Consider the following 143,068-nt stretch of genomic DNA (forward strand, 5'->3'; position numbering starts at 1 on the left):
CCGTCGGAGAGAAGGCGCCCAGCATTGTTGGGTGCCCTTCAAACTGTTCACCCTGCAGCAGTACTAACAGTCTCAAACCCTCTTTCCCTCAAAGACTAGAGGGCAACATAGGTGGCCAAGCCCAGGCGATCTTGAAACAGAGTAGACAGTCCACAATCAATGCTGGTAAGTGAAGGTAGCAGTTAGCATCACCATGGCAACCTCTCCAATCATGATCTTTCCCATTTCTCTTAAATTACAGTCCAGAGACCTTAAATTCAAACATCTGTTGACAAGGCCAGAGGGCCTGTCTCAGTTAAGTGATGTAATCAGTCCTTGTTAGCCTTCTCCCTACTCTCTTGAAAAGCTTAAAGAAAAATTACCTTTGGCACAGAAGAGACTTTTAAACCAAGCTCTTCACAAGCCTTCAACGGAACATCTCGTTAAAGCATAGAATTACAAAGCAGAAATTCAAACCAGAAAGCTAGATAATGATACAGCATCTCTAAATGTAGCTGAAGAGATTGCTATTGTCTCCAAAGGTAAAACATCTTCCTTAGATCTGGCTTACAAGTCAAACTATGTAGTGGAGGAGACAGGAAAGTGAATCACTAAGAAGTTATCACCCTCTAAGCGTTTTTTTACTTGAGTCCCCCTTAGACCATCATCTAGCTACTCCCAACTTCTTCATCAATCGTCCTCTTGACTTCAGTCTCTCGGCGCCTCCTTAGCCCTTCATCTACTTGCCTTGCGTCTAGTCTAGCCTAGACCTTGGTTAGCCTTTCGATATCATGCTTGTTACCCATGACTCCTTGTCATCTTAATTCTGCCCTCCCCTACTCAAGCATCCCCCCATAACAATTTTATATTGCTGCTTTTTTTTTTTCTTTCTCCTTTTTACAGCCACACCTGTAGCATATGGAAGTTCCTGGGCTAGAGGTCAAATAGGAGCTGTATAGCTGCAGGCCAACAGGCACAATAACACAGGATCCAAGCCACATCTGTGATCTAAGCCGCAACGTGTGGCAATGTTGGATCCTTAACCCACTGTCCCACATCCTCACAGACACCATGTGGGGTTCTTAACCTGCTGAGCCACAATGGGAACTCCTCCTATCAATTCTTGTACTAAAGATATGCTCTGATCTACACTCTACTAGATGTGAGATTCATACTGCCTGAATCACTTTGTTCATACTGCCTGAATCACATTATCCTGTTTTTGGTTTTTCGGCTGCGGCATGCAGCGGCTTGATGTGGGATCTCAGTTCCCAGACCAGGGATTGAAAACGGGCAATCAAAGGTGTATGTGAAGGTGTACTGTGAGAAGTTACAGATTATTTGTAAACCTGAGTACAATCACTTAAAAAAATCTCAATTCAAAAGAAAGCAGGACAGCGAGTTCCCTGGTAGCCTCATGGTTAGGATTCAGCATTTTCACTGCTACAGCCTGGGGCAGGGCAGTCTCACTAAAGTGCAACACTTCTGGGGTCTCCAATGGATGTCACAGATGATCATCCATGACCTGTAATCTATTTTACATATTTATTTATTTTTTTGTCATTTTGCTATTTCTTGGGCCGCTCCCGCGGCATGTGGAAGTTCCCAGGCTAGGGGTCGAATCAGAGCCGTAGCCACCGGCCTACGCCAGAGTCACAGCAACTAGGGATCCGAGCTGCGTCTGCGACCTACACCACAGCTCACAGCAACGCCAGATCCTTAACCCACTGAGCGAGGCCAGGGATCGAACCCTCAACCTCATGGTTCCTAGTTGGACTTGTTAACCACTGTGCCACGATGGGAACTCCCTTTTTTTTTTTTTTTTCTATTTTACATATTTAACGAATTGAGAACATCTAACACACTTGCACGCTCTCAACTTTCCATCTTTTCCTTCTGAGCTTCTTCCTTCTACCAGTACATCTTTCAGCTGGCACTACAATTTTCCAGTAGCAATTATCTAATTATAATACATTTCTTAATCCTAGACGCTTCCTCTTATTGCATTTAAAAAAAAAAAAAAGTGTCTTTCTCCTTGATGTAGATGGAGAAATAGAATAGAAATATCCTCAGTATGATAGGAACTGCCACTTTGGCTTTCTCTTTAAGACCTAAACTGTTCAATCTAATGCCAAGGGGAGAAAAATGAGCTGGAATGGTGCCAACCCCCCCTCACAAAAGAAAACACTATACCAGTTATGCTTATTTTGCCGATATCTGGTGGTTCTATAGTTTAAAGCAGCTTGTGAAATTATCCAAGTGGACTCAATATTGTTTACTTTTCTATAAGGTAATTTTTGCTGTATAGCATTGGCAAAACTATGTACGAATTGACCTCTGCTCTTCCTATTGTGAGCATTATAAATGATAAGCTCCTGTGTAAAACCTTGCTCTCAGATCACTAAAATATGTATCACAGCACAGCCCAACAACAGCTAATGCTCAGCTGTGGGGACCATAGGAGCCTTTTGAAGATGATGGAACTGCGGTAGGGTTGAAACTGATGGCTGTGGAGTTAATTGTGTTTTTGAGTTTGAATCTCACCTGTGATTAATTTTTCATTGTTTTACGTTCTTTCATGACTTGATTTTTCTCATATGCCAATGTATTTGTAGGTTTACTGGATTTTATTTTTAGGGAGTGGGGTGGTAATATCTTCCCATTTTTGATTAAGTTGGTTCAGCCATGGTGCTATTCAGTAGGTATCTTCAGTGTCAAGTCCCGTGGCTGAATGCCACTGTTATTATGATTATTTGTAATCACATTGTAAGCTTGAATTTGGACTTGTACCTGCATCTTTTGTATTTTGTCCATTTTGTTATTTAGACTTTGGGAGTCCTCTTTGGTTTTGGTCATGTATGTCTGCTTTGTAGATTAAGTAGACTTCATCAACTATGGTCTATTTTGGGTTCATAGTTTAATTTAGAATTGTGTTAAATTGATGTTTTGCATTCGACTTCATTTTACATTAGTTTGACATAAATTATTTAATTTTTGAATTCTGGAACTTTGAACATTTAACTGTAATTTGTAATGTAACTGCTGTGAAATACTTGAATAAAGATGATGAGAAAAACAAAACAAAAAAATATCTATCATTCCACATTAACACTTTCTTCTTTCAGGTTTCCAATGAACTTTGCCTTCTCTGTCTACATCATTTTCCTTACTCTTTATCTGCCAACTTTTGTCTTTAATAATATGCCAATGAAGAGACTTCCTAAACTTTAAATCCAAAGCATTCTTTTTTTTTTTTTTTTTTTTGGTCTTTTTGCTTTTTCTAGGGCCGCCCCTGCGGCATATGGAGATTCTCAGGCTAGGGGTCTAATTGGAGCTGTAGCTGCTGGCCTATGCCAGAGCCACAGCAACTCGGGATCCAAGTTGAGCCTACAACTTACACCACAGCTCATGGCAACGCCAGATCCTTAACCCACTGAGCAAGGCCAGGGATTGAACCTGCAACCTCAAGGTTCCTAGTCAGATTTGTTAACCACTGCGCCACGACGGGAACTCCCCAAAGCATTCTTATAATTCCTCACCTTAACTGTCTCACTGAAAAATTCCCTTGACTTGGCTTCTGGAACATTTTATTTTCTAGCTTTCCAATTCAGTTTACACAAAGGAGTGAGTTTAATTCTCCTAATGCAAAGATTTGACAGGTTATGCCTTAAAAACCTTTAGACTGTCACAGCCTATGAAATTAAACTCTGAAGGTACTCCAATACTAGATTTCCTGGGCTTAAAACCACATACCACCTCTCCTACTAAGTTTTTTACCTCGTTCCAGCCATGATGGCTTATTTGCTGGTCCTCAAATACTGCCAGTTCTTTTCCATCTCATTACTCCTGCCCTGTTTTCAAAGCTTAGCCATTCTTCAAGGCCCAGCTTAAATGTTACTTCCTTCATGAGGACAGCTGGATATGCCATCTCACATGCCTTAAATAGCTGTGGATAAAGGATTAACAAAAACTCCTTCTGCTCTATGGATAAATTTGACCTTGGGTTAACTTTCTAGCTCTCTTCCTAAGGAAAAACGATGGTGGAATGTATTACTAGGCAAAACTGCTTAAGGTAAAAATGACCTGTAATTGGTAATGCATACTTAGAATTCTATAAACTGTAAATATCTGGCGGGAAGACAGAATAGCTTTGTCCTTCTCTAAATGCAATTGGTTCCTGTAACTGTGGCATGTCTCTTGCAGCAACTCAGAAACTCTATTTACAGTCGCATTACAACAGGTAGTGGCTCCTGCTGTATACGAGGCTAAGCCAAGGTAGCTCTTGTCCCTACCTGTCCAGTCTCTTGCACCTGAGCTATCATTTCTTTGTACACACAGAATACTTCTTAGATGGCTGGGGACTGTCATGAGGACTTATCACTCCTCCGGAGGAGGAACACTTGATGATGCTGCGCTGGCGAGCTCTTTTCTACCCTGTATGCTTTTGCAAACTGGTGACAAATGTGACCTATTCAGGTCTGGAGAATCCAAGTACTTCCATCTTTAAGGTTCCTTTGATAGGAGTTCCTGTCGTGGCTCAGTGGTTAACGAATCCGACTAGGAACCATGAGGTTGTGGGTTCGATCCTTGGCCTTGCTCAGTGGGTTAAGGATCCGGTGTTGCCCTGAGCTGTGGTGTAGGTCGAAGACGTGGCTCGGATCCTGCGTTGCTGTGGCTCTGGTGTAGGGCTGTGGCTACAGCTCTGATTCAACCCCTAGCCTGGGAACCTCCCAATGCCTCGGGAGCAGCCCTAGAAATGGCAAAAAGACACACACACACACACAAATAAAATAAAAAGGTTCCTTTGATAGTCACCAGAAATTCATCACCTAGTTCACAGCTACTTACGTTGAAGGGCTCCCTAATCCATTAAGATCTTTGTGGTTAAGACTACGTCTTTTTCATCTAGCGAAATCACTGTGGTATTGCTGTGTGATCTGAGTCAATCTGAACTGATTTTTTCACCTTTAACAGAGGAGTAATTATTTCCGATCTCCAAGAGTTGTTGTGATGATTAAATATGACATATATAAAAATGTTTCCCAAGCAGTAAGTGCTATACCTAAGTGGTTGGTGATGCTCGTATCATTATGCTCACAGATAAACTAATGTTTCCTCTCCTACATGTATCATCCCTACAAATATAGTAATATTTATTAAACAGCTCATATATTCTAGTTTTCATTTCAATCTTAAAAATTAAAAACAATTTGATAAAGGAGAGGTCATACTGATATGAAGCTGATTTCACAGTAAGAAATGCCCCATCTTGTTCTTAAACTCAAACACTGGTCTTTAGGTGTAAAAAATTGTCTTCTCAGGGTGGGGTTCCCGTCGTGGCTCAGTGGTTAACGAATCTGACTAGGAACCATGAGGTTGTGGGATCGATCCCTGGCCTTGCTCAGTGGGTTAAGGATTCGGCGTTGCCGTGAGCTGTGGTGTAGGTCACAGACACAGCTTGGATCTGGCATTGCTGTGGCCATGGTGTAGGCTGGCGGCTACAGCTCCAATTAATCCCCTAGCCTGGGAACCTCTATATGCTGCAGGTGCAGCCCTAAAAAACAAACAAAAAAGTCCTCTCAAACTTGCTGAAAGTAAACAGTTCACCACAGTTCTTACTCCAAGGCATTTTAGCAAGTTGCTGGAAACATTAAGCCTGAAGACTAAAAGTGAGCTAGTTAAAATAGCCCTTTTAGGAGTTCCCGTTGTGGCTCAGTGGTTAACGAATCCGACTAGGAACCATGAGGTTTCGGGTTTGATCCCTGGCCTTGCTCAGTGGGTGGAGGATCCTGTGTTGGTCTGAGCTGTGGTGTAGGTCACAGACTTGGCTGGGATCCTGGGTTGCTGTGGCTGTGGCTGTGGCAGAGGCCGGTGGCTACAGCTCCGATTCAACCCCTAGACTGGGAACCTCCATATGCCGCAGGAAGCGGCCCTAGAAAAGACAAAAAAAAAAAAAAAAAATAGCCCTTTTATATTCATGGGACTTCTTAGCTCAAACATTAAAAAATAGAAGCAGCATTGTCAAGAACGTTATCTTAGAAATTTTTCAGATATATAAAATAAGGTGGATTAGAGGATCAAGAATTTTGTTAATTTTTCTGCTATGTTTCACCTTTAAGTAGCAGTATAAAATATCACTTTATAAGCAGAAATCAAACCAGTTTTACTTGTGGTTGGAGAAAGGCCACACAATCAATACTCTCTAATAACATGTAAATAGTGGCTGTAGCTCGACCAAACCACTGAAAGTTTTTTTTTTTGGTCTTTTTAGGGCCACACCCATGGCATATGGAGGCTCCCAGGCTAGGGGTCTAATCAGAGCTGTAGCTGCCAGCCTATGCCACAGCCACAGCCATGACAGATCCGAGCCACATCTGTGACCTACACCACAGCTCACAGCAACACTGGATCCTTAACCCACTGAGTGAGGCCAGGGATTGAACCCGAAACCTCATGGTTCCTAGTCAGATTCGTTTCCGCTGTGCCAGGATGTGAACCTCTGAAAGTTTTATCATAGACTTCACCTTAACAATGAAAAGCCTACTTCTGTTCCTCTTCTGTGTAATACTGGACATAGTTAAATGCATATTTTTCCATGTTTATCCCTGTCCCATTCTTCCTTAAGCCTCATAAATATGATTCAAAATACTACTCCTAGAGTTCCTGTTTTGGCTCAGTGGTAATGAACCCAACTAGTATCCATGAGGACTTGGGTTCGATCCCTGGCCCTGCTCAGTGGGTTAAAAGATCTGGCATTGCCATGAGCTGTGGTGTAGGTCACAGACAGGCTTGGAACCATTGTTGCTGTGGCTGTGGTGTGGCCAGTAGCTACAGCTCTGATTCGATCCCTAGCCTGGGAACTTCCATATGTGTTGGGTATGGCCCTAAAAAGCCCCCCCCCCAAAAAAATCAAAATATTACTCCCTTCCTTTTTGTTCTCATCACCCCATATCTAGGACCTAGATAGTTTCTCACATTCCTTAGAAAATCTTATTTTCCTATGTCTGTAAGCCCAACACCAGATAAGGTATCTGAGAATCAAGGGATCCCATTCCCTCCAGATGTGTTCTAAAGTATTTTTCAAAAAAACAAACAAACAAAAAGAAGCCAAGAACATACCTGTTAGAGAAATAAAACTATATTACTAGACAGGCCAAGTGAAAAGTAGGACTTGCTAACTAAATATAACTAAAGAACATTTGTTTTTTTTGTTTTTCGCCTAAAACTTTATCTTTAGGACATTAACTCTGCCAGCACCTGCACCCCAATTTGAATCTGCTTCTGAATCTACTTATTTTTCTGTAAGAACAATTTGGATATAAAAATTGGCTGATTCACAGTGAAATATTAACTACAGCTATACATAATTTTAATAATCCTCCAATACAGTGATAACATTTCATTATTAGAGCGATTATTCTATAGAAAAAGTGAGCACACAAAAATACTAACTCAGAATTTGGTTCTACATGAAACAAGAAAAATATTTAAGGCTCAAATGTCCAAGAGTGGGAAGTGACAAGGGAAATATAAGGCTAGTCACAAAGCCTCCAAAAAAACCCCCAAAAAACAAAAAACCCTGCCAATCTTACATTGTATAAAGATATTATTAGCTATTGGTTAGAGTGATAATAGCAGAATCAGGAAATGCCCACATACTTGGCTGGAGATACAATATACTGTATGTTCTGGAGTTCCCGTCGTGGCTCAGCAGAAACAAATCTGACTAGTATCCATGAGGATGCAGATTCAATCCCTGGCCTCCCTCAGTGAGTTAAGGATCTGGCGTTGCTGTGAGCTGTGGTGTAGGTCCCAAAGGTGCCTCGGATCCCGAGTGGCTGTTGTAGGTCGGCAGCTGCAGCTCTGATTTGACCCCTAGCCTGGGAACTTAATATGCTATGGGTGTGGCCCTAAAAAGGCTACATATATACACACACAAACACACTGTATGTTCAAGTCACAATTGACCACATTAAAAGCAGGATTATCCTGTATTTTTCTGTGGTTTTCCCCTCACCTTCATAGCTTTCACACAGGAGTGGTAATCAACATTCAGCTGCTAAAGGCTATGAGAAGGCACAAGGATCTTCTAAAAAAGTATAGCACCAAAGCTAAAGAACTGACCTGGCTGCTGAAGTAGTTAGTTAAGCTCTACCACCAGAAAGAGTTTCACAATGTTTGCATCAACAATAAGTACAGACCTTGGCGATACAATTGAGAGTCACTTACAAGGCTGGAAAAATGAGATAAAAGCTCTTTAGCTTCATATAAACCACAGTAAAATATATTCAGCACATATATAGGCTTTCTTCAAATTCACGTAGCAGGCTATTAGTTTAGAAACTGATAATGCTTTGCAAGAAAATCCAGTTCAGAGACAAAAAAAAACCAAAACAAACCAAAACCAAACAAACAAAACACCAAAAACAAACAAAATCACTCAAGGAAAAATATAACTAAAGAACATTTATTTGTTTTTTGTTTTTCACCTAAGACTTCATCTTTAGGACATAACTGTGCCACCACCCCCACCCTGATCTGAAGGGTTAGTACAGTGAATGTTATAAAGCAGATACGAACAGTTTGAAGGACTGGAACCAATGCTAACTGACAAAAACCAACTTCCGTCTAAAGCATCATAAAAATGTTTAAGTAAAAAAAAGGGGGGGGGGAGGGGGAGCAATGGGGGTTTCAGATTGAACAAAACCCTCACATTTCATCTAATACATTCGACCTTGGCTAGAGTGTACCAAATGGAAACAGGACTACTATCATACAAGTCTTCCGCTACAGCACGCTGTACACGCCTGTGTTCCAAGCCCACCCCCGCCCCCCCAACGCTTCCAAACTCAACTATTTCCCGGCCTGCTGGGCCTGCCGACGAAGGAGCACGTAGATCTTCTCTTTAATCCAGTCTTTGTTGTAAGGCTGGTATGTCTGGGTATCAGCTCGGTAACTGAGGAACAGAAAGGTAATAATAAGCAAGGTTACAATGGCCAATTACTACCGTATTTTTAAAACCCCAAAGTATAACTGCCTAAATGAGGGCGCAGATGTCCACATGTTCGTGCTTAACAAAAACATAAAAGAGCTGATTATGTAACTTGAATTTTAAGCACTATGAAGTTTAGATCACCTAATACAACCTTGCAGCAGAATAAAAAAACAAGGCCTAGAGATCTTAAGAGAAATGCTCCATGTGTTACATATCTCCTTCTTGACAAAGTATGACCAGAAACCACATGTTCTTTTTCCTGCAGTTATCATTTTTACGGTTTCTTCAGTGATTACAAACTAAACCCAAGCACTAAAATTTCAGATTTGCTAAAATTTACTCCGAATCAACAAAAAAACCTTTAAAAATATGTTAATGCCACAAAGCTTCCTTCCCTGAAAAGTATGAAGAAAAATTTTATACACATCCAGTATTTTGGGATTTGCTTTTTAATATAAACAACGCTAGAGGCTAGGAAGGGTAAGGAGTGGCATTAGCAAAGAAATTCCAATAGGATTCCAGGGTATTGGGAGCACAAGGCATCATTTAATAGCCAAATCACTCAAGGTATCCTAAAAGAACTCAGAAATTCTTTTTCTCTTCCCCCACTTCCCACCTTTTAGGGCTGCACCTGCAGCATAAGGATGTTCCCAGGCTAGGGGTTGAATCAGAGCTATAGCTGCCGGCCTACACCATAGCCACAGCAACACTGGATCCTTAAACCACTAAGTGAGGCCAGGGATCGAACCCGCATCCTCATGGATATTAGCCAGGTTCTTAACCCATTGAGCCACAATGGGAACTCCAGAGGACTCAAAAATTAGAAACATTCCAGTTTCTAGCTAGTTAAGCAATAAATTCGTTTTTAGAGTTAAAGTGATAGTATAAAAAAGCAATAAGCAAGCAGAGATCACACAAATACAAAGCTATACACTTTGAAACACCTCAAAGTGTTTCAAAGCCATGTGCACCATCTGGTAGAAACGCCCATGGCATTCAAGAGAGGCAAAGATGTAGCTTGCCTTAAAACAACAAAAAACCCAAATCAAAAAAACACAGGGCATATCTTAGTAAAATAAAATACCTAATTTATCCATCAGTTTCATTTTAGCCAAAAGTTTCATTTGTTAGCTTCTCAGCAAAAAATCACGTACACCTCAATACAAATTGATACTAAACACCTATTAAGAAGTTGCCAGGAGTTCCCGTCATGCATGGCTCAGTGGTTAACGAACCCGACTATCATCCATGAAGACTCGGGTTCAATCCCTGCCTCATTCAGTGGGTTAAGGATCCAGCAATGCCATAAGCTGTGGTGTAGGTCACAGATGAGGCTCAGATCCCAAGTTGCTGTGGCTGCAGTGTAGACCGGCGGCTACAGCTCCAATTCAACCCCTAGCCTGGGAACCTCCGTATGCAACTGGTGTGGCCTTAAAAGACCAAAAAAAAACCCAAAAAACAAAACAAAACAAAAAAAGGTTGCCAACTGCTAGGTATTGCTTTAAGTGCTCATCTGAATGAACTCATTTAATCCTGTTCACAATTCTGTGAGTAGATATAATTATCCATTTTTTATAAAGGAGAAAACCAAAGCTCAAAAAAGTGCAATAATTAATTAGCTAAGTGAATTTGGGCAAGGAGTAGAACACTCCAGACCAGAGTCCTTACTGTTAACCACTGAGCTAGAAACCTATGCTCTGCTTTTTGAAAAGAAACAAATTCCAAAGTAGCAACGCTTCACACTGCTATCATATTCTATCCCCAAATGGTAAGATCAGAATCTGGTTCATTGAAAATGCACAAACTTCTTACTTTTACAAAACATCTGGCTTTTTACTAATGTCTTTTTGCTACAATGAGAAACTTTTTTTCCCCTTCTTTTTAGGGGCACCCAGGCTACGGATCCAATTGGAGCTGCAGCTGTTGGCCTATGCTGAAGCCACAGCAATGCCAGATCCAAGCTCGAGCTATGCTGCAGCTTGCAGCAATGCCAGGTCCTTAACCCACAGCTCAAGCCAGGGGTTAGGACGGCATTCTCATGGATACTAGTCAGTTCTTAACCTATTGAGCCACAACGGGAACTCCCAAGGAGAAATACTCCTAAAAAGTAAACCAATTTTGACTATCCTTTGGTTCATCTTCCTAGTTAAACAAGTGCCAATCTAGTCTACTTTCAGGTATGGCAGAACAGACTACAATATTTAACACTGGAAAAGAATATAAAAATGGGAGTTCCTGTCGTGGCGCAGTGGTTAACGAATCCGACTAGGAACCACGAGGTTGCGGGTTTGATCCCTGCCCTCACTCAGTGGGTTAAGGATCCAGCGTTGCCATGAGTTGTGGTGTAGGTCGTAGACACGGCTCAGATCCCATGTTGCTGTGGCTCTGGCGTAGGCTGGCAGCTACAGCTCCGATTAGACCCCTAGTCTGGGAACCTCCATAGGCCGCAGGAGCGGCCCAAGAAATGGCAAAAAGACAAAAAAAAAAAAAAAAAAAAAGAATATAAAAATGAACAAAATGTTTCAGAATTACAGTTTGGGTGGAACAGCCTTATTTAGACCTAAATGTTCACAAACCAAGATCACTTTGGATTGTGAACATTAAGGAATCCATCAGCTTGCATGCTATTTTCCAACTTAAAGTAGTAATAATGCCTTCTTTATGTTAACTGCTACTTGAAAATGAGACAATTAAATGTTAAACACATGAATAAAATCCCTAACTGCTGGCATAAATATTTTAGCCTAGTGTATGGCCAATGAATGCAGGTTTACATAAGAATGGAAGCTGTGGATCTGAGCAGGGAAATTAGCCGGGGTCTTTTTTTTTTAACTGATACCAAATGGTCTTCCTTATTAGGAAGGAGGTCCTCCTCATTAAAGTAACCAAGGATGCAAATGTCCCTCTCTCTCTAAGCAAATGAGAGAAGCCCACATCTTCAAAAAGCTGTTATCTTACTCTTAAAAAAACTTATTAAAACAAAAAAAACCAAAAACCTTACAGATCAGAGAAACGTGAAGAAATTTATACTCTGGCTTCAAATATATGAAATACAAACCCTCCATGGGAGTCCCTGTCGTGGCTCAGTGGTAATGACCCTGACTGGTAACCATGAGGTTGTGGGTTCAAGCCCTGGCCCGGCCTCAATCAGGGGGCTAAGGATCCGGCATTGTCATAGGCTGTGTGTAGGTCGCAGACTCGGCTCGGATCCTACATTGCTGTGGCTGTGGTGTAGGCCAGCAGCTGTAGTTCAGATTCGACCCCTAGCCTGGGAACCTCCATAGGCCACGAGTGTGGCCCTAAAAAAAAAATAATAAATAAACCACACAAATCCTCCGTGTATGAATTTTATAATTAATGCATGGTCAGTTTGTTCTGGGCTTAACAAAGTACACTTTTATTTATTCCATTCTCTATTGGTTTAAAAATAATTAAAAACTGTCCTATGTCACTGCCAGTTAAACTTAATAAAACCAACGAGTCCACAACAATTAGCAAACCAAAAACGAACTCAATTCCTTGTCTGAAGAGTAACAGGCCAGGTGCACAATCTTTAATTAAGGAGAGGAGCAGGATGTGCTGTCATAGGAAATGTCATGGCAATAGGAGACCTTGCCAGAAATAATTCTGGAAATCTTACCTCTCTTGATTCAAATATCAAAGTCATACGGACAAAATGGTCCTAAACCATGTATTTGATTCTAAAAGTTTTCAGAGGCCAAAGTTCACATTAGAGATAAAAACAAATAGCTAGTTTACAGTTTTCCAGACAATTAAAAACTATAGGTTACCATTCATTTCTCTTTTATACTATCTGAACTACTGTAGCTGGAATTATCTATAATAAATAATTATTATAATATATATAGTTGTACATTAACACATAATTAGTCTTTGTATTGCTTTAATAAGGCAAATATGAGAAATCACTTTAGCATGCTAGATGTAGTTTCTGGTTTACATTTAATAGCACAAAGATGAAGGAGTTCCTGCTGCGGTGCAGTGGGTTAAGGAGCTAGCATTGCTGCAGCTGCAGTGGAGGTAGCAGCTGTAGCTCAGATTCAATCCCTGACCTGGGAACTTCCAGATGCCACGAGTGTGGCCCAAAAAAAAAGAAAAAAAAAAAAAAAGTCATGAAAACAGAATAATATTGAGAGTTCCCGGGATGCAGCAGAAACGAATCCAACCAGGAACCATGAGGTTTCAGGTTTGATCCCTGGCCTCGCTCAGTGGGTTAAGGATCAGGCATTGCCACGCTGTGGTGTAGGTCACATAAGCAGCACAGATCTGGCGTGGCTGTGGCATAGGCTGGCAGCAACAGCTCCTATTAGATCCCCTAGCCTGGGAACTTCCACATGCTGCGGGTGTAGCCCTAAGAAGATAAAAGACAACAACAACAAAAAAGAATATTAGTTTTAATCCAAAGCAAACTGCTTTAGGATAAAGACAATAATGGAAAAAAAACTAAGAAAAGGATTATTCAGTTTAAGGAACCAAGTTCTCAGTGCAAAGTTGATTCATACTGTTTCAATTAGTAAAGTTCTTAAGATTTTAGCGTCCAGCTCTATGTTGCCAACTTAATTTATGAGCCACATGTATAAGAAATATTAATTACTATCTTCTAGGCAAAATGCAAAGATCGGTGTCAGGCACAGTGAGCTCCCAATATCATAAGTCACCTCAAACAGACGAACAAATAATAGAAAAATACAATTTAAGAGGTAGAGTGGCTAATACTTACACAAGGCAGCTGAGGTCTGCCAGATCATCGATAAAATCAAACAACTGACTGATATCATATGTGATAGAGGGGCTGTTGGGATTCATTCTCTTCAGATGTTCTTCATACATTTTACAAACACCTAAGAGAGAAGGGAAAAAAAAATCAAGACCTTATAATTATATGAACTTTAGATATGAGTGGTGTTATATGGTTATATAGTATTTCCTCTTATAAACTTGGGCTGGGAAAACAACAGTTAAGTTGACCACTTGTGTTGTAGTTGTTGCCACTAGCAAATTTTTAAATAACACCACACTTGAGAATAATGGATGACAAATGAATACTTTCCCATTCTACTTTCAAATTTTGACACAATGTGGAGTTCCTGTTGTGGCTCAGTGGTAATGAACCTGACTGGTATCCATGAAGATGTGGGTTCAATGGCTGGCTTTATTCACTGGGTTAAGGCCAGCATTGCCATGAGCTGAGGTGTAAGTGACAGACGCAGCTTGGATCTGGTGTTGCTATGGCTGTGGTACAGGCCAGCATCTGCAGCTCCACTTTGACCTGGGAACTTCCATATGCTACAGTTGCAGCCCTAAAATAGACAAAAACAAACAAAAAAACCCCAAAAAACTTGCAATGAAGAAGTGATTGTCTTAACAGAGTACTTAAGATCCTGGACTCTGGATTCAGAGACTCGAATTCTAGCTCTGTCCTTTACTAGTGACTCCACCCTGTGAACCCTACCTGTCAAATGGTGTCTCTTTATAGAGTTCTGAAGATTATGTGAAATATTGCATACAAAGGATTAGCATGTATAGTAAGCATACAAGTACTCAAATATAAGTAATAAAAAAAATGATCTTGGGATAGACCATGATGGAAGATAATCTGAGAAAAGGAATGTGTGTGTATATATATATATATATATATACATACACACAGAATGGGTCATTTGGCTGTATAACAGAAATTGACACAACACTGTAAATCAGCTTTACTTTAATAAACAAATAAATATTAAAAAATGTTTTAGGAGTTCCCGTAGTGGCGCAGCGGAAATGAATCCAACTAGGAAACATGAGGATTCAGGTTGATCCCAGGCCTCGTTCAGTGGGTTAAGGATCCGGCATTGCTGTGAGCTGTGGTGTAGGTCGAAGATGCAGCTCGGATGCCCCATGGCTGTGGCTGTGGCACAGGCCGGCAGCTGTAGCTCTGATTGGACCCCTAGCCTGAGAACCTCCACATGCTGAAGTATGAGGCCCTAAAGAGCACACACACACCTCCCAAAAGAAAAATAAAAAGTTTTAAAAAGATAATAATCAACAAAATCACTGGTAGCAAACCCATGTTATTAACATAATCATCTAAAGAGCAGCTTTCTCTTTTTATTTGGTCTTTTTAGGGCTGCACCCACAGCATATGGAGGTTTCCAGGCTAGGGGGTGAATCAGAACTAAAGCTGCCAGCCTAAGCCACAGCCAGAGGAATGCCAGATCCTAGTCATGTCTGTGACCTACGCCACAGCTCATGGCCAACGCCAGATCCTTAACCCACAGAGCAAGGCCAGGGATCGAACCCACATCATCATGGATACTGTGTTGGGTTCGTTACCACTGAGCCACAACGGGAACTCCCTAAAGAGCACATTTTAAATTTAATTTTTATTCAGTGACACACTCCTCTCTTGTTCCCACAAAACGGAAACATAACCTTTTCAGTCCATTCCCACTAATAAGTTCTTCTAAGGATACTATATGATGAATGGACAAGTGAAGAATTGTCTGAAAACAACATGTCCTATCCTGGACATACAGGTCTTCGTGTACCTCGAAACTGACTTCATAAATTTCCTACTAAAAAGTTATATTCAACCACAGAATTATCAAAAGCTATCTCAGTAAGGGATTTTTTAGGTTTTTTTTCTTCTTTTCTTTTTTCGGCCACCTCTGGGGCATACTTAAGTTCCTGGGCCAGGGGCTGAAGCTGAGCCTTAGCTGTGACCTACCCCAGGTCAGGAATTGAACCGGGGCCTCCAGAGAAATAAGCCAGATCATTAACCAACTGAGCCACAGCAGGAACTCCTAGGGTTTTTGATTAGTACTGGTACACTACACTGTGATAAGAGAATATTACTCGTGGATTCTGAATAAAAAGGGTGAAATGGAAAGGAAATTTATTTAATTTTTTTTCTTTTCTAGGGCCGCTCCAGCAGCATATGGAGGTTCCCAGGCTAGGGGTCTAATCGGAGCCGCAGCCACAGGCCTACGCCAGAGCCACAGCAATGCGGGATCTGAGCTGCATCTGCAACCTATACCACAGCTCACGGCAACGCCGGAACCTTAACCCACTGAGCAAGGCCAGGGATCGAACCCGCAACCTCATGGTTCCTAGTTGGATTCGTTAACCACTGAGCCACAACGGGAACTCCTGGAAAGGAAATTTAAAAGAAAGTAAATTCATTGTGGCCCTGACCCACTGCTATCACTGTACTTAACTGTGAAAGACTGAATGCTTTCCTGCTCAGATCAGAAGAACACTAGAATATTTGCTCTTGCCACCTGTATTCAACATTGTATTAGAAGTTCTAGGCAGGTGATTTGGCAAGAAAAAAATAACAGACTAAAATTTGACAGGAAGAAGTGCATCTATCTCTGTTCACAGATGACATGATCTTGTATAAAGAATATCCTAAGGAATATTAAGCAAAACACAGACAAACTATTAGAACTAATAAATGAATGCAGCAAGCATAATATAAGACCAATACACAAAAATCAATTCTTTCTATACCCTAACAATAAGCAATCTAAAAATGAAACAAAGAACACAGCTCCACGTACAACAGCATCTAAAATTCTTAGGAAAAAATTTCATAAAAGAGACTTAAGAATTTACTGAAGGAGTTCCCTCTGTGGCACAGCGGAAACAAATCCGACTAGGAACCATGCAGTTGTGGGTTCGATCCCTGGCCTTGCTCAGTGGGTTAAGGATCCACTGTGGTGTAGGTCGCAGACGCAGCTCAGATCCCGTGTTACTGTGGCTGTGGTGTAGGCCAGCAATTACAGCTCTGATTAGATCCCTAGCCTGGGAACGTCCATATGCTGCAAGTGCGGCCCTAAAAAAGCAAAAAAAAAAAAAAGAATTTACTGAAAACAAAACATCATTGAAAGTAAAGACTTAAATAAATGGAATAATACCTTCGTGTTCATGGATTGGGCAACTTATCAACATGGTAATTAATACTGCCCCAAATGATCTATAGATTCAAGGCAATCCCTATCAGAATCCACGGCACTTCTGTAGAAATTGACAAGTTTGACTCTCAATTTGAAACAGAAATAAAAGAGACCTGGGATAGCCAAAACAATCTTGCAGAAGAACAACGTTGGAAGACACACTGCCTGATTTCAAAACTTACGACAAAACTACTGTAATCAAGACAGTGTGGGATTTCCCTTGTGGCACAGTGGGTTGAGGATCTTGCATTGTCACTGCAGCATCTTGGGTCGCTGCTGTGGTTTGGGTTCTATCCCTGGCTGGGAACTTCCACATGATCTGGCCCCGAAGCCCCCTCCAAAACAAACAAACACTGTAGCACTTATTATGCATAAGAACAAGCGCATAGATTAATGGAATAGAAACAAGAGTCCACAAATAAACCCTTACATTTATGGCCAACTGTTCTTTGACAAGGATACCAAGACAATTCAATGAAGCAAGAATAGTTTTAGCAACAAATGGTGCTAGGAAAACTGTACACTCACATACAAAAGAAACTTGAACCAATTATCTCATAACATATATAAATATTCACTCAAAATGCCCCAGGGACCTAAATGCCAAAATCAAAACTATAAAACTCTTTGAAAAAAATATAGGCACTGGAGTTCCTGTTGTGGCGCAGTGGTTAACAAATCTGACTAGGAACCAAGAGGTTGCGGGTTCAATCCCTGCCCTTGCTCAGTGGGTTAAGGATCCGATTCATTTCTGCTTTGCCACGATGGGAACTCCAGGCAACAGCTTCTTAATTTGACATCAAAACCACAAGCAACAGAAGAACAAAAAAAGCAAGCTTAACTTCATTAAAATTTAAATCTTTGTGCTTCAAAGGACACTATCAAGAAAGTGAAGGGAGTTCCCCTTGTGGCTCAGTGGTAAGGAACCTGACTGGTATCCATGAGGACTCAGGTTTGACCCCTGGCTAGGTTTGATCCCTGGCCTGGCTCAGTGGGGTAAGGCCCTGGTGAGGTGTAGGTTGCAGACGCAGGTCAGATCTGGCATTGCTGTGGCTGTGGTGCAGGCTGGCAGCTGCAGCTCTGATTGGACCCCTAACTTGGAAACCTCCATATGCCACAGAAGCAGCCCTAAAAAGCAAAGCAAACAAACAAAACCAAGCCAAACCAAACCAAAACAAACAAACAAAAAATAAAGTGAAAGTGAAAAGGAGATCCCACTGTAGTGCAATGGGTTAAGAATCTGACTGCAGGGAGTTCCCACTGTGGTGCAGTGGCTAATGAATCCGACTGGGAACCATAAGGTTTCGGGTTTGATCCCTGGCCTTGCTCAGCGGGTTAAGGATCTGGTGTTGCTGTGAGCTGTGGTGTAGGTCGAAGATGCGGCTCGGATCCTGCGTTGCTGTGGCTCTGGTGTAGGCTGGTGGCTACAGCTCTGATTGGACCCCTAGCCTGGGAACCTCCATATGCCGCAGGAAGCGGCCCTAGAAAAGGCAAAAAGAAAAAACAAAAAACAAAACAAAAAGAATCTGACTGTAGTGGCTAAGGTCATTGTGAAGGCTCAGGTTTGATCCCCGGCCTGGCACAGTGGGTTGAAGGCTTTGGCAGTGCCCCAGCTGTGGCCATTAAAAAAACAAAACAAACAAACGAACAAACAAAACAGAAAAAAAGAAAAAAAGTGCAAAGATAAGCCACAGACTAGGAGAAAAATCTTTGCAAAACATCTATCTGATAAATGACTGTTACTATAAACATGCAAAGAACTCTAAAGCTCAACAATAAGAAAACAAATTTAAAAATGGGCAAAAGATCTGAAATAAATAGCTCACCAGAGAAGACATACAAAAGGCAAATAAGCATTATGAAAAGATGCTCAACATCATGACATAAAGAAACAGTAAGTTAAAACAATGAGCCATCGGTATACCTCTATTAGAATGGCAAAACCCCCAAATACTGAGAACACCAAATGTTGCTCCAGGATCTCTCATTCATTGCTGACAGGAATCCAAAATGATACAGCCACATCTGAAGCTTGTTAATTTCTTACAAAACTAAATGAAGCCTTATCATATGAGCCAACAATCACACGCCTCAGTATTTACCCAAAGGAGCTGAAAGTTGAGGTCTACACAAAACCTGCCTAGGAATCTTTGTAACAGCCAAAACTTGGAAGCAACCAAGATGCCTTCAATAGGCAAATGGATAACCAAAAAGCAGTATATCCATACAAATGAGTATTATTCAGGAATTAAAAGAAATGAGCTATTGGTCCATGAAAAGACATGGAGAAACCTTAGAAGGATATCGCTAGGTGAAAGAGCCAATCTGAAAAAGCTACGCGCTATTAATTCTAACCAAAGGACATTTTGGAAAAGGTGAAACCACGGACACATTAAAAAGATCAGTGGGCCTTCCCTTTGTGGCGCAGCAGAAACGAATCCAACTAGGAACCTGAGGTTGCCGGTTCAATCCCTGGCCTCGCTCAGTGGGTTAAGGATCCAGCGTTGCCCTGAGCCATGGTGTAGGTCGCAAACTCAGCTCTGATCCCACATTGCTATGGCTCCGATTTGGCTAATTAGACCCCTAACCTGGGAAACTCCAAATGCTGCAAGTGTGGCCCTAAAAAGCAAAAAAAAAAAAAAAAAAAAAATCAGTGATTGTCAGAGGTTTGAAGGGAGGGATGAATGAGTAGGTGGAGCAAAGGGGATTTTTAGATAGTAAATGACAGATACAGGTTAAAATCCATAGAACCGTTCAAAGCAAAAAGTATTAATATAAACTATGTACTTTAGTTAATAATGTATCAGTAGTGGTTCTACAATTGTAACAAACACACCACACTAATACAGGATATAAATAACAGGGAAAGCTAGGAGGGTGAGAAAGAAGCAGAGGTATGTGATAGAACTGTACTTTCTGACGGATTTTCATGTAAACCTGAAACTACTATAAAAAAATTGAAACCAAAGTTCCTGTCATATCTCAGTGGTTAACGAATCCAACTAGGAACCATGAGGTTGCAGGTTTGATCCCTGGCCTTGCTCAGTGGGTTAAGAGTCTGGCATTGCTGTGAGCTGTGGTGTAGGTCAAAGACACGGCTTGGATCCTCGTTGCTGTGGCTCTGGAGTAGGCCAGTGGCTACAGCTCCGACTAGACCCCTAGCCTGGGAACCTCCATATGCCGCGGCTGCAGCCTAAAAAGACAAAAAAAAAAAAGGAAACCATTCATTTAAAAAAATGATGCGGGAAGGGAAAGCTCTGTATTCCCGAGGAATATTAACTACTAAAACAATGAAAAATAAGGAAATAAGAAAATTACCATTTGGCTACCACCCTGTGAGAACTGATTCTAGTAACTCCTTTAACTTTTTTTGTTTTAGCTTTTGAGATGGAAAATAAACCACCATTTCTAATTAAAAAAAAAAAAAGCTATGGCCATCAAGCTACAAAATGAAGGGAAGTACCTTAAATACGTATTGCTAAGTGACAGAACCACCATTTGATCTAGCAATCCCACTCCTGGGCATCTACCCAGAAAAAACCACGACTCACAAAGACACATGTACCCCATTGTTCACTGCAGCACTATTTACGCATAGCCAAAACATGGAAACAACCTAAATGTCCATCGACAGAGGAGTGGATCAAGAAGATGTGGTACATATACACAATGGAATATTACTCAGCTATTAAAAAGAACGAAATACCAGCATTTTTTGCAACATGGATGCACCTAGAAACGATCATGCTAAGTGAAGTCAGCCATACAATGAGACACTAACATCCAATGCTGTCACTGACATGTGGAATCTGAAAAAAGGACAGACTGAACTTCTTTGCAGAACAGATGCTGACTCACAGACATTGAAAAACTTATGGTCTCCAGAGGAGACAGTTTGGGGGGTGGGGGGATATGCTTGGGTTGTGGGATGGAAATCCTGTGAAATCAGATTGTTATGATCATTATACAACTATAGATGTGATAAATTCATTTGAGTAATTAAGAAAATAAAAAAAGAAGAAATGAAGAATGGACAATTTATTAGAAAGGGTGCAGGGTGTGCACGAGTGGTTTACTTGATATAATGATTAAATGTAAGGATGAGGGAGTTCTCTGATGGCCCTACTGGGTTGAGGCTCCTGCACTCTCGCCAATGTGGCTCTGGTTGCTGCTGTGTCTAAGTTCAATCCCTGGCCCAGGAATTCCCACATACTGCCTCTGTGGCAAAAAAGAAAAAAAAGAACAACAACCAAAACCCAAGCGAGAACCTGAAGGGAACATCTGAAACATCTTTTTTGTCTGAACATCATCCATCTCCTCCTCAACTCCCATTTAATAAATAAATAAATAAATAAATAAATAAATGTAAGGATTAATCCAATTTGTGATGATCCAATTTATGTGATCTCATCTGAAAAGTTTATTGAAGGCTAATACTTCCCTTCAGGGTGGTGCCATCTTATCAAATACACAATAAATTATACTGATTAGGTTCTACTTGCCTTTATTCACTGAGCTAATTATTTCCTAACAACATTCTTATGGACTGTAATCAGCTTTTAACTATGTTTATTTGCTTATAAGCAGATTTGGTTCTGTAGGCACTCCTGCCTGCCTTAACAACTTTATAGTGCTTAGTTTATCCAGAATATATAAGTGATAGCTGTAAAATACTTCCATAATACAACAAAATAACAATACATAACAGAATTTTACAGAACAATCAGAGGCTTGGGAAAGACATTCATTATATACAAGAGCTTGATAAGACAGCATGCATAATTAATATTTCAAGTATTCAACAAACATGGTCCTAAATATCTACTTTCCCTGCTCGAATTAACACCTCAAGAAATCTGGAGGAAAAAACAAACCTAGGTCCTAAATGAGACTCACCTTCCATGCATTCATTTACAGATTCATAGTCAGCATAAGTTCTGCCTTCTGGCCTCTTGGTAGGCTGTACCAGCAAAATGGTGTGAGACTGCAGGGGGAAAAGTGATTTTAATGTAAGTTTCTAACTTATACTTGAGAAATTCTTAGTATGAGATAAAATCTGCAACATGACACAAATGATCATTGGTTATTAAGCTGGATTCACAACTCCTCTGCAAGGTCTCTTACTCTTAATGGTTGTTTTCTCAAACTGTTATTACACTTACTGTCTGTAAGTATTCAGCATTAGCTACCTTGTACTGTTTATTTTTTTTCTTTTGCATCTTTCTTCCCAGCTGGATTGAAAACTTACTTAGGTTTTCTATCTCCACTGGTCTCTTTCTATCTCTAGCTGTATTAAGTCCCTAATAAAAACTCCTTGTCGTGGTGCAGCAGAAACAAATCCAATTAGGAAGCATGAGGTTGTGGTTAGATCCCTGGCCTTGCTCAGTGGGTTAAGGATCCTGCATCGTGAGCTGTGGTGTAGGTCACAGACAGGCTTGGATCCTGAATGCTGTGGCCGGCAGTTGTAGCTCCAATTCGACCCCTAGGCCTAAGAACTTGAATATGCTGCAGGTATGGCTCTAAAAAGGAAAATTAAAACAAATAAATAAATAAAAATTAATATAACATCACCTTAGAAAATCCATTAAATTATTCATCTTGGAGATGACTCACCTTAAGGGGTGAGGGTTGATGTACTTTTATCTTTATTTATTTATTTATTTATTTAGTCTGTTTAGGACTGCAAGTGCAGCACATGGAAGTTCCCAGGCTAGGCTTCAAATCAGAGCTGTAGCTGCTGGCCTACGCCGCAGCCACAGCAACTCAGGATCTGAGCCACATCTGTGACCTACACCACAGCTCACAGCAATACGGGATCCTTAACCCACTGAGCGAGGCCAGGGATCAAACCTGAGTCCTCATGGATACTAATTGCTTCGCCCAAACTATCAAAAAAGAAAAAAGATGGGGGCAGAGAGAAGAAAAAGAAACTAAAGTTGTTCAGTAAGGGCAACAAAATTTAAGACTTCTGAACCAGTAACTGTTGACTTTAAATACAAACTCCAGTTTTTAATTCTACTCGGAATTAAAGAACTAATCATAGATATCTGCTCAATGCGAATGGGTTGTTACTAACTGCTGTCTTTTTCTCAGATTTAATCTAAGTATTTTAACACAACTGACCAAACAGTGACATAAAAGGAAGGAAACTCACTGAGATGAAATGACATACCCAAGGTCACATTATTATTTATAATAAACCAAGAATTGAAAACCCAGTCTTCTAATTCCTAGTCCTCCTTGGGAGACTATGTTGGGTCAAACACTGAAGTATCTCCATTCAGAGAAGTACATGAAAAAGTTCCTTGTTAATAACAGATGCATAATCTGTTAATAACTGTGGCAAACTGAAAACGAAAACTAAAGTATGGAAGTAATCATGATTCTTCAGAATCCCTGAGAGCATTTCCTTTTTGTGAATTACAAAACACACACACATAAGCAAAAGAAAACCCCAAAAAAACAAAACCGACCAAACAACACCCCCCGCCCCCATCCACTACACTACCGACCCAGGTTCTAAGCAACCTGGACCCTCAGCTCAACCTATCTTTTCAACTTCCAGCCCCAAAGAATATAAATAAGGATAAAAAGAGGATTGAAGGCTAAGGGAAGCACAAAACCAAGCATGTACATCTCAGAAAAGAGAAAAGGTTGCACGTATTTTCAAAAAGGCAGAGCACAGAAAACAAAGGGAATAGCTGAGCACGCTGCAAAGACGATTCCTCCTGGCCCACACTTTGGGTGCTGTAAGCTTGGGGAGAGACAGGATTGTCAGACATCTCTCGCCCATTGTTCCTACAGTAAGATAGAGCGTTTGCAGAGACAGGTCAGCATCCCAACGCCGGGTTCTACCAAGCAGCAATAGGGAGAAAGCGCATCCTCCGCACCGCACGCCTTGCCGGAGCCATCAGGCTGGCGCGCAACCGCAGGGCGGACCGGGGCTCAGCGGCCTAGTGCCAGGCCCAGCGTTTCCGCGGCGGGAAGGGGAAGGATCGATCTACAGGCTGGAGAGCCGAGCAATAGCATGCGCGCGCTAGACCGCGTTGGGAGAAGATGTACGAGCAGGGGTCGCCCCAGAGGTTGGGGGCTCGGGGAGCCGCTTAGGCCTTTCTCACCATCGCGCCGATCCCTTTTCCTGCAGCCGCTGCCGACACTGCTGCAGCACACGAGCTTAGCCGCAACGCCGCCAACAGCCAATCCCCGCGAGAGGAGCCGCCGGAAGTCGTCAGAAGGGCACCGCGAAAGAACCTTTTGAACCATAGAGGCTCCTTTATTTCCGGCAGCTAGAGCAGATGTTGACTCTGTTTCAGCCATTTTGAATAAGGGCGACGAGACATAGAGAGAATGTATCGGAACTTAAAAAAAATCATATTTCTTTCCAAGAATCTGTCTTCCTCGCTTTCGCTGTAAGACATGAGGCTACAGTGATCATCGGTTTAAACAGTTACACAAGTCATTTTTTCAATGGCCCTACTCAAAAATGGCGGCAATATAAGAATCCCGGGGCATAGGTCGGTTGCAACCCGGAAGTACCCTTCTAAAGGAGGGGGCAGTAAGGCAATCCGGAAGTGGATGTAAAGAAGAGATGCCACTTGGCGGCCATGGCAGCTGTAGTACTGGTGGCTCCGGGTCAAGGCCCAGCAGAGTGGAGTAACATGGGTAGCACTGGGTATAGGGCAGAGACAGCTTTGTATCAGCTTCCCTGCTGAGCCCCTACGACCAATCGTTAGAGACCTGCAGGACTCCTTTCCTCATCCTAGACTCGGAGAGGAGTTTGCTGGGATTGGTGGGCTGGTCCCAGACCTGGAGGAATCACCGGCGGGGCTGCTCCAGGGAGATAGGGGCGCCCGGAGAACAAACATCTTCGCTTGGATTTTTCCTTTTGTTGCTGCCGCCCGGAACGTTGTGGAGGAAGTAGGCCTGTTATGCTACCCTTATAACAATGATTGAATAACTCGCTCATTCGCATATTTTCCCCCTGGACTTTTCTCATCTGTTAACCCACGAGAATCCAGTGACTGATATCTGAAAACTTAGGGGCTGCGACCTAAGATTGCTCAAAGTTCTCTCTGGTGCTAGTATCAACAAAAAGGGAGTGTTTCCAGGTACCTTCAAGAGAACAGTGCCTCGTGAACATATCTGCTGGTGGGGAGGACAAAAGAACTGGGAAGTCTACTTGTTCTGCTGAAACAACCACACGCGTTTAAGAACCTAAGTACCCTTTGAGACCACCGAAAATTTGTACTCTGGTGGTGGTGAGTGAATAAAGGAGGGCAGAATGGATGATTTCATCTCTATTAGTCTGCTGTCTCTGGCTATGTTGGTGGGATGTTACGTGGCTGGAATCATTCCTTTGGCTGTTAATTTCTCAGAGGTAAGAAATTCTCAATTTTCTGTCAGCTGTCAGCATGGCTGCTAGGAAGTAGTCATAGTTGTAAAGGGAAGCTGCTTCCCCTGTTGATATTAGAGCTGAAGGTTTTATATATCTCTCCAAAGATGCGTGATATTTAATAACAACCTCACATTCAGCACTAGTGTTCTTTAACCAGAGGTGGGTGGATCCACTGAAGATCCTGGAATACTCTGAACGCCCTGAAATTGAATACAAAAATTTGAGGCTCTGTGCATTTTCTGGGAGAGAGGCACCATAGCATTCTTTTGATACTCAGAAGTTCCAAAGAATCAAGATTCCAGCTTGCTATAAATGAAGAACTTTATTTGTCCATGTGAGTTGAAATCAATATTAACTTCTCTCTGTGAGAATATTAAGCATACTTTTTTGGGGAAAGGGTTTTTTTCTTTTGGACAGCTGTAATTAGAATGAAGTAAGAAACCAAACTGAATTAGATTGGTTGGTTTTTTTTGTCTCTCTTTTTTTTTTTTTTTTGCCTTTTCTTGGGCTGCTCCCACGGCATACGGAGGTTCCCAGGCTAGGGGTTGAATCAGAGCTATAGCCACCGGCCTACGCCAGAGCCACGGCAACGCGGGATCCAAGCCGCTTCTGCAGTCTACACCACAGCTCATGGCAATGCCGGATCCTTAACCCACTGAGCAAGGCCAGAGATCGAACCCGCAACCTCATGGTTCCCAGTCGGATTCGTTAACCACTGCGCCACGACAGAACTCCAAAATTAGATTGTTCTTAATTCACATTTCCTTTTCAGAAGGAGACATTGGAATGGATATTTGAAGCTGTTTTCAAATCTGTTTGCTTAGAAATGAATTTTGTGTTGATATGGTTTGACATTTTGCTTAACTTGTTTGGTTATTTGTCATTACTTGAACAACCATTAAAAAGGAAGAAGGATAGTTGAAAACGTTGTTCAATGAAAATGCAGATCAGGATCTTCAGGTTGTCATAGGAAGTTCACAGCATGCACAGTGCTCAGAGATTTGAGGGAGGAAAACAACTACGTTCAGGATTTCTTGGGTATAGCTTGGAGTGGCTTCACTGCCAGGCCTGAAAATGCTTTAAAAGAAAAGGAGAGTGGAGAATGGCCTGAAGTAGAATGGAAAGGTAGCGGTGAGGTGTGAGGTGGCCTTGAAAAACCTGAAGAAAGAGATTGGTCAAGAAAGTAGCCTGTGAGTGAGAAAGGCAGTGGGACTAGGCATTATGACCTTGGAAATAAAGCCCTCAGCCACATGGAAGGGGGACTCAATTGCTGCTGCTCCTTTTCCGTTTCTTTCTTTTTTTCTTTTTTTTAATCTGTTCCTCTTAACCTCTAATGATAATATTGAGATAAAATTTGAGTGTATACATTACCTAATTACATTAAACAAAACAAAACCCAGCGAGGTACAGATGAGGAGACTGAGACTTGGATTATGTCACTTGGACAAGTTCATGAAATGTGTTAGAATCAGAGCTGTTTTTTTGATTTAGGTTTAACTGACTCAGAGCAATTCTTAGCCACTGTCCATTGTGGCAAAGGTAGTAAACTGGTAGCCCATGTACAAAATCTAGCCTGCAGACATTCTTTCTTTCTTTTTTTTTTCTTTTTGGCTTTTTTTACAGCTGCATTTGCGGCATATGGAGGTTCCCAGGCTAGGGGTCTAGTCGTAGCTACAGCTGCCAGCCTGCGCCACAGCCACAGCAACACAGGATCCAAGCCACATCTTCGACTTACACCACAGCTCACGGCAATGCCTGATCCTTAACCCACTGAATGAGGCCAGGGATCAAACCCGCAACCTCATGGTTTACCAGTCGGATTCGTATCTGTTACGCCACAACAGGAAATCTGCCTGTCAACTTTATTTGTTAGATTAGCAGAGTGTTAAATTTTATTATTATTATTATTTTTTTTTTTTTGTCTTTTTGTCTTCTTGTTGTTGTTGTTGTTGCTATTTCTTGGGCCGCTCCCGCGGCATATGGAAGTTCCCAGGCTAGGGGTCTAATCGGAGCTGTAGCCACCGGCCTACGCCAGAGCCACAGCAATGCGGGATCCGAGCCGCGTCTGCGACCTACACCGCGTTAACCCACTGAGCAAGGGCAGGGACCGAACCCGCAACCTCATGGTTCCTAGTCGAATTCGTTAACCACTGCGCCACGACGGGAACTCCCAAATTTTATTATTGTTACATCTTTTTGTCTGTGTTTCCTCAAGGCAGCTGTTGGCTAGAGCTGGGTAGCTGTGGAGTTTCATGGCCCTTCTTGGCTGTGATGCCTACTTCACCCGTTTGGGCTGCCTGTCTGCCCAGTACTTTATTAACCCGCTATCTCTCCTCTGACATAAACTACATTAGAATTGGGTTGACATTATTAGGGCTGACATTTGTGAAATTTAAGTTGGTTTGTATATTTTAAAAATTACCAAGTTAAGGAGTTCCATTGTGGCACAGTGGAAATGAATCCGACTAGTAACCATGAAGTTTCGGGTTTGATCCGTGGCCTCGATTAGGGGGTTAAAGATCCAACGTTTCCGTGAGCCATGGTGTAGGTCAAAGACATGGCTTGGATCTGATGTTGCTGTGGCTGTGGTATAGGCCGGCAGCTGTAGCTCCGATTTGACCCCTAGCTTGGGAACCTCCATGTGCCACGAGTGTGGCTCTAAAAAGCAAAAAACAAAACAAAACAAAAAAAAGCTACCGAGTTAACATTTATCAAGAATTACAATTAATTCAAAAAAGAACCAGTGAAACTTTATTTCTAGAAAATGCTTGGACCTTTTCCAATTTCAGTAATATCTCAGTCTTGAGTGGTTTTTTTCAGTATGCAGATGTTGTCTGTTCTCACTGAAGGAAATATGTACATGAGTAGTGTAATTAACCAGGCCATTAATAAAGAGTATTCATATATGTCATTTGTGGCTTTTTAAATTAACAGCAAGTAGGCTTTTTCCAGATGTGGGTCTTCCAGTACTATAAGGCAGTATTCCTAATATCTCTTCATTATTATAGCAGGAACAAAGTGTTTTGGGCTATTAGGATAAAAATGAAATATATAACTTGGTCAAAGATGTTTTGGAATTCAACTGGTGATTTTTCTCTCTTGAGAATTAGCATTTTTCCTAGATAAACTATACTATTATTAGAGATCAATGTATCACGAAACTAGTGAGATAAGTTTATAAAAAAATAAACTTCATTCATGGAGACTAGGAAGCAGTTTCTACTCTTAAAAAATAGCTACCCAAACTTCTGCATTACCTAAGTATCTTTTCTTTTTTAGGAAAATCTAGCTTCATTTTGATCTAGTGTTATTATAAATAAAAGGGACAATAGGAGTTCCTGTCGTGGCTCAGCTGTTAACGAATCTGATTAAGAACATGAGGTTGCGGGTTTGATCCCTGCCCTTGCTCAGTGGGTTAAGGATCTGGTGTTGCCGTGAGCTGTGGTGTAGGTCAAAGGCTCAGCTTGGATCCCGCGTTGCTGTGGCCCTGGTGTAGGCCGGCGGCTATAGCTCTGATTAGACCCCTAGCCAGGGAACCTCCATATGCCTCGGGAATGGCCCTAGAAATGGCAAAAAGACCAAAAAAAAAAAAAAAAAAAGGACAATAAACCTAATTTATTTTACAGTTTTATTTATATGAAAATATATGCTTTTTATTCATGTTATTAATCTGTCTACGGCTTTGTCATTTAATATTTTTTCCTTCAGAATTGCTCAAAGCAGGAATAAAAGATCAATAATGCCATTGGTAATGGCAGGATTAGTGTTCAGAAATGAGTTAAAATCAAATAGTCTGAAATTGCTATAGTAGTGGTGTCTACTTGCTATATCTGACCATTAAGAAGTTTGTGTGACATTATTTATTTCTATGTCACTTTCTCCAATATGCTCCAAACCAACTTTCTTGATGCTTTTGTAATTTCTTTTTGGACTTTGAACCTGGTGACTGTACCTTTATGCTTCCGTGATCTTACCTTTATGCCTTTATGACTGTACGTACCTTTATTCAAGAAACAAAATCTCTGATTCTCAGATGTCTTTATAAGTAACTTATTCAAGATGCTTTTTTCTTCAGCAGATGGGAAGGAGAAGAACTACCTTTGTGAAGGCAACCAAAACCTGCTTTACAGAAATGAGAATCTGTCTGGTAAAGGAGTCGGACACACTAGTTTAGTGCTACCTTATGTTTTTAAGATTCAGTTGTTAATGAGCACTTTCCTTTGACTCTAAATGAAAATGCTATATAAGTAGGTTGAAAGCCTATGACCTAACATTACTTACTATAAACCCAGCTTATCAAGTGCTCTGGTCGATGAAGTTCAGTTATAGATGATGGCCATAGTGGGATTTTAAGATTGACCATCTGAGGATTGTGATTTATCTGAACAGGTCTCTGTCACCGAGCTGGTAACAGAGCAGGCAGTGTTTGCACTGGAACTCTATGGGCGGCCCTCCTCAAACTCTGTGGTACATGACTAGTTTTTGTTTTTGTGTAATTTCCATTCCATTGCAGACCAATGTATTTGTGAAAATGAAATGTGAAGAAGATGTAGTGGGGAAAAAAATACAAAATATGAGCCCAAATGCAGTATTACTGATTTAACAGTCATATAGTTAACTCCTATAATTGTAAAAATCACATTGCTCTAAAAAGTTTTGAAGGTTTTCTCTCATTTTGTACTTTTCTTGTTGCAGAGCCGTTTGGACTATAATGCCACATTTTTCACGTGTTAAACAGTAGAGATCCATGGATATGCAGATGATGGTAGTGCTAGTGTCACTTCAATAAAGAATTTAAGATAATTAACATGAATTTCAAAAGGAACTGTCGAGACAGGTAGTGAAGTTCAGAATTAGTGTCACTACTTGAGCAAGCTATTTAACATCCAAGTCCCTTCTTCTGTAAAATGCCCCCCCCATGGGGACTGTTATGAGGACGTAATGAAATAACATAAGCACAGGCCTAACTCTGTATTTAGAACATAATAAGAACTTTTAAAAACACTGATGCTGATTCTCAGTACTGATTATGAAAACTTTTTTAAGATTTTTATTCTTATAACTTTGTTCTACATTATAATTTTTAACACCCCCCCACCCCCTTTTTGGGGAACAGACTTCTAATAATGAATAAACTCCTCCCTTCCCCACCCCAGTTCAGAAACTTCTCAGCAGTTTGTTTGGAATCTGAAAGGTCTTGTTTGTGGATTGGCATTCCTGTTTGCCATGAATGTTTCATTTGGAAAGGCCAGGGCTCTTCCTGTGGTCTCCCTGCCTTGGAGTATTTTTCTTAGTATTTAACTTTTACTTCTTCATAATAGGTTTTCTCATTTTAAGTTTTGTTTTGTTTTTCCTGTGTTTTAACTTTAGATTTTGTTTTGTGTATAAGGATAATAACTGATTCATTCATAATAAATATCTTTGGGACTTCGAGTTACCACTAAATCAAAGGTTTGTATCTAAAGAACAAATTTGTTCAGCATGTTTTTTTCTCCAACAGTTGATTCTTTTTAAAATAGACTTGGGAGGGAGTTCCTTTCATGGTGCAGTGCTTAACGAATCCGACTAGGAACCATGAGGTTGCAGGTTCGATCCCTGGCCTCGCTCAGTGGGTTGAGGATCCTGCGTTGCCATGGCCTGTGGTGTAGGTAGCTGTAGCTCCCATTCAACCCATAGCCTGGGTGGGTGCTGCCCTAAAGAGAAAAAAAATGATTTGGCAAAGTTGTATTTATTTATTTATTTATTTATTTTTGTCTTTTGTTGTTGTTGTTGCTATTTCTTGGGCCGCTCCCGCGGCATATGGAGGTTCCCAGGCTAGGGGTTGAATCGGAGCTGTAGCCACCGGCCTACGCCAAAGCCACAGCAATGCGGGATCCGAGCCGCGTCTGCGACCTACACCATGTTAACCCACTGAGCAAGGGCAGGGACCGAACCCGCAACCTCATGGTTCCTAGTCGGATTCGTTAACCACTGCGCCACGACGGGAACTCCCAAAGTTGTATTTTTAAGAACTTTTACATTGTCTGGAATAACCATTTGTTTGGAATTTTATTTCTGAATTCTAACCTTTTAAACTTTGTATTCTCTGTAGTTTATCCATATCTAGAAAGCAATCATTTACTTTGTCTTTCCTCATATTATTGTCTTATATGCGTCTTTACTAAGTTTTGATCAAATTAAATTTAGATACAGTGAATTTTTTTTTTTTTTTTTGTCTTTTTGCTATTTCTTTGGCCACTCCCACGGCATATGGAGGTTCCCAGGCTAGGGGTTGAATCGGAGCTATAGCCACCGGCCTACACCAGAGCCACAGCAACGCGGGATCCGAGCCGCGTCTGCAACCTACACCACAGCTCACGGCAACGCTGGATTGTTAACCCACTGAGCAAGGGCAGGGACTGAACCCGCAACCTCATGGTTCCTAGTCGGATTCATTAACCACTGTGCCACGACGGGAACTCCATAGATACAGTGAATATTATTTTCCTGAAAAAGTTTCTTTTCTCTAGGATATTACATGGATAAATATCATTGAAGCTAATTTGCGTAGTAATATTAATAATAGTTAATGCTTATTGAGCTCCTTCTGTGTGCTCAATAATGCACAGGCAGTGATGTGCATTATCTTATTGAATCCTCAGGACAAGAATATGAGACAGATACTATTAAACTTTGCTTTACAACTGAGCATAAAAAGGCTTGGGGACATCACAGACCCTGGTAGAGGGGAGATTTAACTCAGTCAACTTGATTATTAGTCCAAAACACTTGACCATTAGAGAGTAATTCCTTTCCTAGTGAACACTGTGAAGAAGGAATGAAAGTGTCATGGATCTAAATTGGCATCTTTAGCTCCCCAAATTAGGAATATCTTCTACATCACTAACACCTTCTACAGTACATCTCGTGCCTTGTGCTGACTCAGTAGAGCAGGATTGAAACTGCAGAGGTACACCATCTCTGAATAACGGAAATCTTTAAGAAAGCCTGAAAGTGTCTTCAATGCCCTTTAAAATAACACCTGCCAAAATGGAATCTAAAGCATTTCCCATTTTGAACTATTGAAGATTAATTTTACACTTGGTATCTTGATAGTTTAATCTGTTCTAAATTGTGCTACTCAAGAATTATCATCTTATTTGAGAAAAGACTTGAAATGGATTCAGAATGCTCCTATATGGGACAGTCTTAACCTCTCCTCTAGTTGAAGAATTTATTTATGTACTTATTTATTTATTTATTTTGGTCTTTTTGCCTTTTCTAGGGCTGCTCCCAAGGCATATGGAGGTTCCCAGGCTAGGGGTCTAATTGAAGCTGTAGCCACCGGCCTACAACACAGCCACAGCCACACCAGATCCAAGCAGCGTCTGCGACCCACACTACAGCTCAATGCTGGTTCCCAGGCTAGGGGTCTAATTGAAGCTGTAGCCACCGGCCTACAACACAGCCACAGCCACACCAGATCCAAGCAGCGTCTGCGACCCACACTACAGCTCAATGCCGTATCCTTAACCCACTGAGCAAGGCCAGGGATCGAACCTGGAACCTCATGGTTCCCAGTCAGATTCGTTAACCACTGTGCCATGACGGGAACTCCTATATCTTGTATCTCTTTGCTCAGTGTTTCCTGTAAATTATCCACCTTTGCCTCCAGTTTGTTTCCATTGTCTTGTATCATCTTCAGCATCAACAGTCTAAAAAATCTTTTTCCTGGAGGTTGAGAATCTCCTGATCACTTAGCTGTTTTCTGGGGTTTTTTCTTTGTCCTTTATCTGAGTTATAGTTCTCTGTCTTTTCTTTTTCTTTTTTCTTTTTGCCTTTCCTGGGGCCGCTCCCGTGGCATATGGAGGTTCCCAGGCTAGGGGTCTAATCGGAGCTGTAGCTGCCGGCCTTAACACACTGAGCAAGGGCAGGGATTGAACCCGCAACCTCATGGTTCCTGGTCGGATTTGTTAACCACTGCGCCACGATAGGAACTCCCTCTGTCTTTTCATTTTTATAGGTTTTGGTGTGGTGACCTTTTTACAGGTAATAGAGTTGTAGTCTCTCTTACTTCTGGCGTATGCCTCCTTGTGGCTGAAGTTGGTACAGGGGCTTGCTGTAGGCTTCCTGATGGGAGGGACTGGTGCCGGCCCACTGGTAGGTGGAGCTGATTCCTATCCCTCTGGTGGGTGGGGCTTTGTCTCTGGATGAGATTAGAGATAGAGATGGCTGTGTGCCTGGGGGGTCTTTAGGCAGGCAGCCTATTTACTGATGGGCGGGGCTGTGATCCCACCTGGATTATTGTTTGGCCTGGGGCTTCTCAGCTCTGATGAGTGGGGCCAGATTTTCCCAAAATGGCCACCTCCAGAGAAAGGCATGCTGATGAATTATTTCCAAGAGCTTTGCTTCCAATGTCCTTCCCTCACAACAAGCCACATTCACCCCTGCTTTCCCAGGAGGTCCTCCAAGAACTGCAGTCAGGTCTGACCCAGATTCCTATGGACTTTGCTTTGCCCTGGGACCCAGTGCACGTGAAAGTCTGTGTGCGCCTTTTAAGAATGGGGCCTCCGTTTCCCCAGTCCCTGTGGAGCTCTTGCGCACAAGCCCCACTGGTCTTCAATGCCAGATGCTCCGGGGGCTCTTTCTCCCATCGCCAGAGCCCCGCGCATGGGGGTTTGATGTGGGGCTCAGAACTCTCACTCCTGTAGGTGGGTCTTTGTGAAGCAGTTACTTTCCAGTCTGTGGGGCTTCCCACCCGGGAGGTATGGGGTTGCTCATATCGGGAAATCGCCCCTCCTGCCTCTTGATGTGGCCTCCTCTTTGTCTTCTGGAGTGGGATATCCTTTTGAAAGTTTCCGGTCCATAGGGTTGAAGATTGCTCAGTATTTGGTTGTAAATTTTGCTGTTTTTAGGACAGCAGTTGAGCTCCAGTCCTTCTACTCCGCCATCCTAATCCCCCCTCTGGTGGTTTATTCTTTAATTCAGTTCGCCCGTCTTTAGTATACACTATTAAGTCCACACATGCTCATCTTGAGGGTGATCCCAGGAGTTCATACAAACTTTACGGAGTCAGTTTCCAGAGTTCTGCCTTCTCCACAATTTCCCTAGTATTCTTTTGTTCTCTGGGGCTTCTCTTTTTTGTTCTCTCACCAAAATGCCAGAATTTTAGTTACTTTGCTTTGTTGTTCCCTCATTCAGGGCTCCTCCTAGGCCATCGGCAGCATGCGAACCTCTGCGCTCCCAGCATGGTTCCCGGAAACCGGAACTCCAGAAATCTGGATTTTAAGTGAATCTTCTAAATTTTATACCTTGGTTATGAATTCAAATATTATTACATCGCTGTGTGGGTCAAAAACCCTGTATTTATGAGCTGCCAGTAACGAACCTTTGGGCCAGACTGATTTCTAAGCTCTATGTAAACTAGAAAGAGCAAACAAGAAGGGTAGGCAGCAAGTAGAGAAAATAAGGTAGCATAACTAGAGGTAGATAGGAGTTCCCGTCATGGTGCAGTGGTTAATGACTCTGACTAGGCACCATGAGGTTGCAGGTTCCATCCCTGGCCTTGCTCAGTGGGTTAAGGATCCGGCGTTGCCATGAGCTGTGGTGTAGGTTGCAGACGCAGCTCAGATCCCGCATTGCTGTGGCGTGAGCCAGCAGCTACATCTCTGATTAGACCCCTAGCCTGGGAACCTCCATATGCCATGTGAAGCGGCCCTAGGAAAGGCAAAAATACAAAAAAAAAAAACAAAAAAACTAGAGGGAGACTGAAAAACATTTCAGATTACTACAAAACCTCAAAGTGCCATTGTTTAGAACCACATTGTAAAGGGGAAAACATTTCTGTGTGCACATTAATGGCATTGTGCTCTCTAATCCCACCACAGTGTAATAATAGTATGAAGAGCTGCAGCATCAACTCACGTGTCAAGTTCTGTGTTGATTTTAACAGTAATTTGTGTCCTGTTTATAGATGAGGAAACTGAACCTCAAAGCTTACTAAGTTCAAAGCTATGATTTATATAGCCTCTAATTAAATGAACACAAAAAACTTTTTAAAAGCCTGCCCAGGATTTCTTGTCGTGGTGAAGCAGAAACGAATCCAACTAGGAATCATGGGGTTTCGGTTTTAATCCCTGGCCTCATTCAGTGGTTTAAGGATCTGAGGTTGCCATGAGCTGTGGTGTAGGTTTCAGACTCAACTCGGATCCTTTGTGGCTGTGGTGTAGGCCGGCAGCTGTAACTCCAATTTGACCCCTAGCCTGGGAATCTCCACATGCTGCGGATACAGCCCTAAAAAGGCAAAAAGACGAAAAAAAAATTTATATTCTGCCTTCTATTACCTGATAGTATAAAGCATAAGCATTTTCCTTTGTTATTAAAAATATGTTTTGGGTATTTTTAAATGTCTTTGTTATACTCAGTTATTTTAAATACAGAAATTAGTACTACGCATTTAATTTGTTTTCAAGTTTTTGCCATAATAGTGTTGAATATTTTTGTGTCTACTGCTGTGACCGGTAGAATGACAGGATTAAAAGCCATAAATGGAGTTCCCGTCGTGGCGCAGTGGTTAGTGAATCCGACTAGGAACCATGAGGTTGCGGGTTCGGTCCCTGCCCTTGCTCAGTGGGTTAACGACTGGCATTGCCGTGAGCTGGTGTAGGTTGCAGAATCGGCTCGGATCCCGAGTTGCTGTGGCTCTGGTGTAGGCCAGTAGCTACAGCTCCGATTCGACCCCTAGCCTGGGAATCTCCATATGCCGCGGGAGCGGCCCAAAGAAATAGCAAAAAGACAAAAAAAAAAAAAAAAAAAAAAAAAAAAAAAAAGGCATAAATACCCTCAAGGAAGTTCTCACTTTATGTTACCAGTTTTTTAAGATGCATTTTCCCCAACAAATGCAAATGGTGCCATATTCTCACAAACATTGAGTACTATCATTTTTAATTTTTAAAACTTTGCTAATTTGATAGAGAAAATTGTAGTTTATTTTAATTTTCTCAGTTCAGTCAAACTTCTTAGGTATTAATAATATAGTGTTTGTTGCCAGCATTTTCCCTTGCATCAGTGGGTTTGTGCCTGTTTTTGGTTTTGTAGGCACACTGAACATCTTATGGGATTTCCTTTGATGTTTAGAAAGGACTCTTACACGAAAAGAAAAGCAGATTAATCTTATCTTCCAAGATTGGAGGAAGTGGGTATTAATAAAGTATTGCTTGCTATTGTCTCTATGTTAAATAGGAAAGAGGAAGCCTATAGCCACTGATATAATGCAACTATGATAGCTTTGTTCACTTGAACTTCTGTACACATATCTGGATTTTGTTTTGTTATTCTTGTTATTCTTGTAGAAGAGAGGCTTAGAAGCATTTACTGCATGCTACTGATGATGCTAAACAAAAGTAATAATAGCAGTTACTCTGTCAGTTAAGTGTGCAACATCATCCTCCTACATGACATTGGTAGTAGTAGTAGTAGCCCCATCTTACAGAGCAGGTTATTGACCTTGCTCCATATCACAGAGCTGCTGCTTAGAGGCAGGGAGCTTTTTGGCATCTTGTCTCAGTTGTGAGGACTTGGAAGAATCAAGTTCATATTTGAGTTTTCTTTTCTTTTTTTTCTTTTAGGGCCACACTGGTGGCATATGGAGGTTCCCAGGCTAGGAGTTGAATCAGAGCTGTAGTCACTAGCCTGCACCAGAGCCACAGCAACGCGGGATCCGAGCCACATCTGCAGTCTACACCACAGTCACGGCAACGCCAGATCTTTAACCCACTGAGCGAGGCCAGGGATCAAACCCGCATCCTCATGAATGCTAGTTGGGTTCGTTAACCACTGAGCCACAATGGGAACTCCTTGAATTTTCTTTAATACCTATAACTGACACTTAACTGTAGATAATGTAATAGTTAAATTGACAATTGGAAGTATTTTCGTGAAGCAGGTTTATTTGTGAGAATATGGGAAAAGCCTTGGTTGCCTCAATAAGAGTTCCTTTGTGCCCTATGAGATTTCATCTCTTCAGTGCCTAGAGCCTTGAAGGGATCAGTCTTATAACAAGAGATGCATTTTTCATATTTTAGGAAACTGTAGTTGATGTTTTAGTACTGAAATGAGCATGGTACAGGGGGATTGAAATAAACAATCTTCAGTATTAAAAACTTTAAAAATTACTAGCATGCATTTAGTTGAACCAAACACTGTATTGACTGTTTCTATGAGCAAGTAAAGAAAAACCATTTAGGAGTTTCTGTCGTGGCTCAGCGGAAACGAATCCGACTAGGAACCATGAGGTTGTGGGTTTGATCCCTGGCTTCGTTCAGTGGGTTAAGGATCCTGTATTGCCATGAGCCGTGGTGTAGGTTGCAGATGTGGTTCAGATCCTGCGTTGCTGTGTCTCTGACATTGTGTGGCTCTGACGTAGGCCGGAGCTACAGCTCCGATTAGGCCCCTAGCCTGGGAACCTCCATATGCCACAGGTGCGGCCCTAAAAATAGGAAAAAAAAAAAAAAATTGTTGCCTCTATAATTAGGTTGCCAAGAGAAAGTTAGTAGATGTTTATCAAGCTGATAAAGGTTATGTAGACTTAAATAATTTTTATATTGCTTTGCTGAAGATTGAAACAGCTGAAACAGTGTTGAAGATCAGCTTGAAAAATACTTACTTGGTTAGGAGGCATTTGTTTCTTCTTGTCTTTCAAACATGCTGTTGTGATTATAGACCCCGGGCCTGTCCGCATATCTTTGTAAAGAGAAATGCGTGTGCTTTCCTCATTTTATTTAGAAATTTTTTTGTCCTTAAAAAAAAAAGAAAGAAAGAAAGATGAAGAACTGTTGAAGATTGAAACATGGTTTTAAGCTCCTTGGAAAAAAACAGATGTCATTTAAGGTATTTGCATTAATAGGACAAATGATAGCATTGCCTCACATGTACTGTGATGGAATCCTATTATGGCTTAACATGTGTACTTCAGTACCTCTTGAGCCAAAGCATAAATTCTGAATCAAGTAACCATAGAAAATTCTTGATATGGGTATACTTACGAGAAATATGTTAGGCCATTTTCCCAGCACAGGTATTCTAAAGAGGTTCTAATGCATTCATGTATTTGTTGATATAAAGAGCCAGTAGAGCGGCAGGTACCATGTGCCTTGCATGATGCTGGGCATTTAATTCATTCTTTTAGTAAAATATTTAGGGAGAGTCTGTTATTTGTCAGATACTGTTGTGTAAACTGAGGATTTAGCAGTAAATTAGAAACAAAAGTCTCTGCCTTCACGGAACTTAAAATTTTGGGGTAAGGAGTTCTAGGAATAAACATAGTATTCAGTGAAGGTTTAACTTCATTTAGTAAATAATGTGCTTTAATTTTAAAATACACTGGAAACACAATAGTAATTTTAGCTCATACTGCCTTTCCTTGGAGGAAATATGACAAAAATATACGATTCACTCATTCACCTTGATCTCTTTAATTTCTCAAATTCTTTTTTTCTTTTTTTTAACGGTATTATAATGTAGATCTCATTCTTATACTGTTGTAGATCAGAGATTTTAAAGCTTTTCCTGAGCCAGGGATTGATTTTAAGCTGCAGCTGAACCTACACCTGATCTTTAACCCACCTGATCTTTAACCCACTGTGCCATAGCAGGAACTCCCCTGGTCAATAATATTTTTGAAATTCGGGAGAATTAATGAAAGATTACCTGCTTAAATTTCACCAAGTAAGGACACCAAAAAATCCAAAATTGTTGTCACCATCACTTCTTAAAGGACATTTTAACAGCAAAGAGTAGTAGGTAGGACATAATCTTAGAATAAAGAATAGTCCTTTATGGAAGTTCAGTCCCTGGCCCAGGAACTTCCATATGTTGTGGGTACTGCCAAAAAAGGAAAACAACAAAGAATAGTTGTTTACAACGACTGTTATTTTATCCTTATTTCTCTTATTTTGCCACAGATCTTTAGAAAGTATCAATAGAGAACAGTTATAACTTAATTATACTTTTGGTTTTCCTCTTGATGCTGCTAAGGGATTTTGCTGACACAGTATTTAAAGAGGTTGTGTGATTGGATTTTATCTTTTTTTCCAGAGATAAATTTGATGTGTTGGAGTGTATGTCCTGTGCCACGTGATGGATATTGGGGATGTACAGGGAAGTAGATCATGCCTCTAACACTAACTAGCCCCGCTGTGTGATCTTGAGCAAATCATCCCTCATCTTTGGCTTTTGATTCTCCATCTATATATTGAGAGGATTATTTCCTAGATTTCTTCTAGTTCTTAAGCTTGGATTCTGTGTTGATAACTTTGGTAACTTTTAAAAGTATGTGTCTGAAGATTAGTAAAAAATTTTACTCTCTTTCTAAAAATTTGCACCAGGCTCCCATTCACTTTCCTTCAGCTGGCAGCATTTAATCTTTCATACATGATTAACAAAGAGGTGTGATTTCATGACTGTACCCTTTAATGACTTAACATGATTTTTTTTTTAAATAATGATATTAGCTGTACATGAAGATTTGACTATTTTCTAGCTTGAGCCTTTGAGAAATTCTTACAAAATCTGTTGCAGTGGATAATGTTCAGAAATCTGGTCCATGTAAATAAGTGAATGGAATTATAAGTAATTACACCTTGGAAATAAGAATATCTAAAAATATTAGATTAGTTTAAATTAAAATTTAAAAGGCAGCATTTTAGGAGAATTCTTTTTTTACTTTCTTTCTCGATTTAGAATTTTTATTTGTAGTGTCCATCATTATTCTGGATGGTACGTATCCCTCAGTTATCTTAAATGGTACTACTTCACCGCCTCAATTTTGTGGTCTGCAAACCTCAAAAACTCTCTTCTGCTCCTGCTTTTAAAACTTGTCTCAGGGAGTTCCCATTGTGGTGCGGTGGTTAACGAATCTGACTAGGAACCATGAGGTTGCAGGTTTGATCCCTGCCCTCGCTTGGTGGGTTAAGGATCTGGCGTTGCCATGAGCTGCGGTGTAGGTCGCAGAGGCGGCTTGGATCCCGCGTTGCTGTGGCTCTGGTGTAGGCCAGCGGCTATGGCTCCGATTCGATCCCTAGCCTGGGAACCTCCATATGCCGCAGGAGTGGCCCAAGAAATGGCAAAAAGACAAAAAGACAAAAAAAAAAAAACAAAAAAAACCTAGTCTCAGTCTAGTTCTTCATGTGACTCCAAAGTAGAATATTATAAAGCGCTTGGTAAGTGCCTGGTGAATTTGTGGATTGAGCCACAATTTTAAGCACCACTGGTTTCTGCATGAAGTTATTTACATAAACTTGTGATAAACGATTCTTGAGGATTATATGAATGACAGGTGAAATTGATTAAGAAAAAATTTTGAGGAGTTCCCGTCATGGCGCAGTGGTTAACAAATCTGACTAGGAACCATGAGGTTGCAGGTTCGGTCCCTGCCCTTGCATAGTGGGTTAAGGATCCGGCGTTGCCGTGAGCTGTGGTGTAGGTTGCAGATGCGGCTCGGATCCCAAGTTGCTGTGGCTCTGGCATAGGCCGGTGGCTACAGCTCCGATTCAACCCCTAGCCTGGGAACCTCCATATGCCGCCGGAGCAGCCCAAGAGATAGCTAAAAAGACAAAAAAAAAAAAAAAAAAAAAAAAAATTTTTTTTGAAAGTGGTTTTTAGTGTTCTTCATAGACCTCTGACCTTGCTTTCAAAGAACTGCCACGAAGACACCTTGTTAAAACTGGATAGTTGTGAAATGAACATTTTCCGAGATTCTTGGCTAAGTAGATTATTACCTAAGTGATTTCTTTTAATAAATAGGTAAAATTTTTTAGACTAAAAGGTACAGATCTTGATACAGTTGATGAATTCTGACAAATTTATGCAAATGTAACTCACATCCCAATTTTAAAAAAAAGCAAAAACCTGGTGTCATTTTCCAGTTAGTCTTCTCTGCCTGCCGTTGTGTTCCCATCCTTCCAGAAGCAGCCACTGTTCTGATTTCTATTGCCACAGATTAGATTGGCTTGCTTTTATTTTTTATTTTTTTGTCTTTTCTAGGGCCTCACCCCCAGCATATGGAGGTTCCCAGGCTAGGCGTCTAATCGGAGCTGTAGCTGCCAGCCTACACCACAGCCACAGTCACGCGGGATCCGAGCCGCATCTGCAACCTACACCACAGCTCACGGCACCACTGGATCCTTAACCCACTGAGCAAGGCCAGGGATTGAACCCGCAACCTCATGGTTCCTAGTCGGATTCGTTAACCACTGTGCCACGACGGGAACTCCTGGCTTGCTTTTAAACTTCATATAAATGGACTCATACAGTACATACTATTTTTATGTAAATCTTCTTTCATTCAAATGTTGGGATGATGTTTTTGAGATTCATGTTGCTGGATGAAGGAGTAGTTTTTTTTTGTTTTTGTTTTTTTTCTTTTTGTTACTGATTAGTGTTCCATTTTATAGTTATACCACGGTTTATCCATTCTGCTGTTGCTGGAAGTCTGATTCGGATGGCTGTTGTGGATAAAGCTTCTATGAGTATTCTTATACAAGTTTTTGGGGGAGACATGCTTTCATTTCTCTTGGTAAATACCCAAAAATGGAATGGCTGGTTTAACTTTATACACAAGACTGACAGTTTTCCAAAGTGGTTGTACCTTTTTTGCTCCCACCAGCAATGTATGAGAGTTCCAGTTGCTGCGTATCCTTGCCATCATTTCATGTTGTCGTTCTTTTTTAATTTTAGCCATTTTAGTGGGTATGAAGAGGTATCTCATTGTAGTTTCAATGTGCATTTTCATGATGACTAGATGATGCTGCACACCTTTTCATGGGCTTACTGGCCATTCCTATATCTCTTAGGAAGTTATCTAGTTTTACATCTTTAATTAAAATAATTGTTTTTCAAGGAAACGCATCCTCAGTTTTCTTCTTTTTTTTTTTTTAACAGCTGCACCTGCAGCATATGGAAGTTCCCCGGGCCAGGGGTCAAATCAGAGCTGCAGCTGAGGCCTACACCACAGCCACAGCCACAGCAACATCAGATTTGAGCCGCACCTGTGACCTATGCTGAAGCTTGCAGCAATGCCGGATTCTTAACTCACTGAGCGAGGCCAGGGATGGAACCCACATCCTCACAGAGACAACGTTGGGTCCTTAACCTGCTGAGCTACAACAGGAACTCCTAATTTTTTGATTTTTAATTTTTATGTCATCTCTTATTGAGTTGTAACTGTTCATCATGTTTTAAATACGAGCCCTTTGTCAAGTGTCTTAGGTTGGGTTCCCCGTAAAACAGACTCTGAGAAGGAGATTTGCATTTGGGAAGTTTATTGCGAAGAGTGCCCTTGGGAATAACACCTGTGAAAGGATGAGCAAGGTTAAACAGATGGAGAAGTTGAACTGAATTCATTTGCAGTAGAGGCCTCAGATCACCCCACAGCAGGCTCTGAAGCTGGATGTCCCTTCTGAGATCTTCTGAATTGAGGCAAGGGGATCAGGCTTTGTACCTTCCTCCACATAGCACCGAGTGGGCTAGTCATTGGATGTGGACTGCCCTGGGGGAGGGAGCATAACCTTGGGTTAGACAGTTCCCTTTGGCCCAAAGGCAGTATATCAGAGGGATTCAGCCGTGAGCCATCAGTGGGCGCCACTCCCAGTAGTTGGAAGAACAGGTGTCTCCAACCTGAAGGGGACCGACTACAGTACCCACTACAAGTAAATGTATTTTCACTACACATAGATGTACTGTGGGTATCTTCTTCTAGTGTGTAGCTTGTCTCTTCATTTTCTTAATGGATTAGCAAACATTTAAAATTCTGATGTTGAATTTTTTTCTCTTAAGATGGTTTGTGCTTTCTGTGTCCCTGCTAAGAAATCTTTGCCAATGCCAAGACTGCCAAGATATTCTACATTTTCTTCTAACAGCTTTTGAGTGTGAGGGTTTATATTTAGGCGTATAATCCATCAAGAATTAATTTTTATATGTAATGTGAGCTACCACCCAAGTAATCCTTTTTTTTTTCCTTTTTTCTTTTTTGGGCCCCACCTGCAGCATATGGAAGTTCCCAGGCTAGGGGTCCAATCAGAGCTGCAGCTGCTGGCCTGCACCACAGCCATAGCAACACAGGATCTGAGGCGCATCTGCGACCTACACCACAGCTCATGGCAACGCCGGATCCTTAACCCCCCGGGCAAGGCCAGGGATCAACCCACATCCTCATGGATAGTAGTCAGGTTTGTTACCGCTGAACCACGATAGGAGCTCCTCACCCAAGTAATTCTTGAGGGCAGTTAGCTCACTCTCTTTTAGGTACATCCCTTCTCCCTTCTCAACATCCTTCAGTTTGCAGTGCTGGGGCATCTTTCATTTCCATTTCCCAGAGTAGAACATGTAGTCAAAATGCTGATAGGACGATCTTCTTTCCTAGCAATTTATTCACGAGTTTGAACTGGGGAGTGCTGAAACCACGGCCCTCAAATGAAATGGTATACTCAGCCCTGTTCAGTTTCCCCCTTATTTCATCCTTTCTTAGTAATACTTGACATCATGAATTTTTTAAAACAAAGGTGACTTTTATGAATCGTTTAGAGAGAATGATGAAAAGACTAATTAATTACCACATAACCTTCTACACAGAATAGGGCTGTTTTTTTCATCTTGTATTCTCCATGCTCTGACAGTTTGTCTCAAATGAATGCTCTGATTAGCAGTGCTTTGGTGAGCTTAGTAACTTGAAAAAGACAAAGACTCTTAGAATAGCTCAGTATTGAATATTAAAATAGTAACACCAGTTGTTTGGTGTCATTTTTCCAAATGCTTCAACCGCTTTCTACCATTGCGTCCACAAGACATGTAGAAATGTTCTCATTTTATAGAAGAAAAGTTGAGGTAATGAGTTGTTAACAGCTTGAACATGGAGTCAGTTCTGCCTTGCAAGCCAGTGCCCCAACCACCGGATACATTCAGAACACTCTCAGTTGATAAGTAGTTAATGACCATACTGAATGTATGAAGGACTGACCTGGCCTTTGCCTCTTGCTATAGGGCAAGTATTAGTTGGTGTTGACATTGCAATTGTAGTTCCTCCATTTTCTTTCTTTCTTTCTTTTCTTTTTTTTTTTTTGGCTACCCCTGTGGCACATGGAAGTTTCCAGACCAGGGGTCAAATCAGAGCTGCAGCTGGGACCTACGCCATAGCCATGACAACATCAGATCTCTAACCCACTGAGCAAGGCCAAGGATCAAATTCGCATCCTCACAGAGACAATGTTGGGTCCTTAACCTGCTGAGCCACAAAGGGATCTCCAGTTCCCCTATTTTCTGTAGAGACATAGTGAGATACAGATGCCTTCATTCTTCCTAAACAAGTAGAGAATAATGTTGCAACCAGCCTTTCAGCTAAGAACCCATTTTCCCATAGAGACAATCCTTGTACATATATATTCCCCCAGCTTTACATTTTTAAGTTCAGTAGTATATCAGAACTAATACAGCCATTATAATTTTTACTAATCTCTTAAAAAAGAAACTGAAACAGGAAAGTACATGATATACCATTAAATTATTAAAACTTTTTCATAAGCAACATAAATACCCTCTTATAGTTTTAAAGATTATTCTTCATACCGCTAAGACTCCAGGAAATTATCTGGGGTATATCACTGCTTCAAGAAATTTTGAAACATAATCTTTTGTATACCACAATGTGACCTCTCAAAGAAATCTGAGCAGGAGTTCCTTTGCGGTGCAGCAGGTTAAAGATCCAGCATTATCCTCAGTGGTTTAGGTTGCTGTTGTGGCTCAGGTTCAGTCCCAGGCCCAGGAACTTCCACATCCTGCGAGCAGAGCCCAAAAAAAAAGAAGAAGAAAGAAATCTGAGTGAAAAGAGACACTGAGATTAAGTGGATTAAAATCATAGATCAGGATTTCCCATGTGGCCCAGCGGTTAAGGAACCTGACTAGGATCCATGAGGATGCGGGTTTGATCCCCAGCCTCGCTCAGTGGGTTAAAGATCCAGTGTTGCCATGAGCTGTGGTGTAGGCCGAAGACATGGCTTAGATCCCGAGTTACTGTGGCTGTGGTGTAGACAGACAGCTGTAGCTCTGATTAGACCCAAGAGCCTGGGAACTTCCAGATGCCGCAGGTACAGCCCTAAAATAGCAAATAAATAAATAAAGCTTTTGTATGTCACTCTTGACTCAATCAAGCAGTTTTTTTATCATAGAACTTTTAAATATTGAACTAAATATATTTTTTCATTGTATGAATAATACATGTTCATTGCAGATAAATTAAAAATGTATTATAAATTGTTATAGATTATATATTACTATTATGTTTATAGAGTAATAAAGTTAATATTTAAATTATACCTGTTCTACTTACATATGTATTTTTTAAAAAGAAATATGAGGTTATCAATACATATTGTTTGCCACCAGCTTTTTCCTCCTAGCAGTACATCATGACTTTCTATGTCCATTAATAGGCCTATATCATAATTGTTTTGTTTTCCGTTTTTCTGTTTTTCATTTTTTGGGGTTTTTTTTGCTTTTAAGGGCCGCATCCACGGCATGTGGAAGTTACCAGGCTAGGGATAAAATGGGAGCTACAGCTGCTGGCCTACAGCACAGCCACAGCTACACCGGATCCCAGCCCCATCTGTGATCTACACCACAGCTCACGGCAACACCAGATCCTTTACCCACTAAGAGAAGCCAGGGAGATTGAACCCGCATCCTCATGGATACTACTGGTCAGATTCGTTTCTGCTGCGCCACAGTGGAAATTCCCTGTATCATAATTTTTAATTGCTGAGTCTTATGGTACTGTGATGAAGTTAAATTTTATTAGCTAGTCCCTTTCTTTCTTTTTTTTTTTTTCATTTTTAAAAAATTTTAGGAGTTCTTGTCGTGGCACAGCAGAAACAAGTCCAACTAGGAATCATGAGGTTGTGGGTTTGATCCCTGGCCCCAGTCAGTGGGTTAAGGATCCAGCGTTGCCGTGAGCTGTGATGTAGATCACAGATGTGGCTCAGATCTGGCGTTGCTGTGGCTCTGGTGTAGGCTGGCAGCTATAGCTCCAATTAGACCCCTAGCCTGGGAACCTCCATATGCCGCAGGTGTGGCTCTAAAAAGACAATAGACCAAAAACCAAAAAAAAAAAAAAAATTTTTATTGAAGTATAGTTGATTTACAATGACGCAGTTCTTTCTTTCTTAGGATAAATTTCTAGAAGTACAATTACTGGATCAAGGAATTTACATTTTTTAGGCCTTAAATCTGAATTGCCAAATTGGGGTCCAGATGGGTTGCAGCAATTCTCATTCCTTCCAGTGTTAGACAAGTATGTTCGTTCCTATCATGCATAGTAGGCAAGTTTTCCCACATCATTGCCAAGCTGGTAAATTTTAAAATGACATCTCCTTGTTTTAATTGGCATTATTATTCACGAAGCTGACCTTTTTCATGTTCACTGGCCATTGTGATTTTTTTTTTTTTTTTTTTTTTTTTTGCCAAGACTTGTTTATTGGATTTACGCAATTGAACCAATCATGAGTAGGTTGTCTCAGGGCAAAGGTTGATGGGATAACAATCAGAGCGCTTTAAAAAGTAGCATTAAAAAGTAGAACCGGAGTTCCCTTATGAAATAATCCAATTAGGAACCATGAGGTTGTGGTTCATCCCTGACCTCACTCAGCGCGTTAAGGATCTGGCATTGCTGTGGCTGTGGTGTAGGCCAGTGGCTACAGCTCTGATTAGACCTCTAGCCTGGGAACCTCCATATACTGCAGGCACAGCCCTTAAAAAAGACAAGAGACAAATGGTAGAACTGCAACGGACATATATTAAAGTAAGATGTCAGTTTTAAAAGGTGCATCTTCCTTCTTTCTTTTTTTTTTTTTTTTTTTTTTTTCTTTTTTGGTCTTTTTAGGGCTGTATCTGCAGCATATGGAAGTTCCCAGGTAGGGGTCAAATCAGAACTGTAGCTGCTGGCCTACACCACAGCAACTCGGGATCCAAGCCATATCTGGGACCTACACCACAGCTCATGCCAGATCCTTAACCCACTGAGCGAGACCAGGGATTGAACCTGTGTCCTCATGGGTGCTAATCAGATTTGTTTCCACTCAGCCACAATGGGAACTCCCTTTCCTTCTTCATTAGACAAGGATTGGGCCAAACTATAGTGAACAAAGAATCCCCCACACAAGTGGCCATTGTAGACTTTGGTCTCCCAAATAAGCAGCTCACAGTCTTGATTGTAGATACTTCTGAAACTTTTCCCCATTTATTCATCAATCATTTTAATAGCTTACGCTTTCTTTCCAGGAGCGACTGAAGCTGGTGACTGTTTTGGGTGCTGGCCTTCTCTGTGGAACCGCACTGGCGGTCATCGTGCCTGAAGGAGTACACGCACTTTATGAAGATATTCTTGAGGGTGAGAAAGAGAGATGGGCCTTTTTTGAGATATGTTATTGATGTGGAGGCTTGAAAGGAGAAGCTCGGTGGGATTTTTTTCCGAACACAGTTTCATGTTTGCCATAAATATATGCCAAAACTTATCTTTTGACGTCATTGACATTAAACACATCAGTAGCAGTTTGTGAATTGATTGCCTCAATCCATAAATACCATGTAGGATTTATTTGCAATAATACATGAATTCCGGGCTTTCTAAGTATGACAGTCATTTTTTAATGCCCACACAAAAAACTTCCCAGATCCTACATGACAGTGATTATATTTTCAGTGTTCTCTAACTGAAAGAATATATGTTTAAGCACATTTGGATTCAAGGATTCTTTGTAGTAAACCTTGTAGGTAATTAATGAGGACGCCTGCAGTAAAGGATAATTAAAAAAAAATTTTTTTTTTTTTTTGGCATTTTTAAGGCTGCTTCTGCAGCATAAGGAGGTTCCCAGGCTAGGGGTCTGATCAGAGCTGTGGCTACCGGCCTACACCAGAGCCACAGCAACGCAGGATCCGAGCCGCGTCTGCAACCTACACCACAGCTCACGGCAACGCCAGATCGTTAACCCCCTGAGCAAGGGCAGGGACCGAACCCGCAACCTCATGGTTCCTAGTCGGATTCGTTAACCACTGCACCACTACGGGAACTCCCAGAAAACTATATTTCTTAAATGCACTCTTGCTGCAAGGAACTTTTATTATCAGATAAGTCTAGAAAACAACTGTCGCCCATAATTTTTGGCTACAAAGGCAAGCAAGAAATAATTGTCTATTTAGTCATGGTCTGAATATTTTCCAGGATACCAAGATAATGATTTCCATAGTGGAATGATCACACCACAGAAAAATTCAAGATGACCCACTGAGATATTAAATTTTTTTTAATGTATGTATTTATTTATTTTGCTTTTTTGCGGCTGCACCCGTGGCATATGGAGGTTCCCAGACTAGGGGTCCATTCAGAGCTACAGCTGCCTGCCTATGCCACAGCCACAGCTACCCAGGATCTGAGCTGCATCTGCAACCTACACCGCAGCTCACAGCAATGTCAGATCCTTAACCCACTGAGCTAGGACAGGGATTGAACCCAAAACCTCGTGTTTCCTAGTCGGATTCGTTTCCACTGCACCACGACGGGAACTCCTGACATTTTTTTTTTTCTTAATTTTACAGCTGCCCTTGTGGCATATGGATGTTCCTGGACCAGGGATCAAATTAGAGCTGCAGCTGCAGGCCTGTGCCAAAGCCACAGCAACGCTGGATCCAAGCTGCACTGGCAGCCTACACTGCAGCTTATGGCAATGCTGGATCCTTAACCCACTAAGCAAGGCCAGGGATCGAATCTTTATCCTCACTGAGACATTAGGTCCTCAACCTGCTGAGCCACAATGGGAACTCCATGAAAGGAAATATTGATCTATATATGTACTTTAAATTTCATATTCCAGGAATTCCCTGATGGCTCACCAGGTTAAGGATCAAGTGTTGTCACTGCTGTGGCTGCTGCTGCATGTTGCTGCTGTGGCGCAGCTTTGATCCTTGGCCCTGGAACTTCTCCATGCCATGGGTGCAGCCAAAAAAGAATCTTATATTCCTTGATGGAAGATAGTATGAGAAAAAGAATGTGTAGATATGTACGACTGGGTCACTGTGCTTACAGCAGAAATTGACACAATGCTGTAAATCAACTATACTCTAATTAAAAGAAAAAGAAAGAGAATCTCATGTTCCAAAATTTTCTAAGGAGCGTATTTTACAATGCACATAGTAAATCAGTGCCATAGTACATGCATATCTTTTTTTTTTTTTTCTCCCAAGAGAATATATGATCAAAAAAGAGTGGGGAAAAACCACTGCTGTGGAGTTCCCGTCATGGCTCAGCACTAACAAACCCTCTTAGCATCCAGAAGGATTTGACCCCTAGCCTGGGAATGTCCATATGCCCGCATATGCCCCGGGTGCTGCCCTTAAAAGCAAAAAGAGAAAATAGATACAGTGTGCTTTATAAATGTGTTTTTCCAAAAATAAGAATTCTGGTCTCTTTAACCTTTCATCATAGATTATTCTGCCCTAAGCCATCATGAAAATTTTTTTAAATGTATATATATTTTATATATATTTACATTTTTATGTATTTATATATTTTTCATTCAGTCTTTTTGGGTGTGAATGACTGTGAATTTTGGCAAATGCGTAGAGTCAAAGTACAGAACAGTTCCATCACCCAAAACATTCCCTCATCCCCTTTTGAAGTCAAACCTTTCCTCCATCCCCAGCTGTGGGTAGCCACTGGGCTCTTCTCTGTCTATATAGTTTGGCGCTTCTGAATGTTATGTAAATGGAATCTTGTAGCCTTTGGACCTGGCTTTTTTCACTTAGCATAATGCACTTGAGAGTCATCATGTTGTCCTGTGTATCAGTGGTCTGTACTTTTTTATTTCTGAGTAGTGTGCCATTGTTTGGATGAACTATAATTGGTTTATTCCTTCAGCTGAACGACATATGGGTTGTTTCCAGTATTAGTGACCATGAGTAAAGTCACTATAAACATTTGTGCACATGTCTTTGTGCGAACATGAATTTTTATTTTTTTTACATCCATACTTGTAAGTGGAATTGCTGAGCTATATGGTAAGTGTGTGTTCAACTTCATAAGAAATTGCCAGTCTTGTTTCCAAAGTGACTGTACCATTTTGCACTCCTCCCAGTAATGTGTGACAGTTCCAGTTGAGTCCCTTCCCAGCACTTGGTATTATCTGTTTTGTTTTAGTTTTTAATTTTAGTCATTTTAATAGGTGGATAGTGCTGTCTTAATTGGTTTGTTCGTTTGTTTTGCTTTTTTTTTGTCTTTTTTTTTTTTTTTTTTGCCTTTTTTTTTTTTCTTTTGCCTTTTCTGGGGCCACTCCCATGGCATATGGAGCTTCCCAGGCTAGGGGTCTAATCGGAGCCATAGCCACTGGCCTACACCAGAGCCATAGCAAAGCGGGATCCAAACCACATCTGCGATCATGGCAATGCCAGATCCCCAACCCGCTAAGCAAGGCCAGGGATTGAACCCGAAACCTCGTGGTTCCTAGTCGGATTCGTTAACCACTGCGCCATGACGGGAACTCCCTCAATTGGTTTTAATTTGCAATTTCCTAATGGCTAATGATGTTGAACATCTTTTCATGTGCTTGATTGCCATTGTTATATCTTTTTTGGTGATATCCAATATTTTACCCATATTTTAAATTGAGTTTCTTTTCTTTTTTTTTAATAGTTATTTCCCCAATACAATTTTTTTTTCTACTGTACAGTATGGTGACCCAGTTACACGTACATGTACACCTTCTATTTTTGCACATTATCCTGCTCCGTCATAAGTGACTGGACATAGTGCCCATTGCTACACAGCAGGATCTCATTGCTAATCCATTCCACAGGCAATCTATTAATCCCAAGCTTCCCAACCACCCCACCCCCTCCCTCTCCCCCTTGGCGACCACAAGTCTATTCTGGAAGTCCGTGATTTTCTTTTCTGTGGAAAGGTTCATTTGTGTCTTAGATTCCAGATATAAGTAAATTGAGTTTTCTCTGTTCTTAGACGAGGGTTTGAACCTGGGCCGCAGTGGTGAAAGTATAGTGTCTTAACCGCTAGACCACCAATGAAGTCCTTAAATTGAATCTTCTTATTATTGAGTTTGGAGAGTTTTTCATATATTCTGGATACAAGTCCCTTTTTTTGTTTTTTGTTTTTGTTTTTGTTTTTTGCTTTTTGGGGCCGTACCCACAGCATATGGCAGTTCCTAAGCTAGGAGTCAAATCGGAGCTACAGCTGCCCATCTACACCACAGCCATAGCAACACAGGATCCGATCCGCATCTGTGACTGACACCACAGCTTATGGCAACGCCAGATCCTTAACCCACTGAGTGAGGCCAGGGATTAAACCTGCAACTTCGTGGTTGCTAGTTGGATTCATTTCTGCTGTGCCACGACAGGAACTCCCATGTAGTTTGTTTTGTTTTGTTTTGTTTTTTGTTTGTTTGTTTGTTTTTGGATACAAGTCCTTTAATGAGATAACATGATCTATAAATATTTTCTTCTAGTCCATGGTTTTTCTTTTCACTCTCTTAATAGTATCTTTCACAGATAGTTTTTAATTTTGATGAAGTGAACTTATTCTTTCTCTGATGAATTGTGGTTTTGGTATCATATCTAAAAATTTTTTTTAATGATTTTTATTTTTTCAATTATAGCTGGTTTACAGTGTTCTGCCAATTTTCTACTATATAGCAAGGTGACCCAGTCACACACACATAAATACATTCTTTTTTCTCACATTATCATGCTCCATCATAAGTGACTAGATAATAGCTCCCAGTGCTATACAGCAGGATCCCATTGCTTATCCATTCCAAAGGCAATAGTTTGCATCTATCAACCCCAAATTCCCTGTCCATCCCACTCCCTGCCCCTCCCCCTTGGCAACCACAAGACTGTTCTCCATGTCCATGATTTTCTTTTCTGTGGAAAAGGTTCATTTGTGCTGTATATTAGATTCCATATATAAGTGGTGTCATATGGTATTTGTCTTTCTCTCAGTATGAGTCTCTAGTTCCATCCATGTTGCTGCAAGTGGCATTATTTTGGTCTTTTTATGGCTTAGTATTCCATTGTGTATATATACTCTGTCTTCTTAATCCAGTCATCTGTCAATGGACATTTAGGTTGTTTCCATGTCTTGGCTATTGTGAATAGTGCTGCAATGAACATACAGGTGCATGTGTCTTTTTCAAGGCAAGCTTTTGTCTAGATATATGCCCTAGAGTGGATTGCTGGGTCACATGGTGGTTCTACATATCTAAAAATTTTTTGATAGACCAAGTTCAAGAAGATTTTCTCTTCTGTTTTCCTCTAGAAGTTTTATAATTTTAGGTTTTATACTTACGTCTATGATCCACTTTGAGTTGATTTTGAATACAGTGTGAAGGTTCATTTTTTGCATGCAGATGGATGTCCAATATTCAAACACTATTTGTTGGAAAAAACTCATTTCTCTGTTGAATTGTCTTTGCATCTTTGTCAAAAATCAATTGACCGTATTTGTTTTGGTCTATTTCTGGACTTTCAGTTCTGTTCCATTGATCTGTATGTCTATCCGTTGCCAGTGCTACATTGTCTTGGTAACTGTAGCTTTATAGCACATTTGGAAATCAGATTGTGGAGTCCTTCTAACCTTGTTCTTATTTTTTAAAATTGTTTAACTAGTTCCTTTGTTTTTCTATAAAAATTTAGAGTCACTTTGTCAATATTTACCAAAAAGTTCATGCTAGGATTCTGGTTGAATTCAATCTTTAGTTTAATTTGGGGAAAATTGACTTCTTAAGACTACTGTGCCTTCAGGAGTTCCTGTTGTGGCACAGTGGAAATGAATCCAACTAGTATCCATGAGGATTCGGTATCAATTCCTGGCCTCACTCAGTGGATTAAGGATCCAGCGTTGCCATGAGCTGTGGTGTAGGTTGCAGGCAGGGCTCAGATCTTGTGTTGCTATGGCTGTGGTGTAGACCAGCGGCTGTAGCTCCAATAGGACCCCTAGCCTGGGAACTTCCATATGCTGCAGGTGTGGCTCTAGAAAGAAAAAAAAATATATTGTGCCTTAGAATCCATGAACACAATATATCTCTCCATTTATTTAGGTCTTCTTTGATTTCTCTCATCAGTTTTATAGTTTTTAGCAAAAAAACTACAGGTCTGCAAATATTTCGTTAGATTTATACCTAAAAATCTCATATTCTTGTGCAATTGTAAATGTACTTTATTTATTTATTGCCTTTTCCTGGGCCGCTCCCGTGGCACATGGAGGTTCCCAGGCTAGGGGTCTGATCAGAGCTGTGGCTGCCGGCCTACACCAGAGCCACAGCAACACGGGATCTGAGCCGCGTCTGCAACCTACCCCACAGCTCACGGCAACGCTGGATCCTTAACCCACTGAGCAAGGGCAGGGATCGAACCCGCAACCTCGTGGTTCCTAGTCGGATTCGTTAACCACTGCGCCACGACGGGAACTCCTGCTGAGAGTTTTTTTCTTGAATGTATGCTGAATTTTGTCAAATGCCTTTTTTAGTCCTTTCATGGTGAATTACAGTGATTGATTTTCAAATGTTGAACTAGACTTTCATGTATCACCTTGCCCTCAGTTTATGTATTATCCTTTTTATATATTGCCACATTCAGTGTGTTATATCTTGTTGAGGATTTTTGTGTCTTAGTTCATGAGGAATATTAGCCTGTGGTTTTCCTTTTTTTTTTTTTTTTAACAATGTCTTTGTATGGTTTTGTTATCAGAGTAATGCTGGCCTCTTAGGATTGGGAAGTGTTCCCTCATCTTTAGACTGAATAGGATCAAAAATATTCATTCCAGGAGTTCCCGTCGTGGTGCAGTGGTTAACGAATCCGACTAGGAACCATGAGGTTGCGGGTTCGGTCCCTGCCCTTGCTCAGTGGGTTAACGATCCGGCGTTGCCGTGAGCTGTGGTGTAGGTTGCAGACGCGGCTCGGATCCCACATTGCTGTGGCTCTGGTGTAGGCCGGTAGCTACAGCTCCAATTCAACCCCTAGCCTGGGAACCTCCGTATGCCGCGGGAGCGGCCCAAGAAATAGCAAAAAGACCAAAAATAAATAAATAAAATAAAACAAATTATGTAAAAAAAAAAAAAAATTTCATTCCAGGGAGTTTGTGGCACAGTGGAAACAAATCCGACTAGAACCAGGAGATTGTGGGTTTGATCTCTGGCCTCGCTCAGTGGGTTAAGGATCTGGCGTTGCCATGAGCTGTGGTGTAGGTCTCAGATGTGGCTTGGATCTGGCATTGCTGTGACTATGGTGTAGGCCAGCGGCTACAGGTCTGATTGGACCCCTAGCCTGGGAACCTCCATATGCCGAGGGTGTGGCCCTAAAAAGACAAAAGACAAAAAAAAAAAAAAAAAAAAAAAAAAGAAAGAAATTTATTCCTTAAATGTTGGGTAGAATTTACCAGAGAAGCAGTCTGAGCCTGGAGTTTCCTATGTTGGAAGGTTTTAGCTATGAATTCATTATCTCTAACAGAAGACTTAAGTTGTCTGTTTCTTTCTGAATGTGCTTTAGAAGTTTTTGTTTTTCAAGAGTAGATTTATTTCTTCTTAAGTTGAAGAATTTATAGGCATAAAGTTGTCCATTGTAATCTTCTATTCTTTTTTTTTTTTTTTGTCTTTTTGCCTTTTCTAGGGCCGCTTCCCGCAGCATATGGAGGTTCCCAGGCTAGGGGTTGAATTGCAGATGCAGCCGCCGGCCTACACCAGAGCCACAGCAACGCGGGATCCGAGCCGCGTCCGCAACCTACACCACAGCTCATGGCAATGCCAGATCCTTAACCCACTGAGCAAGGGCAGGGACCGAACCCGCAACCTCATGTTTCCTAGCCGGATTCGTTAACCACTGCGCCATGACGGGAACTCCAGTAATCTTCTATTCTTTTAATGTCTGTAGTAATGTCGTCTCTTTATTCCTGACAGTGATAATTTGTTTTCTCCCTTTTTCACTTGTTCTGTCTGGCTAGAGGGTCATCAAAAAAATTTTTTTTTCAGAGAACAATGTTTGATTTCATTGAATTTTTTTTTCTATTGTTTTTTCAGCTTTTTGTTTCATTGATTTCAGCTCTTTGTTATTTTCCTCCCTTTTCTTGCTTTAGGCTTTATTTGCTCTTTTTCAAATAAAAAAAAAAAAGAAGCTTACTAACTTGAGATCTTTCTTTTCCAATATAAGCAGTTAATGCTATAAATTTCTCTCTAAGCTCTGCTTTAGTTGCATCTCACAGATTTTGATATGGTATGTTTTTATCTTTATTCAGTTCAAAATACTCTCTAATTTCCTTTGCATATTCCTCTATGACTCGTGTGTTATTTAGAAGTGTGTTATATTTCCAGATATTTGCAGCTCCCCCCCCCAGATTCTTTCTGTTACTGATTTCCAGTTTAATTTCATTAACTGTGGTCAGAGAACATACTTGGTGTGATTTGAATACCTGAAAATATATAAGTGCTTTTTAATTTTTTAATTTTGATTTTTGAAATTCTGTTGGAGTATAGTTTACTTAAAATGTTGCATTAGTTTCAGGTGTACAGAAAAGTGAATCAGTTATACATATACATATATCCATTATTTTTTCCCTATATAGTTTATTACAGAATATTGAGTAGATTTCCTGTGCTATTCAGTAGGTCCTTGTTAGTTATCTGTTTTATATACAGTATTGTGTATATGTTATTCCTATCCTCCTAATTTACCTCTCCCCTCCCACAGTTTCCCCTATAGTAACCATAAGTTTGATTTCCAAATTTGTGAGTTTAAGTTCTTTTGTATCATTTTTTATTAAATTCCACATACAAGTAATAACATATGATATTTGTTTTTCTCTGACTTACTTCACTAAGTGTGATGATCATTCATTGTTATAAGTGATTTTTTAAATGGCCCAGAATATGGCTTATCTAGCTGAATGTTCCATGTGCACTTGAATGGAATGTGATTCTGTTGTTATTTGGTAGAGTGAAATATAAATGTCAATTAGGTCAAGTTATTTAATAGCATTGATCTTACATATCCTTAGTGACTTTCTTATTCTGTTGATTACTGAGGTAGGAATATTGAAGTCTCCAAGTATGATTGTGGGTTTGGCTGTTTCTCCTTTCATTTCTTTCAATTTTTGCTTTATGCATATTGAAGCTCTTTGATTAGGTGCGTACATGTTTAGGGTTGCTGTTTCTTGTTGGTAAATTCACCTTTGTCACCATTATGTAATGTCCCTCTTTATACCTGCTAATATTCCTTATTCTCAAGTCCACTTATCTGATACTGATATAGCTACTCCAGTTTTCTTTTAATTGATGTTTACATGGTATATCTTTTTCTATCCTTTTACTTTTAACCTATTTTAAGCCATTCATTATATTTAAAGTTTTTTATGCTATTCATTATATTTAAAGTAGATTTCTTGTAAACAGTGTATAGTTGGATCATGTGGGGTGTGTGTGTTTAATTTGACAATTCTGTCTTCTAGTTGGTGTGTTTAGACCAGGGATCAGCAAAGTCTTTCTGTAAAGGGTCGCATAGTGAGTATTTTAGACTTCGTTAGCCAGGTGGTTTCTGTTGGTACTATTTAACTCTGCCTTTGTAGCCAAGTTTTCTGATTCTTTCCTCTTTCTTTTCCATTCTACTATTGAGCCCATCCAGTGAATTTATTACTTCAGATATTTAATTTTCAGTTCTAAAATTTACACTTGGTTCCTTTTCATAGTTTCTGGTTTTCTACCGAGTACATCTGTTCATTTGAAGTGAATTTACTGCATAGAGCATAGTTATAATAGCTGCTTTAAAGTCTTTTGAGTGTTCTGGTATATGAATTATCTTGGAGTTGGGTTGACTGTCTTTTCCCTTAATAATTGGTTAGGTTTTCCTGTTTCTTTTTATGTAATTTTGGATTGTATCCTGGACATTTTTAACATTATAATTTAAGACTTTGGGTGCTCTCAAAATCCTCTGGACAATGTTTATTTCTTTTGTTTTAGCAGGGAGTAAACATGGCTACATGCAGACTGCAAGTTCTGTGTTGCCTTTTTTTGGGTAATGGTGCCAGTTTTAGTTTAGTTTTCAAAGCCTTTGCAGTACTGCTTTGGGTATGTCCTGTCCATGCAGAGTTCAAGGTGAGCCTGGGACTAGTGCCATGTATATACAGGATTAGGGACACCCCTGCCCCCCTCCAGCTCTTTCCTCTCCAGGATTCCTCTCATGTGCTCAGGTTCCCAGGGAACCTTTTTCCTGGTCCTTGCCAGAGACACTGGGTTTCTCTAGGGGTTTAGCTGCCTGTGCTGTCACTGCATAGTCCATGTAATTTGGACTACCCTCGGGGCAAAGTGGCAGAAGAAAAGAGAGAGCAGAATAACCAGTTTCCCCCCCAAACTCTTTTTTTTTTTTTTTTTTTTTTTGTCTTTTTGCCTTTTCTAGGGCCGCTCCCTTGGCATATGGAGGTTCCCAGGCTAGGGGTCTAATCAGAGCTGTAGCCGCCGGCCTACACCAGAGCCACAGCAATGCGGGATCAGAGCCACATCTGCGACCTACACCACAGCTCACGGCCACGCCAGATCCTTAACCCACTGAGCAAAGCTAGGGATTAGACCTGCAACCTCATGGTTCCTAGTCAGATTCGTTAACCACTGCTCCACAACGGGAACTGCCCCCCCCCCCCCGATACTCTTGAGGCCACTAGGGCCCTTTGCCTGGATACTGTGGCCAGAAAGATGAGGTTTTTCTTGGGGTTTTAACTTCCAGCATTACTGCCATGACGTTCTGCAACTGGGGCAGGGCTGGCAAAGAAGAAAGAGGGTGGATAAAAAGGGGAAAAAGGATGGGCTGCCCTCTACACCAACACCTCTCAGCAGTTCTTTTTCTTTTCTTTTTTTCTTTCTTGTTCTGTGGTGCCCATGGCATATGGATGTTCTCAGACCAGGAATTGAATCTGAGCCTGAGCTGCAACCTACACCACAGCTGCTCAATGCCAGATCATTAACGCCTACGCCACAGTGGGAACCCCTCTTTTGGAGTTTTTGCTGCCCTCTTTCCTCTTGCTGCTGTTTGCTCTTTGTAGTCCTCAGGTAGTTGGTTTTTGTGTGTTTTGTCCAGAGATTTTGCTGTAATCAGTGTGTTCCTAAGGCTATAGTGGGCTTTACTCCATCTTGACCAGCACCAGAAGTCCACATCATTCTTTTTAAAAAGTGAAGTGTTGGGAGTTCCCATTGTGGCTCAGTGGGTTAAGAACCCGACTAGTATTCTTGAGGATGCAGGTTTGACCCCTGGCCTCACTCAGTAAGTTAGGGATCCCGTGTTGCCACAAGCTGTGGCAGAGGTCACAGACAAGGCTCAGTTTACAAGTTGCTGTGGCTGTGGCATAGGCCAGCAGCTACAGCTCTGATTCGATCCCTAGACTGGGAACTTTCATATGCCGCAGGCACAACCCTTAAAAAATTTTTTTAAATGAAAGAAAAAAAATTTAAAAGTGGGAGTTCCCATTGTGGCGCAGCAGAAACAAATCTGACTAGGAACCATGAGGTTTCTGGTTCGATCCCTGGCCTCGCTCAGTGGGTTAAGGAGGGTCTGTGTTGCCGTGAGCTGTGAGTGTAGGTTGCAGACGTGGCTCGGATCTGGTGTTGCTATGGCTGTGGTGTAGGCTGTCGGCTACTGGCCCGATTGGACCTCTAGTCTGGGAACCTCCATGTGCCACGGGTGTGGCCCTAAAAAAGACAAGAAGACAAAAAAAATTTTCATTAACCACTGAGCCACAATGGGAACTCCCCAAATTTTTTTAAACTAAGCTATCTCCAAATTTTCCACATCTCTCTTGATACTGATGGTTTAGTCACATCACTTTAGCTTCTGCTAATTTCTCTTTTTCTCCCTCCACCCTTTCTCTCTCTTTCTTTATTGTAGATCAAACCGACTTTTCTCCAAACTTCAAGAAAGGAGTTTGTTTACATGTAACTACAGCCTATAGTTTAGTTCTTCTGTAGACCTTGTAATTATGATAATTAACAGACATTTTTTCAGAGCTCAGTATACCATGATAAGTAAGTGCTCTGACACTTTAATAAGCATTATTAAATACAAATTAATGTAAAAAGGAAAATTCTTCATACTCTTCTATAATTATAGCTCCAAAATCACTGAAATTTGTTATCAGCGTTCACGTGAGAAAACTCTTTATAGAAACGGAAGTTTTAGATCATAGTTTATTGAGTACTGCAGAGCTTGTTTACTATGGAGCTAACATTTGAAACCACCATAGTTCTATGGAACATTAACTTTTGTCCTATCATTCATTAATGAAAATGAAGTTCTTTTTTTTTGTCTTTTCTAGGACTGCTCCCACTGCATATGGAGGCTCCCAAGCTAGGGGTCCAATCAGAGCTGTAGCCACCTGCCTATGCCAGAGCCACAGCAACGCGGGTTCCGAGCCGCATCTGCGACCCACACCACAGCTCACGGCAGCACCAGATCCTTAACCCACTGAGCAAGGCCAGGGATCAAACCTGCAACCTCATGGTTCCTAGTCGGATTCTTTAACCACTGAGCCATGACGGGAACTCCAAAATGAAGTTCTTTAAGGCTCTTGTTATACTTTACTTTCAGGAGTCTCAAACATGATGATCCTGTACTGACATGACCCATCCCTTCTACCTCTTATTTTGTCTGCTAAAATGTCCAGAGTGTGCAGCACATATTGATGAATATCATCAGTGGCAGTATTTTCATCAAAAGTAGTTTTAGGGAGTTCCTGTTGTGGCGCAGTGGTTAACGAATCCGACTAGGAACCATGAGGTTGCAGGTTCGGCCCCTGCCCTTGCTCAGTGGGTTAACGATCCGGCGTTGCCGTGAGCTGTGGTGTAGGTCGCAGACACGGCTCGGATCCCGCGTTGCTGTGGCTCTGGTGTAGGCCGGTGGCTACAGCTCCGATTCGACCCCTAGCCTGGGAACCTCCATATGCCGTGGGAGCAGCCCAAGAAATAGCAACAACAACAACAACAAAGACAAAAAAAAGATCAAAAAAAAAAAATTTTTAAAAAAGTAGTTTTAGGTTTGGAGAAGTATAAAATTTATTCAGTGACAATCTGTTTAATAAGATAGGTGACCTGTTTATGCAATATTATTTTATTTTTGTCTTTTTGCCATTTCTTGGGCTGCTCCCGCGGCATATAGAGGTTCCCAGGCTAGGGGTTGAATCGGAGCTGTAGCCACCGGCCTACGCCAGAGCCACAGCAACTCGGGATCCGAGCCGCGTCTGCGACCTACACCACAGCTCACGGCAACGCCGGATCGTTAACCCACTGAGCAAGGGCAGGGACCGAACCCGCAACCTCGTGGTTCCTAGTTGGATTTGTTAACCACTGCACCACGACGGGAACTCTGCAATATTATTTTAGATCAAAAGCTGGTGATACTAGGGAGTTCCCACTGTGGCTCAGCAGAAACAAATCCGATTAGCACCCATGAGGTTGAGGGTTCAGTCCCTGGCCTCACTTTTGCAGGCTTTAACCAAAAGAAGAGTTCCAAAATTACTTAGATAAATAAAGCCTGTTGGAATTAGATATAGAAGGATCTTATCTAAATTTAAAAATTATGATATAGTCATACCTCATAAAGTGAAGTAATGTTGACCATCCTTTGAAAGTTGTGTTTAGGCTTGAACATTTAGTTTCAGAGCTATGGACACCCCCAAAATAATTATCTTTAAAAATTATTATGCAGGGAGTTCCCGTCGTGGCGCAGTGGTTAACGAATCTGACTGGGAACCATGAGGTTGCGGGTTCGGTTCCTGCCCTTGCTCAGTGGGTTAAGGATCTGGCGTTGCCATGAGCTGTGGTGTAGGTTGCAGACACGGCTCGGATCCCGCATTGCTGTGGCTCTGGCGTAGGCCAGCGGCTACAGCTCTGATTCAACCCCTAGCCTGGGAAGCTCCATATGCCGCGGGAGCGGCCCAAAGAAATAGCAAAAAGACAAAAAAAAAAAAAAAAAGAAAAGAAAAAAAATTATTAGGCAGTTGTTCACACATAATAGTATGACTAATACCCTTAAATAAGATGTTAACCCACCTTCTTACCTAGGCTCACTTTAGCATAACATTTCACCTAAGTTAGTATATACATCTGTTACCTATTAAGTTTGCATTTATAAAGAAGCGTGTGCAACATAAGACTAAAAGATTGTGTTTTATTTCCATTTTTAAAAATCTTTCTGCTTAGGAAGTAATAAATTGCATAACTTTTGAAATGAAATGCCACATTAAAAAAATTATAAGCGTGAAGGCCATTTTTTGCCTTCAACATCAATTTGTTGAGTATCTACTCAGTTTCTGGCCTTATATTGATTGTTAGCAGTTCATAGATCTACAGTATAGCCCCTGTTTTCAAGAATTCACAGCCGATGGAAAATGAATAAATTAACAGTCAGTGACAGGAAGGGTTGGCAGACTTTTTCTGTAAAGGGCCAGATAGTAAATATTTTAGGCTTCATGGGCCATATGGTTTTGTTGCAGTTACTCAACTCTGCTGTCATAGCATGAAAGCAGCCATAGACAGACAATCTGTGAACAAATGAGCATGGCTGTGCTTCAGTTCAAACTTTATTTACAAAAACAGGCACCAGCCCTTGTCCTGTAGTTCGCTGCTGTTGAATTATGGTACAGTGAGAAAAGACCTGTGATAGAGACACACCAGTGTGCTGGGTGTACCTGAGCAGAGGAGGACACAGAAGCTCTCAAGGAGGATGGGACTCACAAGCCGAGTCTTGAAAGACAAGGTGTTATCCAGGAGACGCAGCGTGGAAGGCCCATGGATTTACCAACTCATGCAGAGTTTAGGCAGAGACAGAGATGGGAGCTCATTTTGTTAAATATTTAGTGGGTACTGTATAATCATTCAAATTCTGTCCCATAGCATATTTCTGAATAGTATTGAAAATTATAATTACCAAAATCCTGTGACTTACTTCACATGTATAGTTTCTTTACATCTATAAATACAATGAATTGGTTTTACAAATTAAAGTGGAAGCATACTGAAAATTGCCTTATCTTTAGAGAAAATCAGGGGTTTTTACTTCATTTATTTCATATTCTTAAGGCCATGCTATACTATTCTCCCAGTGGATAAAGAAGACCTACCTGAAAAATGATGAGTTCTACTATCTCACTATTGGGTGTCCAGGTCCTGCATTTTGAGTTTATTAATTTTTTACTGAAATATTGCATACAGTGAAGGTATATGTCATATACCCAAGAAAGTACATATATTGAAAATATATAGCTTAATGATTTTTCATAAATTAAACACCCTTGTGTTCCCCTGATGCTGCATTTTAATTATCCAGCATTACTGATTCAAAATTCAAGATGGATTCAAGACTGCTTCTCTCATAAACTTAATTATGTTTCATCTCCGAGCTTCCAGTCAGTTCTCTGGCTTAAAATCCCTATTGCTAACACTCATTTTGCTGGCATGAAGGACAGGGTGGGCACACTCACCTGCCCACCTTTTTCTCCTGACCTGTCTAGTGTTTAGTTCTCTCTAGGTGACCACTGTAGTGTAGGCTTCTGATTTCCAGGAAATGCCTCTTATCCCCAAATCATCCATTGCGTCTTCTGAAAAATCTCTCTTTCCCTCTAGCAGTGCTTCCAACCTGAAGGTAACAACTCAGAGGATCTTGAAATAAATTTAGTAAGTTGGACTTATGACTGGTGTTTAAGAAGAGCATGCGGGGGGGGGGGGGGACAAAGAAAGAAAGAGAGAGTAGTGCACTGTAACCATCGTAAGGCCAAGTATTATTGTGTGCAGCTTTTTATTTAGTTTTTCATGTATGTGTATGTTTACTAGATCATGATGTAAAATTTATTTTTTTACTAGGCGTCATGGCCTAAAGTCTCATGTCAGTAGTTTCAAAAACTGCTTAATATTAGCATCAGAATAACTGCCAGTATTCACAGACCTTGTTTAAATTAATACAATGGCAGTTTGGGGGCTGGTGAAGGTTTTTCTGCCTGTCTCTTGGAGAAGCCTTTCATCTCATTTTAGGATGCCAGTGTAACTCAGAGATGTTACAAGGAAAACACTTCCAAGCAGAGAGCCCTCATGAATGTCACTGGAACAGTGCTTTACCAATTATTAGCAAATTGAATTTCATAATATAGAGAAAGGATAATACATTTTGACCAGATGGAGTCTATCACAGGAATGCAAATCAGGAGATGGATTAATATCCAAAAACTAGTTTATTGTATTAATCAAATAAAGTGGAGAAACCATTTGATCATCCTTAACAGGTACGGAAAAGCATACGCATTTGATAAAATTAAACTCCCATTCATGAAAAAAAAAAAAAAAATCCTCAGCAAACTAGGAAAGAACTTCCTTACTGAGAAAGGGCATTTCTAACATTGAGAACAAAATAAGGCTATCTCCCTTCAACCGCGTGTACTTAACGGTGTACTTGGGGTCCTAACCGGATGTTAGTCTGGCCAGTAAAGACAGAAAAGGCATGAAGATTGACAAGAATTCAAACTATCTGTTTGCAGATGACATGCTCACCTTTAAAATTTTAAAGCCTCACCGTATCAACTCTTGACAGTGGTATGGAGCAACTAGTACTCTGAGCCCTTGTTGTTGGATGTATAAAATGGCACAGCCACTTTGGAAAACTGTTTGCCAGTTTTTTGGTTCAATAAAGTTAAATAAGTACACACGCATCAGTTCTGATCCTAGGTATTTACCCAAAGAAAAAGAAAATATGTATCTACAGAAAGACTCGTACCTGAATGTTCATAGCAGCTTTATTTATAATGGATGAAAATTGGAAATTACCGAGATGTCTATCAATAGCTGAATGGATAAACAAGTTGTGATAGGCTCATGCAATAGAACACTACTAAGCAAAAAAAGAGAAACAAACTACCGATATACGCAAAGGTTAGATACATCTCAAAATACTCTGCTGAGCAAAAGAATCCTCACACAAAAGAGTACATATTGTATGATTCTTTTTTTATTACTCAATGAATTTATTACACATTTATAGTTGTACAATGATCATCACAATCCAGTTTTATAGGATTTCCATCCCACAACCCCCCGTGTATGATTCATTTATATGAAATCCTGGAACAGGGAAAACTCTGGGGACCAGAAGCACAGCAGTGGTTACTTGAGACCAGGAGTGACGTATTGACTCCAGAGAAGCACCAGAGAACTTTTCTGGGATTTTTAAATACTGTTCCATATCTTGACCTTGGTGGTAGTTACTAGAGTTTTTACATTTGTGATTTATACCTTAATAAAGTTAATTTAAAAAAAAAGAGAGAGTAGGCATTAATTTTAAAATGAGTAAATTAAATCACTGTTAGGAGAAAAAAATATTCATATTAAAAACTATGTGGGGAAGGTGAAAAAGTTCTGGAGATGGCTGATGCTGGTGGTTGCAGAACAGTGTGAATGTACTTAAAGCCACAGGATTGTATGCTTAAAAATGGTTAAGACCATAAGTAAATTTTTGTGTGTGTGTGTCTTTTTGTCTTTTCTAGGGCCGTTCCTGCGGCATATGGAGGCTCCCAGGCGAGGGGTCGAATCAGAGCTGTAGCTGCCAGCCTACACCACAGCCACAGCAACGCGGGATCCAAGCCATGTCTGCGACCTACACCACAGCTCATGGCAACGCCAGATCCTTAACCCACTGAGTGAGGCCAGGGATCGAACCCACAACCCCATGGTTCCTAGTCGGATTCATTAACCACTGCGCCACCACGGGAACTCCCATAAGTAAATTTTGTCATGTGTATTTTACCACATTTTTTAACTAGGTTAAAAAACCGTGAAAACAAAACTTTTCAGGAATTAGAAAAATACATAGGTTTTTATTATCTCAAGATGGCACATGCTTTGTGCTCTTCAAAAATGACTTTTAAAGAATTAAGGCAGGGTTTAAAATATTACAACAGGTTTGTACAATTTCTGCAGTCAAAAGTTAAATACTTAATCTAATTGTAAATGTAAATTTCTAGTATGTTAGCTTGTGTTTATGAGACCTAACAAAGATAAGGATTCTGGCCTTGAAATGTTTATGCTTTGAGTGTCATATATGTGAATATAAACTAGCAGTATTATTTAGTGTCATTTACTGTAATTCAGATTATCGCAATAATCATATTTCTAGAAGTGAATTTAGACTGAAGGATATGTTTTTTAAACTGCTGTGCCCTTTTGGTTTCTAATTAGTGGTTGTTCCCTGATGTTTTTTAAAGCTAAAAGTGTTTTATACCCGGGGAGTTCCCATCGTGGCTCAGTGGTTAACGAATCCAATGAGGAACCATGAGGTTTCGGGTTCGATCCCTGGCCTTGGTTAGTGGGTTAAGGATCTGGCATTGCCATGAGCTGTGGTGTAGGTGGCAGACACGGCTCGGATCCTGCATTGCTGTGGCTCTGGTGTAGGCCGATGGCTACAGCTCTGATGCGACCCCTCGCCTGGGAACCTCCATATGCCGTGGGAGCAGCCCTAGAAAAGACAAAAAAAAAAAAAAAAAAGTGTTTTATACCCAGTTTGTTCTTTATTTACAATTTTTATATCAACCTAAGTGTAAAACTAGATAAATTTGATTGTAATTATTTTCATTATTACTACACTTCATCTGCCTATTTTCATCAAAATAAACCTTACTCTAGTATCTGATGAGATTGGTTGAATTTCTCTAGCCAGAAGGAGGATTTGGGATGACATCCCTTGGGACTATGACTGCTTTCTTTCTTGGTGATTTGCTTCCACTTCCTAGGTTTTAAGAATAATAGATAGTTAAAAATTCTGCATGCCAAAAGTAGAAGACCCTTGGGAATTTCTTCCATCTTTTTTTTTTTTTTTTTTTTTTTTTTTTTTTTTTTGGTCTTTTTAGGGCTGCACCCACAGCATACAGAGTTCCCAGGGTAAGGGTCAAATTGGAGCTGTAACTGCTGGTCTATGCCACAGCCAAAGCAACGCCAGATCCAAGCCATGTCTGCGACCTATACTCAGGCCAGATCCTTAACCCACTGAGTGAGGCCAGGGATGGAACCTGCCTCTTCATTTATGCTCGTCACATTTGTTTCTGCTGAGCCATGACAGGCACTCCCGTCATGAATTTCAAGTTAAAGGAGTTTATGTTTGGCTAGATTACAGTGTAGGAAGTGAATGTCTTTGCAGTAAAATCTGTAGAGCTTGAAATACCAAGGAATGGAAGCGTCTACATAAAGATATCTTAAGGGAAAAAAACACATTTTCTCTTCATTCTGCTTCTAGGAAAACACCACCAAACAAGTCAAACACAGAATGTGATTGCATCAAACAAAGTAGCAGAAATACCAGTTGCCCATGAACATGAGCACAGCCATGACCACACACAGCTACACGCCTACATCGGTGTTTCCCTTGTACTGGGCTTCGTTTTCATGTTGCTGGTGGACCAGATTGGCAGCTCCCATGTGCATTCTACTGACGGTAAGTGGCTCCAAGGTTTTCTGGGCGGTGCAATAAAGTTTACAGTTTAGGTGGTCACAAATGATTGAATAATTCAATATGTATCAGTGGCTTATTTGGTGCTAAAACTTTTATCTTTCTTGGGTTCTGGTGAACATTTTGCTCATTTGAGGAAGCTAGTGGGTTGTGACATGTGGCAAAAGAGAGTGTTTATTGGGCTATTACCTTGTTTATCTTAAAGCTGTCTCATTTCACGAAGCTCCACGGGCAGAGGTTCTTAACCTTTTTTGTGCCATGGAGCCTTTAGGCAGTCTCAAGCCTGTGGACCTTTTATTGAAATAATGCTTTAAAATGCATAAAGCATAGTGCATAGGATTACAGAGGAAATCAATTATATTGAAATATAGCTGCCAAAACATTAAGACAAATTTGTGATATAGGGACATATGTCTTCTTTATCAGTGCATTAAAAAATGACATATTTTAAATCATAAACAAGTTAAACTTTATTTTAGGACATTAGTATAACAGCTACTGTTGCTTAGACTGACTGAGAACATTAAATTCTGAGATGGGCATTAACAAGGCAACAGTGTCAAGTTGAACATCTTGTTGATAAGGGTTTTTGTTTTGATGGTTACTAGTGTAGAGGAACCTGATTCACAAAGATATTTTATTACAGATGTACTTAAACACATTTGTAGCTAGTGCTCCAGGGAAAGATAAGCTTCTCTCAAGAAACTAGAATTTTCCAGGACTTTTAATTCCTGTCATAATACCTGTTTGTTCTAAAGATCAATGGATTCATCTTTGGCTAGATCAGCGTCTTTGATATGGTTTGTATTAAATAAAAAGGGGTTCTGATGCATGATACAACTTTGATGCCATCATGATAGAAATAAATTTGAAAGGGTTATAATAGATATAAGGGTTTATAGATATTTCTTTTCAAATACATCAACCGAGAATTTTGCAGTTGGGAACTACTAGAAAGCAACGTAGATATGTTGATCTCCAGCGAGAGATCCCATGACTTCTACTGTTTGGTGGCTGAATGACTGTTAGATGCAGAGCTGCCTGATAGTTCCCTGGCTCCCTCACAGGAGCACCTACAGACAGGAAGACTGTAACCATGCCATGTGGCTGTAATTCTGTAAGCCCTTAAAACATTGATGAGTGCAGCGTTCCTGTTGTGGCTCAACAACAAACTAGTAGCAAACCCGACTAGTATCCGTGAGGACCCAGGTTCGATCCCTGGCCTCGCTCAGTGGGTTGAGGATCCGGTGTTGTCATGAGCTGCAGTGTAGGTCGCAGATGCGGCTTGGCTCTAGTGTTGCTGTGGCTGTGGCATACACTGGCAGCTGCAGCTCCAATTTGACTCCTAGCCTGGGAACTTCTATATGCTGCAGGTGTGGCCCTAAAAAGAAAAAAAAAAAAAAAAAAAAAAAGTGATGAGTAAAGTGATGATATGAAGATATCTACAACTGAAATAATATTAAATTATCTGATCTATTAGGAATAAGATAAAGGTAGTACTAATATTACTTGTGGTTTATTGCCTATGTTAATAATTAAAGGAAATGCTAAAGTTCAGTTAGAGGTTAGTAAAAATAAAATTTTTTTTCCCCCAAGTTAAGTTCACAGACAGCCCCTGCATCCTGCCTGTGTGGACCCCAGGTTAACAATCCCTGGTCTACCAAAAAAAAAAAAAAAAGAAAAAAAAATCTGTAGAAAAGCAGACAGAAGACACAAATAGTTCATATGAAGATATAAAAATGGTCTTTAAATGTATGAAAAAATGTTTAGTTGCACTTAAAATAAGAGTGCAAATCCAAATTCCACTGAGATGCCATTTCTCACCTGTCAGGCAAAAATTCAAAAACTTAATATACTCTTGGCAAAGCTATGGTAAAACAGTCTCTCATCTGTGGCTGTGGAACTAGGTAATGGTACAGCCCCTGTGGAGGGGAATTTGGCTCTAACAGAACTGCATACATTTTTTTACCTTTCAACCCTCAAATCCTTTAGGAATCTATTCTGATAATTCTGCTTCAATATGAAAATACGTATGCACAAGATTGATCTATGTAACATTGTTTATCATTGTAAAGCCACTTCAGTGTCCAGGCATGTAGATTGGTTGAGTGAAGTGTGTGTGTGTACATGTAATGGAGTTCTGTTTGGCTCTGAAATAGAATAAGGAATCAGATCTCTGTGAACCGATAGGGAGAGATATCCAAGAAATATTAAGTGGGGAAAAAAAGCAAAAATAAATTTGCCATCTATCATAGACTATAGTTTTGTGTAAAACGGGGGAAATAAAAAAAAAATGCATATATCTCCTTATCTACAAAAAAGAAATATAAGAAGGATCCGGCTAGAAAACAAAGTTGGTTATCTGTAGGAGTGAGGGTGGGGGTGGAATAAGGCAGAAAGGTTTTAGGAGGGTGCGACATTTCCCTGGGCATGCCTTTTTGAGATAGTTTTGGCTTTTGGAAACATGTTAACATTTTTCATTCAGAAAATAAAATGAAAGCGTTCCTATGGTGGCTCAGTGGAAACGAATCTGACTAGTAACCATGAAGATGCGGGTTTGATCCCTGGCCTTGCTCAGTGGGTTAAGGACCCTGAGTTGCTGTGAGCTGTGATGTAGGTCACAGACACAGCTTGGATCCCGAGTTGCTGTGGCTGTGGTGTAGGCTAGCAGCTGCAGCTCCTCTTCGACCCCTGACCTGGAAACTTCCATATGCCAAATGCATGGCCCTAAAAAGCAAAAAAACAAAATGAAATCTGTAAGGATGGGGTCACTAACTGAAACAAATGAGCTGTATATCAAATGAATAACACAATCACACTGAAGGGAATCTTTAAAAAAACCAATTCAGGTAACTTATAAATGTAGTATTTGGCTATATACCTTCATTCGGGGAAGAAGCATACACATTACTGAACTCCTTTTAGCAGGCTTTGCTTTTTGTAATGGTATGGGCAAAACAGTACTGAAACTATTTTAGATGTGTTACAAGATTAAGCCAATGAGTAAATATGTTGCTGTTGGTGGAACCAGAGTCCTCACTGAATAAGAAAGGACTTACAAATAGAGGGAAAGCAAGAAAGAACCCCTGCAGGGATGGGTTGGAATTGGATCTACTAGAATCATGATTTCTGAAAACGGTTTTTGTATGTATGTGGGTAACATAAATGCATGTGTGTTTATGTATACATGTATGTATGTCTTGACTCTGTCTGCAGAGAAGGCGTAGAATTAAAGTCACCCCACTAGCAATGAGCATACCAGGGCTCTTCAGAGAAATGATTGATTCCAGGACAGGGGCAGGGTAAGTATAAAATGAGCTTGGAGCATCTTGTGCTCAAAAATACGTGTATATATGAAGGAAGAAAGAAGATGGAGGAGTTCCCGTTGTGGCTCAGTGGTTAACGAATCCGAGTAGGAACCATGAGGTTGTGGGTTCCATCCCTGGCCTTGCTTCAGTGGGTTAAGGATCTGGCGTTGCCATGAGCTGTGGTGTAGGTTGCAGATGTGGCTCGGATCCCAAGTTGCTGTGGCTCTGATGTAGGCTGGTGGCTACAGCTCCGATTCGACCCCTAGCCTGGGAACCTCCATATGCCATAGGAGCAGCCCTAGAAATGGCAAAAGACAAAAAAAAAAAAAAAAAAAAAAAGAAGAAGAAGAAGATTGAAATCTCACAGGATAGAGGAGCCAACTCGAAGGGGCTTCCCCTGGCCAGGTCTAGGACAATTTGAGCACCATGATAATTAAGAATAGTAATAAAGTGTAAATCATTGAAAAAATGGGAATCAGTGGCCCATCCACATGAGAGAAAGATTAAAAAAAGGAAAAGGGAGGGCATTTGCTTACAGTTGTGCCAAATGCCAACTGGTCAATGTGGAGACAGTTGCTGTTGGAAAATCATTTTTGCAGCTTTTAGAGTAAAAATCAACTCAGGCCAGAATCATCAATGAACGTTAAATCTAGGGGATATACTTCAATTTGCTTATTAATTGCAAAGGAAAAAGCAGTAACTAAATGAAGAAATCAGATAATACCTTGACCCGATGATGACAATTAATGTCACTGACATTCTCTCAGTATGGGCGAGTAAGTTACTATCAGATCAGTCTCCTTACAGATAACTATAAACTTTGAACAAAATTTTAAAAGCCCCTATCTGAAGACACTGGAGAGTGACCTGAAGGAAGGAAATTCTGGAAGGGAGTCAACACTTGGAATCTCTCTTTACTGCCTTTTTGTGGGGTAGCTCGCTGATAAAAGACTCAGTTTTTCTGGCCTAAGGAACTGGAAGACAGAGTTCAGGGTAACTCCAGCCACTGGAAAGACAGGGGAAGATCTTAAAAAGGAGAGAGACAGAGAAACTCAGCTCCATCTCTTTGTCTAAAACTGTGCAGGTCTCTGGCTAAGCCCTGAACCATGCTTTCGTCGGCAACCCCCAGGTGGCTCAGCTAAAAGTGAAAAAACTAAAATAAGATTTAGGCAGCTGCCCCAAAGGCGGAGTTTACAGTTTGAGCTGAACCACGTTACTTAAAGCAAAACAAAAAATCAGCAGTCATTGGAGGAATATAGAATCCATAGTATCCACAAGATGATACTTACTGTGTCCAAGATACAGTCCAAAATTCACACCACCAGTGACCAGGAGATGTACATTCTGTGCCTCAGTATGTGCTATCCTGAGCCACATCCCCTCTGGAGTACTCCATGCAAGAATGCCTTGTCTCAGGACACATCAGGCAAATCCAAGTGGAAGGGCCATTCTGTTAGAACACAGGAAAGGTGCAGGGAGGGGAATATATGCTCCAGAGATATCAGTGTCACAGTAGTCAGTGACAGAGAAAATATTTCAGATTAAAGGAGACTAAAGAGATGCAACTAAGTGCAATGTATGATCCTAGACTGGATCCTTCCTGGAAAAGGAAAAATACTCTGAGAGACATTCCTGGGCATTAGAATATGCAAGAGCGATTAGGAAAAAAAAAAAAAAAATCAGTGTTGAATTTACTGAATAACTGCACTGTGATTATGTAAGTAAATTTCCTTTCTCTTAGGAAATGTACACTGAAGTCTCTAGGGGTAATGATATGTACCTTATTCAAATGGAGCAGAAGAAAAAAAGTATGTGTTTGTGTCGTGTGGATGGAGAACCAAGAGGGCATAAGCCCTAAATGATAAAGCAAATGGGGCAAAATGTTAGACAGTCATTCTGAAAAAAGGATAGGTGAGGATGGTTTTTAAATTATTCTTGCAATTCTCCTGAACGTTGAAAATGATTTCCAAAAAAAAATTTTTTTTCTAATGGATTAAACTTAAAAATACCCTTGGTCCAGAAAGGATTTAAATCTCTTTGTTTCCTATCTCTTTTCTTTTTTCTTATTTTTTTGTTCTTCTTTCTTTCTCTCTCTCTCTCTTTTTTTTTTTTTTTTTTTTTTTTTTCCCTAACCAAGTCTTATTTTAGAAAATTGGTTCAGGAATAAAAGGTTTTATTCATGTGCTTTATTCCAAATAACAATCGAGAAACAGCCCCTGTTGGGTGGAATCTGACTCCAGCTGCATCACATCGTTGTCTACAATGGCTCTTAGGACATTTTTCTTGCAATTCTTATTAGTTTCAACTTAAAATGCATTCGTAGGCCCACTAATGTGCTGTAACCCCATACAAATAATTAAATGTAGCATGTGTTCCTTTCTTCTTCCTCCTGTTTCTCTCAGAGGTCCCTGTTTTTGCTGGCTTTCATGTATCTGATGATCTCGCTTTACCTATTACCTACAAGGTTTTGTTTATTATTAACAGTACAAGTTAATTCATTTACTAAATTTATTCTGAAGCAGAGTCTTCCTGTAGATTTGTAAAAATCATATTTTAATTGTAAGGCCTCTGATTTTCACTTAAGATGCTGCTTATAACTAGACCACAAGACTGGATAAAGAAAAGCCAAAAAGCAAGCTTATTGCGTAGTGTATATGATTGTTCGTCCCAGTTGGGGGCGACATTGAAATATTTGTTGTCTCAGTTTTGAGGGGCTTAGCTACCCTTCTTGCAGTGTTTTAATTAGAAGATAAATTTTGTTAGTAAAGATAACACATTACTTGTACATGCTTGTTTGATTGTAAACTCTTCTTCCTGTGTGCTGAGCCCCTCAAAATTTTAAACTCCTTGCTATTTACTTGACAAATGTCCATCTGTCACTTCACCTGGCATTTTGATGTCCACATCTTGGAACTTTACATTGTTTGGACATTATTTACTTGTTTGTATATTTCCTGTTATACCTGTACTGCAGAGAAATACTAACTTTTTTTAAAAAAACTCTCCAAGGATTTGTTAAGCAACTGTTGGGTGGCCAGGACTGTGCTACCCTCTATAAGAGATATAAAATATAAAAAAGAAATGGAAAGAAGTACAAAATTTAATTCTAAATAATTCACAGTCAGTCTAGGGATATAAGGCATATTTAAACAAAATATATGTATATATATAGTTTCGTATCTCTAAGGCGGAGTATAGCACCTTGAACTAACATGTAGAGAGTGTGCATAAAGATGCATGTTTCTGGACAAGGGGAGAGTTGTTTTGAGCTGTAATTAATCTTTGATTCTTTCTCAAGATAAATGGTCCTAGAATTAAACCTTGAACACTGTCTCAGTTGGATTGACAGGTTAAGTAGTTTAGTACATGTCAAGAAATAGGGGCGAGGAGATGTGGTAAAAGGCGGATGAGAAGATTTTCTCAGAGGGTGTTCAAGAAACTTGTTTAACTGGACTAGATAGTGAAAAATAAGATGACCCTTGTGAATAAAGGGCTCAAGAACCTACTAAAAGAGGAGTTTGGACTGAATTTGAAAAGCAGCAGATTCTTAACTGATTATCTAACCCATCAGAAGGGTGGTGATTCAGGAGTTCCCATCGTGGCTCAGCAGTTAATGAGTCTGATTAGCATCCATGAGGACGCAGGTTCAATCCCTGGCCTTGCTCAGTGAGTTAAGGATCTGGCATTGCCATGAGCTATGGTGTGGGTCACAGACATGGCTCCGATGCCACGTTGCTGTGACTGGTGTAGGCCAGCAGTTACAGCTCTCATTCGACCCCTAGACTGGGAATCTCCATATGCTGAGGATGGGGCCCTAAAAAAAAAAAAAAAAGGCAAAAAAAAAAAAAAAAAAGAAGGGGTGGTGATTCAGAAAGATGAATCTGACAAGTATGTATAGAATGGGTTAGCTTAGAGAGAAGTGAGAGTAAGGGGAGACAACCAGTTGGGAGCCTACTGCTAATTTAGGTTTGAATGGATGAAAGTTTAGGTTAGGATGGTGGCAATAAAATGGAGAAAGGCGAATGTGACAGGCAATTCGATGTTAGAATAAAGTTTACAGGAGGCTGAGGAATAGACGAGGGCAGACAGGAGTTCCTGTTGTGGCTCAGCAGAAACGAACCTGACTAGTATCTATGCAGATTTGGATTTGATCCCTGGCCTCCCTCGGTGGGTTAAGGGTCCGGCATTGCTGTGAGCTGTGGTGTAGGTCGCAGACATGGCTCGGATCTGGCTTTGCTGTGGCTGTGGTGTAGGGCAGCAGCTACAGCTCCAATTCAGCCCCTAGCCTGGAAACTTCCATATGCTGAGAGTGCAGCCCTTTAAAAAAAAAAAAGGGAGGGCAGACAGTGACAATGAGATTGGTCTGGAGAGAAATGATCAGAGGCCACAGAGCCCTTTCCTTGGAAAGTGTTAAGGGTGTGAGGCGGTTGTCTGTCCTGGGTCAAACGAAGAGTTCCCTTCAGCCCACCTCTTCAGGACAGGGGAAACTTCTAAGTGTCTGAAGCAGCAGAAAAAAGGTAGTAATGAAGAAAATGATAATCTTCTATTTTAAGAGCTTTCAAAGAATTCTTTGAAACACCTCCAAGTGACTATTCTAACAGTTTCCTTTTCACATTGCTTAATGGCTGATTTTGCTTATTTTTATTCAGATCCAGAAACAGCAAGGCCTAGCAATTCCAAAATCACCACCACGCTGGGTCTGGTCGTCCATGCTGCAGGTAGGGTCAGATTGCTGTAGAACCCCTTTCTTTTCTGTGACGCAGGCGCCATCCACATCAGACACTCTTGAGCCAGCCTTTTGGGGAAAGGGTTGTTGAATGAAGTCCTCCAGCACGAGCAGGAGCCCTGGTGCCCTCAGTGTCAGGGTTGCAAGCTAAGAATGTTTTTTATATCTCTTAATGGATGAAAAAATAAAGAATAATTTGTGGCACAGGAAAATTATGTGAAATTCAAATTTCAGTGTCCATAGGGAGCGTTTCATTGGCACAGAGCCATGGCCACCTGTTTAGGTATTGTCTCTGGGAGCTTTCACATAGTAATGGTAGAGTTGAGTAGTTGTAAGAAACCAAATGGTCCACAAAGGCTGAAATATTTCTTATCTGGCCCTTTTAGAAAAAGCTTGCTGACCTCTATCTTAGGGTTTCATCTGCAGAAGATCTTGGGCACTTTTGTCCTGAGTAGCCCTGTTGCCCAGTGTCTACCCAAAGTGCCAGTTGAGGCAGAGGTAGGCTGTGGCGTCAAAGTCTCAGGATTGCTGCCTGGGCATGCCTTAGAATCATAACCCAAAACTTGTCCTAGTAGTAGGGGTCTGTCAGTGACAAACAGAAGCATGTGAAAAGTGACACACTGTGTTATCTTAACTTTCTAGTAAAATATGATTTTCTAACAAAAAAATTCATCCATTCAGCTAATATTTTACTCATTATGTGTAAGTCATCTATGCTGAGTCCTGGTTTCTTTGTTTTTTCATCTGCAGGATGCAGAGATGCTTCCTTTGAAATTCTTTGATATTTCCATTATTACATGTTGATTTATCTGTAGATTTTTGAGCCTCATACTTTTTCAACAACAATAGCTGACATATTGAATAGCACCTGTGCCAAGCTCTTCACATAGGTTATCTCATTTACCTCTCATGAAAACCCTCAGAATAGATACTTTATTGAACCCGTTTTAGAAGTGAGAAGGCTAAGATGCAAGGCAGAGTTCAGTCTAGCTCTGACTCTAAAGCCCACATATGCAGCCACTGCATTGTTATAGTTATTTACAGTATTTTATGTTTCACTTTTTCCCATTTTAGCTGATGGTGTTGCTTTGGGAGCAGCAGCTTCTACTTCACAAACCAGTGTCCAGTTAATTGTGTTTGTGGCAATAATGCTACATAAGGTAAGCAAAATTTTGGTGTAAGATTTGGTATTGACTGCATTCGTAATTAAAACTGCTCTTTCGCCATATGTTTTCTAAAATGGGAAAGTTGGTTTTAGTGATTTTCATAATTGCTCTTCATTTTAGAGAATTGAATAAATCTGTTCTTAGTTGGGTCTTTTGCTACTGTTTTCTTAAATTTATATTAGAAGGGTTGTTTGTTTTTTATGGTCATGTGCACAGACTGTTAAATCCTCTACAGATTTCTGTTTCATAATAATTTTTGTTCATACATATTTTTCCTGTCTTATACTCTTTTCTTGACTATTTCACACACACACACACACACACACACACACACACACACACACACACACTATTTTCTCACTGAGGACATTAATTCCTAAAACACAAAGCTCAGACTTGGTATTATGCCTAGTTTTCTTGCATTTTTTTGTATAGAGAATTCAGTCAAACGACACTTACTTTGTAATGCAGCAGCCATCTGAACTTTTAGAGTAATGCAGGATAGTTTTTCTTTTCCAGGCACCAGCTGCCTTTGGGCTGGTTTCCTTCTTAATGCACGCAGGCCTCGAGCGGAATCGAATCAGAAAGCACTTACTGGTCTTTGCACTGGCAGCACCAGTTATGTCCATGGTGACATACTTAGGACTAAGTAAGGTAAGTCACACTCATTCCTAGCTTATTTAGACAAGTATCTAATTCTTTGTGAGCTACTAGAACTTATGGCCTCTCTCATGTTGAATTTTTCAATTAAAAGATGAAATTCTAGGAGTTACTGTCGTGGCTCAGGGGTTAACGAATCCAACTAGGAACCACGAGGTTGCAGGTTTGATCCCTGGCCTTGCTCAGTGGGTTAAGGATCTGGCGATGCCGTGAGCTATGGTGTAGGTCGCAGATGCGGCTTGGATCCCACGTTGCTGTAGCTGTGGTGTAGGCCAGTGGCTATAGCTCTGATTAGATCCCTAGCCTGGGAACCTCCATATGCCACAGGAGTGGCCCTAGAAAAGGCAAAAAGGCAAAAAAAATTAATAAATAAAAGATGAAATTCTAGTTAAAAACCTGTACAAGGAGTTTCCTGGTGGCACAGTGGGTTAAGGATCTATCATTGCCACTGCAGTGGCTTAGGTTGCTGCTGTAGCACAGGTTCTATCCCTGGCCTTAGAACTTCTGTATGTTTCGGGTGCAGCCCAAAAAAAAAAAAAAAAAAAAAAAAACAAACTAGCACAAAGTAAACATCTTAATTCCAAGTCAATCCTCTTCATAAATTTAGAACATTTTCTCCTTCATTTAATTCGAAAACTTCTTCCCCATCAGTTCCCAAAATACTTGCACAGATATATGACCTTTAAAATAATACCACTTAAACCTAATCACACACGCTAATTTTATTTGACAATTACATAGTAAATTACAACATATGTCTCTTTTTTTTGGCCATACTTGTGACACATGGAGTGAGTGCACATTAACCCACTGCACCACAGCAGAAACTCCACAACATGCATCTTTAATTTTTAAGTAGGCACAGGAAGTGTGAGTGACAAGCATGCAGCAGCTTCGAGAGCAGTGGGGCTGAGCAGGAATATCCATATTCAGCCAAAGACTCAAATTCTGCTATTCCCGGCTCTCATATCACCGCCTATTAAGTACGCAGTTCTTCGTCATTGTGCTGAACATAGCTTCAGACCCGAAGTGGCATGTTACGTTTATCAGCTCAGAGCCTGGGCACCCTGCTCTGTTGCTCACATTGGACCTTTCCATGCCTTATAGTTCTGTCCACTGAGGCTACAGTTCTTAGCAGCAGCAGCCCTCCCCATTTTACTTAAAAGTCAGCTGGCAGGCAGGCAGCAGGAGGAAAATCTTAGAACCAGACCGACTCAGGCGTAATTCCTGGAAACCACTTTTTCCCACATTTTCTCTGAAGGTCACTGATCTTCTGAGTGTCATTTGATTCATATTTGATATAGTAAACTTGTATTGAAAGGAACATATAAAAAATAAGATGGTTAAAGAATGGTCCGTTCCTGGAGTTCCCGTCGTGGCTCAGTGGTTAACGAATCCAACTAGGAACCATGAGGTTGCGGGTTCGATCCCTGGCCTTGCTCAGTGGGTTAAGGATCCGGCGTTGCCGTGAACTGTGGTGTAGGTCACAGACGAGGCTCACATCTGGTGTTGCTGTGGCTCTGGTGTAGGTCAGCGGCTATGGCTCCGATTCAACCCCTAGCTTGGGAACCTCCATATGCTGCCGCAAGCAGCCCTAGAAAAGGCAAAAAGACAAAAAAAAAAAGGTCTGTTCCTGTTAATCAAGGGTTGGTTGAATCTGGATTGCTAACACCTGATTGTTGATCTGAGGCACCTTGTCTCCTTTGAATCAATGAGCGATACAGAGTTGCCTTCTAAATATTACCCTGTTTATCACCTCATTGATTAATATAAATTGTTAGAACTTTTGACAGGAAAATCTGATAATTCTGGAGGCTTGGAGTTACCTGTTACATTTATGGCATATGCGTTTCTTAAATTTTTAATTACTTGTCTTAGTCAATAGGTCCACTTTTTAATTAGAAATTAATTGTGTAAAGATTAGCTTTGAGGTATTTCTAGTCTCTGTGAGGGCAGATACTGCATCTCCGTTACCACTGTGTCTCAGGCACTAGCCTAGAGTCTGGTGCATATGGGGTGTTTGTTAATATTAATGGAATAAATGAATGACTGTGTGAAGTTTGCTACCTGCAGTAATAATTCTGTTGACTTCATCTTAAGAATAATACAGGCTAAATCTCTTCGACCAGACTTGAAGTTTGTTTGAAAAAGTAACTGTGTATACCACCAATAGTCTTAAACCCTTATTTGTAAGCTTCCCATAAATAGCAGAATTGTTCTGGAGTTCTTTTGTGGCGCAAGAGATCTGGCATTAAGGATCCAGCATTAAAGATCTGGTGTTGTCACTGCAGCAGCTTGGGTGACTGCTCTGGTGCGGGTTTGATCCCTGGTCCAGGAACTTCCTCTATGCTACATGCAGCCAAAAAAAAAAAAAAAAATACAGCAGAATAGCAAAATTGCTGTGATCTCAGCATGTCCCCAGTGTCCTAGAGAGCACCAGTTATGGAATATTGAGTGTATTTTTAGAAGTGGGTGTGGGAGAGTGGTGTTTTTTTTTTTTCTTTTCTTTTCTTTTCTTTTCATTTACATTTTACTGAAGTATGGTTGATTGACAATGTTGTGATCACTTCTGCTGTACAACAACGTGATTTGGTTACACGTGCACACACCTCCATTCTCTTTCAAATTCCTTTCCCACATAGATGATCACAGACTTGGGTGAGGGTGTTAACTGAGACGTCTTCTTGAGTGTGCATTTTACTTGACTTCATTTTCCTTCTCTCTCTCTCTTGCTTCACAGAGCAGTAAAGAAGCCCTTTCAGAAGTCAATGCCACTGGAGTGGCCATGCTTTTCTCCGCGGGGACATTTCTTTATGTTGCCACCGTACATGTCCTCCCCGAGGTGGGCGGAATGGGGCACAGCCACAAACCCGAGCCCACTGGAGGACGAGGGCTCAGCCGCCTGGAGGTGGCAGCTCTGATCCTGGGTTGCCTCATCCCGCTCATCCTGTCAGTAGGACACCAGCATTGACTGCGGAGGGTCCAGCGTCAGCCCATGGCCGTCTGCCATCCAGCGAGAACAGCCAGCACCTGACAGCCGCTCACTTCCTCAGTCTCTCGTCTCACCTTGCCCATCCCCACCTGTATCCTAAAGAGTCCACAGGGAGGTGAGATGAAAACCCAGAGTAACGGAAAGCTTTTCAAGTAGAAACAACACACCGCAGTTGGATACAGACATTCCGTTGTGTTGTCTTTTCAAGGGCCCTTGGCATTTTGAGTTTTGATGTTTCTCTTAACCCTATTCTCAGGGAAGATGGAATTTAGTTGTAAGGAAAAGTGGAGACCTTCATACTCATAATGAATTAATTACGAAAGTACAGTATTGTGTAATTAAGCTACATCTCTTCGTTTGTGGAGGCGCTGCCATTTTACCCATTGAATTTGAACATGGTTTGCACCGCGTGAGACTGGTGCTGTAGCATCTATGCCACATGCCTTGATAGAAGGTCCTAACGCCCACTGTCTTAGATGCTAAAGATGAATGTAGTTCATCTGGGGCTAGAGTGAGGAAAATGATGGCAAGACACATTGAAAGCTAACTTTATACTTGAGAGAGAGCCGTTGAAGAGGGGATGTCTGGAGAGACTTAAACACCGCCTTCGCCACGGGCCTCTTAAAGAGAGCCTGCCGCTCCATCAAATGGAGCAACAGAGGTGGACGGACTAGCTTTTAAAGGGGTGACTGGTGTTTTATAGCATTTCTTTTCACGTTCTCCTTTGTTGAGAGTACCTGCCTCCAAGACATTCTTCGTAGAGAGAAGCCAAGTTCTAGTAGGTTCAGGCCTAGGCTTTCCTTCAAGTTAGATTACCAAAACCTATGTTGTCCCTTTTTTTTTTAAGTATTTATCTTAGCAGACCAGCAGTCTCTCTGGCAAAATACTTTTGGTGCCCCTTGGAAAGTGTTAGGTCAGCATCCCAGAAGCACCTGTAGTAGTGAAGAACGGCAAAGGGGAAGTGTTTGCCTGTTGATTTAAAGCTTATTAAAATCATGTCTCTTGTTTCTTCATCTTATCCATGCTTTTCTCCTAACTTTCCCTCCAGTCCTTCCTCCCCACAGTTTGCTGCTTACTGCTGGTGGCGATGTTAGTATTTGTGTGAGTTGAGTTCTCCTCAGGACAACCACTTCTGGAACCGTGATGATGAAGATAATACTGTCTCTGTTCTTTAGTCCCATCAGTGAAGTTACCTGTGTGTCAAATGCAGCTTTGTTAAGCCCTTTAAAATATCACTTCATCATATGTGAGATGACACAATCACTAATATTCTGGTAATTTAAACCATTGAAGTAGTAAAAGTGTTACGCAAACTAGGATAATTTTTCCACCTTTGCCAAAATCCCTGTAAACCTTGTGTTATCAAATAAGTGTATAATATTGTATTATTAATTTATTTTGATTTTGTGTACCATTTTGAAACACATTGCATAAAGAGGGAACCAAGACGGTTTTCTTCAGGGCATCAGATCTAGGAGTTCATAAAACATTTGATATGACACATAAGCCAGCATGCCTAGAATTTCTTTATTTCCTTCCTGGATCTGTCACTGGGTCAGCAGCTATGGAAAGAGAACTTGCGAGCCCTCTGCTGGCTGTAGACCAAAGTAGCAGAAGCTAGATCTGGTTTGGGATAGTGGCTGGCAACCACTGCGTACATTAAAACCAACAGAAGGAACAGTATGAAAGTCCTAGTGACTTTGCTGGTATCAGCTCTGATTAGGAGAGTCACAAGGTTTCATCTGGTCCTTCAAACTGACATGGTTGCCTTGATTCTCCCTGGAAATTTACTTTGTTTAAAAAAAAAACAACATTAGCTCATTTTCATGTCTGGTTGAGTTTGGATAGTGGCACTTTCTATCATATTGTCGTGTGCAATGATCAGAAATTTGTTCTGTGGCCAAAGTCTCCTTCAGCAGTGCCTTGCCATCACACTTCAAAGTCTGGCTGGAATATCTTGCTGGGTAGGGCCTTGAACTCTGGCAAGGATCGAACCATCTCACTTCCCAATTTGCCTTCCCCTCTGAACCTCACATTAACAAGCAAACTTTTTGAGGCCCATCAGCTCCCAGAAGCTGTGGGCTGTCCCAGATTTTAAAGCTGCCATCTCAGGAACTACTCATTTCCCTCCTGGTCAGCAGGCAGCAATAGCCATACTAATCTTACAGGGCTCACATGCATCTTCAGGCAGCAGGGACCTGAGCAGCATGCAGAGGCCTTCCCACGGGGAAGAACTCACTCACGGCATCCCAGGAGAGGCCACGCGGATGGTCCATTTCAGTTCCGTTTTCCTCTTGTTTAAAACTGCCTCCTCAGATGTGGATGCCTTAATGTTCTCACGCATTTGAAAACATTGGCAATACTTAAGATGCTGCCGTGATTACAGGTGGACTTATTGGCTACCAAAGAGATGCAATTGATGATGAAAAGCATGGTCCCTCCTTTCTTGTAACCAAAGTTGATCTTAATTGCAATTTGACATCCTTCCCTTGGTAGGGATAGATTTTCTTTGGATCTTGAGTGCTCTCTTAAATGGCAAATTAAGTTGAAAAAATACTGCCAATCCAGTCCCCTCACTTGTCCTCCAGTGAATCGTGTATCAGTCTCCATATGCCCACAGCAGCGACGGTCCAGGTCTGGTGGCTTTCCTGTGCACACTGTTGCCAGATTTCATTTTTTTAGGCAGAGGTTCTGCACTGGAGTGTAGAGAGCTGAAACGGTACCACCTACAGAGGCTGTGTGTTCTCTCTCCCCGCCCCACCCCGTCACCTTTTTCTTTCCCTATTCAAAACAGCCAAGTCTGTTCCTGTATTTTGAATCTTAGAAAAAAGAGAGAAGTGGCTGTTTTGAGTGGTCAGTTCTTTGTAGAAAGGAGAAAATATAATTGTATTTTTTTACTGGCCTACTTCTAAGTGTCACTGCCTTGGATTTTCTCTTTTTCAAGGATTAGAACTAGGAGGACACAACCAGCCCTCAGAAACCTGGTAGCTGGGTACTGAACACGGGAACTGTGTGTCAACAGCCCAAGCCCCCAGGGGGTGTTCCTGCCTGGGGGCCCCTCAGCCCCTTGGGAGATTGAGGATAATGACCAAATTCATCCAAAACTGCTGCAGGGTAAGGCAGAGCCTCTGTCGGTGTTCTGCAGGAGAACCTTCGTGCATTACAAAGTTTCTGCTCAGTACAGAATGGTCCCCATCACCCGAAGAGCGCTGTTGGAGATGCTATAAAATTAAAACCAGTGATGCCGCCCCTTTGTATCTGAGGCATCTAGATTCACCGAAGCAGACCGGAGGGAAATTTGTGACTTGTAAGAAAGGGCTAGACAACCAGAAGGAATTTTCTAGATATGCTCAGCCTGACACAAGGAGACTGGCTTTGATCTGTTTTCTAATAGTATCTTCTAGCAAGTTGGAAGTCTCATGGGTAACACTGCAGTTCCCTTGGTTCAGTTGCCTGACAGTGATTTTAAATGTCCCTTTTTCTGGATCCTTTGTAAACATGAAATCATTCCATGGATGGCTGCCTTATAATTTTGTCTCTTTCCACTTTAATTGTGAACAGTTAAAAAAACATTTTTTTGGCTGTTTTCTGATTTATGATATTAAATTTTTATTAGTGCATACCTTCTGTGAGTGGCTCATTATTTACACTTTTGGCAGTTGGCTTTTCTGTTTGATGATCAGACTAGACCCACATTGAGACATCAGAAAAGGTAATGAAAAGTTTTGAGGGGCGGTGGAAAGATGTAGCTATGTACCTCCTTAGGGAAGGAGGACTTTTTTTTTTTTTTTTGCATTTTAGGGCCGCACCATGGCATATGGAGGTTCCCAGGCTAGGGGTTGATTCAGAGCTACAGCTGCTGGCCTACACCACAGCCACAGCAACGCAGGATCCTTAACCCACTAAGCAAGGCCAGGTATCGAACCTGCAACCTCATGGTTCATAGTCGGGTTCACTTCCACTGTGCCACGATGGGAACTCCCAGAAAAGGAGGACTTTTTTTTTAAGGAGTCTGCCCCAAAAGATAGCAGTGCATTGACAGTTTAACCTGCCATTGTTGTTAGCAAGTGTTATTTATGGTGGTAGCTATCCAGTCCCAGAAAAGAGAAGCGGGCCAGTAGATCCCAGTCATAGTCAATAGTCAGAGTCCAGAGTGCTAACCATTCATTACACCATGGAACCGCACACATAGTAGATACATTTCAAAGGACACAGTTAATTGTGTGAGTATGTAGACACTATGAAGTACTGACCCTGGAAATAGAGGTTTAAATAGAAATGCAATCTGTAAATGTGATGAATGTTTTCTTTCTCTGTAGACTTCAGTGCTAGAGCTCATTTTTTAAAATCATATGCAGATAAGCTCTAGATACAGAAATGCATCCTTTAAGTGTATAGTCCATATGTTTAGATTTCATTATTACTGGTCCACTTTGTCCCGGCTGTCTGTATCTATCACATGTGCTACAGTTAGTCACATGAGTGTCACATGTTTCTTGAAAGCCTCTCCTCACAAAGAAGAACATAGGGCAAAAGGACACGGTATTTATCATTCCTGCCATCTCTTACTTGGGGCAAAGGGCCTCATCCCTTCTTTGCCTTGGGCATGGGTTGTGAAAGGCCAGCAGTATCAAGTAACAGCCCCTTCACCCTGTATCCACATATACACATCCCTCGTTTATAGAGGAATCCTGACAGATTCTAGAGCCAGCAAGGAGGAGCCCAGTGGAGAGGGGCTGGGAAACCAGGGCCTTGGAGGAGGTGTGGAAGGGACTGGATTGTTTACTGTGTCTGGAACATCCTTGGGGGCAGAATTTGCTACCCATCACCAGATGCTTCAAGAGCCATGGGGTACAGGAGGGCAGAGAGCCCACGTTCTCCAGAAGTAGACAGCCCCGCCTCTCCTCCACTAAGTCGCCTCTAACCTCAGCAGAGGTAACAGCCCTTCCCTTGGACCAGACCCTCCTCGGAGCTGAGTGTACAGAAGGACACACTCGGGGTCGTTCCAGTCCTGAAAGAGCTTTCAGTTCAGTGAAAGATTCAAACAAGGATACAGCAGCCCTGGGACAAGGAAGCACAAGGTACTCAGAGAACACGTGGAGGCGAGGGACCCAGAGTGCGCTTGAGGGAGATGACACCTGAGCTGAACCCAAAGCTTGAGCAGAACGAGCTAACCGAGTGGGAAAGGCTCTCTGAGTGCCGGAATGTACATGGACAGAGGCCTGGTGGCCCAAGAAGACGAACTCTGCACAGGAAGTGCCTTGGCTGAAGGACAAGGTGAGAGCTGGTGTGCAGACAAGCTGGCTTCCTCTGTGACTTCTAAGCTGTCAGATTTAAAAATCTACAGGTGGAGTTTCCATCATGGTTGAGCAGAAACGAAACTGATCCATGAGGATGCAGGTTCGATCCCTGGCCTCACTCAGTGGGTTCAGCATCTGGTGTTGCCATGAGCTGTGGTGTAGGTTGCAGATGCAGCTTGGATCCCACATTGCTGTGGCTGTGGTGTAGGCCAGCAGCTGCAGCTCTGATTCGACCCCTAGTCTGGGAACGAACTTCTATATGCTGTGGGTGTGGCTCTAAAAAGCTAAGTAAGTAAATTAAATAAATAGGAGTTCCCGTCACGGCACAGTGATTAACAAACCTGACTAGGAACCATGAGGTTTCGGGTTCAATCCCTGGCCTTGCTCAGTGGATTAAGGATCTGGCATTGCCGTGAGCTGTGGTGTAGGTCACAGATGTGGCTTGGATCCCACGTTGCTGTGGCTGTGGTGTAGGCCAGTGGCTACAGCCCCGATTCAACCCCTAGCCTGGGAACCTCCATATGCCGTGGGTGCGGCCCTAGAAAAAAACAAAAAAATAAAAATAAAATAAATTAAATAAATGTTCTACAGGTAGTTGGGCCCAGCCAGGGTCCTTACAATTCCTGCCTCAGCTGCAACGGGGAGCCCCTCCGTGGTGCCGTCCTGGCTGGCTTCAGTTCCCTCCATGCAATGACCCGTGGAGGTAGTAGTCCGAAGCTTCCAGATCCCTGCACCTCAAGGTGGAGCTTGGTGACTTCCCCTGCCTCATCCCTGCTACTCCATTCCACTTCCTTTTTTTTTTGTCTTTTTTTTTTTTTTAGGGCCGCAACCTCGACATAGGGAGGTTCCCAGGCTAGGGGTCTAATCGGAACTGTAGCCACCAGCCTACACCACAACCACAGCAACGCAGGATCCGAGCTGCTTTTGTGACCCACACCACCTGCTCATGGCAACACAAGATCCTTAACCCACTGAGCGAGGCCAGGGATGAAACCCGAGTCCTCATGGATGCTAGTCGGGTTTGTTAACCACTGAGCACGACAGGAACTCCTCATTCCACTTCTGAGCATTGGTGTCACAGTTATATTCAGAGGATCTAAGCTGGGCTGACAACGGTGCCTGGTCTTCTTCCCACTGTTGGCTTTTCCCTCCCCAACTCTGGTTGACTTAAGGGGACTTGCCCCCTACCTTCCTCTCCCCAAAGCCTCCAGCCTCCTCCTGTTCCCTCCAGCCCTCCAGCCCCCATGGGAATTGGGTCTTGCCCTGGGCTGAGGCTGGGGTCAGGGTGGGGATGAGTAGATCCTGGATTGTCTTCTCCTCTTCTGTCCTGGCCTTTGCCCTGCACAGTACTTTGAAAAACCAGAAAAGAAAAAAATATTATTCTAAAGATAATGCGATGCTGAGAGTTGGAAGGGGCCCTTTTGATATATGAAACCACAACTTGCTCAAGGTAAAGATGAAGCTGCCACTGGTGGCTTGAACCCCTGACACCTGGTCCCATGAATTGCTCACTCAGTTTTAGGGGAGAAACCAGCACCCTGGCTCTCCCTCAGATGTTCTGGGAGAATGTGTGAGATTGTGACAAAGAGCTGACTGGCCAGACTGAACATATCTTCTCCCCTCTTCAAGTATATGAAATATTATACTTGCTTTTAGACGCTATTTGAATCCACACCCACGAGGGGGAGCCCTGAGTACCTTCTGTGTTTCTGAGCAGTGTGCTGCCCAGGGCGATGCCTTTGGGTGCCAAGTACCTATGACCGTGCTATGAAAATCTGGCAGGGCAGGAGGTCCTTGGCCACCCCCAGAAACACTTCCACATTGGCAACCTTGGATGTGAGCAGTTTGGGGGCAGAAAGGGCAGATGCCTGGCAAGAGGCTGACCCTGCTGATGAGAACATGACAGTCTAGTTCAGTGCAAGGGACTCCTGGTCTCGAGACAGCTGCCGTGGGGATCTGCCTGGGGCTAGGGCAGCGGGTCTGTGCCCATACCTGCTCTCCTTTGGCTCTCCCACCACCTTGGTCTTTTGGCTGCTGGCTTTGACCCTACACCTGCTACCCACTACTCCACCTCCCCTCCCTCTCAGGTTCCCTTGAGGGCAGCCAAGCCCCACTGCTGGTAAAGGAGCCTAAGCCCCACCCCTGGCCATAGGAAATGCAGTCACAGTGGAATACAATTTGATAGAAAGACATAACTGTTTAACCCTCAGAAGGTGTGACATCAGAAAAGATTTCCTAGGAAGGGTCAGTCATTTGAGCTGCCTCTTTTTTTTTTTTTTTGGTCTTTTTGCCTTTTCTAGGGCCACATGCATGGCATATGGAGGTTCCCAGGCTAGGGGTCGAATTGGAGCCGTAGCCGCCAGCCTACGCCAGAGCCACAGCAACGAGGGATCTGAGCTGCATCTGCAACCTACACCACAGCTCACAGCAATGCCAGATCCTTAACCCACTGAGCAAGGCCAGGGATCGAACCCGCAACCTCATGGTTCCCAGTCAGATTTGTTAACCACTGAGCCACGACGGGAACTCCTTGAGCTGCCTCTTGAAGTAGGGTTTGGGGAAGCTAAGAAAAGCAAGTGAAAAGACAATGGGAAAGAGCATGGCGGTGCCTCAGAATAGTAGGACAAGTGTGGCTGGAGCAAAGAATGGGATAAGGTGATGGAGTGAGCCCGGATTGTAGGTCAGGACCAGATGGAGGAAGTGAAGTCAAAGGCCAGAGTTGGGAGCTGGAGTCATAGGAATGGAAACCCAGTCACGGGATTTAACAGGAGGCTCGCAGGATCAGCCTTGGGCCTTGAGAAGATCATGTGCCTGATGGTAGCGAACCAGGATTCCCTGGGGAATCCTGCTGTAGTTGGGGAGTCATTTGAAAAGGCTACTGCAGAGTCCAAGCAGAAGAGGACTGACCCGCTGAAGCAAGTTGGAAGCCCAGAGAAGTCTGGTGTTTGTCCTCAGTTCACACAGCTAAATGGCAGAACCTGGAATTAAACCCATCCTATCACTGCAGGCAGGTGACAAGCCTACCATCTAAAGATTGCTTTGGCACAGTGGGTTAAGAATCCAGCATCGGAGTTCCCATCATGGCGCAGTGGTTAACGAATCCGACTAGGAACCATGAGGTTGCGGGTTCGATCCCTGCCCTTGCTCAGTGGGTCAAGGTTCCGGTGTTGCTGTGAGCTGTGGTGTATGTCGCAGATGCGGCTTGGATCCTGCGTTGCTGTGGCTCTGGCGTAGGCTGGCAGCTATAGCTCCGATTCCACCCCTAGCCCGGGAAACTCCATATGCCGCAGGAGCGGCCCAAGAAATGGCAAAAAGACAAAAAAAAAAAAAAAAAAGAATCCAGCATCAATGCAGCTGCAGCTCAGATTGAATCCCTGGCCAGGGAAATTCCATATGTCAGTATGCAGAAAAAAAAAAAAAAAGATTGCTTTCATATCTATTCTCAGCCTCCCCACAGATTCTCTTTTATAGATGAGGGAAAGTCGAGGGCTTGAGAGGTCAGTCTTCATCTGGTGGGCAAACTGAGACAAGACACTGCAGCACCTGAACAGGGACCAAGTGAAGATAATCAGCTCAGGAAGCATTTGCTGAGCACCTACTATGTGCCCTGGACTCTGTCTTCAAGGAGCTTATAGCCTGGAAGGAACATAAACACAAAAAAATCCCAAAGGATTTTCCCATGGGCAAAGGTCCACAGGAACCAAGAGGAGGGTGCCGGAGGTCCCTGGTAGCCTAGTGGGTTAAGGATACGGCGTTGTCACTACAGCAGCCTGAGTTGCTTCTTGGTGCAGGTTCGATCCCTGGCCTAGGAATTCCCTCATGCCACAGGGTATAGTTTCATCTGAACGGGTGCCATACCAGTGGAATCCAGGTCAGGAGCCTGAGTGATGGAATTAGGGTTGGAGGAGGAAAAAGATTTCTATGGAAGAGATTTAATGCTCCAGCAGGGCCTGGCCTGGAGCTCAGATCCTTCTGTCACTTCTGGTTTTTGTCCCTGCAAGGATACTTGTGCTGGGCTCCGCCATCAGACGGACAGGGGTGCCAAGACAGCTCAGGGGACCTAGAGCAGGAGTGTTTCTGGGTCCTTCACTTGGCACCAGGATGGCCTGCCTGCCTCGGGGTGGGGTCAGGGACCAAGGGGGCTGGGGGCTAAGGGGGTAACACTCTGGGAAGAGCCACTTTGTCCAGGTTGCTGGTGTCAGCATGTGACACCAGGGACACCCGTGGTCAGAGAACATCTTCCTGTCCATCTGTGGCAGGAGTGGGTTTAGTAAGTTGATGTCGGACTCGCTCTGGCTGAAGTGTAAGATCAGAGAGCCGGATCCCAGTCCGTGCTCACACATTTAACAACCATGGGCTAGTCGTATAAAATGGCCACGCTAATGACCTGTTTCATGGAACAAGGGTGACCATCACATGAGCCTGCTGACTGGATAAAAGCAACATTATGAAAACGTATGATCTTTTGTATAGTAAATGATCAACTCAAATGAAAAAAATCTGTGGCATGGGAGAAAATATTTGCAAACCATTTATCTGATTAGGAGGGAACATCCAAAATATGTAAGCGACTCATACGACTCCATAGCAAATAAACAACCTGCTTAAATAATGGGTAAGGGACCTGAGTAGACATATTTCCAAAGAAGACATACAAACGGGCAACAGGCACATGAAAAGGTGTTCCGCATCACTAATCACCAGGGAAATGCAAATCAAAACCACATGAAATAGCACTTCACACCTGTTAGGACGGCTAATCCGAAAAAGACAAGCCAGAAGTGGTGGTGAGGATGTGGAGAAAAAGGAAGCCGTGTACTCTGTAGGTGGGAATGTGAATTGGTGCAGCCACTATGGAAAACAGTACAGAGGTTCCTCCAAAAATGAAAAATAGAACTACCATGTGATCTAGCAATCCCCCCCCCGATATTATTTTACCCTAAAAAAGAAGGAAATTGTCCCATCATCAGGTGGCATCTGCAGTATGACTCGGGATAGTATTCCTGGAAGCTTCACTTCAGGTCAGCCCTGGTTCTCTAGCCCTACTAATGTACTTTTAATAAATTAATTCCTGGAGTTCCTGTCATAGCGGAGCGGAAGTGAATCTGACCACGAACCATGAGATTGCGGGTTCGCTCCCTGGCCTCATTCAGTAGGTTAAGGATCCGGTGTTGCCGTGAGCTGTGGTGTAGGTCGCAGAATCGGCTCGGATCTGGCGTTGCTGTGGCTCTGGCGTAGGCTGGTAGCAACAGCTCTGATTAGATCCCTAGCCTGGGAACCTCCATATGCCGCAGGTGCAGCCCTAAAAAGGACAAAACAAAAACCCACTTAATTCCTTTTCTACTTAATCAGGTAGTACCAGTTTGGCTGCTTATAATCAAGGACTGGTGATGAGCTTGTGAGCCAGAGGTGGGAGAAAGGCTGGATGCCTGAGGATGTCTTTAAAGAAGTCCTTCCAGAGGAGAAGGGGTGAGTGAGCCCAGGTGGTTCCTGGGGAAAAAACCATCTTCATTCTAGTTCTTCGGTGGAGGAACTTGGGTACACGTTTCTTCAGTGGCAAAGAGAAAGCAGTCTTTGCTCCTTCCCTCTGCACACAGAAAATCTGAGCAGACCTCAGCTAATGGTAGTTAAGGAGGGGTGGAAGGACAGTGTGAGTTTGATGGACCACTAGGTACTTAAGTGGCCTCTGCTTCCCTCAAGAAACCAGCTCAGATCCTGGCAAGTCAGCCTTGGGAGAAGCCATTTCTGCTTCCCAGGTGTTCTCTGCCCCAGCTGGTGGCAGTGCTGCATGCCTGGCAGATAGTTCTGTGGAAAACAAAACAAGCTGAGTGCCAATCCAGTGCCCCTGGCCAGATGTGGGCCAGGCCTGCCCAGTCGTATCAGGAAGTAAGTAGGGGCGGAAATTCAGGTTCCTTGTGCTCTAGAGGCTCAGATACAGAGCTGATGCTCTAAATATATTGATTACATCTAATCTATTTCATTTAATTTTTGAAACAGCCCCAATGAGGTACATGCTATTTTTAGTTTTCTCGATGAGAAAAGTGACATTCAAAAAAGTTGCCTACCTAAGGTCACCCAGCCGGTCATTTCCTGCATCATGATAGGCCCTCAAATATGTGTTGTGAGGGAATGTGGCAGGATGGAGATTCTTGATTTGGTTTGAATCCTAAGCCCATACCTGTCACACAGCAGCATGCTGCCAGGTGAAGTGCAGCCTGAGAAATGCTGGACCTCTCTTTCAGTCTTTCCCCTTTCCCAGTAATTTCTTTCCATTGTCAGCACAGGTAAGACCCCACGTTCCTGCAGAACTGAAGATGAAACTCCACTTGCACTATAAAATTTCAGCCTCTCAGCTGTGTTTGGGGATAAATTCCCAACAATGAACACATATATTTTTTTTTTCTGCTTTTTAGGACTGCACCTGCAGCATATGGTGAATTTAGCTACAGCTGCCAGCCTACCCCACAGCCACAGCAATGCGGGATCCCAGCTGTGTCTGCGACCTATACCACAGGTCACAGCAACGCCAGATCCTTAACCCACTGAGCAAGGCCAGGGATAGAACCCGGGTCCTCATGGATCCTAGTCGGGTTCATTAACCACTGAACCACAAAGGGAACTCCCACATTTTCTTTTTCTTATGGTTTTTCTTTTTTCCCCCAGTTTTACTGAGTATGATAGACAAAATTGTGTATATTTAGGATATACAACATGATTTTTCAAAGATGTGCAATAAATGATTTAATATACATATGCATTAGGAAATTCTTACCACAATCATGTTAGTTAACATGTGTATCACATGTTACTGCTTGTGTGTGCTTGTGACGAGAACACAAGATTCCATATATAAGGAAGTGATGTCCTATGATGTTTGTCTGACTTACTTCACCAAGTATGATAATCTCTAGGCCCACCCATGTTCTGCAAATATTTCATTCTTTTTTATGGCTGAGTAATATTCCACTGCATATATGTACCACATCTTCTTTATCCGTTCCTCTGTTGATGGATATTTAGGTTGTTTCCATGTCTTGGCTGCTGTAAATAGTGCTGCAGTGAACACTGGAGTGCTTGTATGTTTACTTGGGCAGTAAAGTCAATCTATGAACTGATTTGGGGCACAGGCTCTCTACTTGCAAACTTCTGTTCTAATCTGACTTCTCCGTCTTAAAAATGAGACATCAGCGCCTCTGAGGGGTAAGCTGTTTTCCCAAGGGCGCAGGGGATCCTGACTGCCCCGACACAGCCTGCGGTTGCTCTCCCTGGGGAGGAAGGGTGATTGCAGCGGGGTCCAGCCGGCTGCCTCTAACTGTGCAGACTCAGTTCCTTGCCTTAGGAGCCCAGCGCGCCAGCAGCAGTGCTAACACAGCCTCCTCGGTGGCCGTCCCCAGGGGCTGGACCTACATCTGCCCCGGCCTGAAAGTGAGATGATCACCTAGAACCGCCGACAGAAGAGGAAGTGGACGGAGCTACAGGCCCCAGGGAGCACGGACCAGGCGTGCCGATAAATCACGGACACTAGCTGCACTGACCGGATTGTCACTGCGTGCCAAATGCCGACGCTGGCAGCCAAGTTCTGGGAAAAGAAATCTGATCCGGGCGCGGCAGCGGTGGTTCAAAGCGAGACCCACCTGAGCCAGCGGAGAGTGGCTGCGGGCTCGGACGGAGCCTCCTCTTGTCTCCGCTTTACAGGCGAGAAAAGCAAGGCTCACCTCAGCTTCGCAGTGGGGTTCCAAGCCCAGTTGTCTGCCCTCCCCCACCTAGAACAAGTCGGGAGCTGCAGGAGGGACTCCAAGCCCGCCACAAAGCAGACCATCGAACCGCGTTCCGGGTTTCGGAGTGAACGCTGCACGCAAGAAGGAACCAAGGGAGAGATGGGCTCGCGGGGTGGGGGTGGGGAAGTGCCGGGGCCGCGTCCAGGGGCCAGGCGACCCGCCGGGACCTTCCGGACGCGCGGAGCCCGGCCCTCTCGCCGGCGCCCGCACTGATTGGCGCTCCCGGCCGGCCCTCCAGCTAGCTCACCTGCCCCTCCCAGCCAATCGGGGCCACCAGAATTGGGGCTGTCGCGGGGAGGCGGCGGGCGGGGCGGGGGGGGGGTTGGTGGGGGGATGCTGCTGGCTGGAGGCTGAGCCGCCCTTCCCGCCGAGTTCCTTCCCGGTCCGCCGCAACCTCGAGCCCGAGCCGCTGGCTGCGTGCCCCGCGCCCCTCGCCGACGCGCTCCGGCCCCCGAGCGCTTTCATGCAGCAGCTCCCGGCCGGGGCCGCCTCGCGTCTCGGCTGGCTGAGACGCGCCCCGACGGCGCCCCCCGCCGACGCCACCTCACCGCAGCTTCCCGCCGCACACGCCCTCGCCCGGAGCCCCGCGTCCTTGCCGGCCCCGGGGAGTGGGTGGACCCGGCCGGGAGCAGCCCCGCTGAGGCAGGATGTTCACGTCCAAGTCCAACTCGGTGTCGCCTTCGCCGTCCCTGGAACAGGCCGACTCGGAGGCGCTGGACATCAGCACCAAAGTGCAGCTCTACGGTGTGCTGTGGAAGCGGCCCTTCGGGAGGCCGTCGGCCAAGTGGTCCCGGCGGTGAGTGTCCCTTCCGTGCCGGGTGAGGACCTCCTGGGAGGGAGCCAGAGCTGAAGGACCCTGTGCCATCTCCTCCATGACCGTCCTGCCTCTGCCTTCCTTTGTGACCTTGGCCTAGCCCCATTATCACTCTACGCTGGCTCCCCGGCAGATACGGATCCCAGCCTGGGCTGGGGTCGTCGCTGCCCGAGGCTGGGCGAGCTGGGGTGGGACCTCTGAATTCTCTATGGACTGGATCTATGTCGGGCTGGGGAGATTGGGTGTGGTGGGCTAAAGAGATTCGTAGAGGTGGCTAGGAGCGGAGGTGGGTCAGGAGCCCAGATGGGTCAGGTTGTGCCAGACTGTTGCAAAGGAAGAAACCCTAGCTCTAGCCAAAGATAGCCTCTTGGGACTGGCCCCCTCCCACTGCCCAATTCCATCATTTTCACAAGCCCCTGCCCCAGGCTTCCAGGTGTATGCTTAGAGGTGGGGCATGTGTCCCCCCCCCCCTTACACCCCCAACTGGTATCTGGTATTTACACTGAGGGAGCTTCTGAAAGGCACCAGCCAATGGACCGATAAGGGCCTGGAAGGGCCTATGCCCATCCCTGGAAAGTGATGTCGGGAACCCCTCCAACTGTCCCTTGAATATATATTTTAAATCTGGGCTGATGGGAAAGAGATTCCAGTGCTTCAGACGGAGAAGCCAGAACTGAAAGCAGGGACTTGGCTGGGGGGTAGGGGGGGAATGGGGGCGACAGGGAAGCAGATGGGGTAGAGACAGAGGACAGTGAGGGAAGGGATGGATTGGGATTGGTTCTGTCAGAAGGACTGATCCCTTGGAAGAGGTGAAGGGAAGGGTCAGAGCAGCTGGGTTCTTTCGGCATCAGCTTCCTGGTCCTGACTCAGAGGTCACTCTCCAGACATCAGTCGCCACTTTCCACTCATAAATGGGCCTGAAAGGTACTGGAAGAAGGGGGAGCTCACAGCCCTGAACTTGCAGGAAGCTCCCAATTCTGGTTTCAGGAGCAAGGGACCATCTTCTGGATAGCTTTCACCTTCAAGCCAGTCTCAGTTCTGAGATTTGCCATGGAATGGCTTATTCAATGCGGACCCTCATCAACCCCTTCCTGAAGGCGTAATTCTGCCAGGAAACTAGGATTGTTTCTAGCTGCTCCTTCCCATCCCATACTATGTATGCCCCTGAGCGGGGGTGAGGGTGGGGTCCTTATATGTTCCTAGGAACACAGTTCAGGGGGATATGGTAGCGGTTGGTTCTGATGTTCTGTTTTGATGAATAATTTAACATTTCAACAAGACCACAGAACGAATGGAGCTGTAGATGGTGTTTCACATTTCACATACTTGTTTTTGCATCCATTGTTAATTCCGTTGGCTTTAACTCTGGGGTGTGATGGGATGTAGCCTTCTTGAGTTTCTCCAAAGTTAAACATATCTCTGATCTCCTGAATGGAGCAGCTTGGAGAGCATCCTATGAGGGATTTTCTGTGCCAGGAGCAGACTTATCTCTACCAGGGTGCTCAAGTGGGGTTGGGAAGGCTGCTTATAAAGTCAAGTACCATTAGCAGAGTATCCCCCCATCCCCTTCTGCCTCAGCTGCTCCAGGCAGCCAACACTCCTCCTTTGGGTCTGGCTGCTGTCCTTGGTATTACCTCTGGGTCTTGCCATCCAGGACCTCTCTTGCCAGGCATTTTTACCTGATTACATCCCTAGTAAATGGCTAGGGGCCTGCGACCCTCAGGTTATGTCCCTGAGTTCCCCACCCCATCACCCACAGATGTGAGGACCTGACCCCTCCACCTGCAGTTGATTCTGATATTGGGCGGTGTCAGGGGCAAAGGCTGTCAGCTAAAAGCTCAGTGATGGAGCCAAGTGTGTATGTGGGGCGGGGGGGGGGCTTGGAAAGCTGTAGCACCCCCATCCCAAGAATCCTCACCAGTAGTCCCCACAGCCATTTGAAAACCCATCAAGTCCAAGTCAGAACAGTATAATCCCCTGCAAAGTCAAGTCTGCCTCCTTTCAAGGAGATCATCTGTTCTGTCCCCTTTTATAAGAATTTGCCGGAGTTCCCATCGTGGCGCAGTGGTTAACGAATCTGACTAGGAACCATGAGGTTTCGGGTTCGATCCCTGACTTTTCTCAGTAGGTTAAGGATCCAGCGTTGCCATGAGCTGTGGTGTAGGTCGCAGACGTGGCTCAGATCCTGTGTTGCTGTGGCTCTGACGCAGGCCAGTGGCTACAGCTCCGATTAGACCCCTAGCCTGGAAACCTCCATATGCCACCGACCCTAGAAAAGGCAAAAAGACCAAAAAGAAAAAAAAAAAAAAAGAAAGAAAGATTTGCCACTGTGCAAAGACTCCCCCTCCTCTGGGACTTGAGAAAAAACTAACATCCCACCAGCCTACCCTGGGTCTCTGTCCATGGTCACGGTTCTGGGAACACACAACATACACACATGATTTATTTAGCCTGGGGTCAGCAACAGCCAGCCAGAGAGGGTCTGGGGCGGGGGGTGGAGGTGGGGGGGCATGATGCTAAGTTCAGCCCCCTCTCACTTCCCGGCAGAACCCCCTGGGCCCTGGTTTCCATTTGTGAAGTGGAGTCTCTGGACTCCCACTAATTAGCAGCCACAGGAAGGCCCGGGGAGGGGGCAGCTCAGGCCCGCCCCGGCAGAGCCTTGCCATTAGGGCGATCGATGCTGAGCTGGGGCAGCAGCGACTGGGAGGGGGCCTGGAAAGGCTTCCGCACCTCATAAATAACGAATGGGCAGGATGGGCAGGATGGACGTGGCGGTGGCCAGCTGGGTTCTGTAAGACCTCTTCTGCTCAGGGTCTGTCTCTGCCTGGGCCTCCAGCGCCGACGGCCCAAGCAGACCTGCCCTTGCCGGAATGGGAAGATGCCCTTGAGCTGAAGGGTCACCTTTTTTCCATAAACAAGACGGGAAAGGAATCAAAAGCATTCCTTAGTGGAGATAAGAGGACCAGGAAAGGGTCAGGTTGACAACTCCGTCCTCCCCTTAACCTGTGAGCAGTAGAGATGCGGATGCTCTTGGCAAAGACCCGGACCGCTCAGGGACAAGGACGAAAGGAGCGGGGCATCTCCGTCTTGCCGAGGTCAGCCCTGCGGTGGGGCTGGTCCCCCAGACAGGCCAGCTCTCTCCCAGGGCCTCATACTTCCCCAAGCATTGCAGCCCCTCTCCGAGATCCCTCTCAACACCCCCCAAGGTTGGAGCCCCTGAGGAGGAGGGTCAGCCAAACCCTTCCCGCAGCAGGAACGGCTACACTCCTGTCCCTCCTTCCCCCAGGTGTAAGGTGGTCCCTGGGCCCTGAGCCAGGCCCAGTAGCAGCTCACTCTTGTGGAACAGATGGGTCCTGCCTCAAGGAGCTAAGACTCGCAGTGTCCACTGAGTGCCAGGGGGACTGTGGGGACAGTGGCCTCACTTCCTCAGTCTCTGGCCGTAGCCTGCACTGGTGTGGACAGTTGGTCTGGGCCGTTGGCAGTCACCAGACCAGAGAGACCTGGGGAGGCTTTCTTCCCGCAGAGATTTAGGTCCAGGAGTTTCCCCTCTGGCTCTGAGCACCGCTTCCTAAAGGGGGCGCTGTGATACTGAACTGTCCCAAAGGGCGTAGGGGAAGAGCTAGCCTATCACCTCCATGCACCAGGCTCAGCCTCACTCTAGTGACACTGGGATGTGGTCTCACTTTCTGGCTCACATAGCATTTCTCACTGCTGCCTGCACAGCTGCTGCATTTCTGCGTGTTCTGTCCCAGGGGGAGGGTGCCTGCAGGCCCCGCTTTTTATCATCAACTCTGTTTTACAGACTTCTTCTAGAATGACAGATTTGGAGGGTAGGCAGTGGCTAGGTGGCAGCTGAGGGCTCGCCCCAGATCCCTCTGTCCATCACTCCCTGACCCTTCTGAGGCGGTGGCCCACATGGAGGTGTCATTGAGTCCTTAGAGGAAGGAGACGGGTACACTCTGTGGGCCACAGCCCAGCTGTAAGATGAACTCACACCCATTAGTTCAGGCTTCTCTGGGGTGGTGTGATGACTTGCCTGGACCAAAGTTAAATGTGTTGATTGTGCAAACAAGACACACTTCTTCCTCCCCGCCCCCCAAGGAGCTATCATTAGGGGCTGTTGATGGCCTATTTGAAAATGACTCTCGGAGTTCCCATCACAGCTCAGCAGAAACAAATCTGACTAGCATCCATGAGGTTTAGAGTTCGCTCCCTGGTCTCGCTCAGTGGGTTAAGGATCTGGTGTTGCCGTGAGCTGTGCTGTAAGTCACAGACGCGGCTCCGATCTGGCGTTGCTGTGGCTGTGGGGCTGTGGTGTAGACCAGTGCTACAGCTCCGATTCGACCCGTAGCCTGGGAATCTTCATATGCTGCAGGTGCGGCCCTAAAAGGACAAACAAACAAATCAGCCAAAAAACAAGAACTTTAAAAAGAATATGATTCTCACTTGCATAGGGGCCAGAACTCGAGCCAAACACTTGAGGGCAGTTCAGCTTCCTCATGTCTAAGACTTGGAAATAAGAAAGCAGTTTTCTGCTGGTGAGCAGCTGCATGACCCAGGCCGAGGCATGGCTGTGTCACATCTCATCTGCAAAATGGGAGTGGATCAAATCATGGTGTTTTTTGTTTTCTTTTTAGGGGCGCACCTGTGGCCTAAGGAACTTCCCAAGTAGGGGTCGAATCAGAGCTGCAGCTGCCAGCCTACACCACAGCCACAGCAACACCAGATCCAAGTCGCATCTGTGACCTACACCACAGCTCACAGCAACGCTGGATCCTTAACCCACTGAGCGAGGCCAGGGATCGAACCCTTGGCCTCATGGATACTGGTCAGGTTCCTTTCCACTGCGCCACAATGGGAACTCCCAAACAGCGGTTTTTAAACTCTGTTCCATGGTGATTCTAAAGATGTCTTGGCTCCACCACAGGGGGGTGGGGAACAGAAGGTGGGGCTCTGAGCCCCCTGCCACCTCACCCAGCGCCTCTGCACTATTATCTGCTTTACACAGTAAGCTTGTCTTTACTACGTTGTTTGAAGAATACACCTAACGCTTGTTAGCGCCCCTTGGCCTTAACGATCTCCGAATAAACCCTAACTTGTCATCCCCCTTCCACTTCACTGTCCTGCTGTCCTGCCACCTTAGACCTAGTGCCAGGCCCATGGCAGAGGCCAGGATGAGCATCCCCTGAGCATATCAGGCCGCTCGGAATGAATGAAAAGGGACACACACTGGGGACTGTGTTATTGCTACTTCAGAAAGGGCCGCCTCTGCTAAGCCATCCTTCCGCTGCTCTAGGATTTTTCCCGGCTCCAACCCCCACACTTCCATTCTCAGTGCCTGAGAGGCTCGGGGACAAGGGAGCCTGGGGGCTGGTCCTATTCTGGAAGTTTGTGCCCAAGCAAGAAGGGGCAGTCAGGAAAGGGTATCACGCTTTCCATGCACGGGTGGCTCACACGTCCACTGGGCTTTTGCTGCCCTCTTGAGAGTGAGAGACGTTTGGCCCAAGGTCTCACCCCACTAGGGGATCTGAGAAAGTCTAAAGTCTACCCAGGGTTTCTGCTAATCCCCAAGAAGCTCCAGACTCTCATTGCCTTGTTTGTGGATGAATTTGCTACAGGGTAGATGCTTCGTGTTGCACAAGCAGATATGGATCTCGGCTCGTTCCTCAGTCTCCCCACCATCCCCACTGCCATGCAGATGCACCAGCCTCCATGTAAGGTCTTTGGGAGTCTAGCAGACTGTGCCGAGGGGAAGCCTTGGCAAAGAGCAGAGTGGAGGAGGGATTTAAATCCCAAAGGTGTGGGAGTTCCCATTGTGGCTCAGCGGGTCAAGGACCTGATGTTGTCTCTGTGTCTGATCCCCGGTCTCACTCTGTGGCTTAAGGATCTGGCATTGCCATAGATGTGGCTGAGATCCAGTGTTGCTGTGGCATAGGCTGCAGCTGCAGCTCCAACTTGGCCCCAGCCCAGGAACTTCCTTCTGCCACAGGTGCAGTCCTAAAAAATAAAAAACAAAAAACAAAAAACACAAAAGGAGTTCCTGTCATGGCTCACTGGTTAACAAACTCGACTAGGATCTGTGAGGATGTGCGTTCAATCCCTGGCCTCACTCAGTGGGTTAAGGATCCGATGTTGCCATGAGCTGTGCTGTAGGTCATAGACAAGGCTCGGATCCGGCGTGGTGTTGGCCGGCAGCTGCAGCTCTGATTCGACCCCTAGCCTGGGAACCTTCATATGCTGCAGGTGCTGCCCTAAAAAGCAAAAAAAAAAAAAAAAAAAGCAAAAAAGAATACATACTGTAATTCCATTTATCTAAAATTCAAAAGTGCGGCCCTAAAAAGCAAAAAACAACAACAAAACCAATCAACCAACCAACCAAACAAAAAAGCCCCAGAAGTATAAGCACCTAGTTGAGTGTAAGCTCCGTGGTTTCCTGAGCCTTCAGGTACCGCCTCTCACCACCACCAGAGCTGGGACTGTTCACCACTTCTCTTGACCCTGTAGGACCTGGGCTCTTGCGTCTTCCCTGCATTCTCTCTCATCGGAACTATCCCATCACCCCTCCTCCCCGCTGCCCCCCAGCATTTCCTCCACCTCCAAGTTTCTCTCACTCTGTGATGCCAGGCCCTTTCCAGCCCCTATACCCACTCTTGGCTTTTGCATCCCCAGACCCTGAGTAGCTCAACAGAGTAGATGGACCTTTCTTTACCAGGACCCACCCAACTTAGAAGGTACCTGTTGATCTAAGTAGTATTTTTTCCCTTACTTCTAGCTGGATCACCTGTAAGGCCAGTGTTGGCCATTAAGCTCTACTTGAGCCCATGTTGCCTTCAGAGCACCGAGGAGGGGACTAGAGGTGGAGGTGAAGCTTAGGAAAGCCTCTCTTGGGTTCCCCGGTTCATCCTGGATGGCACCTGTGTCCACCCTGTCACCTAAGCTGGAGTCCTTGGCCTCATGTCATCCCAGACTCGGCTCTCCCCACCCTAGTCTATTCAACAAGCTCTGCTGACCTTTTTCAGCAACAACCCATAACTATTATCACCAATAACCTTAAATCTGCCCCCTTGCCCCGCTGTGGAGCCCTCAAAACCACCCTCTCCATCAACTGCGATTTGACCTCACAGGTGCCCTGTCGGAAACCCATTGGCAGCTCCCCTCACCTGCAGGAAGCAGCCCAACCTTTTCAGGAGGACCGCACGCCTCAGCCTGCTCTGGTCCCTACTTCTCTCTTTGACCTTAACTCACCCCTTACTCTCCCCCCCCACCGCCACCCCCGGCCTCCCCACTCCTCTGGCACTTACCTGCCGGCAATGCCAGACCTATTTCCATAACCTTGAACACACTATGCTTTGCAAATTCTGTTTCCTTCTGTCTCGAATGTATCTCCCCTTTACGAGTTCTCTCAGTTTCCCGGACAATCCTCTTCATTCTTCCAAACCCTTGCTCAGTTGTCACCTCCTCTCAGAGAATCCCCTTGGCTGGACACTTAGGCCATTCATTCCTTGCTGGTCAGTTCTCTTCCTGTACCTCATAGAAACCTGTAGTGACATAGGCTACCTGGTGCTTTATAATGATCCCAGCTCCCTACTTATCAGCTGTGTAACCTGGGGCTTGTTACTTAACCTCTCTGTTTTCCACTTACCTCATCTAGCTCATGTGAGGAGGGAATGAGTTAGCAAACATTCTGATGTTTCTAAAACAGTGCCTGGCACAAAGAAGGAGCTTGATAAGCAATAAGCATTGGGTTTTTTTGGTTCATTTGTTTTTCTGCCCATGACTAGGGCATGCAGATGTTCCCAGCCAGGGATCCAAACCAAACCACAACAGTGACAATGCCTGCTCCTTAACCACTGTGCCACCAGGGAACTCCACATTGGAATTTTTTAAAGTATGGATTTGTACAGTTCTCACGCCTGTGTTTGCACAAGCCCCCTGAGGGCAAGCAATAACCAAGCCCCAGGACCCGGCTGTACCAGGTGATTCCTTTCTGCTGTCTGACATGAGTCAACCAGGACCTTGCCGTCACTTTGCGAGAAAAGCTCTGATAAGGCCAGGTCTTAGGTAGGGAGGAGAGCCAAGTGCAGTGATAGGGGCCCGAGTGTCAGGAGCACAGAGAGCACAGCCATTGAGAACATGAGCTTTGCTAGCATGGTACCAAACCAGGTTCTTTTGCCCAGTCTCACAGCAAGCCAAAGCTGGGCTGCTCAGGTCTGCAGCAAGAAAAGGTTTAGTCATGAGGCAGCCAAGCAAGGAGGTAGGAGAACAAATCTCAAATCCCGTCTCCTTGGAGTTCCCGTCGTGGCTCAGTGGTTAACGAATCCGACTAGGAACCATGAGGTTGCGGGTTCGATCCCTGGCCTTGCTCAGTGGGTTAAGGATCCCGTGTTGCTGTGGCTGTGGTGTAGGCCGGTGGCTACAGCTCTGATTCAACCCCTATCCTGGGAACTTCCATATGCCACAGGTGCAGCCCTAGAAAAGGCAAAAAACACAAAACAAAACAAAAAATACAAATTCTCCTCCTCGAAGGCCAGGGGTTTGGGGTGTTTATGGTATAAACAAGCAGGGTGCTCTGAGGCGTGGGGAGAGGTGACAGCAGGAAAGGAGGTGAGGGGCTCCGTGTTCAGCGCAGGCATGCCTCGTTACATGCTTCTTCATGCATGTGCAAACTCCGGGGGAGTTTGGTCTGAAACGGAGGGGCATTTGGGGCTGTGATGTCAACAGGTGACAAATGGGGAACAGGTCTATTCTGTGCAGACTCCAGTCGGCCGGGTTGGGACCATCTGGTTACAGCAAGTTTTGTTGTGTTACAGGCAGAGGGTTTTTAAAACAAGCTGTTTCCTGATCTGCTGCTCCATAAGACAAGCTCAAGAATCTGTGAGTCACCAGTTTTTTTTTTTTTCTTTTTTGTCTTTTTAGGGCCACACCCCCAGCATATGGAAGTTCCCAGGCTAGGGGTCAAATCGGAGCTGTAGCCGCCAGCCTACACCACAGCCACAGCAACTTGGGATCCCAGCCGCGTCTGCGACCCACACCACAGCTCTCGGCAATGCCAGATCTTTAACCCATGGATGGAGGCCAGGGATCAAACCCGTATCCTCATGGATACTAGTCAGATTATTTACCATGGAGCCACAACGGGAACTCTAGTCCCAGTTTCTGTTGTGGGTTTTTTACCCTATAGGGCTCAGTTTCAGCCCTCCTCTATCTTGTTTTGTTTTTGTTTTTTGGCCTTGCCCTTGGCACATGGACATTCCTGGGCCAGGGATCCGCAGCCACCTGAGCCATAGCTGTGACAATGCTGGCTCCTTAACCCGCTGCACCACCAGGGAATTCCCTCCCCTGTCTTTTGATTGAATTCCTCAGTCTTGAGGGGAGAGGGCTACTTTCTGCTGATCAGGGGTGCAGACCTAAGTTGGATTTGAGGGATGAAATTGTTTGGCACTTGATTGCCTATAGAAGACCAAAGCTTTGGGTCTGGGCTTTTATGTTGAATGATCACTATCTGGGTTGCAGTTTGGGGCTTCAGGATGTGAAACAAAGAGCAAGTGCAGAATTTTAGCAAGAAGAAAGGCACATCCTAGCAAGCACAGAACAATGGCACCTAGTTCAAGTCATTTCTCAAATAGAGACTCTATTCCCGAGGGGATCCATGAGAAGATCTTTGCTAAGTGATCAAATCCGGTTCTTGGGATGACACCTGTGGGAGTCAAGGTGTCTAATTTCATCTCAGTAGGCTTTAACTTCCAATGCGATATTAATATATACATCACAGGGGCTATTGGCCACTACACGTATGCCCCTTCTCTGCGTTTCAGCATTTGACTTGCTGTGTGTTGGGCAAACACACTTGGTTCGGTAACAAGCCGACAGTCCTGAGTTTCCAGTTTGCCTCTTTCTGGCTGCTGAATCTCTCAGTACCTGTTTCCTCACCAGGGAAATAGAAGAGCAAATATTCTCCTTTCTCAGAGTTGTTATGAGAGATTTAAAGAAGAGGTGAAAAAAACGTATTCTTTTATTTTTATTTTTTTCTTTTTAGGGCCACACCTGTGGCATGGGGAACTTCCCAGGCTAGGGGTCGCCACAGCCACAGCAACGCCAGATCTGAGCCACATCTGTGACTTATGCCGCAGCCTTTAGCAACGCCAGATCCTTAACCGGCTGAGCAAGGCCAGGGATCAAACACACCAGTTGGATTCTTAACTGGCTGAGCCACAATGGGAACTCCGCAAAACCTTACCTTTTTAAGACCAGAGAGGGGACACAGCCAGGCCCGACACAGCCCCCTTACTCAGGCACGCTCTCTGGACTTCACCCCCAGCACAATGGGCTAGACAGGGAGGCCCTAAGGGCTAGGGCTGGAGACCAGGCTTTGCTCAGAACCAAAGTTGGCCTGGATAGAGGGGTGGGCCTTGGACAGGAGGGAGGGACAGATGCAGGAAAAGTGCTATGTGTTTGGAGGCCAGCGAGCTGGCCAGCTGGGCTGGAGCCAAGAGCTCCCGCCGGTAGCAGCTTTGGTGAGTGGCAATGGGAAAGGAGGTCAGGAGAGGCTGCTGCAGACACTGAACCTAATAATAAGAAGGAATAACAGTAATAATAAAACTGGGTGGAATATTTACCATGCCATGTTCTAAGTCCCTATGTGGGAGTTCCCACTGTGGCTCCGGGGTTAATGAACCCGCCTAGCATCCATGAGGACACGGGTTTCATCCCTGGCCTCCCTCAGTGGGTTAAGGATCCGGTGTTGCTGTGAGCTGTGGTGTAGGTCGCAGACGCAGCTCAGATCCCGCGTTGCTGTGACTATGGTGTAGGCTAGGGGCTACAGCTCTGATTCGACCCCCTAGCCTGGGAACCTCCATATACCACTGGTGCTGCCCTAAAAAACAAAAAAAACAAAAAAAGTCTCTATGTGAACAAATTCATTTACTGATCCTGGCAACCCTGAGAGATATATGTGCTATTATTATCCTCAAGTTACCCTGAGGGACCTGAGGCCTAGAAACATCAGGGGACTTGCTCTGGGCACAGTGCTGGTCAGGGGCAGAGCTTGATGCCTACTGCCTGTGGTCCGTCTGCTTCCTGCCCAGGGGCTGGCACAGAGGCCAAAGCAGCTCCTGAGAGATCGTGGGGTGGGAGCAGGTGCCGGGGCTAGTGTCCGTGGCTGTTGTCAGTTACAGATCCACCTCTGCCCTGGCTGTGTGACCTTGTGTGTATGACTTCGCCTCCATGCCTGTTTCCTCGTCTGTGAAATGGGAACAAAAAGCCCTACCTCCCACGATTGTGACATGGATCAAATACTGATACATGCACTTTGCATGGAAGCCAGCCCATGAGAACACCTGAACAGCTGGGGACAGTGACGGTCCCCAGCCCTCCCTGAGCCAGCCCAACTCTGCAGGGCCCAGAAGGAGGTGGCCCCTGACTTTCGGTCAGAATGAGAGCTCTGGGGAGTTCCCGTTATGGCGCAACAGGATCAGCAGCATTTCTGGAGCGCTGGGACACAGGTTTGACCCCAGCCCGGCACAGTGGGTCAAGGATCCTGTGCTGCTGCAGCTGTGGCTGAGATCACAACTGCAGCTCCAACCTGATCCCTGGTCCGAGAACTCCATATGCTGTGGGGCGGCCAGAAAGAAAAAAAAAGAAAAACAAAGGCAGTAGAATGAGAGCCCTGGGAGTAAGGGGACTTGGGAGCATGGGGCAGGAAGAGGAAGTGTCCATCTGTACAGGGGATCTCTGGACCTCACCCGCGCCCTGCTGAGAAGCTGATAGTCATCAGCCGGAGCAGCAGCAGGCCCCGAGGCAGGTTGCACGCAAAGCCAGCCCTTCGGGTCCTAGAATTGCACTTGACAAATATGCCCTTTGTTAGGCAATCCTCCTCCTCGCCAGCCAGGAAGTCGCCCTCCTCCTCGAGGTCCGTGCCAGCCTTGACCCCCACCCCCACCCAAACCAAACTGAGAGCAGCTGCAACGAGGTCAGGCTTGGCATGCATGGTGCATGAGCCCTTCACCACTGCTGCAGCCATGGGGGCCCCTAGAGCTTTTAAAGTCTGGTTGGCATGGAGCAAAAGCTGCCCTGGACATTTGTCTTGCCCTGCTTCTCTGTGCCCTCCTTCAGAGGGCAAGAGGAGGAGGGCCATGACATCTGGGGACACATACTGTGTGGCAGGCAAGTGTGGAGGACTTTACCTTCCTTCCATCCACCAGATCCTCTCTTGCCCTCTTGTGGTCACAGCCCCTAATGGATCCCCCTATGTCCCCTTTTCTCAACACCTGCCCATGACAATCTGTTTTCAACACAGCAGCTAAGCTGAGCGTTTTGTAATGGGAATCAGATCATGTCACTCTTGCTCAAAACTCTCCAGTGGCTGCCCTCTTGTTACTTGGAGGAAAAACCAGCCTCTATCAGCTAGCAGTGTGACTTTCAGCAAGTTGTGTCCCCTTTTGGCTTCATTTCTGCCCATAGAAAATGCAGGATGATAAAGAGTATTGAAAGCCTTAGCTGCTTGGAGTAAGGCATGGCTTGGGGTAAGTGCTAACTAAGCATGAGCTTTATCATTATTGTCATTGCAGTAGCCCAAAGGGCCTTACACAGTCTGCTTACTACCTTTCCTTAGCTGCAGCTTCTCAGTTCCCTCCAGAGCCAGACACAATGTCTACCCCAGGGCCTTTGCACCTGCTGCTCTTCTGCCTAAAACACTTACCTCTCTGCCCATATTACCTTCAGGCTCTCTCTGACCACTCTGTTTAATACTGAAGCCTCCCCCACCCACCCTTCATGCCATTGCTTTCCCTGCTTTATTATTTTTATGTCCTCTCAAGCAGTCATCAACACCCGGCACCTGGCATGTCGTTTATTTAGTCTGCCTGCTCACTGCACACAGTCAGCGTGTAAGCTCAGTGGGGACAAGGATTTGTATTTCTCTTGTCCATAACTCTCTCCCCAGCACCTTGCACAATGCCTGGCATAGGGTAAGAGGGCAGCAATGATGTGTTGAATCAATGAGTGAACCTTCACAGCAGCTCCAGGAGACAGATATTTGCATCCTTATTTTATAGAGGAGTTTTGGAGGAAAGGCTCTGCAAGCCTGAGCATTCATTTGAGGCTGTGGCTTGAGGGATGAGGATTGTTTGCCTCCAGAGCCCCGTTCTTTCTGTGCCCATGTGTCTAGTGACCACCTGCCTGTCACCTCCACCACGTCCCTGGCACAGGGCTTTGCTCTGAGTGAGGAGGGGGCTCCAGAAAGACCAGAAGGTATTTTTCATCATCAGCTCAGGCACATACGAGAGACTGAGTAAGCAGTCTCTTACACTGTTAAACTGTTCTGCTAAAGAACAGAAATTCCCTTTCTCACTGTTCTGAGGCTGCGCATCTGAGATGAGGGTGCCAGCAAAGGACCCTCTTCCTGGCTTGCAGAAGGCTGCCTCTCACTATGTTCTCAAGTGGGCGTGAGAGCAAATGCTTCCCCCCCCCCTTTTTCTTTCGTTTTTGCTTTTCAAGGCTGCTCCCATGGCATATGGAGTTTCCCAGGCTAGAGGTGGAATCAGAGCTACAGCCGCCGGCCTACACCACAGCCACAGCAACGCAGGATCCGAGCTGTGTCTGTGACCTACACCACAACCTATGGCAATGCCAGATCCTTAACCCACTGAGCGAGGCCAGGGATCGAACCCGAAACCTCATGGTTCCTGGTCAGATTCGTTTCCTCTGTGCCACGACAGGAACTCCAAGTCTGTGTTCTTGACTACTTACTCTGCAAAGTTCCCTTGAAACTGTTAGGGGGCAGCTCCTTGGCCCACAGGACTGAGGAACCATGACCCGCCCTCCGGGAGCCCAGCGTCCCCTCCAGACAAGATGAACAGACGGAGTGCGGCCATGGTAGTAGGTGCCAAGTGCATGGCCGGTCAGCAAGTGCAGAAGGAGCTGGGGCAGCAGTGTGGGCTGCACTGGCCACTAAGGCTGGGACAGGTTCAGCCAGAGGAAGAGAGAGAGGAGGGCCTTCCTGGGCCAACTGCACAAGCTCCTTGGCAGAAGCAGGCAGAACAGTGAGGCGGGAGGCAGGGAGCAACGAGGCTGAAGGGCCGAAATAGCAGGAAAGCGGAGAAGGCGCAGGGGTCAGGTGCTGGAGGGCCCAGAACGGGTTGCAGTTCTGCGGAGGGCGGGAGTCTTCCTCCACCGAAGGCAGAAAAGCCTGGGGGAAGAGTTGACACTTAGCAGGATGTCCTCTCTGAGGCCCACAGCTTCCTTCAGTGTCTGGCTGGGCCGAGAGGGTTGGTGCCAAGAAAGAACATGGTTGGGGTGAGGTCACAGCAACGGACAGAGCGGAGCTCCCTTTCCTGGGGGAGGCGAGATGGCAGTTGTCAGCAGTCCCCCTGACCCTGCTATGGCAGCTGTGGCCTCGGGAAAGGTCCCATGGCTGGTGGCACCTTCAGAGACTCACCAGCCACTTTTTAAATTTTAAGATCCTCCGAAGAGGATCTGTCCAACCAGTGGTGTGCTGGGAAACGTTTAACAACTGGCTTTCTTGGGGGTGGGGTGGAGCACTGTTTTGTAGCAATTGATGGTTTTCCTGGTATAAATACTCCCATATGGCTGATACCAGTGTCACTGAAGACAGAGCTGGGGAGAGTCACACACGGTTGACTGTCCTGAGGTTGGCTGTCGTGAGCCAATCTGAGTGCTGCTTCCAGCTCCGCCCGATCCCGTGGCTCCAACAGTGGCCTTAGCAGGGAGGAAGCAGCCAGTCATTGTGTGTCCCAGAGAATCAGGGCTCTCAGAGCCCTCTGGCTCTTGCCATGGAGGGCACCTGGCATCTTATCCTAGTCAGCTGCAGCTGCAGTCCTGTAAGAGTTTATGCGTGGGTCCAGGGGCTCCACCTGTGGGCATCAAAGTCAAAAAGCACCAAGGACCCAGAAATCTTAGGTTCGAGTCCCAGAAGGAAGCTGTGGAGCAGCTGAGACCAAAGAGAACGCAGGAGTCGCATGTGGGCGGCAGGCCTGGCCTCACCAGCCTGGTACCCACATTTCATTTGCTGGCCAGTCTTCAGGACCACTTGTCAAAAGACCCATCCTGTAATCTTGCGCCTTCTTGCCCTCCTTCTGCATCTCCTGGGGTCGGCCCTAAGGGACTGAGATCAAGGCTCAGGGGGTACCTGCGAGGACGGACCACAGACACTCCCCCCTCCCAGGCCAAGGGGGCAGCTCAGGGGGGCAGGAGGAGCCAGTTGTGGAAGCTTCTGGAGGCTCCCTGTGGGCCTCCCACCTTGGCTGCCCACAGGTGCTGGGGGCGGGGGTTGGGTTCCCTGGCCAGCTGAGGCCTTTGCCCGGAGGTGGAACATGAGTGGTGAGGTCGCAGCTGTGGCATCCCCGGGGTCCCCCAAGGGCACTCTCATTGTCCCGGGAAACCTCACCCTTCTCTCCTGCTTGCCCCCCCTTCCTCACCACCTGCTATAGGTTTTTCATCATCAAAGAGAGCTTTCTTCTTTACTACTCTGAGAGCGAGAAAAAGAGCTTTGAGACCAATAAATACTTCAATATACATCCGAAGGTGAGGGGGCGTGTCCCCAGGGCCACAGCGAGGGAGGGGCCTGCGGGGGCTGCGTGGGGTGGTATTCTCTGAGGGTAAGGTACTATCTGATGTCTTGCTCTGATCTCCCAGAGAGTCTGGAAAACAAATCCAGACATCCTGGCCTCTCCTGGACGGGGTCCCCCACCCTCCTGTGCCCCACCCCTCATGAATTCTGGTCTGGCTTCCAGCCTGGGGCCCTTGACAAGACCTGGCTATGGCTGAGGGCTCCCAGAGGCCTTGAGTGACCTGGGTGGGGTGGGGGGCCACCTCTTCTGGTTCTCTCTCAGGGTGTCATTCCTCTGGGGGGCTGCCTGGTGGAGGCCAAGGAAGAGCCCAGCATGCCCTACGCCATGAAAATCTCCCACCAGGATTTCCACGTGAGTAGGGCTCTCCCCTCGGCCTGGGCTCAGCAGGGCCAGAGCCACTTCTCTGGGACCCCAGGCTCCCTCCCAGTGGGCTGGCCCGGGAGGGGTGTCAGTGACTGAGGGATGTGGGCTAGGAGAGCAGAGCAGGGCCTGGAGGAGGCTCGCGGTGGCCTCCATCGTCCTCAGGGTGGCCTCTTCTCAGGTACACCCGTGGCTCCTCTTCCTGGCAGGGAAACATCTTGTTGGCTGCCGAGTCCGAGTTTGAGCAGACCCAGTGGCTGGAGATGCTGCAGGAGTCTGGGAAGGTGTAAGTGCCCATGGGCAGGAAGGGGACAGACTGAGGGTCCAGAAGGGGAAAGGGTGTGCGCTGGGCCAACCCTGATCTTCTGCCTCTCTGCTGGGATCCCCGTGGGCACTGAGGACCCCGGGAGAGGGCAGGGAGCGGGGGACAGGGCTGTGGGAGCTGGTGAGGGTGGGAAGAGGAGACAGACTAGGTTTAGCATATCTATGGCGGGTGGGGGTGGGGGGTCTTGTCCAGGGTCGCAGGTGGCAGACATAGACACTGTTTGTCCCTCAGTTCTTGGGAGCAAATCCAGCATTCATCACCAGGAGGATGTGGCCGCCTCCCGACACCCATCTCCTCTCCCCTGGCCCATAATGAATCCCAGCACTGACTGGAGCTGGTACTTTGTAGATCAGAGTCCAGATCACAGAAACCTCCAGCCCAGCATGGCCCCTTTGCACACAAACCCCTGTCCCAGCACCTGCCTATTCATGCTGGGTCTGCGTTTAGTTCCGCAAATAATACTGAGTACCTGCCCCGTGCCAGGCCTTGTGCCAAGTGGTCAGCATTCAGTGGTGCAGAAAGCAGCCTGGGAAGCAATCTCTTCCTTGCTCCAAATATTAATTATGTTAAGATGATCAGTAGGTTCAGTGATTTTTCAACCTGCTCCTTCTATCATAAATGATTATCAGACGATGGATACTTCTATCTAGTATTTTATTAGAGATTGCAAAATGCCATTCTGCCATTCCTTCTAAACCTATAATTAGCACTCTTTTGTAAAGAAGTTTTCTCTTATCAACTATTTAGTTGCCATAAAGTATAATCGATATAGGAAAGGCATGGTACATGCTTGATTCTTTGTTAATTCACAGAATAGTGATTAAAGCAGAAATAGTCTTTAAAGACAACTTGTAAGGGTTTTTTTTTTTTTTTGGAAGAAGAGTATTATTATGATTTCATGGATTAAAATTTAAACCTAAAATATAAGTTAAAAAAAAAAAACAAAAACCCAGCCCATGGGGGCCCACTTTGCAGCCTGGGCCAGCCTCCGGGGACAGTAACTGATTGATGCTGGTGGCATGCCCAGAGCCACAAGTGCCAGGGTGAATGCGAGCTGGCATGCGGCATCTCCAGGGGATTCTGGAGAGAAAGGGTGGCCGGTACATGCCCTGCACATCCTCCTTCTCCCCACCCTTCTGTTTTAACGATTCTGTGTTTCTTCCTCTTCTCTCTTGTCCCATCTGCCCTCCCTCCCCAGGACCTGGAAGAATGCCCAGCTGGGAGAAGCCATGATCAAAAGCCTGGAGGCCCAGGGGCTGCAGTTGGCCAAGGAGAAGCAGGAGTACTTAGGTTGGCTGCGGGATCGGCTGGAAACCGAGGCTCCCTGACGGCAGCATGTCAGGACCAGGGGCTGCTGCCAGGGGCTCAGTGCGGGACTGAGGGCGCGTGTATTGGTGGAGCTTGGGTGGAGATTAGCTCAGAGCCTGGAGGACTTTAGGGCGTGGTGCTTGTCCTTTGGGTCAGCATAGCAGGAGGCCAGAGAGCCTGGGGGTTGAGAACCTGGGCTATGGACCCAGCTTAGTCATTTCTCCATCCACTGTGTGCATCAGGCAGCTCAGCCTGAGCCTCCATTTCCTCCTTCTTAAAATGGAGACAAACTGCCCCCAGCTTTTAGAGGTGGCATGGGGATCTGGTTAAATGGGATCAGGCACACAGTAAGGGCCCCACAGGTGCCCTTAACACCTGTCCTGGGCCCCAGGTCCTGAACTTGGCTCCAGTTCCCACCCTCAGCCTATTTTAGGGTTCTAAGGCCCTGTGCCCCTGGCTGGCTGGCAGGCGTGCTCTGTTTGCCAAAGAAGATGAGTCTAGGGAGTTGGTCCTTTGCTGCCAGGGGACCCCCTCCCCTACTGCCTCCTTACACACATAAAACCCCGACACTGGTTCCCCTCCACCCACGCTAGACACCCCTCTGCCCTCAGGACCCGCCCGGCCTCACTAGCCAGACACCAGTGCAGAGGTTAACAGCGCCCCAGGGAGCGCAGAGACCCACCTGAGCTCTCAAAGATGATCTGTCCTTGTCTTGTGAATGCTCAAGGCAGGGACAGTGATGGGACTGGAGGGGAGCAACTCAGACCAGCACAGGGCTTCCATTGCCGGGAGCTGGCCCCACCCTCTGACTGGCCTGGGCTCGGCAGGTGCTGGGGGTGATGGCGGTGATCACAGGCCCTGAGCCTCAGAACTGGACCTGGAGTGAGCTTTTCCTGAGAGTGTGTGTGCTTGCTTTGGCAGACAAACTGATGGAGGAGACGGAAGAACTCTGCCTTCAGAGGGAGCAGAGAGAGGTAGGGTACACGGAGGCCTCTGCCCACCGCCTCCCGCTCGGCGGGCGTTTCACCTCCCTCTTGGGGGTGTCCTGGCTGGTGTTCCTGGCACGGGGGAATGGTGGAGGGGAGATGGGCACCCGGGCCACTGGCTGGGAAATCAGATGTGCAGAGCGAGGAGGCCCATGAGAGGACAGTGCTTGCGACTTGCTGTGGCTTCTAAGCAAGATGTGGATTTCTCCTTGCCAGTCCCTGGGGAGGAAAGCCAGAAGGGTTGGTGATCACTTTCTAGAGAAAAGGCCATTCAAAAAAATGGATAAGCCGTGTCAGGGAGTAAGGAGAGGCTTGTCACTGGTGATACTCACAAAAGGCGACCGTGGCCTCTCTCATCCATAGAAGGGCTTCTGACACCATAAAGGGCTTCTGATTGGGTTGGATAAGAGCAGAGGTTCCTTTATCCTCTCAGTGTCAACGTACAAGTTCTTAGGAGGCCACGCATTGGCCGGAGACAGGCTATGGGGGAAGGGAGACCCTTGCCTCATTTGAGGGTGGAGGGCGGCTGAAATCCGCATCATTTGGGATCTCCGTGCCACGCTGGGTCTTGCCTGTTCTGAGAAGTCATTGCCACCCCTGGAGGGCAGGGAAAGGTAGTGATGAGCAGTGCTGACTGGGAGCCAGGCTGCCTGCCTGTGTCTGAATTATATCTTCATTGCTTCTGGCTGTGTGACCTTGGGCAAATTACCTAACCTCTCTGAACATTAATAGCCTCAAGTGAGACTTGGGGATAATAATAAAACCCATCTTATCAGGGATGTTGTGCAAATTAAGTAAGATGTTACTTATAAAGCGCTTGGACAAGAGTACATGCTTAATGAACATCTGTGTTTATTAGTATTACGATCATTAATTATGAGCCCATCCTGCACTTGAACTACTGAAATTGCACCTCTGCAGTCAGATTCTTAACCCACTGCACCGCAGCAGGAACCCCTGCCTGGTTCCTTTCCATTGTCTCTCCTAGGCAAGTCCAAGGTTGGGCCCATCAGCCTGGGCTCAGTGCTTGCCTCTCTGACTTGACGCTTGCAAACTCCTTATCCTTCCCAGCTGACCCTCAGCAGGCTTGAAAACAGGCTGTGTAGCACCCAAATAACTCCTGGAGCCTAGCAGAGCACTTGGCCCAGGATGGGTGCTTGATAAATGTTGTGGAATGACTGAATGGATGGTTTGGATTCTGCTAATTTTACATTTCATCATGATGTTAATCCAGTAGGACAACCCACCCTCATTCTTCTTCTTCCAAAATTTGATCAGATATTCTTGCCCCTTTGTTATTCCAGCTGGACATCAGTATCATTTTGTTGGAGTTCCCGTGGTGGCTCAGTGGATAACGAATCTGACTAGCATCCATGAGGACGCAGGTTCCATCCCTGGCCTTGCTCAGTGGGTTAAGGATCTGGCCTTGTTGTGAGCTGTGGTGTAGGTCGCACACATGGCTTGGATCTGGCGTTGCTGTGGCTGTGGTGTAGGCTGGCAGCTACAGCTCCGATTCGACCCCTAGCCTGGGAACCTCCGTATGTGGCAGGTGCGGCCCTTAAAAAAAAAAAAAGCAAGCAAGCAGCATCATTTTGTCAATTACCCCCCCAAACAACACCTCCTCAAAAAAAAAAAACGAAACAAAACAAAAACCCAAACCAAAACAAACAAAAAAGAGAATCACGTGGTGTATTTGTATCCGGATTGCAAGGATTTGAGGATTGGCACCGTGAGGGCACTGAGCCCTCCCCCTCCCCCTAGCCCCGCCACCCGGCAGTGTGTGTCCCTCTCTGGTGCCGCTCTCATCCAGGTGCCTCCCACATTAGAGTTTTGGCATTTTCTTCATACGGTTCTATACATTTGGAGAAGTGAGACTTCTGATGGATGGTCAGCTACTTAAAGGCAGGTAATTTAGGAAGCCAGGGGATGGTGTGGAGTGACAGACACAGCCACTGGCAGGGAGAGATAGACTTATCCATCAGAGAGGCTAAATCTGGGGCAGCAGTCAGCCCGAGGAAAATTTAGACTCTCTATCTAGGTCTTTAGCCAGGAAATGAGGCCAGCAGAGACCCGCTGCTCACAGGCCTCGCTTAAAGCCATAGCACACTGAAGGAGGCAGGCCTGCCAGCTGTGAGCTTCCTGGTTGCGGGTATAGAATGTGGGCAAGACTCACCTGGGCCCAGCTGGTACCGCAGGAGGCTGCTCTGGGCTGGCAGGAGGGAGAGGATTGTGTTCAGCTTCATGGTCAGGGTCGCATGCCCGTGTCGGCTGCATTCTCTCGATCTAGAATAGAACTCACCAAGTCATTCGGTCAAGGGTTTTCCTCCCTTAACTTGCCCATCTATGTTATGGGTCTGCCTGAACCCTACACATTTCCCATCTCCGTTCCAGGTCATGGAGGTGACCTGCGAGTGACTTGCTTGGGCCACTTAGAAAGGCTATTTGGTACAATGGCCCAGTGATAAGATGCAGAGTCTCTGGTCTCCAGGAGGCAGTGTGGTTGAAAGGGAGACTCAGGGTCTGGGGTTAGTCTATCACTGACTCTGCACCCAGGGCAAATTAGCCTCTGTGATGCTCTAGTAAGAGTGATGGCTCTGCCTGGCTAGCCCCCAGGTTGCTGTGAGGCTCGGTGAGCTAGAACGCAGGGAGTGCTCTGTGGTCCAGAAGGCCGGTGCTGATGTGCGCTGCAGGATGGTGGAGCCCTGACATCCTCCATGGGCAGAAAGAGCCCAGGACTTTAGGGACATGAGCTGAATTTTTTTTTTTTTTTTTTTTTTTTTTTTTTTTGTCTTTTTGTCTCTTTGCCATTTCTTGGGCCGCTCCCGAGGCATATGGAGATTCCCAGGCTAGGGGTCGAATCAGAGCTGTAGCCACCGGCCTACACCAGAGTCACAGCAACACGGGATCCGAGCCGCGTCTGCAACCTACATCACAGCTCACAGCAACGCCAGATCCTTAACCCACTGAGCAAGGCCAGGGATCAAACCCACAACCTCATGGTTCCTAGTCGGATTCTTTAACCACTGCGCCACGACAAGAACTCCTTGAGCTGAAATTTTAAAGGGAGCCATCCTGGGTTGGCCTGCCCCGGGGTCAGATGGCAATGCCCTTCCTTGGGCCCCAATCCGTCAGGTGTCCCTTTCTCCTGTGGCCTCATCACTCTCATCCCCTGAAAGAGGGCAGCCCGCCTACCTTTCCTTTTCTGGCTCAACAGTGAGGGCTCAGCCTTGCACGTGGGCAGGCACATGGGAAATCAGAACTGTCTCGGGACAGGCAGGCAGGACTCTTGCCTCACAGGGTGCTCCCAGTCAGAACTCAGACCCGCTTCAAGATGAGGCTCTTTGCCGACCTCCCTGATGGATGTTGATCCTGATCCTTTCATGGGCAGCTCACTGTTTTGCGAGGTGTCCTTTGCATCATCCCTCGGTTATTTGAAAGCTCTTCCTCTCGTGGAGCTGGACGTTCCTGTCTAGCGATTTCTTTCCAGTCTCATACTTGGGTCCAAAATCAGTAGGATAAGCATGACGTGGTGGGGAAAAGCTGCACTGCAGCAGGTCTCAGCTGACCTCAGTCAGCGGCAGGGGTGCCTCAAACACTTACGTGATCTTGGGCCAAAAGAATAGAAGGTTCCATGGAGTTCCCTTCGTGGCTCAGTGGTTAATGATCCTGACTAGCATCCAGGAGGATGTGGGTTTGATCCCTGGCTTTGCTCAGTGGGTTAAGGATCCAGCATTGCCATGAACTGTGGTGTAGGTCACAGATGCAGCTCGGATCCCACGTTGCTGTGGCTGCGGTGTAGGCTGGCGGCTGTAGCTCCAATTCCACCCCTAGCCTGGGAACCTCCATGTGCCGCAGGTGTGGCCCTAATTCTGGCTAGTGCAGGTTTACACGCTGTGTTCCACTCCAGTCAGCATTCTTAGGCTACACCTGGACATCAGCTTCATTTGAGAGTCATCCAGGAGTTCCCATTGAGCTTATTGTGTTAAGAATCCGACATAGTGTCCTGAAGATGCAAGTTCGATCCCTGGCCTCGATCTGTGGCGTAGACCAGCAGCTGCAGCTCGGATTCAGCTCCTAGCCCGGAAACTTCCACATGCCACAGGTGTAGCCCTAAAAAAAAAAAAAAAAAAAATCATCCAGATGGAACAAATGATGGAAAAGAAGTGAGTGACCAGGAAGGAGAGTGTCTTTTGTCTTTCTTTTAATATAGAACTTTCTCCCCAATGCTAGAAATCATGTTCCTTGTAGAAAATTTGGAAAACATGAAGAAGAAAGCACATTTTATCCTTAACTCCACAGGTGATAGACAACTATGGTCAATTTTAAGTATTTTTCCTTCAAGTCTTTTTTTCCTATATATTATTATTATATCTATTTTAAACATAATAGGGTCATATGAGATATTCAGCTTTATGGCCTTTTTCATGACACCTTTAATTTTACCTTCGTTAACACTGTACCTTCAGCAATTTTCCACGTCAACATTCTCTGAAAACATCCTTTTTTTTTAGGGCCGCACCCACAGCATATGGAGGTTCCCAGGCTAGGGGGTGAATCAGAGCTGTAGCTGCCAGCCTACGCCACAGCCACAGCAATGACAGATCCAAGCCGGGTCTGCACGCTACAACACAGCTCATGGAAACGCTGGATCCTTAACCCACTGAGCGAGTCCAGGGATCGAACCTGCCTCTTCATGGATGCTAGTCAGATTTGTTTCCGCTGAGCCATGATGGGAACTCCCTGAAAACATGACCGAGCACTGAGGCATCGTATGTGATGTTCATTCATCTATTTTTGGACATCCAGGCTGTTTTCACTATCACAAGTTATGTCCCAGTGAATGTCTTGGTGCATAAGTCTCGATCTATTTTTCTAATTATTTCCTTAGGATAGATTCCTATAGGTGCAATTACTGACTTCAAGGGCAATAACTTTTCTGACACCTGATGCCTATTGCCGAATTGCCAAATTTGTATCTAGTGACCCTCCCACCAGCACTACAAAGACATTTCCATGGGGTTCGAATCATTTACCTTCTCTCATTTTCAATTACAAAAAGATGTCCCAGTGTAACAATAGTAAGTAAAGGGCAATATTTGCAAGTTGGAATGTTGGAGAAAGGGGCTCTCCAGACTGAGAGGCTAAGGTTGTGGGATGGTGTCTTCTAGATGGCCTGTGATCTGGTTCTGAAGCAGCAGGAGCCAGGTGCCCTTGTGATTTTTCAGGTCTAAGCTCAGGGATGCTTAGAGCCTGTAAATTCCCCCGGCCCCTGAAGAGCCCTGCCAGAGCAGGCAGAAGCCACCAGAGAGAGGAAATAATAAGGTTTTCCGAATCTGAGGCCACAGAGAGGTTTATCGTCATTTGCAATGCCATGTGTCAGAGAATGTATTAAAATAGAGGTTTTCAAACTTGCTAAACCTTTAAACTCTTTCATTAAAAAGGGGAGGTGTTGGAATTCCCATCGTGGTGCAGAGGAGATGAATCCGACTAGGAACCATGCGGTTGCGGGTTCGATCTCTGGCCTCGCTCAGTGGTTTAAGGATCCGGCGTTGCCATGAGCTGTGGTGTAGGTTGCAGACGCGGCTCGGATCTGAGGTTGCTGTGGCTCTGGCGTAGGCTGGCAGCTGTAGCTCCCATTGGATCCCTAGCCTGGGAACCTCTATATGCCATGGGTGGGGCCCTAAAAAGACAAAAAGAAAAGGGGGGGATTGTGTCTACAATAATACATTTTTAATTGTATTTATATCATGTCTATATATGGATGGCTATGTCAGTTTCTACCATGTGCGCCCCCCAAATGTTAGTGGCTTTGAATGGCAAAGGTCTATTTCTCAGCTACATGGGACAGCTGGGGGCTCTGCTTCACGCCTCCTCTTTCAGGGATCTGGGCTAGTGGAGCCTTCACTGTTGCAGCAGCACTGGCTGCCACGGCAGGGAAGGGAACATGGCACATCTTGCCTTGTGTCCTAAAGGCGTCTGCCTGGAAGTGAAGGCAACATACTGATGCTCACTTTCCATTAGCCACAGCCAGTCCCATGGGCCCACCCGGCTTTTGCAGGTAGACTGTGGCCGTGCCGTGTGCCCGGAGGGTCATCAGAACACTTGTGAGCCGTCCTCGTGGTGACCATTAGTAAGCCACGCCCAAAGTGCCAATAATAATTAGAAGGGAAGGAAATTGTGGCTTTGGGGATAAGAAGCTTTAAGGATGGAGTTCCTATTGTGGCTCAGCAGGTTAAGAACCTGACATCATGTCCATGAGGATGCAGGTTTGATCCCTGGCCTCGCTCAGTGGATTAAGGATCCAGCATTGCTGTGAGCTTCGGTGTAGGTCGCAGATGCAACTCGGATCCGGTGTTGCTGTGGCTGTGGTGTAGACCACACCTGCAGCTCTGACTCGTCCCCTAGCCTGAGAGCTTCCATATGCCACAGGTATGGCCATAAAAAGGAAGAAAAAAAATCAGACTCTTCCTTTCCCTTCGGGTTTTATTTCTTCTCTGATTCTCCTCAAATCCAATGGCACCTTCTCTTACACGCAGCCCCACTCCCTAGCAGGGTACCATTATCCTTGAGAACAAAACCCCTGGGTGGAAAATGAGGGCATAATTTAGAGCTAGAAGATGAGGCAGAAAGTGGATCTAGAAATAATATCCTCCCACGGCATAACATATGGAGGAACAAAACAATTGTCACAAGATGCTCTTAGCCACCCTTCACTCGGAGCGTCCCCCCGTTCACACCTGCCATTGAACCCCAGGAAAACAGGAACCCTGGGGTGGCACCTGTTTGCTGGGAAAGCACTCATGTTGCTGGCTTTGCCAAGGGGACTGGTCTGACCCCCGGGGCCAGCCTGCCCTGGGCTTTCTGGCTCTCCTGTGCCCTTAGGGCTGAGTACAGACAGGGGAAGCTGCAGACACCTGTGCTCATTGTTGCTCAGATGCTTTGAGGAAAAAGTCTTTATTCTCTGACTGTGGGGTTGGGAATGGGTTGTGGTTTTTTTTTTTTTTTTTTTTTTTTTTTGCTTCTTCTAACAAATGCCACTCCAGGGATCTTTAATGGAAATATACACACACGGATTTCCCTCCAGGACTTGGGAACCGGCCAACACGCCTTAGGGTGTAAATGACTGAAGTTGCCCAGCAAAGCAGCCATCTAGGGAATTATCATCACATCCATTTGCAGGAAATCATGTTGAGACCATCCCTAACCCTGGCCCTCAGCATGCTGAGTGCGTTTTAAATGAGCCCAGCCCAGTCCAGCCCAGCCCAGCCCAGATTTTGGTTTCGTTGAGACTGGGTCACTGAGGGGGGCCCAGGGCTCCTCAGGGCCTCATTCCAAGTCTGGTCCAGATTGTGCTGAACCCCAGACAGTTCCCTGGGTTAGAGTGGGGCTTCCGGACCACAGGAGCCCTTTGCAGCCATGACTCTTTTCTTTCTCTCCTGTTCTCTTCAGGAGCTCGAGCGCCTGAACCAGGTGCTGGAAGCTGAGAAGCAGCAGTTCGAGGAGGTGGTTCAGGAGCTGAAGATGGAACAGGAGCAGATCAAGAGGTGGCAATGATGGCACCCGAGGGGCGGGAGGAAGGCGCGCCCAGGTCAGGGCGTGGAGGACCCGTGTTTCCCATAAGGCTGGAAAGCCGCCCCCTGACTTGATAACTTGGTTTAGATTTGTTGTCCCAATGGTCCAAGCCTTGGGGTGTGCCCAGAAAAGGCTATAGACCCCATTCCAGGGGGCCACATCTGCACACTGGGGCATGGGGCACAAGCAGGTGCAATCAGACATCCCCACAAGCCACAAGCCCCTCCTGCCTCCACCAAACCTCCCTTTCCTGGGGCAGACAGGACAGGCTGGTCTGCAGGTGGTGTTAGCCAAAACCCCCGATGTCCCTTGTCTTTCCTGTAGTCGCTTCGTATTCTGGCTAATGATGTCTTTCCCTTGGGATCTGTAGTCCACGTAGGGTTGGCAAACCCAGTTGCACATTATAATCATTTAAGATTAGATGATTGGATGATCAGATCATATAAGATTAGACTCTCCTGAAGCTAGCACCTGGAAATCTGTATTATAAAAAGTTCTCCAGGGAATTCCCATCCTGGCTCAGTGGAAACAAATCTGACTGGTATCTCTGAGGAGGCAGGTTCGATCCCTGGCCTCATTCAGCAGGTTAAGGATCCAGTGTTGCCGTGAGCTGTGATATAGGTCACAGATGTGGCTCAGATCCTGTGTTGCTGTGGCTCTGGTGTAGGCTGGCAGCTACAGTTCCTATTCGACCCCTAGCCTGGGAACCTCCATATGCCTCAGGTGCGGCCCTAAAAAGAAAAAAAAAGTTCTTCAGGTCATTCTGATGCAACCTATCCATGAACTTGGAGACACCTGCTCTGGGTACTGTTGGTGGTGCTGCTTGTTGGCACCACCGCCGCCGTTATCATCATCACCTTCACCATCACTATCAATGATCAGCGATAGTCTGGAAAGAATTTTCGTGTAAAATTGAAAGCCATTAGACACTGTATTTGGGGGTGGGGAGAAGCTCAGAGGATCTCCCAAACTAATAGCCAAGTACCTACTCACTTTCAGAATTCTGCCAGACATTAGAATAGAAGATAAGTCCTCTCCCTTGAGGGTCTGGTTGGGAAAACCAGGCTCACGCCCAGGAGCATCAATACAGGAATATACAGCCAGGTGCTCCAAGACATAGCGTGGATTCCTTGGGTCGTAGGAACCGAGATATATGTGTGACTCTCGTAGACTTGGATTGAGGGGTGGGTAGAAGTTGGAACATTGGACAGAAGGGTGAGGCATCTCAAGCAGGAGGGTGGCAACTGGGTGTAAGGGCCTGAGGGGGCCCAGGCTTGTTAAGAAAACAGCAAGGGAAGTTCCCATTGTGGCTCAGCGGTAACCAGCCTGCTTAGTGTCCATGAGGATGCGGGTTTGATCCCTGGCCTAGCTCAGTGGGTTGAGAATCTGGCATTGCCATGAGCTGTGGTGTAGGTCGAAGATGCAGCTAGGATCTGGCATTGCAGCAGCTGTGGCATAGGCCTGCAGCTGTAGCTCTGATTAGACCCCTAGCCTGGGAACCTCCATGTGCCACAGGTGTGGCCCCCAAAAAGAAACACACACACACACACAAAACAAACAGCAAAGGAGTTTGTCACCCCAGAGAAGGGTCCCAGCCACATCCTATGTCCGAGTGAGAATGAAGGGCTGTCCAGGAAGGATGGTGGTGAGGGCTTGGTTTCTCCATCACCCCTCTCTGCCCTTGGGGTGGCCCTGGATTTATTCTGAGAGATGTACGTGCACCTGGAGCAAGAGACGTCAGCCTTCATTCAGCCCTGGGCCCCTATAGCTGCGGGCAGGACCCAGCCACACAGGGACTGACCTTCCAAAGACCCCCTCTGAGCCCTAGAGGGAGGCAAAGCGGAAGCCACAAAGGGGCCTGGGAGGGATGGGCACTGCCATAACCAGCCCTCTGTCCCTGCAGGGAGCTAGAACTGACGGCAAGATGCCTCAAGGGTGTGGAGCAAGAGAAAAAGGAGCTGAGGCACCTCACGGAATCCTTACAGCAGACACTGGAGGTGAGGGGCCCCTGGCTGGCTGGCTGGCTGGGTAGGCCATGGGCTGTGGTTTTTACCAACCAGAGGGTTATCTGCAAGGGAACAGGGCATGAAGGCCGCTCATCTAACTCATCTCTGTGGACCACTGGGAACTCCAGCCAACTCATGAGGCCCAAAGCAGGATCCAGGGGGCAAATACAAGTTTGCCTTTGCTGTGACCATGGCCTTAGGAAATCCAGCTTCTTCAGTGCTTATACTTTGTATACAAGATGGAGGAATGGGTGATTGGGTGGATGATGGGCGGCCCACCACCTCCTTCTCGTGGCTCCTTCACTTAGCTGCTCGCAGGTGAAATTGAACATTTCAGGGAACTCCACTGCCAGGTCACCTCCACGTGAGAGCACAGAAACGGAGGGAGGAGGAGGCAGCATGTGTCCAGGACAAGGTGCGAACTCCAGCCACAGCCTTTCCTCCCCTCCTGGCCCTTCTCCCTCTGCTGCCCCTCCACACTTAGCACAATGACCCAACCTCTGCTTCAAACCACTGAGCACACATGCTGGGGAAGCCACGCCCTTCACCCTCCGCACCTGCCACCCAGGATGTGCGCTCACCTCTTCTCTGGAGGATGCTTTCCTCCTTCTAAGTATCACCTCCTTCGAAGACTCACCTTCGACAAGTCTCCCTGACTCTTGTAGGGAGGGATTTGCTCTGAGCTCTGGGTTTCCACCGCACTTTGTGCGCCTGTCCTGCACTTGACACACGAGGTTGTGTTTTCCAAATGGTGAGCTTCCCTAGACTATGGCTCAAGGTCCCTTCAAGCCCAGGACCTTGAGTGAGCCAGGCACATCGTGGGGGATGCACAGTTCATGAACTGCCTTGTAAATGGCAAGATTTCTCTTCTCCCTCGATTGCCTGGGGCTTTGTGGTGCCTTTATTTGGTTATCTTTCTCTGACTCAAATCAGAGGAGGTGGTCCACATGGGTAGTTTCAACTCCAGGATGTCTGAGGAGTGCAAGATCCCAGTCTGATAAGTGGGGAGAATTTTAAATCTGCTCTTGGGCTGGTTCCTGTAAGGGGGTGGGGCATTTCACATGAGCCCAACATGCTCCCTCACTTGTCCCTGGGGGAACAAGGACCCCAGCAGCTCATGGTGCTGGGCCCTTGGGTCCCCATTGCAGCAGGTGCCACTGGAAGCCGCACTGGCTCCCCTGGCTCCCTCAGTGGAGGAGTAGCTTACTGCAGTGGGAGCAAAGAGACCCTGGTTGGCCTTTTACGTCAAGGGAAGGATGAAGACATTTCAGGTGACCCTCGGAAGACAGAGAGGAGGGCACCACTTCCCTGGAATTGAAAGGCAGGTGACAGCAGCCTTGACGGGAAACTGACTTAGGCTTTTCCCCTTCCTCTTCTCCCCCCCTCCCCATGCCAGGAACTCTCCATAGAGAAGAAGAAAACCCTGGAAATGCTGGAGGAGAATGAGAACCAGCTGCAGGCGCTGGCCAATCAGAGTGAGAAGCCCCCTCCCAGCGGGGGTCTCCATAGCAACCTGAGGCAGATCGAGGAGAAGATGCAGCAGCTCTTGGAGGAGAAGCTCCTGGCGGAGAAGCGGTGAGGGAGTCCTCTGAATCCACTGGGGTGACTCTGCTTGAACTGGATACCTGGGCTCTTGGGTTCAGTTGGCCTTGATCAAATGGGTGGCTCACTTTCTTTTGCCAAGGACTCAGTTTCCCCACCAGGAAGATAGGAAGCAATCCTTCGCTACCCTAAGATGACTTGATAATTGTCTCTTGCAGTCATGTGACCTGTACAGACTGTCATGGGGTCGATCTAATAGCGCCATGTGGCAGCCTGGCAGGTCCTCTCAGCCCCTTTTTTACAAATGAGGAAACTGAACCTTAGAGGGGTTGGAGGACCCTCCTGAGCTCAGAGAATTAGCAAGACTTGGACCCAAGACTCCCCCCACTGACCACACCACCCGCGTCACCACTTGGGGGATAGGACCCAGAAGGTTCAAGGGCTCACAAAGCAGGGCATCTGGGTTTCTCCAGCCAGGTCCCTCCAAGGGGCTGCCCTCCCAGTGGATGCTCCCTTAGCGAGCAGGCACTGAGTGAGCGCTCTCCCTGGGGCAGGATGAAGGAGAACGAGGAGCGCTCGCGGGCTCTGGAGGAGGAGCGGGAGTTCTACTCGACCCAGTCCCAGGCGCTGCAGAACTCGCTGCAGGAGCTGACAGCCGAGAAGCAGCAGGCCGAGCGCGAGCTCAAGGTGCTGCCCCGGGGAGCTCCCGTTGTGGCTCAGCAGATTAAGAACCCAACTAGTATCCATGAGGGTGCAGTTTGATCCCTGGCTCCGCTCCATGGGTTAAGGATCCAGCGTTGCCGTGAGCTGTGGTGTAGTTCGCCGGCATGGCTTGGATCTTGAGTTGCTGTGGCTGTGGTGTTGGCCGGCAGCTGCAGCTCTGATTCGACCCTTAGCCTGGGAACTTCCAGGTGCTGCAGGTGTGGCCCTAAAAAGATTTTTTAAAAACACACACCAAAAAAAAAAACCCCTAAAAAAACAAAAATTAAGGTGCTGGCCCAGCTGCCAGGGTGGTGCTCAGGGCTCTCCCTTCCCCTGGAGACTCACTGCCCTCACTGGGCAGCTTCCTGACTTATCTCTGCATCAGCCAGGTACAGACGAGGGGAGCCCTGGCCTCCCGCATGGCGCGGGGCATCATTGTAGACACCTGCTGTGTGCACAGGCCAAGTCCGACTGTCAGGTGGAGGGCATGAGACATGAAGCAGGGTGTGGCAATTTCTGTCGCACTCTGGAGGTGCGCAAGCCCACTTGAGCCAGGGGTGATCAGGGAGGGCTTCCTGGGGCTGGCAGCTGCCCGCCAGGACCCACGTCCCCCTCCTTGCCTCCGCCCTCAGGCAGAGGTGAAGGTCCGCATGGACCTGGAGAGGCGTCTGCGGGAGGCAGAGGGGGCCTTGCGGAGCCTGGAACAAGGGCTCAACTCCAAGGTGCGGAACAAGGAGAAGGAGGAGAGGATGCGGGCTGACGTGAGCCATCTGAAGAGTAAGCCCTGCCCTTGGTGCTGGCCCAGCCCTAGAGCTCTGCCCAGCGGTCCTGGCCCTGGGGAGCCGCACAGGGCCTGCTGTGCACTGGGGGACCCAGAGGTGCTGATGGAGGCTCCTCTCCAGAGGCCTGCCCGCAGGCTTCTCCTTGGCGTGGCCGCCTTTGGCTCTTGGATCTGGGGTGGGCGGAAAGCCTGCAGTTCCACCCCCGTTGGCAGGGGGCGCTGGTCTCCCAAGGGGTGGGGTCTTCGTATTTCCTTCTCAACCCCACCAGGATCCTGGGGAGGGGAGGGGAGGGGCGGGGCGGGCAGGAGGGGAGGATGCAGTGGAACTGGGGCCGCAGGGTTCTTTGAAGAGTGCATCCGCAACGCGGAGCTGGAGGCCAAGATGCCGGTCATCATGAAGAACTCGGTGTACATACACAAGGCGGCCACTCGCCGCATCAAAAGCTGCCGTTTCCACCGACGCCGGTCCAGCACGTCCTGGAATGACGGTGAGTGTGGCTGACCTCGGGCCCTGGCCTGTGGGATGCTCGCCGGCTGTGGGTGACAAGGGAGGAAGCAGGACAGGGGGGGACGGGGAGGGGCTGGCCCAGCCCGGAGGCCTGACGGTGCGGCCGGAGCCTCCCAGCCTCGGGGCGTCTCCCGGAGGCCCCTCTCCCAGCGTCGCCAGAGCCGGTGGATGCGAGGGGCTGGCGCATGGATGAGGAGGGTGGGGGGCGGGCGGCGTTGGTGACAGGGCTGTGCCCCAGTGGAGGGAGGGCTGCTCATGGCCGGCCCGCGGGGCCACCGTCTCCCCAGTGAAGCCGTCCCAGTCCTTCATGACCTCCCAGCTGGAAGCCAACAACATGGAGGAGCTGAAGGAGGTGGCCAAGCGGCTCAGCCGGGACCAGCGCTTCCGGGAGTCCATCTACCACATCATGGCGACCCAGCCCCAGCCCGGAGCCCCCTCTGCGCTTCCCCGGGGCGGAAAGTGATGGGCGCGCCTCCCCTGCCCCCCCCAAGTCAGTTCCTCATTCCTGGCTGGGGGCGGGAAGGGACGGCAGGGGGAGGCCCAGCTCTACCTGGCTCCTCTGCCCGAGCTCCACCTAGGGGAGGCCAGCCTCACCTCAAAGGACAGGGGGCCACCTCCCTCACGCTCACCCCAGACCCTACCTTTGGGTTGAGGCCAAGCTCATGCAGGCCCAGGCTGGGTGCTGCCTGGTTGTCATGGTAAAGGGAGAAGGGGTCTGGTGGTAGGGAGAGATTTTCTGGCTGGGGAGTCAGGTGGGCAGGGCCCACCACCCCCTGTCTCGCCCACTGTCCCTCTCTGTGACTCTGCCACCGTCCTCACCTTGACACTTGCTTCCCTGGGGCGTCCTAACCCTCCCTTTGCTTCTGAGACCCATAAGCATTCCTCAGTCAAGGCCCCTCATGTCGACACACTGTGGGGTAGGAAGAGCAGACCTGGCATAACAGCTTCTGGGCTGGTGGCACACCACACTTGCCACACACGCCTTTGCTGAGTTGGGCCCTGGCTGAGGGATCACCCACTCACTCCCCTCTCCTCCTCAGGTGAGCTTGCCCACCTGCAGTCTTGGCACCCTCCAAGGAAGACATGACTGCCCCCCCCACCACAATCGCCCTGTATACGAACTGAGGGCCTGGGTCAGAGCTTCAGCTGGTGGCGATGCTGAGGGTCTCTCCCAGAGGACAGGTAGCAGGTCAGCAAGTGGAAGAAAGTGGCCTGGCCCCAGCATTATCACCTCCTGGTTGAGCAGGGAGGTGGCCTCCCTCCCAGCTACAGCAGCCCTGCTGGTCCGTGGAATTCCAGATGTCTGCTCAGCTGCCCAGCTGTGATCACCGTGCTGCCTCCTCTCCCTGCAGAAGATTTTCCCCGGGGAAATAATGTGACCATGAACCCTGGATGATGTGCCTGTGATAAGGCCGGTAGCCAGTAGTTGGCCCAGAGTTATCAGGGGTGAGGCCAAAACATCTCTCTGCAGCTTATGTAAAAGACTCAGCTCTCCAGGGGGCTGAGGACTGTGTGTCCCTCACCCACGGACAGGCTGTCTGCCCTGCTCTTCTCCCTCCAGGCCTTCCCTCCGAAACTGCCTGAGTCTGTTGTTCTCTCCAGCAAAGGGGTGTCCCGGGGGTCAGGGTGCTCGGGACCCTGCTGGTATTACAGGTGCTGATCCTCTGCTGCTGGGCAAACAGAGCCCAGTCTGCGAGGTGGACAGATGGCCACGGGGCAGGGGCCTGCAGCCTTGTGCTGGGGGAAAAGGACTGTCGTTGACTCAAATCGAGTGTGTGGCTACTGCTAGGCCAGCCAAGGCCAGCGGGCTGCTCTGCTCTTGGCTCAGGGCTACCCGCTGAAACGAACTTCAGTGGTCCGTTTTCAGTGGTGGGTGAACTTGGATGGCTTCGGCCAGTCTTTTCCAAGCCTCAGGGGGGAACAGGGGTGGAGGTGCTTCAGAATCAATGCATCTGAAAGGCATAAGTCTAAATGTAAAAGCTTTAAATTATGTAGAAATCTGCATACACCTGGGACTCATTTATCTAACCTGTATGTAAGATGGACTTTCAAATGAGACAGGTTTATAAACCAGGATCACTATTTCAATTTTTTTGTTTTTAAAGAAAATTAATACTGGTTTGCTCTTGGAGAGAGATCTTTTGGAAATTTGCAAATGCATTTTTCCCCTGAGCAAGCGATTAACTAGAGAGGAAAGTGCTTCGTCACGCACATTCACCAATGTCTAATTCCTTTCCTCGTCTTTCCCCCTGTACTTTCCATGCCTCAGGCAAGTCTGGGTTACCTTCAACCAACTGATCAATTCATAAGTATTTGTTTGTTAAAAACTTACTCTGTACCTAACGCTGTAAATAGAAAAAGAGCAACATCTCTGTGAAAATATGTTGGGGTGAAAATTGCTAACTGGAAATATATTGATCTGATTTTTTACAAAAACGAAACCCTATCCCATGGCCAATTAAAAGTGTTTCCTGCCCTAGCACTTGCACCGTGGTCATTGCTACAGAGATGTTGCCCCCTGCAGGCTGAATGTGGAATTATGGGATTGCCCCCTGCGCTCGCTTGTAGGGGAGGAAGTACTCCCCACTGCTACACCTCCAGGGAGTGGCTGCTTAATACTTAAAAGAAAAATCTGTGTTCCCATCCTGAGGTCCTGGCTGTCCCCATATAAGAAGGACTATCAGCTGGATTTTCTTCTGATTTGAGCACGGACCAAAGGGTCAGCGCTGACTGTGCCCGTGGGAAAAACCTCAGGCAGACAAATGTACCTAGTTTGGGGTCTCTACTGGAAATTGACAGTTTTACCTGCTCAGTGGTGGGTGAACTTGGATAATTTGACAGGTTTATGCTTTTATTTTGCAATTATGTGAGGGAGAGCGAGAAATGGTAATGTTTGCCTTTTCCTCCTCTTGGATTTGTTCCCTCAATGGTGATGGAGGGTCTATCATCATAGCCCTTCATGTGTTTTTCCAGCGTAATTATGAATGGCTCGCCCTTTTGTTATCACAGGTGTCCCAGTTTGGATGGTAATTCCATGGTCATCCAGGTTTTAAAGCTTGTCTCCAGTGATAGCTTAATGATAAGGCAAGGGATCTGTATAACACTTGGGTTCTGAGCTGCTCAGGGTTCCCCAGCCCCTGGGAAGGATCCCCTGCTAGTATTTGTTTCTGGAGGGATGTAATTCTTGCCTCCATCTGTCCTGTCTCTCCCAGCCCTACATGACCTGGATAGCCTGTGGGTGCTTGGGTATTATCCTCCAGAGATTTGGGGCCCACAGTAGATGATGATGAGGGTGAAACAAACTTGCTTGAGCCCAGGGTGTGTCAGAGTTAGTCTAATTTGGAGTTCCCGTCGTGGTGCAGCAGAAACAAATCTGACTAGGAACCATGAGGTTGCAGGTTTGATTCCCGGCCTCGATCAGTGGGTTAAGGATCCGGCGTTGCTGTGAGCTGTGGTGTAGGTTGCAGACGTGGCTTGCATCCCTTGTTGCTATGGCTGTGGAGTAGGTCAGCAACTGTAGCTCCAATTAGACCCCTAGCCTGGGAACCTCCATATGCCATGGGTGCAGCCCTAAAAGGACAAAAGACAAAAAAAAAAAAAAAAAGAATTGGTCTAATTGGAAATTAGTTATTAAACCTACAAACAGGAGTTCCCACTGTGGCTCAGCACATTAAGAACCCAACATAATGCCCATGAGGATGCAGGTTTGATCCCTGGCCCTGCTCAGTGGGTTAAGGATCTGGTCTTGCCTCAAGCTGCAGCATAGGTGGCAGATGTGGCTGGGATCCAGTGTTGCTGTGGCTGTGGCATAGGCCAGCAGCTGCAGCTCCGATTAGACCCCTAGCTTGGGAACCTCCATATGCCACTGGTACAGCCCTAAAAAAACTATAAAAAGAAAAAATAAATAAATAAATAAATAAACCACCAAAGGAGCTGTCGGATAAAGGCCAGCAGTCTCTGGGTACCCTGGTGCTTCTGCAATGAGCCAATATGAAGCTGCTCAGACCCCCAGGATGCAGCAAGGGCTCCCCAAAGTCAGAAACCCTGTGGCTTTGACTCGGGGGGAAGGATGCTACTCCATCCCTTAACTTGCTCCACCCCTAGGAGCAGAGGGGACAGGGTGTCCTTTGCCAGGCAGTGGGAGAGGGTACCGTGATATCCTTTTGTCCCTGCCACTTAGAAACTGAGATCTGCTCCCAGCCAGCCAAGGCAACTGGGAGAAACTGGTTATTCAGACTATGTGGGTGTGGAAGGGTGTGGCCTAGTGCCCTAGGCTCAATTCTTTTGCCTCTGCACACTCCCCTACCCTTCCCTCCCTAGACTTGGGCTTCCATTCATGGCTGCCAACTCCTCTGACCCAGACTTGAGCTTCCCTCTCCATTCTGCTGGGTTAAAGGTGTTCAAGGGAGGTTTAAGAAGCACTCCAGCCTCAGAAATCCTTGGGGGGGCGGGGCGTGTCTTAATAAACTCAATTCCCTTGCGGTGAATTCTACCTACAACTGTCACCAAATGTTTCCACACAGCATTCTGTGTGGCCCTTGGCTTTGCCTCTGGGTGAGACTTATAATCAGGCAGGGAAACTGCAGTGAGTCAGGGCTGCTCAAAGGCCAAGACTCAACCACAGGGGCCCCTGAGCTGTCCAGGCAGTTGCAAGGCCAGCTCAGTGCGTTGGGGACTCATGCTCTCTGCCTTGCTTGCCCTGGAGGATCTGACGCCTGCATCTGGGCTGAGAGCCCTTTGTGAACAGACTCAAGCTGCCCTGTTATTCTGGCAAAAACGATGCTGGCTGCACCTTGGAGTGACACTGACCACAAGGAGAAACTTTCCTCTTGGAGAGCAGGAACCCCCGTCAGGGGGCGCTGTGGGGAGTCACCTGTCTCACGCTCTGCCTGCTGTTACCCAGGGGCTGGAGGTGGGGCTTAGGGTCGGGGGTGCTGTCTCACTGCTAACTGGCCTTGTAGCTTCTTTTTTTCTTGTTTTCACTTTAGGGCCAAACCCTCGGCATTTGGAGGTTCCCAGGCTAGGGGTCTAATCGGAGCTGTTGCTGCCGGCCTACACCACAGCCACAGTAATGTGGGATCCTAGCCACGTCTGCGACTTACACCACAGCTCAGGCAACGCTGAGTGAGGCCAGGGATTGAACTCTCAACTTCATGGTTCCTAGTCGGATTCGTTTGCGCTGCACCACGACGGGAACTCCTGGCTTTGTAGCTTTTAGGTTGCTATTTTATTTAATTTGTCTTTTTTTCAGCCCCCCCCCCCCCCCCCCGTGGCATATGGAACTTCCCAGGTTAGGAGCCGAATTGGAGCTGCGGCTGCTGGCCTACACCACAGCCACAGCAACAACCTGATCTGAGCTGCATCTGCAACCCATGCCACAGCTTGTGGCAAAATGCCTGATCCTTAACACGCTAAGGCCAGGGATAGAACCTGAATCCTCATGGATACTAGTTGGGTTCTTAATGTGCTGAGCCACAATGAGAACTCCCAGAACTCTTTTATCTTGTAAAACTGAAACTCTAACACCCATTAAACAACTCTCCAGGAGTTCCCACCGTGGCACAGTGGGTTAAGAATCCAACTGCAGTGGCTCAGGTGGAGGTGCAGGTTGGATCCCCGGCCAGGCAGAGTGGTTTAAATGATCACAGCTGTAGCTTGGATTCAATCCCAGGCTTGGGACTTCCATAAGCAGCCATATAAAGAAAAAAACAAAACAAAAACCTCTTCATTCTCCCTGCCCAGCCCCAAGCCACCACTATTCTACTTTATGTTTCTATGAACTTGACAAATTTAGTTACCTTCTGTAAGTTGACTCATACAATATTTGTCCTTTTTGGTGATGGCTTATTCACTTAGCATAAGGGCCTCAAGTTTCTTCCATGTTGTAGCATGTGTTGGAATTTTCTTCCTTTCTAAGACTGAATAATATCCCCATCACTTACTTTTTTCCCCTTCCTATCATTCACTTTTAAAAAGAAAAATGGGTGGACACCTTATTTTTCTGACAATCGCTGCCTGTCTTAATGTGTAAGAGCTGGTGGGAAAGTTGGGCTGCTCCGCTTTCCCTTTTCCAGGTTGCTCCCTCCGGGTGGCCTTGTGTTGAGGCTTTGGCCTGCACTTTCTCCTTTTTCCCAGCAGATGGCAGCATGCTCTGAGCGGGGCCAGCAAATGCCCACAGAACAATGAAGGGAGGCTCTCAGGGAAAGAGGAGGGCTTTGTGATTCTGCCCAGCTTTCTCATCCTGGGTGTGAGTCTCCCAGCTGTTCTCCCGTTTAAGCTATGAAACAAAAGTCTCTGATTCAGCCATTATTTATTGACTCTATTGTGCACTGTGTACTTTCACATTGATTTCTCTTTTTTGTCCTTACAATGTCCCTCTCCTTGATTTACAGAAAAATGAACTCCAAGGTCACACAGCACCTAAGTGGAGCTTCAGGTATTTGCGTTCATGGCCAGTGTTCTTTCCAGCAAAGGTCAATATGTAAATATGACTGTGTAGTATTGGTGTGTAAAATATGATGTGTCAATATGGAAATTGTTACATGTAAATTATTTTTAGTGAGCTTCCTCCCTCCCTCCCAGCTTTCCTTCAACAAATATACTGAGCTCCTCTATATTCTAGGCCCCAGGAGTCTCCATTCAGACTTTTTTTTTCTTTTTTTCTTTTTTTTTTTTTTTTTAGGGCCACACACACAGCATATGGAAATTCTCAAGCTAGGGGTTGCATCAGAGTTGCAGTTGACAGCCACAGCAACACCAGATCTGAGCCTCGTCTGCAACCTACACCGCAACTCACAGCAACACCAGATCCTTAACTCACTAATCAAGGCCAGGGATCAAACCTGCATCCTCACGAACACTCGTCAGGTTTTGTAACCCTCTGAGCTTATATCTGGGAACTCCTGGGTATTTTCTATTATGGGTTCTCAAGGGACTGACTCAGATGCCTAGAATCTGCCAGTCTCCCTGGAATCCTTCCTTTCGGAAAGCACTGCTAGTCCAGTGGGGCAGGCCCTGAGGGTCAGAGCTTCCCATCATAAAGACTTTGCAAAGCAAATAGGCCTTTTCTTGCTGCCTCCAATCATTTCCAGGCTGGCAGTTTCTTGCCCTTCACCCTCCCCACGCTCCCCAGCCCAGCGTCTTCTGGAACAGAAGTATTCTCTCAGGGAGGAGGCAGCCAATGGGAGGGCCCTGGGCTGGGGATCTAGAGGCCTTGGGTACTCATCTAAAGCCAGCGATTAATCCTGAGAGAGGGGCAGTCCATCTCAAAGAGTGTCTCCAATTCTGTTGCTCCCATGTGTCTGCTGGAGATTGCTTTAGGCTTGGGCATAAGACCCAGGCTGGCCAATGAGGTGAGGAGTCTCCAGAGGGAGTTCTGAAACAGGTTTTCTCACTTGGTGGGGGGTAAGCCCACAGCCTGCAGAAGTTCCCAGGCCAGGGCGTGAACCCTCACCGCAGCAGCCACCTGAGCCACAGCAGTGACAACATCAGATCCTTTACCTGCTAAGCCAGTAAGGAACTCCTTTCTCACTTTTAAAGAGAATCAGAGGAAGGATACAATGCCTTTTCCTCCACTGGACATTGCATGTCTGGACACGGCATCTAGAACTAAGGCAGCCAACTTGTGACCATGGGGGCAGCTGGCCTGAGGACCAAGCCACAGTGCCTAAGGTAACTGAACAGAAAGACGGCAAGGAGTTCAATCCTTACTGAATTACCACTGAATTAACCAACACTAGATCTGCCCTATTTCAGGACTCCTGGCTATGTGAGCTAATTTATCTTATTGTTTAGATCATTTTGCTGGGGTTTTATGTTATTTGCAAATAAGAACTGTCTAATCAATAGCCACCTTAGCTTTATCTGAATTCTGTGAATCCCAAAGTCTGAAGACATTTCCTTAATGAAGTCAAGGCATTGTTCAGTTACTGATGGAGAACTAGAATGAGTATTCATCTACTTATTCATTCAACAAATAGTTATTGAGAACCTACAATCATATTTTTTCTTTTTTGTCTTTTTAGGGCCACACCCACGGCATATGGAGGTTCTAAGGCTAGGGGTCGAATCAGAGGTGCTGTGGCCTTTGCCATAGCCACAGCAAAACCAGATCCAAGCTGTGTCTGTAACCTACACCACGGCTTACAGCAACGCCAGGTCTTTAACCCACTGAGCAAGGCCAGGAATTGAACCTGTGTCCTCATGGATATTAGATTTGTTTCAGTTGAGCCATGACGGGAACTGTATTTTTTTTTAATAATCGTATTCTTTAAAGTTCTATGACACACACACCTCAACTCAGAATCTCTGAAATTGGGATGTATCTTCAGTTAATGAAATCTTGTGCTTGCTCCTGACCATACCAGCAGTCTTGATAACATCGTTATTGCCTCTGCAGACATCAAAAGTCCTGGCGTCAAAATGGGCTGAATGTTATAAAAACAAAACAAAACGGGCTGAACGCATGTCAACAGTTTGGTGAAAAAAAAATCCGAAATGCCCATACAGATGCTCTTGACAGATAAGAATCAAATGTTTGCCAGAGTTCCCTGGTGGCCTAGTGGTTAAGGATCAGGCATTGTTACTGCTGTGGCTCAGCTTGGATCCCTGGCCTGGGAATTTCCACATGCTGTAGATGCAGCCAAAAAAAAAAAAAAAAAAAATCAAACGGTGTGAGGGAGGTGTTGAATCAGATATGTTTGGCAGTGCTTGAGGAATAGCAAGATCCACACAACTGTAAAACCAGATTAAGAGCCCAGCACACGTGACACTTAGTTTTTTTATGGATTCTTTTAAGAAATGCTGTATCACCAACACTCTGGATGCCTCAGAAGGTGGCACTGTGTGAGAAAAGATGGTCATTGTCACTTTCAGGAGTCAGGTTGGGAATAATTTCTAGAAGCACTTGAGCTCACTTATTTCACTTCTATTTCCCATCTTATTAGGCACAAGTCTGATGCATGATGAAAATCTATGACTAACCGAATCTAAGAGAGCTTGAGTATAAAATAAAAATTCTGAGTGAAAGTATAGTGTCATAGTTTAATTGACAACACCTTTTCTTTCTTTTTTTCTTTTCTTTCTGTCTTTGTCTTTCTTGTCTTTTTAGGGCCGCACCCATGGCATATGGAGGTTCCCAGGCTAGGGGTCTAATTGGAGCTGTAGCCGCCGGCCTACGCCACAGCCACAGCAACGTGGGATCCGAGCCGTGTCTGCGACCTACCCCACAGCTCACGGCAACGCCGGATCCTTAACCCACTGACCAAGGCCAGGGATCAAACCTGCAACCTCATGGTTCCTAGTCGGATTCGTTACCCACTGAGCCACGACGGGAACTCCCACCTTTTATTTCTTAATGGTACGTAAAATAACGTATGCCTTGCATTGAGTGATCTTAAGTTAGGTGATATGTACTATGTGTCAAGCCCTGCTCTGGTGCTGGGGGATGACTGTGGACAATGGACAAAACCCTAGTGGTTTGGGCAAGTTGACTATGGAGAGTCCTGTCTATGTCATTCAGGAACCTACAGGGAAGCCAATTGTTTGCTGTCGACCCAAGGCTTCCAAAGTTGCTCTGGGGTCATAGTTTTCAGCCATCCCTGAGGAGTCCCCTTTTCATTTTGCCTGGGAGTGGCAGACCCCCTCTGTCCTCATTTAATTGGTTGAAACTGTCACATGGCCACACTCCCTGCGGGGGAATCTGGGCACTGCAGTCTGGCAGAGCACCAGGCCGCCAGCAATCTGTCCCACACACTGTAAGTGACACTGCGGAGGAGGTTGGAGAGTCCCAGCAGCTCAGAGCTTCCTTCAAGGAAACAAAACAAAATACCAACCCCACTTATCCTACAACGGCCCATCGGGGCGCTGTCCTGAGTAGCGGGGCCCATCATCAAATAGGTGTTCATGACTCAGACTATTAGCCCCTCTGGGGAACCAGGTATAAATAGACCTGGTTACCCTGGGGCGGATGGGGTTAACGAAGCCCGTGGTGCTTATTCAAAACCCTGGATCTCTCCTTGAGCTATTTTGGGGCAGATGTTTATCTGGCGTGCCTGTGAAGCCTCATCGCTTAGCTGATCCCACCCTGCTGCCCACCCAGCAGGGCTGGAGGAGAAAAGATCGCTTGCTCAGTAGCACATGGGCTAGTGACTCGAGCTGCGGGGCTGCAGCCTCTGGGATGTAGAACAACAGAGCAGCGATGCAGAGGCAGTCAGAATCCTGCGGAGGAGTTAGGGGCACCAGGCATGAGCTGTGTGACTTGAGCAAATCCCTTAGCGTTTCTGGGCATTGGATTCCTCAGTTGTCCGTGTACAATCCCACAGGGTACCTGCAGCCGTGATGCCCTTCCCTGCTAGAGGGCTGAAGTAAGGGAGACCTTTGCAAACTGTACACACACACAAACACATGTTGTGTTGATGCGATGGGCCGCCTCTCGCCTTAGGAGGGGCCACGCAAATCATGGTCCTGCTCAGCTCTCTCCCTCTGAGTCAAAATGTCTACACTGCTTGTTTGAAAGTCTCTCCCTCTGCTTCACACATACACACACGGGCCGTGTTCACTTTGGTATTCAGGGTAAAGCCTAAAAGTCAGTGCTGAGGAGCCGAGTCCTAATATTTGTAGAACAGCTGGTGTTTCTTGGGAAAGTGAGGACTGCTAAGGGCCCCTCACTGGGGGTGGAAACTGAACCCATTTTCTTTGCGGGCAGCAGCCTGGCAGCGGCTGGGCTGCCAGGACGAGCCCACAGGCCCAGTGTCACGGCCCCCCGTCTGTCTCCCCACGCAGGCCAGCTTGGTGGGTGGATCCTTCTGCCTCCCCACCTCTCCCCAGCATGAGCCTTTTCTGCCATGTCCCAAATCGTGTTGCAGATTCCCGAGGGCCCGGGCCTTCTGAGCCTTTTTCGTCTCCTCCTGCTGCTCTGCCAGTTCCTAGTGCCAGGAGAGGCTGGGAACAATCTGCGGCCTCTCCATGTCAGAGCTGTGCGAACTCAGGCACAGAGAGGGACAGCTCCGAGAGGGCACAGAGGCGGATGGGTGGACGCTGAGAAGAATCCTCTTGGAAAGAGGGCAGGACCATCAGGACTCTTCTGGTGGTCTCGACAGAACACATCCCATCAAAAAAAGGAACTCTCCTCCATTAACCCACTAAGCCAGGCCAGTGATCAAACCTGCATGTCCGAAGTGACCTGAGCCACTACAGTCAGCTTAGGAGGCTGGGAAGGACTCAGAGTCAAAGTCTGAGCCCCAGGAAGGGCCTTAGGGCCTAGAACTGGGGACTCTGCCACTGGGACATTGGTGGGATGTTGGCTGTCTTCTCTGCTTCTTTTTGCTTCTATTGATGTGTTGATCTTGCTCTCTCACTGCAAACATCTGGGAGAACCCTGGCTTGGCACCCTGGAGGAAATAAAGCTTGCTTTCTTGCTTTCTCTCTCCTTCTTCCCTTTTTCCTTCCTTCCTTTCATTCATTCATTCATTTTTTCTTTCTTTCTTTTTTAATTTTATGGTTGCACCCTCAGCATATGGGAGTTCTTAGGCCATGGATTGAATCCAGTCATAGCTGTGGCAGTGCTGGATCCATTAACCCACTAAGCCAGGCCAGTGATCAAACCTGCACGTCCGAAGTGACCTGAGCCACTGCAGTCAGATTCTTAACTCCCTGTGCCACAGTGGGAACTCCCAGGAGAGTTCCTTTTTTTGAGGTTCCTTGTACTTATCCCAAGGAATGTGTTGGTCCTGCTGCGGGACCCTGCAAGGGGTTAAGAATCTGACCACAGTGGCTCAGGTCATGTGCCCATCACTTGGTGGAATCGCTGTTGTGGGTGGGGAGAATTATATAGGCAATTGGCCTGGCAATCCACCAGCACAGAGGCAAGTGGGAAGACCGTGTACAGAGGACAGAAGCCCAGGAGTGTGTGTGTGTGTGTGTGCGTGTGTGTGTGTGTGTGTGTGTGTGTGTATGTGTATGAACTGCCACCAGCCAGGACTGTTGCATCATGGGGGGAGCATTGTTGAGGAGTTGATGAGCAGCGGGGGCAGCAGGACCACATCCTCCCTGGGCTTCAGCAGTTTCCTGAAGTCTGGGTCAGCCACCGTTGTCATGGCAACAGCCTGATGGGAGTGTCTTAAGGAAAAGACTTAGGCTGGAATGTTTTGAATGAGATTTGCCTATAGATGAGTTCCTCTCATGCTAAGAACCAAAGAAAGACAGAGCCCAGCTATTTGGGTCATCTCACTCTGAGTAGAAGGAGGTGGGGTCAGCTTTGGGTTTCCCTCCCTGAAGTCGCTGGTGATGGGTGGCACTAGATCTGCCTGTCATGGGTTAGCAAAGATGAGTGTCTGTACTCCCGGAGTTCACAAGATGAAAATATCCTGTGATGAGGTGTATGGGGCTGGTGAAATATCCTCCCATGTGGTCTCCCTGCCTCCAGCCTTCCTCCTCCAGCTGCTGCCCAAGTGATTTTTTTTTTTTTTTAAAGGGGCACACCTGCTGCATATGGAAATTCCCAGGCTAGGGGTTGAATTGGAGCTACAGCTGCCAGCCTATGCTATAGCCACAGCAACACAAGCTCCAAGCTGCCTCTGCAACCTACACCACAGCTCGTGGCCACGCTGGATCCTTAACCCACTGAGTGAGGCCAGGGATCGAACCCACATCCTCATGTATGCTAGTTGGGTTCATTTCCCCTGAGCCACAATGAGAACTCTCCAAATGATCTTTCTAATAAGGAAATCCCATCGGCTGCTTCTCTAAGTTCTGCCATGGCTCCTGATTCCCAAGAGAACAACGCTCAAGTGCCTGGACTTGACCTTCCTTGTCCTCATGACTTCACCTTCTCTGGATCCTCCACTTTGCTGTCACTCTTCTCCACTCACGCTCCTTACAAATCTGTATGCCCAGATGGCTTCATGCCTCTGTGCCTTTGTCTGTGCTATGTGCTTGGACTGCTTCCTGCTTCCACTGGAGAATGTCAGCTCCTTCTTAAGCAAAGTGGGTGATGGCACCTCCTGTCTGCTTGACTCTCAGATGAGGAGAGCACCAGCAAAGTGGGGGTGCTTGAACCAAGGGAGGACAAAGGGGAGATAAGACAACTAGAGACCACTTCTGGGGAGTTCCCAGAAATGGGTTCCTCATCTCACAATGGTCAACCTCCTTATAAGGTCCCATCCCAGCCTATCCTCTAAGCCATGGCCTAGAGGGGTTTTTTCTCCCCCCAAGGGCTGTACTCGGGACATATGGAAGTTCCTGGAGCTAGGGATCTAATTGTAGTTGCAGTGACCTGAGCCACATCTGCAACCTATTCCACAGCTCAAGACAATGCCAGACCTTGAACCCACTGAGCAAAGCCAGGGATCAAACCCACATCCTCATTGATACTAGTCAGGTTCTTAACCCACTGAGCCACAACGGGAACTCCGAGGGTTTTTTTTTTAATGCTTCCAAATCTCTGAACTTTAAAAATAAAAGCATATGGAGTTCCCGTCGTGGCTCAGTGGTTAGCGAATCCAACTAGGAACAATGAGGTTGTGGGTTTGATCCCTGGCCTTGCTCAGCGGGTTAAAGATCTGGTGTTGGCGTGAGCTGTGGTGTGGGTCACAGACGTGGCTCAGATCCCGCGTTGCGGTGGCTCTGACATAAGCCAGTGACTATGGCTCTGATTTGACCCCTAGCCAGTGACTATGGCTCTGATTTGACCCCTCGCCTCCATATGCCACAGGTGCAGCCCAAGAAATGGCAAAAAGACAAAAATAAATAAATAAATAAAAATAAAAGCATAAAAATCTGGAATTAGAGCTAAACGTTTTTACTTTGATCATGCTCTAATTCCCAGCCTCCAGAAGCAGAACGAATGCCTGTGAGATACCCCTGCCCCTGTGCCCCATTTTGATCCACTCCATGAGGGGCATAGCCCTGCTGCTGGCCCTCCCTGGGGGTCCCCTTGGCAGCCTCCCCACCCCCATTTCCTGGCTCTTTCCGCCCTGTGGCTACTGCTGTCAGCACCTGAGGACCCCATCTCCTGACCCACTCAGGCCTTCCCAGCTCCCCACAGTGCCGACTGGTCCAGGGGTGTGGCTCTGCCCAGGTCCCCAGGAAAACAACTCACGGAAAAACAGCCTCTCATCTCCCCATGACTCAGCGCAGGGATGCTCACGACTCATTTTTCTCACTTGCAGCAGAAACAAAGCCTTGGAGGCTTCATGGGATAATTAATCATGAGAGGACTCCCAGAAAAACTCCACCTGCCCTCCCAAGGCTACAGGAAAGGGACAGCACTAGTTTGAGACTCTGGGCTGTCATCCACCTGGTGAGTGAGGAAGAATGCAGCCAAGGTAACGGGGGAAACGCCCCTCTTTGCGAAGATGGTGGAGGCAGAGCCTGGGAGAGGCCAGGTGGTGCTCACTCCCCTTACCTGTCTCTTCCAACCCCGTGTGGTCCAGCCAGGGACACTGGTCACCCTTCTTCAGCATTCTCTGGGACGCCTGAAGAGGGTTCTTAGCTTTCCTTCAGCAGCTGAATAGACCTTCCTGCCTTCAGGGAGATGCTGCGCCTTACCCCTCAGTCCTCTCTCAGAATTCAAATGCAGGAAAAGAGATCCCTCTTTCACTATTGAGTTTTGTGCTAATTATTTCTTCTGCAACTCTGCCTCTCCCTCTCCTCCATCCACCCACGAACAGGCTGGCGTTAACAGCGTAGACAGAGCCTGGCACTCCCAGTGCTTGTGAAATTGATTCCCTGCAGTGCACATGAGAAGGTCCATTTGGAGAGGTGACCCAACCCCCAACCCCGCAGCGATTCACAGCAAAGTGGGAGTAGAAGGCAACATCCTTCTGGGAGGTGGGACGGTGTCAGCATGTGGATGGGGATAGTGTAGTTTGAAAATATATCCAATATACTACATAATTTTTTTTTTTTTTTTTTTTTTTGCTTCTATTTAGGGCTGAAGCATATGGAAGTTCTGGGCTAGGGGTCAAACTGGAGCCGCAGCTGTCGGCCTATGCCACAGCTACAAGCAACATGGGATCTGAGGCTTGTGTTCAACCTACACCACAGCTCACAGCCACACCAGATCCTTAACCCACTGACCAAGGACAGGGATCCAACTCCCATCCTCATGGGTACTAGTCGGGTTTGTAACCCGCTTAGCCACAATGGGAACTCCACTAATAAAATTTAAAATCATCCTCCTTGTCGTCATCATTGTCATCCTCATCTAGCACTTTGGTCATTTGTTGTGGGGATGAAACCTCCCCTGAAGGACAGAGTTGGTAACTTGGACAGTGACACAGTGTGGCCACTCACAGAAGGAACAGCTGCTCCTTGGGGCCAGAAGCCTGGGAGGGTAAGCCGTTCTTGCTCTTTGGCTCACTGCGAGTCTTACCAAGGAGGCCGATGTCCAGGGTGTGAATAATAATACCATGCGAATTGCGATCTAACTTGTTTTCACAGCAGAACAGTTCCTGGAGGACAGAAAAAGGAGAGGCAAAGGACTGTCAGGAAAATGAGGGTCCCAAGGTACTCAGAGAGAAAGCCACTGCGGATGAGAAGGGTATGGGATGCAGTCACCAGGCAACTGTGACAAAGAAATAGATGATGCCCTGTGAGGCTGACCGAAAGCCTTTGGTTTCATTGTTTTTATGAGGAAAACTTCTGATCCCTCGCTGGGTCCCTTGAGTGGATTTATGCCTTCTCAAAAGGAGGTGGGCTGTGTGCAAGAGAGTGGGTCCTTGGGAGTTCCCATCGTGCTTCAGATGTTAATGAAACTTACTAGCATCCATGAAGATGCGGGTTCGATCCCTGGCCTTGCTCAGTGGGTTGAGGATCCAGCATGGCTGTGGCTGTGGTGTAGGCTGGCAGCTTCAGCTCCAACTGGACCCCTAGCCTGGAAATCTCCATATGCTATGGGTGCAGCCCTAAAAAAGACAAAAAAAAAAAAAAAAAAAAAAAAAAAGCGGGTGCTTTTCCATTGTAAAGAATCAGTGGCATCTGGACCAGGGGGTCTGGTGCATGAAGCTCTTTCCCAGGGTAGATCAAGGATGGGTCAAGTCTGGGCTGGGAGTGCTGGGGACTCCCCCAAGGTGTGGAGCCAGCCAGGAGCCTGACTGGAGGGAGGCTGTGGGACTCAGATTCTAGAACAAGCATGCTAACTGCGTACAAACGTCTACCTGCATCATTGAGCATGTACTGGTTTGTTGGCTGTCGTAGCTTGGGTCCTCAGGGTATCTCGGGAGTATGTTCAATTCTCAGCAAGCATTCAGGCAGCTTGCAGGCAGGGACCGAATTTCATAAGCAGCTTGCCCCTCCAGAGCCTGCCGCAGCCAGGATATACTTGCTGTCCTCTCCAGTCCAGCGAGGGCTTCCTGAAATGGGGACTGGCAGTCCCATAAGGATAGCAGTATGGTGATGTTCCCGCTGTTGATAGACCCCCTTCACTTCCATTGCTTCGGCTTACCCCAAGGCAGCCCATGAAGACACAAGCATGGTGCTTTTACAATTTCCATTTTAAAGAAGAAGAAACAGGAGTTCCCTCATGGCTGAGCAGGTTAGGGATCCGGCATTGTCAGTGCTGTGGCTCTGGTTACAGATGTGGTGCAGGTTTAATCCCTGGTCAGGGAAATTCTTGATGCTGTGGGTGCAGCCAAAAAAGAAGGAGGAGGAGGGGAAGGGGTAGGAGAGGGAGGCGGAGGAGGAAGAGAAACAGATCAGAGGGGGCCGGCTTCAAGAGAAGCATGAAATGTCACTCTGCCTAGCCCTGCCCACTCTCCCCTCCCATCCCTAAGGAACAGGATGACATTGGCGATGACAGAGGGTCTGGGGAAGGGGGCATCACTCTAGGGGCACAGGATGGGGAGGGTGCCTCCTTGGGCTCCTCTCTGTGCCCAGAGACCTTCCTCCCTCAAGTGAACCTGAGGTATGCAATCAAATCTGCTCTGCCTTCATCTTGGACAGAAATTCCTGCGCAGTTTTCCTTGGCATGCTTTTCCTGGGACTCACCTTTCCTTACTGTCAGAGTGTTAAGCAGTTTTGGGACTCAGAAGAGAAGAAAAATAAGTTCCTTAAGTGAGCCCTCAGCCTGCATTAGGAAGTCCTTTCATGGTGCAGCCTGGTTCACCAGGGCAAACAAGCTTCACTAGTAAGGAGCGCATCTGTCTGCCCTGTGATAGGATAGGGTTGTTTGTTTGTTTTTATTCTATCTATCTTACCTCCTTAGAGTGGGAGGTGAATAGTAAAAAGTACATTTCTTTAAAAAGCACAAGAAGGAGTTCCCATTGTGGCTCCTCGGGTTATGAATCCAACTAGTATCCATGAGAATGAGAGTTTGATCCCTGGTCTTGCCCATTGGGTTAAAGATTGGTGTTGCTGTGAGCTGCAGCATAGGTTGCAGATGCAGCTCTGATCTGGCATTGCTGTGGCTGTGATGTAGGCTGGCTGCTGTAGCTCTGATTCCACCCCTAGCCAGGGAACTTCTATACGCTGCAGGTGTGACCCTAAAAAGAAAAAAAACTAAAAAGTTGAAGCTGAGGTTGCAAAGAAAGAAAGAGAAAAAGAAGAAAGAAAAAAAATTTGAAATAAGCAAAAGAAGTCCAAGATAGTAAGCTGAGACTCCCACCTGGGATGGAGTGGGAGGGCCAGACATGGCTAATCTTTTTTTTTTTTTTTTTTTGTCTTTTTGCCTTTTCAAGGGCCACTTCCGCTTCCCTTGGCATGTGGAGGTTCCCAGGCTAAGGGTTGAATCGGAGCTGTAGCCACCGGCCTACACCAGGGCCACAGCAACGCAGGA

General features: G+C 45.6%; 3 protein-coding genes across 8 annotated transcripts; 2 read left to right on the forward strand and 1 right to left on the reverse strand.

Moving 5' to 3' along the window:
- On the reverse strand, positions 8,431 to 24,127 carry ERH (enhancer of rudimentary homolog (Drosophila)). Its single transcript, NM_001185163.1, has 4 exons — positions 24,057 to 24,127; positions 21,835 to 21,922; positions 13,716 to 13,836; positions 8,431 to 8,935 (listed from the first exon to the last, which is right to left on the reverse strand). The coding sequence occupies exons 1-4, from the start codon at positions 24,057 to 24,059 to the stop codon at positions 8,833 to 8,835; spliced, it is 315 nt and encodes a 104-aa protein (NP_001172092.1). The 5' UTR covers positions 24,060 to 24,127; the 3' UTR covers positions 8,431 to 8,832.
- On the forward strand, positions 24,492 to 83,348 carry SLC39A9 (solute carrier family 39 member 9). Of its 3 annotated transcripts, XM_021099402.1 has the most exons (8): positions 24,495 to 25,315; positions 39,407 to 39,469; positions 47,636 to 47,744; positions 66,662 to 66,859; positions 74,832 to 74,900; positions 75,983 to 76,068; positions 76,594 to 76,728; positions 79,475 to 83,348. In XM_021099402.1, exons 2-8 carry the CDS (start codon positions 39,449 to 39,451, stop codon positions 79,703 to 79,705), a joined length of 849 nt encoding a protein of 282 aa, XP_020955061.1. In that variant the 5' UTR covers positions 24,495 to 25,315; positions 39,407 to 39,448; the 3' UTR covers positions 79,706 to 83,348. The 3 variants fall into 3 exon arrangements, with proteins under 3 accessions (XP_001926218.3, XP_020955061.1, XP_020955062.1); XM_001926183.6 differs by lacking the exon at positions 39,407 to 39,469 and having other exon boundaries at positions 24,492 to 25,315; XM_021099403.1 differs by lacking the exons at positions 39,407 to 39,469; positions 47,636 to 47,744.
- Positions 93,123 to 127,907, forward strand: PLEKHD1 (pleckstrin homology and coiled-coil domain containing D1). Of its 4 annotated transcripts, none has more exons than XM_005666329.3 (14): positions 93,123 to 93,600; positions 109,065 to 109,158; positions 109,467 to 109,556; positions 109,775 to 109,851; positions 111,089 to 111,180; positions 112,120 to 112,172; positions 119,634 to 119,728; positions 121,660 to 121,753; positions 123,159 to 123,337; positions 123,859 to 123,991; positions 124,639 to 124,783; positions 125,126 to 125,275; positions 125,583 to 125,785; positions 126,336 to 127,907. In XM_005666329.3, the coding sequence occupies exons 1-13, from the start codon at positions 93,452 to 93,454 to the stop codon at positions 125,756 to 125,758; spliced, it is 1,527 nt and encodes a 508-aa protein (XP_005666386.1). In that variant the 5' UTR covers positions 93,123 to 93,451; the 3' UTR covers positions 125,759 to 125,785; positions 126,336 to 127,907. The 4 variants fall into 4 exon arrangements, with proteins under 4 accessions (XP_005666386.1, XP_013833753.1, NP_001167636.1 ...); XM_021098105.1 differs by adding an exon at positions 102,429 to 102,492 and having other exon boundaries at positions 93,497 to 93,600; positions 125,583 to 127,907; XM_013978299.2 differs by lacking the exon at positions 125,583 to 125,785 and having other exon boundaries at positions 93,139 to 93,600.

This window comes from Sus scrofa, chromosome 7, assembly GCF_000003025.6.
Source record: "Sus scrofa isolate TJ Tabasco breed Duroc chromosome 7, Sscrofa11.1, whole genome shotgun sequence".
In the NCBI taxonomy this organism is placed as follows: Eukaryota; Metazoa; Chordata; class Mammalia; order Artiodactyla; family Suidae; genus Sus; species Sus scrofa.

Excerpts from the sequence above, each read along its gene's own strand:
- ERH (NM_001185163.1), bottom strand. Across the intron at positions 13,837-21,834 it reads TGTAAATGAATGCATGGAAG|GTGTTTGTAAAATGTATGAA; the intron begins GTGAGTCTCATT and ends CTTCTCTCTTAG. Across the intron at positions 8,936-13,715 it reads GCAGACCTCAGCTGCCTTGT|TTACCGAGCTGATACCCAGA; the intron begins GTAAGTATTAGC and ends TCTGTTCCTCAG.
- SLC39A9 (XM_001926183.6), top strand. The coding sequence starts at position 25,220 with ATGGATGATTTCATCTCTATTAGTCTGCTGTCTCTGGCTATGTTGGTG. Across the intron at positions 66,860-74,831 it reads CCATGTGCATTCTACTGACG|ATCCAGAAACAGCAAGGCCT; the intron begins GTAAGTGGCTCC and ends ATTTTTATTCAG. Across the intron at positions 76,729-79,474 it reads CATACTTAGGACTAAGTAAG|AGCAGTAAAGAAGCCCTTTC; the intron begins GTAAGTCACACT and ends CTTGCTTCACAG.
- PLEKHD1 (XM_005666329.3), top strand. The coding sequence starts at position 93,452 with ATGTTCACGTCCAAGTCCAACTCGGTGTCGCCTTCGCCGTCCCTGGAA. Across the intron at positions 111,181-112,119 it reads GGAGAAGCAGGAGTACTTAG|ACAAACTGATGGAGGAGACG; the intron begins GTTGGCTGCGGG and ends TTGCTTTGGCAG. Across the intron at positions 112,173-119,633 it reads TTCAGAGGGAGCAGAGAGAG|GAGCTCGAGCGCCTGAACCA; the intron begins GTAGGGTACACG and ends TGTTCTCTTCAG.